This window comes from Microtus pennsylvanicus, chromosome 2 (assembly GCF_037038515.1).
Source record: "Microtus pennsylvanicus isolate mMicPen1 chromosome 2, mMicPen1.hap1, whole genome shotgun sequence".
NCBI lineage: Eukaryota > Metazoa > Chordata > Mammalia > Rodentia > Cricetidae > Microtus > Microtus pennsylvanicus.
In genome coordinates, this window is record NC_134580.1 from 126,004,207 (window position 1) to 126,148,385 (window position 144,179).

The following is a 144,179-nucleotide window of genomic DNA, read 5'->3' on the forward strand; positions in this document are numbered from 1 at the left end:
GTTCATCTAGCTAGTTATTTCTGGCTTTATACTTCTATTATTTGCTGCTACTAAGACAGTAGTCACTGGTCACTTATAAAGCAGAAGAGAGTTCTTGACTTTAGTTCAGTGAATTAAAGAGAATGGAGAGGCTGTGAAAGACAGAAGAGAAACACCAGCTCGTGGGATCTTGACCAAAGTAAGATTATGCTTACCAATAGGGAAAGTCAACATTACACTCATAAGAAGGGATAACAATGTGGAAGGAACCATGTGACATGAGAGGAAGCAGAAATCCAGTCATTATGAGCCCAAAGCCATAACCCCAGACTGATTTTAGCTTATTTGTGTGCTGTGGGATAATGTTCTTGTACTTGTATGAGTTTAATAAAATACTGATTGGCCAGTCTACCCACCAGGCAAAAAATATAGGCTGGGCAACCAGACTAGAAGAATTCTGGGGAAAGGAAAGGTATAGAGTCAGTCAATGGCCAGATGCAGAGGAAGCAAGATAAGAATACCTTATTGAGAAAAGGTACCAAGCCTTGTGGCTAAACATAGAAAATAATTATGAGTTAATTTAAGTTGTAAGAGCTAGTTAATAATAAGCCTGAGCTAACAGGCCTAGCAGTTTATAATTAATATAAGCCTCTGTGTACTTCTTTGGGACTGAATGACTGTGGGACTGGGTGGGACAGAAGCTGTCATCAATATTTATGAACACAATTTATTCCTCAGGTATCTGCCAATTAATAATCACTTACTGTGATGATTCAGGAGAATCTGTAACTGAGGATCAGAGATACAAAAGTCATGAATTTCTCTTGAAAGGGCTTGAGTTATGGAGCCTGGAGCTGAGGCACTGGGATATTTAGACCAGACTCAGCTCAGGGAAGATAGTGTGTGTAGAACCTGAAGGGAGATAAGCATTAGGACTGTGTCTTTTATTGTATGACAAAGAGTCGTTAGATGAACCAAGGCAAAATTAGGGGGTTATTAGCTCTCATGTCCAACCCTTGGGAGGGAAGTAGAACACTAGATCTCTGGTAAAAGGGGACACAAGTCTAGATCCCACACAGGCCTGTACCTCTACCTCAGCTTCCCCTCTCACTATGCTTCAGTCTGTTTTCTCACTGACTGTAGGCCTTTTTGATAGACCCCTTGCTACTCATAGCTCTTTAGACAAGCCTTCTCCATTTATGTCATCTAAGATGATCAAACCCACTGTCTCTGAGTCTTGGAATTAAAAGGCCCTGTGGAAACCACAAAATAACTCAGGTTCTCTTATTGTCCCACCCTAAAGGAGAGTCTGGGAGTTGTATGGAGATAGACATTACTAGAGTGGTCCCTGTAACATTTATCTAATTAATATTTATCAATAAAAATCAAGAGTCAGATATCAGGGTAAGAACCTGAAAGATCACAGAAGCAACAGAGAAGCCATCAGTGATCACCTCTCTCTTCCATTCCTCCATCTAAAAGGGCTGAGATCCTCTGTAAGTCCTGCCTTGCCTTCCTACATCCTGTCTCTCATCTGTCCTTAGTCCTCCAAAACCTCTATGTGTAATTTTAGTCAGCTAGTGGCTTCCTAGGCCCTCTGACTCAAAGCAAGCTTTATTGTCAGAGTGCAATCAAAATATAACACAACAGTCCCGAGGAAGCAAAAACAGGGAGTAATGAAGCAAAACAGGAGAAACTACAGAAATGTGAGGTGGGACTGATCTGGCCAGGGACTGGGGCTGAGCTTACAGAATTCCTTATAGATATGATCGCTAGAGAGATAGTGCTTACCACTGCGGAGAAAGTCAGCACCACCTTGCCCTTTCCATATTGAACACGTTCTAAAACTTTGGGGATAGTCTTGCATGGGTATACCAGAAACCTAGGGAGGTTGCAGGTAAACCTCTAGCTCCAGAGAAGTGCTTCCATAAATTCTGTGGCTGGAGACTGGGACAATTACGGGAAGAGACAATCATATGGTGTGAAGACAAACAAGCAATTTAATAAAGGACTCTGAACCAAGACATTGGAACTGGTTCTTGATGCTTCTAATAGAGCATCAATCCTTTGGGGTTTCCTTTATAAAGAAACTGGCTCAAGGGAGTAGTGCAGGACACAAGACCAAGAAATACAGACCACTTCTGCAGCAGCTCTACTGATCAGAGAGCACCAAGTACAACTGGAACCCACTTGTCTCTGGTTACTCCTCTAAGAATATGCCTGCCACAGCATCATGTGTGTGGATTCAGTGGTTGAAGGGATGCAGTAGAACTTACCCAGGCATGGGGCCTCTGAGCATGGTTTTCTTTTTTATCCCCAATATTAACTGAATCAAGGATTTGGATATCTGTCTCAGAAGGTATATGGAGGCTTGAGTGACATTTTATTACTTAGCCAAGGTGGCCTGGGAGGCTTCAGATGGGGAACTCTTCGGGTTACACACACAGAACAACAGTAAGCCAGCCTGGGCAGGGACCTGGTCTTTGAACTTCCACCGCAGTGGTTGTTATTCAATCCTTATTTCCAGGTAAGAGATTTGAAATTACAATAATTTTATAAGGCTTGGGGGTATGAGGAAGGACTTCTGGCACTCTGGAAAAATTAGAGCATTTAACACTACAGACCTAGATGCTAACTCTCCTGGAACAAGCACCGCAGTGCCTGAATTGGCTCCCTCCCAACATCAGCATACCTCTGGCAGATCACCCAGAAAGCATCATTTGCTGAATTCATTCTTAATTTCCTAATATCAGAGCACTATGCTTCAAATAAAATAAAAACCTCTGGGGTTTTTATAAATATGCACCCTTAATGAAATGGTATAATTTAAATTGAACCATAGGAGGTAAACTTGCCTGGCATTTGTACTTCAGTGTTCTATAGGTCACTGCTAAAGATAACTCAAAAGAATGGAAGATCCTTCTGGAGTGAGACTAGCCATGGACCTTCCTTACCCCGAGCTTGTACAAGTATTGGCACTTTCTTGTTAAAGTCACTACAAATTTCTATGTATGTGTCCACAAGCTTATATGTATAAGTAATTATAGGTAGAGAGATAATAATATGATTCCTTATACCTATAATTCTTTTAGACATCCTTACTGATAATTTACCCTCCCTACTATATATATATATATATATATATATATATATATATATATATATATATATATGAGAGAGAGAGAGAGAGAGAGAGAGAGAGAGAGAGAGAGAGAGAGAGAGAGAACACTATTGTATAACAAAAGTCTTTACACCAGGCATGGAAAGTCACCTTTTGATAGGTTGGTCAAGATTATTTAAGAGATTCCCCCAGCATAGGTTGTTGCCCTTGATCTCCTTCTAAGGACTGAAGGCACGCTGTTCTTGAAAGAATGTCATGCACCTCAAACATAGGACCCAAAGGATATATGAACTGGCTCTGACCTGAAAACTTCCGTCATAAGCTTTCATGGTACTCCAAGGGAGGGAAACAACCAAGATGACAATGTGTTGTCGGAGACTGCTCTTTTGTTTCCCAGCTGCCCAGACCCAAATAATAACAAAGAAACTATATTAATTACAACTCTGTTTGTCCAATAGCTTAAGCGTACTCCTAGTTAGGACTTACATCTTAAATTAACCCATTTCTATTAATCTGTGTATTGCCACAAAGCTGTAGCCTACGGTTAAGGTTCCGGCTTGTCCTTCTTCTTTGGCAGTTACATGGCATCTTTTTGATTCCATCTACTCTTTCTCTATCTCTGTTCTGATTTCCCACCTAACTTTACTCTGCTAAGCTATTGACTAAAACAGCTTCATTCATTAACCAATAAAAGCAACACATATACAGAAAGACATCCCACATCATCAATTTTCATGAACTAAAACAGCAATCAGTACGGCACTATATCTCTAAGGATACAATAGTGACATATATATAGGTTGGTGGTAACTAACAGCTCTCTAATACTACTTAAGGTCTGCTCAATGTGGGGGAAATCATCACTGACACTGGAATCCTAGCCAAACACCAAAGCTGGTGAGGTCATAGATAAGCCCTATTTCTGCCTCTTTACTAAACCAGAATACTGTGTTCTAAATATTTGTCCTTCAGCCCACAGATAACTGAATGTTCACCCTTACACCCACAGATAATTACATGTTTCACTCTCCACTAAAAAAAAAATCTTTCAATAAACAGGGATCATTACAGAAAACCACAGCTGATTAAAATGCAGAGAAGACCATGCGTTGCCCAGCCCCACCTGATGCAATCACACAATTCCTGGACCTGAAATTCTGGGATCATAGTAGAAGAAGGGGTGGGAAATTGTAAGAATCAGAGGATCGGGAATTTTGCTGTTTGTCTCCTGAAAGTCAGAAAAGCCACACACGTAAAATCTTATCAACAGAGCTACCTAAACAAGACTTTAGCAAGAATGACATGGCTGACATAAAAAGGAGAAATTGCATAGAACCTCAGAGTTAGACAAAGAACTATAGGCAACAAAGGAATACTGAGAGCAAGCAGGACAAGTAGTAGTCTTCCCCAGGGGAGAGACCACAAGTTGGTTCTTCAATACCAAGTGATCAGCCTGAAACCATAAACACACACACACACACACACACACACACACTATATATATATATTACATTTCTATTTATATTATTATATATTTATATGTATTATATTTATATATAAATATATAAATACACTCTGATCAGCCAATACAAATGTGTGCGCGCAAACGTGTGTGTGTGTGTGTCTGTGTGTGTGTGTGTCTGTATTGAAGGATCATGGTGTATTTATATTTATATTATGCATCAATAATTAAAGAACTAGATTCTATAAATTTTAGAGAGAACAAGATCTACTACTCCCTCTAGCAGTAACCAGCTCATGGTTGCCTCTGCCTCTGAGTACCTGGATGTCTGCACCCAAGAAAACACTTCCTTAGTCAGCCCTGTGTGTTAAGGGAAAATTATTTTAATAAGTTTTGGTTTTACATCTCAGTGCCTATGGTAGGTGAGTCAATAGAGTCTTCTTGGTTCCTGAAATGCCCCGAAAGCAGCCCTCTGATTGTCTTAGTACAGAGTGGCAAAATTCTCATCTATGTTCAACAACACTATATTTAACCACCACACCGTCCTTGCTTACAACTTGTAATTGATCCCTTTTCTTGCCAGACTGTATATTTTTCCAGTCCTTCTGATATTCTGTTTGCTATTTATTCTCATCACTATAAATCTGTCTTAAAATCAACAAAAAAACCATGCCATAGCCTGAATGCTACACTGTCATTATTAAATTTTCTCTCAAAAGCATTTAGTCTATCATTTTGAATTTAGCCTCTCTGGCATTCCTTACAAAAGGACAAAATATAGACACTGGTTTTTGTCAGAATGTAACACAACTGTCTTCTAGTCTACTTCCCAATAGAGTCTCTGTTCTCATCAGGAACCCCATGAGTCCAAGCTGTTTTCTCTACATTTCTGTCTGTGTTCTGGCCTCCGGAACTGGAGCTCTTGCAGCACCAGGGATCATAATGTCAAGATTCCCTCAAGTGTGAAGTCTGCTCTCCAGTAAATGGGTTTGTTACTCCTCAACAACTATGCTCATGAGATTATTTAGCACAGATACTTCCGGAGACAACCCTTCTGTTTCCCTCCATGTGTGATTCGTCCTTCTATCTTAAAGCAGTTGAGTGTTTGTTCTGGATCAGTAGGATAAGGTAGTTGTTGCACGAGTTCTAATTGGCATTAATAATAAAAACTTGAAGTCAGATATTAGGGGGTGAAAGATGAAAGATGGGAGAAGCAGAGCACCCAGAGACTAGGGATCTTACCTCTATGACTCTCAGCCCAAAGAGAGACCGAGTTCCTCTCTCTATCCTGCCTCATCACTTCATCTCTCCACCCAGTCTGTCTGTACTGATCTCCAGACCTCTATGGTTAATTTATGACTAGCCCCTCCCTCTGATCTTCAGGCAAGCTCTATTTGTAGAGTACAAACAAAACTTCGCCACAGGTAGTACTAAAACCATATCTAGAGAGAAGAATTATTCTGACTCTGCTCCAATGCTCAACTATCTCATAATGTAGGCTCAGAAAGGCTTTGCAAAAGCATTGGTTTGTTCAAGGTCACCAACAACAACCTGCTCTAGTCTTCCCAGTCACTTCCAGTTTACAGTCACGCTTGACACTACCAGACAGTTCTTAAACACTAGTGTGTGTTATTACGATTGGATAACAATTAAGCAATGTGATCTGAAGATCCAAAATGCTTGGGATTAGAAGTATTTCAAGCTTAGTACTTTTGTCAAACTTACATATTCAGAGTGAAATAGTTTTGGCAAAGAATATAAGTCAAGCATGAAGTTCATTTATGTTTCTTCTGTGCCTTATATATTTAGCCCAAAAGTAATTTCACACCGTATTTTTTAATCCTATGAAGTTAGGTATGGAATTTTCCACTGTGGTATGGTACAGGTACTCAAAGTTTTACACTGTGTGTTGTTGCCCACTTGGTGTTTTCAGATGAGGGATGTTCAGTGTGTGCTATCCTTACAGGGAAAAAAGAAAAAAAAATATCTAAAAGAGAAATCAATGCTCATGCATTTAGATTCTGTGCTCTTGAAACTGAAGAGCAGGCCCTGCTCTCAGCCAGTTCCACGCATACTCTTCAGGCCAAAATTTGTGGCTTTCCATGCAATTATCATTCCTCGAGGCAGAAATGGAGGTGCACTTCCTATAAGAATTCTCTGTTCTTTACCTGAACATTTTGACTCCTTCAGAACCCACATGGTCCTCTTCTGGATTTTTCTGCTAGAGAAGCTCTAACTTTGGGATAAAGTTTTTCAAGTGTGATGGTATTGTGCAATCATTAACTCTGCATATGATACCAAAATCAAAATCACATCAGTGGAATGGAAAACTGAGTCAAGAATCTGGGAGGTCCCCATACACCAAGAGAACTGGCATTATCCACCCACTGACAAAAGTTCCACTTTGCATCAGTCTGAGTTACCAAGCAGGACTTGTAATGAATTTATGAGGACCCTCCTAGGAAAGAAAGCCATTGTCTCCTGAGGGGAAATGATTGTCTCAGAGAGCCACACTGCCTATGGCTCTCGGACCTACTGTTCCCGTTTTATACAAGGCTGTCCCTATAAACTACCAGTAGGCTTCCCTGTGAGGCCTGGGAGCCTCTCGGGTACGGCTCTCCTTCAGCAACAGCAAATTAGAAATCTAGCTGATGTTGCCTTTAGTTTCTTCCTTACTGAGTCTGCAAGGCTTTGTTTTTAATTCACGGCAGGAACTCCATTCAACACAGTTCTGTCTAGCTAGAGAGAGGTAAAGCTGAAGCAGCAGCAGCAGCATTTTGGTCTTGGATCCTAAATGTGTCCTATGTTGTTGGGTATAGTCTGGCTCCATGAGATATTTGGTACTTGTCTCTCCAAACTACCTCAGGCAGCTCCTCTTTGTCTTGGCTAGGGAGACTCTTGTGGTCCTCTACTACTGGCAAAGATTTACAATACCATCCTAAGCCCAATGAGATGCGTGTGAGAAACCAAGCATTTTCCAGTGAACACCGAAACTGATGTTGACCACTCTTGGTGTGGTATCATCATTTTGGCTTTCAGAAAGCCTCCTTAGTAACTTTCAGACTGAGACTCTAGCTTTGAATGTACCACCATCTTTTAGAAAGAAGTTGGATTGTTTGTTTGTTCTTCTCTGTGATTTTATTCTATTTCAAATATGAGAAGTTTCTCTAATCAGATCCTTCCCACCACTTTATCTTAGACTTTTACTGGGAATTAGTACTTCTTTTAAACAGTGCTAGGAAAATGGCAGAAGTGCCTCAACTTTTGATAGAGTTATGTACCAATGGATTGATAAGAGGATGAAAGAATGTGTGTATTAATCTACATAAAAAGCTGCACTGGTTAGTTTTCTCAAACTGATACAAACTAGTGGCACCTCAAAAGAGAATACCTCAAATGCAGAATTATTTCCATCAGTTTGCCCTGTAGACATGACTATGGAACAATGTATAATAATTAACACGGAAGGGCCTAGGCCACAGCAGGTTATACCACCTTTAAGTGGGCGATCCTAGGCTGCATAAGGAAGCAAACTGAGCAAGCCTGGAGGAGCAGGCTAGGAGTATGTTCTTCAGTGAAACCAGTACAGCAGGCACTTTAGTGGTCTTTTATTCGGTGTCTGCGTCAGATTTTTACCTTGATTTTATGCCTCGTCTTTCCTTAATGGTAGACCACAACATATAATAAATCCTTCCCTCCCCAAATTGGTTTTGGTCTGGCTTTTGTTTCCCACAGCAACAGAAAAACAAAACTAGGAGACGCGGCAAGCCAGCTCATTAGCACTAGCGTGGTACTCCACAGAAAATGCTGTTTCCTCTCGTCAGAAGGAGCTGTCAGCCCCATCACCTCTGCTCAGCTCAGCGTATATTGATTGCCCAGGAAAAGACCAAATTCAAAAGTCAAGGTCAGTTTCTACTGAATGCTTATGGCTTCATCACGACAGCAAAGTAGAAAGTCTTTAGTTGACTCATAAGCTGGCAGTCTGTATTCAGGGCCTTGGTAAGTATGAACAGCAGTAATTTCATGAACATATGGCTGTGTAGTCTTCAGGCTGTCCGTGACACACACAGCCTTCTTCTGAATTTGTCACAGTTTTTCAGTAGGTTCTTCTTGGGAGCAGCTCCCAACTCATCTGCTAATAAGACTCCCACAAAATTACTGCAGTGCTGTCCTCCGCAAGGAGGGAAATGCTGAAGAGGGGGCCAGCTCTTACTTCCCAAGTTGCCCTCTGAGGTGCAGCCTCACGGACCCATACACTGGATTGCTTAATATCATGTCCTTCTCTATTTCCAAAATTCCAATCCAAGATTCAAGCAGTCTCAAATACACTATGTGAGCTCACCCCTGTTTTGGGGTCCTCTTTAGAGGGAGCCTAAATCAAAGCAAGTGGATCAACCAGATTCTGCCTTCCCCCCCACTGCTGCTGCAGAGGAGAGCTTTATTTTGTGAACCAGGATTTCCTCAGATGAGGTATGCATGCCATTTGATTGCATAAAGCAGATTTGTGAAAAACGAAGTTTCTATAGAATAAGTGTTAAAAAGACATTAATATTTTGTTCTCTGTTGTATGTATGATGTGTACCTAATATCTATAACCTGTATGTGGGACAGGCACTATAGATGCAGAGAGCAAATTCTAAGGAGTCAAATACAAAAAAAATGAGTTTGTTAAGTCTGCTGGACACAGTAATACACACATAAATCTATAGTTGTACTCTATCCCAGTAATTAGAAATTAATTAGGGAACGTAATTTGCTTATATACTCAAAACAAATGCAATAAATGTCGAATAATCAGAAATATATACAGTAAGGAAGATCAAGAAACATATATAACTGAATATACTATAGAAATTACACATATACAATATACTATAGAAAATACACATTATCTTAATAGGACAGGAGAACAGAATAGTACAAATAGAAAGACACAAACTAAGATTTACTGTTACAATGAACAATCACATGTCCTCCAAAATGAAGTGTGGACAACATTTTCTTAGTTACTTTTCATATGTTGTTATGACAAAACACTATGATGAAACTAATTTATGAAGTAAAATATTTAATTTTGTGCTCAACAGTTGCAGGGGGTTAAAGCCCATATCAGTCACCGTAGGTAGCAGGCAGGCATAGTGCTCAAGCAGGGGCTGAGCTCTCACGACTCCTTCCTCGAGCACAAGGTGAAGAGAACTATCTGGGAATATTAAAGGCTTTTGAAATCTCGCTTCCAATTTGAAATACACCACTTCCAATTGAAACCACACCTCCTAATCCTTCCCAACAGCTCCACCAACTGGGAACCAAGAATTCATACCTGTGATCCTATGGGGGCCATTCTCATTCAGACTATCACAAATATCCTAGGTGATAGTTTAGTGACAGAATTTATCTGAAGTTGGTAGAAAGTGCACAGAAAGATTAATGCAGAACCATATGTTAATGACTATTTCAGACAGCAGTTATGATTTGTTAATTCTTGGATACTATTACAGAGATTTCAGACACTGACAAGTCACATGGTGGTGAACTGGTGGGAACTCAAGAGGAATCCAGACCTGGGTCTTTGATAAGAGCAGGTATAGAAACAAAGTGCTGTTCAGAAGGGAAACACTAGACTCTTAATAACCATCCCTGGCACATCTTCAGGAAGAAAGTAGTGTTGGACACCTCCTGATATCTTTTACAAAACTAAAATCCTACCACGTGAAACTTGGGTAGATACGATAGCAAAGTTATAATCCAAGAAAAAAGTCTGAGGGAATCCACATGTTCTGAAGAAAGTCATGTTAGCCACAATGAAATACAGAGCATAAAGAAACAAGAGTCATCTGTATATTTGACAGTTTTTGAAGTACAGTTTGTAGAATATGCCAAAGCAGAAATCACAGAGCAGTGATAAAGAAATAAAACTCTTGATATAAAAATAAGTTTTCAAATGGATCAGAAAAAAATGACACACTTTGGAAATGGGAAAAGGAGAAAAATAAATAAATTAAGGGGAAACAAATCTAATTGTACAGAAGATATATGAAAATCTGCTCAAATTCATTGATTGTCACAGAAAGGTAAATTTGCTGACATTTTAAGAGAAAAAAATCATTTGCTAATTTGATTTAAGTGATAAAAATTACCTACGTCTGCCAGCTTTGGGGAAGAAAGGACTCTGCACAGTGCGAGTGAAGACACAGTGTAGCAAAATGTCAGAAAATTATATGAGATATAGTGAAACATTGTCAATTGTGCTGAAACACAGAAAACAAACTGGTTAGTGTGCACCACTGCGAACTGACCTATGAGTCACCAAACTCAAGGGAAGCACAGTGATAACTGAGAGAGGCTTCTCCCTCTGTTCTAACAAGGAGCCTTGTCCAAGTGCAGGAAAACAACTTACACTGATGGATAACTCTAGTCCAGCCCTATGCAGGTGAATCTTGTGGTAACTGCTCCAGCAACCCCTATGAAGACATCTGTGGGGTGAAGAATGAGACCTGGGAATAGAGGGAGATTGAGTTTCCAGTGTAGCTATTATACACACACACACCCAAAATTTTACATGCATGCTTTTCCATGCAAACAGTTCATAACAAGACACAATAAAGAAAGAGGTATTAAGGAAATCTAAGTGAAAAGAAGGCGGATCTAAGTGTGATGGTTAGAAATAAGAACACTGATGAAGGGAGCTGTGTGAGAGAGAGGAAGTTTATAGACAAGAAGCCAATGGGAAGGTCAGAAAGACAAAGTGAGCCCAGGCACAAAGATCCCTGACAGGATCACAACACCTCATGAAGACTGTTCCCTTGTCTTGGTCTTTGCTCAGAATAGATGTGGAGAAACCAGAATTCTCACCAAATTCATGGCTAAAGGTCTGCATAATCACTCTCTGTGTACCCAATAAAATCTAATTAGTGTCTAATTAGTGTCTCAGCTGAGTCACTGAGGGGTCGTGCCCACCAGAAAACAGCACTGTGACAATGCGGTAAAGAGAGGCACAGAAGCATTCTTGATGAGTCCTGCCAGCATCAGCTTGGTGATAAACTGCTGGGGTACATGAGATCTCTCAAGGACCTTCTCCATAGCAGAACACAGCACGCACGGTCAAGATGGGTAGGCACTTACCATACCCCAGCTTCTCAGTCTCCACTTTTTGTGACGCTCAGAAACAGGCATTTAGGTTTAGAAACACAGCAGTGCATTCTGAGGTCTCAGTACCAATAACGTCACAGGTGCTTTGTACATACCCATAAAATCCCCATGTTCCTCTTGCTCAAGAGTCCTAATAATTTCCACCATTAAAACAGTTAGGGGCCTCCTTTCATTCACACCTCCACTCTCATCCTGTATCTCACAAGGCACTCCAGAAAAGGATCTGTGCATTTCTTTGTGCACTTCAGCATCTTTATAGGTAACTTACTCAAGCTACCTCTCCCCACAGTATCAGATCTAGAATCCAGTGTACTAATATTTTACTCATGGAAATCAGAGCATCTGCCACTTGTTTATCCAAAAGGTTGGGGGGGAGCAAGTGGCACCTCTATATTCTAGGCAAGAGGAACTTCAGTGACCATCAAGTTTCAAGGGAGAGTTGGGGTGACTGGAAGACCTAAGGCAGATGCATGCAAAGCTGCCGTTGCAATCAGCAATTAGCAAAGCTGTGTGCATTGAGAGAGGACTCCTAGCCTAGTTCTTAGATACACATGAAGCATGAAAGAGAATTGTTTAAAGTTCATCAAGTATAAACATTCTTTTAGTGCCAGTCATGTGCAGGGCATGTGGGGAGTGGGTAACAGAAGTGGAAAGTAGCGTTCCAAGTCCTAAAATCACCAAAAATAGAAATGTCAAGCCCACTACTTGGAAAACATTCAAATGAAATGAAAGCATTTTGTCAAAAAGGCAGCACACTCCTGTGTCTGTTGCCACACTATTCACGTGGTTGAGATACAGAATCCACCAAGGTACTGATCAATGCATACGTGAATAAAGAAAATGAGGTTTATGTACACAAGGGGATATCATTCTACCATAAACAATAATGATGACATGTGCATCAAAAAAGGACATTCTGTTATGTGAGCTAAACCAGGCACAAAATGACAAGTGCTCATGTTCTTGTTCCTAAGACCCAAAACAGTTATCATCATAGGGGACAGAATAGTATCTGCTAGACAGCTGAAAAGCGAGGAGGGTATAACAGGAAAGAGGATAGACACCAGACTCCAAGACAAGAGGAATTACTGCCAGGGTTCTATAGTAAAATAGGGTAAATATAGTCTACGATAATCTGAATTACATTCCAAAACTTTAAAAAAGAGTCCCCAATTCACAGAAGTAATGTTTGGGGAAGATGGAACTACAGTGATCCCAGTTCTATCATTACACATTAAATATTTGTATTAATTACGCTGTACTTCATAAACACATACAAATATTGCATGCTAATCTAAACGATGTTAAGGGGAGTGATTATTCTCAGCTGAGTAGAAGTGAGGGAGCATCATTTTTGACGGCAGCCATCTCTGTGGAGTTGGAGCCAGACTCACTTGTTTTAAGAAGAGGAAATGAGGGTGAGAGAGTGAGTTCCAGAGCTGTGATCAACAGAAGGTGACGTGAGAGCTTGGTACCATGAAGAATCTTCTCCAGTGGGGGCCGGTAGACCCGGGGTTTAACCTCTAAGAAGCTCTTTCTGCATACCACGTGATGATCGGTAAGAGGCAGAGTTCCCATCTCTTCTTAATCAGTGGTGAGTAAGCTGGGGAATGACACACTCTAATAGGGGTAATTACCAGGTGTGTATAGTTCCTACCTCACAGAGGAAGTTGAAAAATAGCAAGGCATTAAGGACAGGACAGAGGTGACCTTCCTCTGTGACTCAACAGACTTGATACTGGTGGGCATTAGGCTTCTAATGTTGGGAAGCTGGAAAGATGAGGGGATAAGGCAGCCGAATTGATGCTATTAGCCAAAGTGAATTTCAGAGGAAGACCAGAGCTGGTAGTGGGTAAGTGCGCCTGCAGTCCAGATCTCAGCAGTGCCCTCATGATATTAGTTCATCTTCTACCTGCTTTGAAGCTTGCTTTTCATTGTTGGTTTTTGTCACCATTTCGTAAAAGTTTAAGTGTTGTGCGCAATCGCTGTCCTACCCACCTTTGCTTTTGTCATATTTATTCTATTGCTTTTGAGACTCAATTATCCTGATTGGAAATGCTTGGAACCAGAAATGCTTCAAATGTTACAGTTCTTCTGATTTAGAAATATTCGTACAGACCTTACCAGGAGAGCATCCATCTGAGAATCACAGCTTTGAAATATGCTGTACCCTTCAGCAATAAAGCCATTGCTTTCACTCCAGTTGGCATCAGAACGCTATCTAAATGCCTTTTAAAAATCCAGCTTTAAAATATGTTTTAATCTACCTGAGATTTATCATGGTGTTCTTCAACTTCTGGACTGTGTTTTCTATAATTTATCATCACTTTGTTATCCAAGTAGCATTCACAAGTTTACAGCGGCTGTGACAATACTTTGCTGTGTGTATTTTATTATTATTTCATTTGCCTCCATTCGCCTCCAAATATTCATATGTATTGGATTCATCATTTCTAGTAGCTATACAATATTGTACCATACTAATTTTTAGGATACCTAAATAAAAGTAAAATAAAAAATTATTTTCTGACTTGTTTGTTTGTTTTAAAATCTGAGATCTAGTTTTGCCCAAGCAGGCTTCAAATTCATGATCTTCCTACCTCATCCTCTGGAATTCTGGGATTTCAAGTATATGCCACTATGCCAAGCTTGAAAATTTACTTTAAATTAAATAAATGAAATTACAGTTATTTTAATTGACACTTAATTACCAATAAACATGTAATGTCACACATTTTAAACAAAATAATCATTCTGAAATTTATTTTGGAGAATCAAAGGTCAACAGCTAAAAGGATTCTGAAATAATAAGCAAGAGGCAATCATCCAAATCTTCACAAAGAATGTTATTTGTTTATAGTTACAAAAAGAGAACAACCTGGTGACCAATAAATACCTGGGAAAGACACTCAGGGAGAGCTTTCCAAATGCCCAGGAAAGTTGTTTGCAGACGAAAGCACGTGACTATGAGCTGCAGGGCCTCCTCCGCACATCTGCCTACAGTGGATACTGGTGCTTTAGGGAACCACTGGCAAGAAGCAGAATATGGAGATGCTGGTACTCATATTCCCAGTTCTAATTACCTCTCTGCAAACCTCCTGGACTCTGGGACAAACAAAAATATGCATGCAGCCAAACTGTTTGTATTGGAAAGAAAATGGATTGTATAACTACTCCCATGTAGAGGGCCATAAAATCAGAGTGCTGACCTATATAACAGTATACTCACAGACAGAAAAGCAGTCTATATCTTTACAGATAGAAATAACTGTCCAAAAAGTGAGTGGCAAAGAGTTAAATATAATAATTCTGTGACTGTTATTGTTAATTTTTGTCTTGAAAGAATCTAGAGTTACCTTGAAGATGCACCTCTGAGCATGCCTATGGAGGGGGACACTTCTTGATTATGTTGGTTAAGGTGAGAAGACATGCCACTATATGGGGTATTGTTGTATGGCTAGGAGCTATATCTTTGAAAAAGTGAGAAGCAGATGTATTCATAACATTCTATTGTGGATGTCATGTGACCAGATGATTCAAGACCCTATTGTGTCAATAAGAAAAGTAACAGATAGAAATGGATACTGGAATGCAGTGTGCTGTTGTCATAAACCTGCCTGCGAAGCTTTTAGGACTTCGGAACTACTTTTCAGGAGTAAGGTGGAGGTTTTGTTACTTTGGTTCAGAAATGCCCTTGGATGCAGTAAACAAAGTTTAATGGGGCATAGGAGCTTGGAAGGCAGGAATGCTCAGCAAAATTCAGGCAGTGGTAGCCCAGCTTTTGAGGTTTTTTTTTCTGGTAATTTTTATTAAAAGAACAACTATCATGGTCTCCAACAATCCTTATCTGTTGATCTTCATGTCTTTGTACAATTTCCTCCTCTTGGTTGTGAACTGAACTCAGGGCTTTTTTGTTTTTATTTTTATTTTTAAAACTTGTCTAGTGCTTTATTTATTATACAGAAGAACCTGGATATTTTTATATTTCATGAGACTGGGGGAGGACAGAAGACTGGAACACAGAAAGGATGTAGGGCTGGTGGGTGATAGATCTGAGAGCTTGATACCCAGAGTAGAGGTGGCCAGAGGGCCTGGTGCCAGAAAGATCTAGGTTCCAATTTCCAACTACCTCCTTCCATTATTGCAATAGAAGGAAAACACTATCAAGAATTGGGCTAGGAACCATTTGTGTGATTTATTGACTTATTTGGCCAAGAATATGATTTCTTTCTGCCAAAGTCATGAGAGTTTGAGAGAAGTAGAATTTAAAAATATGTTCTATTTTTTTTGCTTGTGCCTCTTAGTCTTTTTTTTTTCATTTTTTTATGAGAAAAAAAAATTTCCGCCTTCTCCCAGCCTCCCACTCCTCCCCCCCTCCCTTCACTCCTCTCCCCCTCCCCCCACTCCTCTCCCCCTCCCTCTCCAGTCTGAAGAGCAGTCAGGGTTCCCTGCCCTGTGGAAAGTCCCAAGTCCTCCCCCCTCCATCCTGGTCTAGGAATGTGAACATCCAAACTAGCTAAGCTCCCACAAAGCCAGAACATGAAGTAGGATCAAAACCCAGTGCCATTGTCCTTGGCTCCTCAGCAGCCCTCATTGTCCGCCATATTCAGAGAGTCCGGTTTTATCCCATGCTTTTTCAGTCACAGTTCAGCTGGCCTTGGTGAGCTCCCAATAGATCAGCCCCACTGTCTCCGTGGGTGGGTGCACCCCTTGTGGTCCTGACTTCTTTGCTCATGGTCTCCGTCCTTCTGTTCCTCATTGGGACTTTGGGAGCTCAGTCCAGTGCTCCAGTGTGGGTCTCTGTCTCTATCTCCATCCATCGCCAGATGAAGGTTCTATGGTGATATTCAAAATATTCATCAGTATAGCTATAGGATAGGGTCATTTCAGGTTCCCTATCCTCAGCTGTCCAAGGAACTAACTGGGGACCTCGCCTTGGGCACCTGGAAGCCCCTCTAGGTCCAAGTCTCTTGCCAACCCTAAGATGGCTCCCTTAATTAAGATATGTGCTTCCCTGCTCCCCTATCCAACCTTCCTTTATCCCAATCATCCTGTTGCCCCAAGTTCTCCCCATCCTACCCTTCTCACTTTTCTCTCCCCGTCTCCCCTTACCGCCCTCCCACCCCACCCTTAAGATCCCAATTTTTTGCCTGGCAATCTTGTCTACTTCCCATATCCAGGAGGATAACTATATGTTTTTCTTTGGGTTCACCTTCTTATCTAGCTTCTTTAGGATAACAAATTATAGACTCACTGACCTTTATTTATGGCTAGAACCCAATTATGAATGAGTATATCCCTTGTTCATCTTTTTGGGTCTGGGTTACCTCACTCAGGATACTATTTTCTATTTCCATCCATTTGCATGCAAAATTTGAGAAGTGATTGTTTTTACCGCTGAGTAGTACTCTAATGTGTATATATTCCACACTTTCTTCATCCATTCTTCCATTGAAGGGCATCTAGGTTGTTTCCAGGTTCTGCTATTACAAATAATGCTGCTATGAACATAGTTGAACAAATGCCCTTGTCATATGATCGGGCATTTCTTGGGTATATTCCCAAGAGTGGTATTGCTGGGTCCAGGGGTAGGTTGATCCCGAATTTCCTGAGAAACCAAAACACTGCTTTCCAAAGTGGTTGCACAAGTTTGCATTCCCACCAGCAATGGATGAGGGAACCCCTTCCTCCACATCCTCTCCAGCAGAGGCTATCATTGGTGTTTTTGATTTTAGCCATTCTGACAGGTATAAGATGGTATCTCAAAGCTGTTTTGATTTGCATTTCCCTGATCGCTAAGGAGGTTGAGCATGACCTTATGTGTCTTTTGGCCATTTGAACTTCTTCTGTTGAGAATTCTCTGTTCAGAACAGTGCCCCATTTTTAATTGGGTTAATTAGCATTTTAAAGTCTAGTTTCTTGAGTTCTTTATATATTTTGGAGATCAGACCTTGTGAGAGTGTGGGTGTGAGTACATGTGCCTTTTTGTGCCTTCACCTCTGGTGGCAGTGGTATAAGGCTCCCAGGTATAGAGTGTGTCTGAGATGATACACACATGATAACATAATAGGAAATCAACACTAAAATGATCTACAGGGAGGAGGGAGGACAGGGAGAAGACCCTAAGAGGCAATTATTTTTTTTCTGGGATGGATGTGGTATAGAAAGAGTGGCTTGGAAAGCTCTTCTAGCTTCTCAAAGCTGAGGGTCTGGCTAAGCCAGGCTTCCCAGGTCAGTGTGAGGCATGAGCATATGGAAGCCATTGTGTCCCATTGTACACATGGAAAGGCAGAAGGAGAGCAGCTGGCAGCTCTGGTCAGCCCTAGAGTAAGCCTATGAGGAAGAGACTTAGGCTGGAGAGTCCCAGGCAGTGACCCTCACTTCCTTAAAAAAAATGGTCCAAATGGAACACAGACTCCCGGTTACCAGGTAACCAGAGGTCAGCAGCAGCAACTGACTCAACTGCCTACTCTGGAAGTGCTGCAGAGACAGGAGACTCTCTCGGGTTTACACTTCCAGCAGCTCAGGCAGCACAAACGGCAAGCCTGGCAGCCTTTGACACCTTTGGAGACATTGGGAGCACCCTCTGATTCATCACCTCTGGCCGTTTTCCCACAGGGAAGCCAAGGTAACATAGGCCAGCCCATAGCAGGAAACCTTTCTTGTCCCCCTGCTTCACTGCAGTCCCTGGCTGGGTGTGTACTCCTGTGAGGACATGGAGAGATGTTCTTTACGCCCACTTTATGTGTGGTAATGGGCTGTTGATGTCTCCGAGTTTTCGCATTTAAACCCCCCTTCCTTCCTTGGTTTTTCCTTAGAATAAAAGGGAGCTGCGTAAGTCCCCCAGGTTCAATTATAACAGCCAGGGCTACAAGAAAAAAAAATCACTGACATAGCAACTGCTGTCCTGAACCATGACACCACCTTCACCTGCACTTTTCTTGGTGTCTGTCCAAAGTTTGCTAACACCTGGGAGGTGCTGGACCTGATAATGAAAGCGTGACACAAGTTTGGGGCCTCAAGCCTCCCGGTTTGGTTTTAAGAAGGCTCTACTTGTCTTAAGGACTGTATGCTCCTATAGGACAAGTACAATTGCATCCTGACATCCATTTGTCCTTGGCCTCAATCTTCAAAGAAACATGGCCAGAGATGGGGGTAGGGAAGGCAACATTAGATTGTGTCATTCACTTTCCCCCAAGAAGTGTCAAACACTATCTTTTCTTATGCTATGAGCATAACCTTTTCCCTATTTGTATAAAAGGTTCTAGACGCTGCCTAGGTTTGATGAGATGAATAGAGCCAGGCAAAAGTCCCTGGGAGACACCCAAGAAGCCCTGTATCAACAAAGAACCCTAGCAATGAACAGCTTAGGTTTCACCCACTCCATGAAAATCGTTGAAGAGTTAGGACAGAGGCTCATTCATAGGCCCTTAGCATAGAAATCAGAACAGTGCAAAATGCCCCCAGCACCTCCATCTCCTTCCTGGCTTCTATTCCTACATCAGATTCAAGAAGGTTCCTCTAGATCTCTTGGTGGGTTGGGGACACATGGCCTTAGCTATACCCTCATGGAATATTGCAGGTATGTATCTTCCCAGACTGCCTGTGTGAAGCAAAGACTTAAGTGAGCTTTGGGTGACTAGGGAGGTAAGAGTCCATCTGCACAGTGTGGTGTTTTGAGTGGCTAGGGTTGAAGACTAAGCCATTGGCATTCACCCTGCCCCTGGGATTCCTACTAGAGGGATGGAACCAGAAACTTCACCTGCAGATAGAGAAAAACAGAGATTCTCCAATGGTCTCCTTGGTTCTGAGGAGCACAGGGATAGATGGAACCTAAAGGGCCCTAGGAGAATTCATCCCCATCACAGCTCAGTCCAGTTTGCCCAGTCTGTTCTCCAAGGAACAGAAAGTATCTGGAGTCATCTCCATCCAGCCCCACACTCCTGACCACCATGCCCAGCAGCACATGAACTGGGCAGCTTTTTCTTCATCTGAGGGACCACTGCTGTGCTAGTGAAACAAGGCCAGGCTTCTGACTCTACTTTGAGTCAACCTTCTGCTCCTTGAAGTGCCATATTCTGCGTTCTGTTCACGTGGCTTCAGAAAGACCCCCAGATTTTAGTGGCTCTCCAGACCTGGATGAAGAGACTGTTGAAATATGTGAGGCTCAATGTGCCTTCCTTGGGTGTCACTATCCAAGCAAAGGAGTTCCTATCAGTGCTGGAGGCACAGGAGACTAAAGGGGATAAAGTGGCCTGGGGTAGGTGCCTGGGGATGTAGGAGGTGGTTTCAGTGATGGGTTGTACCAGGAAATTCTCCAGAAGCTTTGGCCTGGAACCAAAGCTGGGCACCAGTTGGTTCTCTTAGAAAAAGAGGCAACTGAGGATTCTCTGCATGAACAGACCTTGTGTGCTCAGCAAAGCCATCTCTGGGAGGCTCACCCCATCCTGGAAACTTCTAGGATGTCTTCACTCATTGGTTCCTCTCTTTCTGTCCTTAGATTTTGGGCTCTTCATGGCAACAGCTCCAGAAACCCCAAAGCAGGATTCATCAAGGATGGGAAAGTCTCCACATCTAAGAACAGCTTCTGTGGCAGGGCCACAGCGAAACCTGAAAGCCCGAGAGGACATTGGGCATCTGAACCCAGCAGTTAGGGGACCAACTGTGGCAGAAGATGGACAAGTAAAGCTTCTGACTTTAGATCAGCCTCTGCCCGCATCAGCTGGTACACAGCCACCTCTAAATGTGGCTGCATTTGTTCCAGCTACCAGACAGGTATTTCTATCTGCTGTTGTGCAATTAGGTACACCAGAGCCCGTTTCCCCTCTGCCTGATGTTGACATATAATTATGTAGTAGAATCACCTGCTGAGTTCCACCCTGCCCCCTCTTCCACCCATAAGTTGTCTTTCCTCTCTTTAGAGAAAATAGCTTCTTTCATTTTTTTTAAATTCTTTTGTATTATTTTCATTGTTGGGTTGTTACTTAGGTTTTAATATTAATAAAATTTATTGTTTACTCATTTTAAATTATATGATCCAGGGACATTAGGTCTACTCTCCATGTGGTGCAATCTACTCGCGTCAACCTTTGGATGGCAACTCTGAACCAAACAGGTCAATCAGTCGTGGAAGGACCATCTTGGAAGCAAGGGAAAGCGAGCAGCTTATGTGGCAGAAAATGAGCAAATACCAACAGTAGAGAGGAACGTAAACTCTATGGCTGTGACCTGGCGGTGTTGTGCTCAGTGGCGTCCCCTACTGAAGCCAGCGTAATTGTTAACACTCTCGACAATCCTGAGCCCAGAGCTGTGCGCGTACACTCTCTGCACCCTGTGACACTTTGTCACACCACAATGAATATGTTTAAACAACTGATTGTCATAATTTCCAGGCTTACCCAGAATGCTGGGGGTGATCAATAAATGACACAGCTGAGCCCATGGAAATTTTACACGTTTGTCTGTGGGGAACGGATTGGATACAGTCTTACTGCTCACCACATACAGGAAACCCTCCACCAGAAAAAAAAGCTAGAGATCACCATTGAAAATGTCTCTCTGTAGTCCTCATGCTGGGCAGGAGAGATGCCATCTACCATTTAGAAGACCGGGTGGTCTAAGAGTGCATTCCCGAGTGTAGGGCAGCTCACTTGGGCTGTGATGAGGGAGGACTCACACTTTAAGTTACTTTGGTAACAGTATTTAGTCCACATCGCAGGAAATTTAACTAAAGCAATGTCTGTTAAAGAAAAAGTCTCTGGGCGGTGGTGGTGCATGCCTTCAATCCAGCACTTGATAGAGGCAGGCAGATCGCTATGAACTAAAGGCCAGCCTGGTCTACAGAGTGAGTTACAGGACAGGCAGGGCTGTTTCACAGAGAAACCCAAAACCAAAAGGAAAAGTGGGTTTTTGATCCTACTGCACGTACTGGCTTTGGGGGAGCCTAGGCAGTTTGGATGCTCACCTTACTAGACCTGGATAGAGGTGGGTGGTCCTTGGACTTCCCACAGGTCAGGGAACCCTGATTGCTCTTCAAGCAGATGAGGGAGGGGGACTTGATCGGGGGAGGGGGAGGGAAATGGGAGGCTGTGGCGGGGAGGAGGCAGAAATCCTAAATAAATAAATAAATAAATAGATCAGCACTGAAAAAAAAATGAACTCACCATGATCCACTGACACCAACATATGTAAAGAATATAAAAAAGTTTGCCTGGGGGAGTTTCTGGCCCCGCCGCGCCAGCCTGGGACAGGGAGCTCAGAGGTTCCTTGGCCCCCTATCCTTATTCGGCTCTCTGCAGGGCCTCTACTCCCTACATACCACCTCTTTCTTCCTAGCCCACCCAGCTTCCATCCAGAACCGTCCCCACTTCGGCCCTACCGCCCTCTTTCGGCACACAACGTCACGCAGTCCAGCCTGTCTGGGCACTGGGTCCGAATCCTCGGGGGAGTTCCTTTGCTTCTATGGCCTGCCTGCACCAAGCAGGGTTGGCGCTTTGTTTGCGAGCTGCCCCATCAGCACGGAGGCCTGATCTCTCGGTGCCAGGAGAGACAGCGTTGGGGCGCCAGGAGAGCCAGTGTTGGGGAGAGCCAACATTGGGGAGAGCCAGCGTTGGGTAGGCAAGGAGACCTGATCCAGTAAAAGAAGATCCATAAGGGAGTCTTTGGAAGAAGAGATGGGCAGACGCCAAGGCAAGAATTCGCCCAACAAACTGAAAAGCAACATGAAGCCACCAGAAACCAGCGACCTCACAAGTGGAGGACATGAACAACTTAATCAAGAAGAAGTAGAAAAGATTGACTTCATGAAAGTGATTGACGCCCTTAAACAGCATGTAAAAAACGCCCTTATAGAAATGGATGAGAAATATAACAGAAAATTTGAAGAATTGAATAAATCAGTGAATGATACCCTAGAAAACCAAGGAAAAACAATCAAACAGATAATGGAAACAGTTCAAGACTTGAAAACTGAAATGGAGGCAAAGAAGAAAACGCAAACAGAGGGCCGGCTGGACATGGAAAATTTAAGTAAACAAACAGAATCTACAGAAACAAGCATAACCAACAGAATACAAGAGTTAAAAGAAAGAATCTCAGATTCTGAAGATACCATAGAGAAAATAAACCCACTGATCAAAGAAAACAGCAAGTTCAACAAACTCTCATCACAAAACATTCAGGAAATATGGGACACAATAAAAAGACCAAACCTAAGAATAATAGGAGTAGAAGAAGGAGAAGAAGTGCAGCTCAATGGTCCATAAAATATATTTAATAAAATTATAGAAGAAAACTTTCCCAACCTAAAGAAAGATATACCTATGAAGGTTCAAGAAGCATACAGAACACCGAATAGTCTGGATCAAAAAAAAAAATCCCCTTGCCATATAATTATCAAAACGCAAAGCATACAGAATAAGGAAAGACTATTAAGAGCTGCAAAGGAAAAAGGCCAAATTACTTATAAAGGTAAAACTATCAGACTTATGCCTGACTTCTCCATGGAAACCATGAAAGCCAGAAGGTCCAGAATAGATGTACTGCAGAAACTGAGAGACCATGGATGCAAGCCCAGATTACTATACCCAGCCAAGCTTTCGTTCACTATAAATGGAGAAAATAAAATTTTCCAGGATAAAAACAAATTTAAACAATACGCAGCCACAAATCCAGCCTTACAGAAAGTAATTGAAGGAAAATCACTAACCAAGGAGTCCAACAATGACCACAATAACTCAGACATCTAGAGACCCTTCACCAACACAAATCAAAGAAGGGAAACACACAAACTCTACGACTAAAAAAAAGTGACCAGAGTTAACAACCACTGGTCATTAATATCACTTAATGTCAATGGACTCAACTCACCTATAAAAAGGCACAGGCTAAGAGATTGGATAAGAAAACAGGATCCAACATTTACAAGAAACACACCTCAACCACAAAGACAGGCACCTACTCAGAGTAAAGGGCTGGGAAAAGGCTTATTAAGCAAATGGACCTAAGAAACAAGCAGGTGTGGCCATACTAATCTCTAACAAAGTTGACTTCAAACTTAAATCAATCAGAAGAGATGGAGAGGGGCATTTTATACTCATAACAGGAACAGTTCATCAGGATGAAGTCTCAATCCTGAACATCTATGCCCCTAATATAAAAGCACCCACGTACATAAAAGAAACATTGCTAAAACTCAAGGCAGCCATCAAACCGCACACACTAATAGTAGGAGGCTTCAACACTCCTCTCTCCCCAATGGACAGGTCAATCAGACAGAAACCTAACAGAGAAATAAGAGAATTAATGGAGGTAATGAATCAAATGGACTTAACAGACATCTATAGAACATTCCACCCAAATAGAAAAGAATATACCTTCTTCTCTGCAGCTCATGGAACCTTCTCAAAAATCGACCACATAGTCGGTAACAAAGCAAACATCCACAGTTACAAAAAAATATTAGTAACCACCTGTGTCTTATCAGATCACCATGGATTAAAGTTAGAATTCAACAACAATGCTACCCCCAGAAAGCCTCCAAATTCATGGAAACTGAACAGTCAACTACTGAACCATACCTGGATTAAGGAAGAAATAAAGAAAGAAATTAAAGTCTTCCTGGAATTCAATGAAAATAAAGAAACAACATACTCAAATTTATGGGACACTATGAAAGCAGTCCTAAGAGGAAAGTTCATAGCACTAAGTGTCCACTTAAAGAAAACAGAGAAAGCTCACATTGGAGACTTAACAGCCCACCTGAAAGCTCTAGAAAAAAAAAAGAAGCAGACTCACCTAGGAGGAGTAGAAGACTGGAAATAATCAAACTGAGGGCTGAAATCAACAAAATAGAAACACAGAAAACAATACAAAGGATCAATGAAACAAAAAGCTGGTTCCTGGAGAAAATCAACAAGATCGACAAACCCCTATCCAAACTAATCAAATGGCAGAGAGTGAATTTGCAAATTAATAAGATCAGAAATGAAAAGGGGGACATAACCACAGACACAGAGGAAATTCAGAGAATCATTAGATCTTACTACAAAAGCCTATATGCCACAAAACTGGAAAATGTAAAGGAAATGGACACTTTTTTAGATAAATACCATATACCAAAGTTAAACCAGGACCAGGTGAACAATCTAAATAGACCTGTTAGTCGCGAAGAATTAGAAGAGGTTATCAAAAACCTCCCTACCAAAAAAAGCCCAGGACCAGATGGTTTCAATGTGGAATTCTACCAGAACTTCCAAGAAGACCTAATACCTATACTCTTTAATGTATTTCACAATATAGAAACAGAAGAGGCATTGCCAAATTCCTTTTATGAAGCTACAGTTACTCTGATACCAAAACCTCACAAAGACTCAACCAAGAAAGAGAATTATAGACCAATCTCACTCATGAACATCGATGCAAAAATCCTCAACAAAATACTGGCAAACCGAATCCAAGATCACATTAGAAAAATTATCCATTATGATCAAGTAGGCTTCATCCCAGGGATGCAGGGCTGGTTCAACATACGAAAATCTATCAATGTAATCCATCATATAAATAAAGTGAAAGAAAAAACCATATGATCATTTCATTAGATGCTGAAAAAGCATTTGACAAAATTCAACATCCCTTTATGATAAAAGTATTAGAGAGATTAGGGATACAAGGGTCATACCTAAATATAATAAAAGCTATATACAGCAAGCCGACAGCTAACATCAAATTAAATGGAGAGAAACTCAAAGCCATCCCACTAAACTCAGGAACACGACAAGGCTATCCACTCTCGCCATACCTCTTCAATATAGTGCTTGAAGTTCTAGCAATAGCAATAAGACAACATAAGGGGATCAAGGGGATTCAAATTGGAAAGGAAGAAGTGAAACTTTCGTTATTTGCAGATGATATGATAGTGTACATAAGCGACCCCAAAACTCCACCAAAGAACTTTTACAGCTGATAAACACCTTTAGTAATGTGGCAGGATACAAGATCAACTCCAAAAAATCAGTCTCCCTCTTATACACAAAGGATATGGAAGCAGAGAGGGAAATCAGAGAAGCTTCACCTTTCACGATAGCCACAAACAGCATAAAATATCTTGGGGTAACTCTAACCAAGGAAGTGAAAGATCTATTTGACAAGAACTTTAAGGCATTGAAGAAAGAAATTGAGGAGTATACCAGAAAATGGAAGGACCTCCCTTGCTCTTGGATTGGGAGGATCAACTTAGTAAAAATGGCAATTCTACCTAAGGCAATTTATAGATTCAATGCAATCCTCATGAAGATCCCATCAAAATTCTTCATAGATCTGGAGAGGACAATAATCAAATTTATATGGAAAAAACAAAAAACCCAGGATAGCCAAAACAATCTTATACAATAAAGGATTGTCTGGAGGCATTACCATCCCTGACTTCAAACTCTACTTCCAGAGCTACAGTAATGAAAACAGGGTGGTACTGGCATAAAAACAGAGAAGTCGACCAATGGAATCGTATAGAAGACCCAGATTTTAACCCACAAACCTATGAACACCTCATTTTTGATAAAGGAGCTAAAAGTATACAATGGAAGAAAGAAAGCATCTTCAACAAATGGTGCTGGCATAACTGGATGTCAACCTGTAGAAGAATGAAAATAGACCCATATCTATCACCATGCACAAAACTCAAGTCCAAATGGATTAAAGACCTCAATATCAGTCAGAACACATTGAACCTAATAGAAGAGAAAGTGGGAAGTACCCTACAACAGATGGGCACAGGAGATTGCTTCCTATGTGTAACCCCAACAGCACTGACATTAAGGGCAACATTGAATAAATGGGACCTACTAAAACTGAGAAGCTTCTGTAAAGCAAAGGACACTGTCACCAAGACAAAAAGGCAACCTACTGACTGGGAGAAGATCTTCACCAACCCCGCAACAGACAAAGGTCTGATTTCCAAAATATATAGAGAACTCAGGAAACTAGACTTTAAAATGCTAATTAACCCAATTAAAAAATTGGGCACTGAACTGAACAGAGAATTCTCAGCAGAGGAAATTCAAATGGCCAAAAGACGCTTAAGGTCATGCTCAACCTCCTTAGCGATCAGGGAAATGCAAATCAAAACAACTTTGAGATATCATCTTACACCTGTCAGAATGGCTAAAATAAAAAACTCCAATGATAGCCTTTGCTGGAGATGCTGTGGAGGAAGGGGTACCCTCATCCATTGCTGGTGGGAATGTAATCTTGTGCAACCACTTTGGAAAGCAGTGTTTCGGTTTCTCAGGAAATTCAGGATCAACCTACCCCTGGACCCAGCAATACCACTCCTGGGAATATACCCAAGAGATATCCTATCATATGACAAGAGCATTTGTTCAACCATGTTCATAGCAGTATTATTTGTAATAGCCAGAACCTGGAAACAACCTAGATGCCCTTCAATGGAAGAATGGATGAAGAAAGTGTGAAATATCTACACATTAGAATACTACGCTGTGGTAAAAAACAATGACTTCTCGAATTTTGCATGCAAATGGATGGAAATAGAAAACACTATTCTGAGTGAGGTAACCCAGACCCAAAAAGATAAATATGGGATGTACTCACTCATGATTGTTTTCTAGCCATAAATAAAAGTCACGGAGTCTACAATTGGTGATCCAAAAGAAGCTAAGTAAGAACGTGAACCAAAGGAAAAACATATAGTTATCCTCTTGGCTATGGGAAGTAGACAAAATTGCCGCGGAGAAAATTGGGATCTTGGGGGTGGTGTGTGATGGGGGTAAGGGGAGATGGGGAAAGAAAAGGGAGAAGGGGAGGATGGGGGGAACTTGGGGAAAAAGGATGATTGGGATAAAGGAAGGTTGGATAGGGGAGCACGGAAGCACAATTCTTAATTAAGGGAGCCACTTTAGGGTTGGCAAGAGACTTGAACCTAGAGTGGCTCCCAGGAGCCCAAGCCGAGGTCCCCAGTTAGTTCCTTGGGCAGCTGAGGATAGGGAACCTGAAATGACCCTAGCCTATAGCAATACTGACGAATATCTTGCATATCACCATAGAACCTTCATCTGGTGATGGATGGAGATAGAGACAGGGACCCACACTGGAGCACTGGACTGAGCTCCCAAGGTCCCAATGAGGAGCAGAAGGAGGGAGAACATGAGCAAAGAAGTCGGGACCACGAGGGGTGCACCCACCCACTGAGACAGTGGAGCTGATCTACTGGGAGCTCACCAAGGCCAGCTCGACTGTGACTGAAAAAGCATGGGATAAAACTGGACTCTCTGAACATGGCGAACAATGAGGGCTGATGAGAAGCCAAGGACAATGGCCCGGGGTTTTGATCCTATGTATTGTGCTGGCTTTGTGGGAGCCTAGCCAGTTTAGATGTTCACCTTCCTAGATCTGGACGGAGGGGGGAGGACCTAGGATTTACCACAGGGCAGGGAACCCTGACTGCTCTTTGGACTGGAGAGGGAGGGGGAGAGGAGTGGGGGGAGGGGGAGAAGGGTGAGAGGAGGGGGAGAAGGGTGGGAGGAGGGGGAGGGAAATGGGAGGCTGGGAGGAGGTGGAAACTTGTTTTTTTTCTTTTCCTTTTCTCAATAAAATTAAAAAAAAAGTTTGCCTGGATGTAACCACCTTAAGTCAGATCTGAGGGAAGAAAATAAGATAGGCAGGAATTTTCTTTATTAAATTTTAGAGAGAAGCGAGGAAGAGGGGAAGGAGAAGGGGGGAGGGATAAAGAATGAGTTATATAAGTAAACTCCAGCATACGTAGGTAGTGGAAATACCTCTAGCATCCACCTATGTGACATTACTTTGATACTTCTATATGTGGCTGAAACACCTCACAATTTAAGAATATTGCTGTTTTATCTTTTCTGGTTCCCAGTTATTTTCTTTGTGACTGGTTTTCTTTTGTTTGTTGCTGTTTGAAGTTTTCTGTTGTATTTTTATTGAATATTCTTAGGCAATTTCATACATGAATATAATATACTAGTTGTTTTGGTAATTTTTCATCCCCTCATTTTTTTCAAGATGAAATGGATACATTTTCTTGCTCAATAATCTATGATGACTGGCTTGTTTGTAACTCGATGTGTGATTTACATCATGTTATTGAATTTAAACATGTCAAAATGAATTATTTATTTTCCGTTTGTATTGAGCATGTGGTGTTTGTGTGTGTGCACATGAGGATGTCTGCACGCCCACACATGTGTGCACAAACGCACTCGTGCACTCATCTCTACGTATTGATACAGAAACCAGAAATAAATTCCAGGGAATCTTCCTCTGTGGCTCTCCATCTAATTTTTTGAAACAGGTTCTCTCCCTACACTTGGAGCTTGTTAATTTTGTTAGACTGATATAATAATCAGGATTCTCTAGAATCCCAAAACGTATGGAATGAATGTGTGTGTGTGTGTGTGTGTGTACATATGAATTATATTTTTGGTTTTCAATTTGGCTATATCTGGATATATGTATGTACATTCCCAGATATTTATATTCATATGAATTAATTGGAATGACTTATAGGCTGTAGTCCAACAATAACTAGCTGTAAATGGAAAATCCAAGAATCCAGTTGCTCAATCCCACAGGTTGGGAGTCTCAGCTGGTCTTTGGTATAGTCTAGATTCTGAAGAAGTGGGCACCAATGCCTGTGAAGGAATGGATGGACTACAAAGGCAAGCATGCTTTCTTCCATTGTCCTCATATACGCTTCCAGCAGAAGGTGTGGTCCAGATTAAAGGTGTGCCTTCCCACCTCAGGATCTGAATTTAAAGGGTGTGTCATCTCTCCTCCAGATCCAGATCAAAAGTCTGTGGGTTCCAGCCTCAAGATCCAGATCAAAGACATGTTATCTGTTGGCCTCAAGATCCAGATCCCAAGTGTGCCCTCCATTTCTGGACTATAGAAATAGTCCAGATAGAGCCAAGCTGAAAACCAAGAATAGCCATCAGAACTGGCTAGCCAACAAGCCCCAGATTCTATCTCCTTCCCTTGGCACTAAGGTTAGGTTTGTGTGCAGTAGCCTCTGACTTTTGGTGTGGCTGCTGGAGATTCGAACTCAGGTCCTCATGCTTGTACAGCAAGCACTTTACCCACTGATCCATCCCCCAAACTACTAATTAGGTGAATTCTTTCTTCACTATATATGATTGCATTTATAAAATGTCCTCATTAAATATTATTCAGTGCTTCCACACTAGGGGAATGTCCAGGGTGCTACAAATTCGTCAGTGAAGCTATGGAAGCTCCATCATGAGATTACACTGAAGCTGAGGCTTCAGTCTTTTTTTTTAATTTTCTCAAATGATTTGTTTATTCTTAGTTTATGCATGTTGGTGTTTTGCTTGAACGTATGTCTGTATGAGGGTGTCAGATCCCCTGGAACTGGAGTGACAAACAGTAGTGAACTGCCATGTTGGTGCTGGGAATTGAACCCAGGTCCTGAAAGAGGACCCAGTGCTCTTAATTGCCAAGCCATCTCTCCAGCCCCAAGGCTTCATTCTTAAAACAGTCTTTTAATTCATTGGAAAGATGAATGACACTCATGTAAAAGATAACTCATCTCAGCTAAAGATCTTTATGAAGTCTTTATCTTCGTTTCTTCTAAAAGTATTGACTCGATGTTTTCCTATTCTAGTTCCTAAGTTCTGAAATTAGTATTAGGCAACATGTGCGGCTTCTTTCTGTGTAGTTGCATTTCTTTTTCTGGAATGTGTATAATCTGTCTGCTTTGGACTCAGCACATGCCAATTTTCTGTTGCCGTTGCTATTTCTGGGTCCAGATTGTTTGCTGTTTGTTGTTTTCCGTTTCTGTATTAAAACAAACCACACTTAAATATTTTACCACAGATTTCACAACGTTTGTTCTCTAGCAAAAGATGCACGCCTCCCTTCAGCCCCGACTACAGTGCTTTAGGTAAGTGTTCTCAATCTGGTGTCATCAGTGTCCTGCATCTTGTGCCCTTTTCATGCTTCTTGGCTTCCCAGAAGTCTCTGCCTTTCACACTTGGACCACATTTACTTCATTGGCATTTGGTTTTGCTCCCATCTTTATATGGGTGTCCAGCCATGAACACGAAAGGACATGAAGAAAACCTTAGACCACTCTTGTTCTTTTCATCTGTCCACAACTTAAAAAGCTGGGGTCTTTCATTTTTTTAATTGTTTTATTTCTTTTGTTCTGAAACATTCTTCAGTCAATGAGATGGATTTAGGCAGTTTCTTCCTCTTTTCACTTTTCTTTGGCCTTGAATTGTATACTTAAGTCACTATCTCTGGTATTTTTGATAGTTTAACAGCACTTTTGGGAAGTCATGTCACGACAGTTTTAGAAGCCCTGAGTCGTGTTTCAATATATTAGTACATCTACACTTAAGAGCCATAACCATGTGCATATATGAGCCAGTTATGATACCAGTTGTCCACCTGAGGCATTGGCTATGATGATAGGATCCTGCTGTTCTGAGTGACTCTCGTCAGCTTATCCTAAACTGCTCATGCTGTCCTTGGGAGCAGCCCTAAGAGAAGTAAGTGCCCCGTGAAGTCTTTGCACTTCATGACTGGCGGACTCCAGTCTGTACAGCACCAATGTCTATCTTCAGAGCTCTATAAGGACAATGGAAAGAAGCTATATGATATACATTTATCCCACTGCCAACAAACGGGCTTGATTGCATAGAACTTTGTGCAAGGTCCTGGAAGTATAAACTAAGAAATGAAAAATGCATGACAAAAAGGAGGTTTCCACATAATACTGCTTAAATAATGCTTGCTGTACTAAAGACGTGTGAAAGGAAAAAGGAAGAAGGCTGAAATTAAAGTAGGTAAAGGCTTCCTCTGCAGACCCATGTCTTCTGAAAACTGGTTCATTGACTGAGGAAAAGAAATGGAACTGCACAGCCCCCATCAGACTCTGCCGCCAGCCTCTTCCATCTCCACAGTGCTTCAATGTGATTCATCAGCTGATAGTTTACCTTAATAATCAGATTGGTTGGATTCACTTTTCATTTTATCTATTTTTATGTGTATACGTATGTGGTTGTGTGTGTGTGTGTGTTTACATGAGTTCATGTATGATCACACATGTGTTGAGATGAAAGAACAGTTTTCAGGAGTAGCTCTCCCTTTCCACCATTTGAGTGCCAGATGTCAAGTACCTTTACCCCCTGAGCCATTTTCCAGCACTTGACTAAACTTTAAATGCCCTAGAAAACACTGTAGAGGTGTTTTCGAAGAGATAGCATGAAGAAAGAAGACCCGTTCTGAATGTAGGTGTTATCAACTTGTATCAGTTACTTTTTCTGTTGTCTTTCTTGGGGTTTCTATTGCTGGTATAAAACACTAGGACCAGAAGCATCTGGGGGAGACATAAAATATTTATTACTGTTTATAACCCTTGGGTCATATTCAGTCACTGAGAACTTAAGACAGGAACCTAAGAGCAGAAACTGAAGCAGAGGTCATAAAGCAACACTGATCACAGGCTTGCTCCACGTAGCCTGCTCACTCTACTGTCTTACCCAACTCAGAACCACCCATTGGTGAGAACTCCCACATCAATCATTAATCAGCAACACGGTGGAGGCATTTTCTTCCAGCTTGTGGTTCTTCCCTAATAACTCTAGCTTGTGTCAAACTGACAAAAAAAAAAGACATGTTTATATAATTTTAAAAAAGGTCAAAAAACAATCTAAGGAATAAAGTTTATTTTAGCTTATGATTCCAGGGGCACAGGGGTCAAACATGGAAAGACCTGGCTACAGGTGGCCAGAGTAGGAAATTGGCCCAACACATTTCAGTCACACACATAGAAGCATAAAGAATAAGCAGGAAGTAGAGTGGAGTTAGACTATCTCAGTGTTCACCCCTACTGATGCAATTCATTAGCAAGATTCCACCTCCATTACCTCCCTAAGCAGCACAGCCAACAGGGTATCAAACGTTCAAGTACATGAGCCTCCATTGTACATTTCTCATTCAAACTACCACACATCCCAAGGTATTGAATAAAAGAGTGAATAAAAAGGACTAAACAAATAGAAAACAGTCAGATACTTTACCAAAATAGCACAAGGATAGCCTTTAGCCCAGCAGTTCACAGAGTCCCACCAGGACCTCTCACACTCTCTCCTGACTATGGGTACTGCCTCAAGCTCCTGGACGTTCCAGCCATAATGGAATGTGTGCAGTCAAACTGTAAGCCAAATTAAACTCTTCCTTCTTTAAACTGATTTTGAAAGGTGTTTTGTCTCAGCAACAAGACAATCAACTAATACATGAACAAAAGAATAAAAAAGAAAAGAATACATGTAAAGATGAGAAAGGGATGGATGCCTTTTTGATTGCAAAAAGGACCCTGTTGGATCTTTGGGAAACAGTGTGTGCTGACTGGGAGAGGGAGGATGAGTCTTCTCTGATCATCTGCATGAAATCTAAACTGACACAAAATCCAGAGATGGGGTAAAATGTGTGGCACATAAGAAAACAAAATTTCAGTTAGAGCACTACCAATGAAAGAATCTGAATACTCCCAGATGTGTTCGAGGGCACCAGAGTGAGGAAAACCACAGAATGTCAGTCATCTCTGTATGGTGTGTCTGTCAAAACCCATGAGCTGTCCTGTGCTCTGCCCCAGAGAACCTACTCAAAAATCATCCTTGCCTGCCCCAAGGGTCTCTGTTAGAAAACACATGGCATGGGACAAGAGGAGACAGCCACTGGAGTGAAGAATTAGGTACTTTTACCAGGCTAGTTGGATGCTACTTTAACGAACTACAGACCACAGCCATTCTTCTTTTGCTCTGAGAATGGCAGGTTTACATTTTGATGAGGCAACAAATAAATGCTCCAGTTTGTGCCCACTTCCCCAGTCTGTTAATAACAGCATCTTTTTTTCACTAAGGAAATGTGTTCATTTGGAAATTTATTATATCCTGCCCCTAAAGATTGAGAACTGAGTCTTACTTTTAATAGCTAAAAGTTCTATGCTTACTTTGGTTGGTTGGTTGGTTGATTAGATGGCTGGTTTGTTTTTTTTTAAGACAGGGTTTCTCTGTGTAGCCCTGGCTATCTTAAAACTCACTCGGTAGACCATCATAAGTGGCCTTGAATGTAGAGATCTGTCTGCCTCTGCCTCCCAAGGGCTGGGATTAAAAGTGTGCTATCACTGCCCAGCTGCTAAAAGTTCTGTTTAAAGTCTATCCAGTGGGCAGATCAGAGAACTAGGGTAAATAGCACATATTTTCTTAGGTTAAATCCTCAGGGACCCATCTGAGATGTGGAGATACATCGTTTATATCCTGAAAGGAACACAAATTAGTCACAGCCCAGTGACCCTGTATTTATAAGGAATCATTTCTAAAAATAACAGCAACGCCCTTTGAAAATCTCAGTCCATTCTCAAAGGCTAAGCTGTTTTATCCCCATAATAATGCTATGGAGGGAAAATAGCATCCCATAGGGTGAAGGTCCCCCAGCTACTGCTGAACACCAACCTTCAGCAAAAAAAAGGGGGGGGGGGTTCTTCCTGCCTTACCTCTTCTGCTAGGAGGCAAAAAGCTGCAATAAACTTATATCAGCTGCTCTCCCTCTTCTCGGCTAACATCCAACATCCAATTAATCTTCCTAATGTTTGTTTCGGGGGGAGAAGACTCATCTGGAAACCAGAGACAGTCATAATAGAGCATTAATAAGAGCCTAATTTCTGCAAATGCTCTGCCCCTGCCTTTGTCTCAGGTGTGACAATCCATCCCTGGTGTGCAAAAGGCAGATAGTACAGGATGAGTTAGGCTCTGGGGTACAAATAATTACAACACAATTCTGCAGTCCTTGTTAATGGGCCTCCGTGTAAGAAAGCAAGACTTATCTGCCTTCCTCAGCCCCACAAGTGTTATTGGTTGTGAAAAGGTATTTGCCACAAATTAACTTTCTCTTGTTTGAAAGCCAGAACATGAAAAGAGAATCCTTTGAGCCTCTGAGGGTGGGGTAATAAAGACACCACAAGTTATAGTTGGGGCCAATCTGCCTAGGAAGGGATGGCTGTAAGCAAACAATTTCCATGATTTCCACAGCAGAAAAGATCCTTTCAGGCTCTTGTATAATGATGGTAAAAATAATAATTCCAATATCCCCAGTGACCCTCCAAAAGCTTGCGGAATACAAGTGCTACTCCGAGAGAAAGTCAACAGATGAAGTCAGGTGCTCCCTGACTTCAGTGAGGTGTTCCTTCTACAGTACAGAGATTAGTCTACTGAGACGCCCCATCGGCCCTGCAATCAGCATAAACATATGACTATGGCATTCTATATTGTGCTAGGCATCATGGAGAGAGAAATACAAAATCTAGCAGGAAAAGGGGACAAGCAAAACATTAGCAACCACTAGGTAAGATCAGAGGACATGACTGGGATTTTGATATAGCTTGTCTTCCTAAGGTCCATATGTTAGAAGCTTTCCCTGATGTACCAATATTAAAAAACGGTGGAGCTTGTAAGAGGCAGACATTAATAAGAAATGATTGGATCCTTAAGATAGATTAATGGTTTTTTTTTTCTCTAAGTCCTGGGAGAGCGGGTTGCAGAAAGAGAACAAGCCTGGACTCTTCTGGTTACACGCATGCCCCTTCTGCACTCAGCCAGTCCCCTTCTGTTTGTAGGATACATCGTGACACAGCCACAATCCCCTTAGGAAAACTCATCTCCTGCAGGAATTCGGAGAACTATGAGAAACATAAGCCCAGTAAACCTTTTCCTTTTTAAGTATGTAGTCTCAGGTATATTGATACAGAGCTGAAAACTGACAGAGGAAGTTGGTGTGGCTAAGGTTCAGAAGACTGCAGAAGGTCCGGGTCTGGGAAAATGTCTAGACGTCTCTCAAGATGTTTCAAGTGCCCGTGGGAAAAAAAATCTTAGAACTTAGTTTAATCAATTTTGAGAGAGTCTTTACATGTGTCAGACAGGCAGGAAAGAGAACTGTGAGGAGGTGAAAGAAGGAAAATCCAGATTGACTTCATCAACCAGGATCAAGACTTTGGGGAGTCTGATCCCAGGAGGTTGAGTCCCAAAAAATTTAAACACAGTATAATTTAGAAAAGTGTTTCCTGTTGCAATACAATCCCTGGGGCACAAGAAAGCATAATTACATAGAAACAACTCAGGGTATATGTCATGTCTTCCAAGAAGATGGGTTCCATGTACTATCTTAAGGGCCTAAAGAAATCTGGCCTGATTTTGGTCATACCAATAGCATAGAGGTCATTTGAGCAATTGGAAACATCTGTTCCTCGTTGTGGGCTCTTGGGGGAGCCTCTGACTATACAGATAATATAAGGGTCATTTAGATTACTAGCCACACCTGGTCCAGGTTGAAGGCGCTTGATATAACGTGGCCCAACAGATAATGAAGATCATCAGGCTATTACTCATTTCTGACTCCCAGATTTCTGGATGGAAAAATAGGTTTTACATCTTTCCTATTGGGAAGAAATCTTGTGAGCTTAACCTTCCTGGTTTCTCTGGAGATCTGTGGGCTCAAGCACCTTCATACTGTCCTCCCAACACAATTCTACTAAAAATTGTAAGATATAAATATTAATTATATGAAATTCTCACACTCAGGAAGGAGTTACATACAGCACTGCCATACACCTTTGTTTCAGCACTGAAAAGGCGCCACAATCCATCACTTCCAGAGAGACAGGTTTTGAGGTTTTACTATTAAGTTTTAATAAAATAAACTTTTGTAAAATAAGTTATCATATAAATATAATAGATTAAATTACTGATATAGCTTCAATAAATATAGATACAAATGTGTAATCTCAGTACACAAAATGTGAGCACCCATCCTACATGCTATGGGGTGAGAAGGAAGATAGTCTAGCCTTATCTAAAATCAGTCAGAAATAGTAAAATGTTTCAAGGTGATGTACGAGTAATAAAAACTCAGAGTCAGAAATTGGAGTTCAATTTAAAAAGCAAAACAACCAGCCACTGGTTCTTACCTCGACCTCCAGTCTGAAATGGTGATCCTGCCTTCTGAAATCTCAGAACGAGACTGTGTCTGAGAGTTGTCCTCACCCACCCAGTCTTACGTTCCTCTCTAGGACTGAGATTAAAGGCATGCACCACCCAATTTCTATGGTAACTAGTGGTAACTAGTGTGGCTACTGGGATTAAAGGTGCCTGTCATTATGACTACTGGGATTAAAGGTGTGTGTTACCATAACCTAGTCTATAAGGCTGACCAGTGGGACTGTTTTACTCTCAGATCTTCAGGCAGTCTTTATTAATATACAATTGAAATGCCACTACATCAGGGCATCCATATTGATACCCAGGATGAGTAATGACACATTGACAAGAGGGTCCTAGGGTAGGGCAGTGCCAGAGTCACCGCAGAGAATGATGTGGCAGAGATGTGTCCTGAGAAACAGTGCATTATCTGGGTTGTGAATCAGAGCTAGCAGAAACATGTAATAAATTTCCTAGGATGAGTGTCATACACCAACGTCAATCAAATGACTGAAAAGTGAAACCTGGAGCTCAGACAGAATGTTTAACTGTAAGACACATACTTGGGATTCATGGTCAAGTCAAAGAGGAACATGGGCATATATATGAGTTGACTTAACGGGAGGCGAAAGCTGGAACCTTGGGACATACTGTGGAGGCACCATGCAGGAGACTAATGGGAAATAATTGTACTGGTGAGGAAGGGAAAGGACAAAAGAACATAGACAAAGATGTGCTCAGAACATGCAACACATGAGAAAGCCAATGATTTTCCATTTCCCATTCCTATATTCCTTTACTAAAAGTTTGGGACAAATAACATCTGGGAAAAAATACTGATATTCAGTTCAAGAAGTATTGGTCCCTATAGGGCCAGAGGATGGCGTCTTTCTGAAAGGTCAATCTGAGACATGCTCAGAGTCCTCGCTCACAGAGAGGAACCAGGACAAAGGACCATTGTAGCCAAAATCCTAGACCATTGTGACTTCGAGGCACAGAGAAAGCTGAACACTATGAATAAGTGGGTCCTTAATGGGAACTAGAGTTGCGGAGGAAGACAACATGTGTTCTTTATGAAAATCCAGTTTTCTGTCAGTTACTGTTTCAGATCAAGTTCTCAGAGACACAAATGTTCAGGTGGACTTTATTGATGATCATGGTTTGGGCACCCACAGAAGAGAAAGTTGGGAAGTTTTAGAGACAAGAATGACTGGCTTTGGGACGAAAGACACTTAGTGGCAGCTTAGAACAACAGCGAGAGAAACTGTGGTTTTCTGCATGGATGCTGATGGGAGAGCCAATAGCATTTGCTGGTCACTTGAAGGAAGAGTGTGAATTTTGCAAAGGACCAAGTGAGACCCATGTAGTTTTGGAGAGAATGAAAATCAGCAATGCTGTGAGGTATTTGCTTACATTTGTGAAGATGTAGTGTCGTGATTTGTTTAATAAGCTGCTGAACAGCCAAAAGCTAGGCAGGAGAGAATAGGTGGGGTTTAGGAAGAGAGAGGAACACTGGGAAGGGGAAAAGTGGAGACACCAGGAGACACAACAAGTCAGATGGACAGATTGGGAGAAAGGTAAAAGCCACGTGGTAGAACATAGATTAATAAAAGCAGGTTATTTTAAGTTATAGAGCTAGGCCAAGTTAAAGGGCAAGCTTTCACAATTATTAATGAGTCTCCGTGTCGTTGTTTGTGAGCTGGCAGCCCAAAGGAAAGTCTAATTACACAGAGATACTCTGAAAAAGGAAGGGAAGCCAAGACATCAGTCTTGTGGGTTTTGTTGTTATGTTGGTTTGTTTTGCTTTTATCAGGGGTGTGGGGATGAAAACCAGGGATTCTGGTAAACAAACACATTCTATGATGGAATGGTTTAATTGTCTCCATGGAAGATAAAGACCATTAAATAATGTAGAAAGATCTTTGAATCATCCCAGCAACAGTGCAGACTTCTCAGCTTTGCTTTTTTACCTAGTTCAGGATTCTAGAGCATTCTACCAGTAACTGCAAGGGATGCTTTTCAAATCCTGGAGCTGTTTAGATACCCTACTTTTCTTTTCTAAAATAGCGGCAATAAAATCCAGCTTCCTTCATATTCTTTATTCTTAACTGCAAGAAGCCCAACACCATGCCTGGGATCAAATATTGTGCAGACGTAGAAGGGAACTTTGTCATAAGGAGTTTGCATCCTGAACTGCGGAATTTGTCACTCTGGCCCCTGGCTCACCAGTAAAAATCAAGTCACTTGCTGAATAAAACTGTCTTTTGGAAGTACTCCAATTGGTACCAACATGGATGGAGAGTTGGGGATGGAACTTCTTACTTCTGCCCATGGGCTGCACCCCACAGTTCTCGCTCAGCAGGATTTTTGTCCAGCCATCTGTTTGCTGACAGCTAGCTATAGTTCTTCATGTTGGGATTGGAATTCTAAGGGAACACAGCATGGTTTCTGTTGTTTAGCTTTCTGAGGCCCTGCAAATGTTCTTCCTCCCACCACTGACTTTGTGATGGTCACTTTGGCTCCTATCTGAGACCATAGACCCTTCAGTGGCCTAAAGGAGCTCATGAATAAAATTGTGAGAATCCTTGAACATGAGAGAACAAATAAGCAGCTTTCTTTTTGCTTGTTTCAAATTAAAATCAAAATTCCTTTATATTTTAATTACCATCCACAAAGCACAGAGGGAAACAAAGCTAAAATACCAGTGTACCTGTATCTTGATCATCATAAAAAGAATACACTTGAAAAAATTTGTCTGTTTTTCAATGATTCTTCTGTTTCCAGATACCAGCCCACATTCTTTTCCACACTGCCTTGGTTCCTTTCACCTCCTACAGAAAGGCTTGTTCCTACTTTTCCTTAGTCTACAAATCCTGACTAAACCTTAAGGAGCCTGTCCTTGTGAGTAAGAGGAAATGGTAGCTGAGCTAAGTACCTCAAAGCAAAACAGGAACCTAAGTTACCTGGAACTTAATCTTGGCTCTACTTATTCTTTTGTATTTAAATACAGGATCAAAATATGTGTATTAGGAGAGTATTAAGTCCTATATCACATGGAGCACGCGTGCGCGTGCACACACACACACACACACACACACACACACACACACACACACAAACCCACCAAAGTACTGAACTAAGCAGAGCAGGATAGGTTTCTCTTATGGACACTCTTTTGAGTTTGATGAACATTGAGCAGGAATGCATCTACTTTAATCTAACACAGACCATTAGAGCCCTTCCCAGTGTCACCATGGGCTCCTGAGGGAAATGAGAGCTGATTGATTGCAGGGTAGGAAGCATCACTGCACAGACATCAGCTGGGAGCAATTGAAGAAGTATTGCTCAGTTCACACATGTGAATGTGGGTTGAGTGGCCTGATAATCTGTGATCTCTAGGGCATTGACCACATAACTGCTTAATTTACAGCTTTGTTGACATGCATTAATTAATAAAGAGGCCTCCTATGAAATAATCAAAGCTCTTGTACACTTGTGTTACATCTCATTTATTCCGTACTGTATCTTGGGACACAAAGATTATTATCTGAGGTTGCAAGGCATTAGATCCAACCAATGAGTTTATTTTTCTTAATTTTTCTAGACTTAATGTTTTATGCATATAGGTCCATGTTTTTAAAAGGCCATGTTACCAGCCAGTGATTTATGCCAGGACAGAGGAGGGTCTGACAGTCAAGTGACCTTTTTGTTGTTGTTGTGTTGTTTTGGTTTTGGTTTTTGAGACAAAAGTCTTTCTATGTAGCCCTGGCTGACCTGAAACTCACTCAGTAGACTATTCTGGCCTTGAACTCACAGATAATATGCCTGTTTCTGCCTCCCCAGTGCTAGGATTAAAGACATGTACAATCACTCCCAGCCTAATTCAAGCAACCTTTAACATAAAATATAAAATTGGGAGGTTGAAAAATACAATTTGCCAAATATCATCAGTTCATATTTCTTTGGAAAATAGAACTTACGACTTTGGTAATAAAATTTATAAATTAAAGCCATTATAGTATAAAATAAACATCATAAATACTTGGCTTCTTTCTTAAAAGGGAATCATAGGAGGCACTGCTTTACAAATGCATGTTTCTAGTGTAAACATATGAAAGTCAACAAAATTAATAAATCTGAGCTTTATGCATAAAAGAAAAGACCAGAGTTTTCTTGGGATATCAGTTGAAGCATTATGTCTCCCTTTGTTTCTAGAAAATAGCTCCAATGATTGTTTTCTTGACAATACTTCTAAATCTTCAATGCAGTGCAAATACAAGTGCAAATCCTACTAAATCTCCAGGTCAGCTCCATCATCTCCTTCAGCCATACACACACTTCATTCACAGAAACATCTGTGGCATGCATCCACATAAACCAATTCTAGATAAGTGTCAAGTTTACAAAGAGTCCACCTTCTTCCTGCATTTCCCAGAGTGTCCCTCTTTTCAACTATTCTTTTTCACATCTTTACAACAATAGAGCATAACCCAGGTCAAAAGCATTTTTGATTAAAGCCATTGGGCTTTGTCTAAGAGCTCAGTCAGTAGACCCAAGAACAAGGATGCTCAGGCCAAGTGTACTAAAACTTAGGTACAATGTCTATGTAGACTTCTCTTGCCTTTGCTTCCTTGATCCTTGACATGGAGCAGCAAGTATTCTTCAGTGACAGGATCCTAAGGAGAATGGTTCTTGAGTCAGAAATATAGAAGATACAAAATGCCAAAAAAAAACTTATTAAGAAGTACAGCATCTTATATACAGTTTTTCCTGAAAAAAAAACCCTGAGAGAATAAACAATAATTATTAAAACTATCATACAATGGGATGAAGTCAGTGGGAAGCTAATCGAGCAAAGCTGTGTAAGAAGAATATAGAGTATCGCAATGTGACCAGAAATGAAGCATTGCATGGTCTCAGAACTGATAACCATAGCTCTTTAGGATGGGAAGAGTTGGCTTCTCAGGATCTGAAGCCACAGTTCACCAAGACCCTTGCCCAGGCAATTACTGTCTCTACCAAGCATGTTCCTAGTTTAGAGAAGGAGCATGTTTCTTCTCTCTACAACAGAGCCTTGGGGAAAGCCTCTGGAGAGTCTAGTACTCATCAGATCCTCAGCAGTAACTATGCAAAGTTGTTAGAGAATAGTTGTGTATTTGGGGGTTGAAGTAGTATAGTTTTGTCATCTCTCCTCTGCACGTGTGAGTTCTGGGACTTAATGGGAAAGCATATATCATGTTTCTGTGTCCAGGTAAAATTTAGTGCAACTGGGAAACTGACTTTAGTTACATTTAAACAGACACACCACAAATTCAGTTGACTTTAATGGTTCCTTAGAAGAGGAATCAGAATAAGGGAGGCCCAGACTGACACTGGGCACTGAGAACCTGTAGCTGCCTATGCTAGACCAGCCAGAACAGGCCTTTCTAGATCAGGTGTAGACAGTCAAGAGAAACAGGGGCAGCCAGTTAGCTCATATTCCTTCTGTTTGGTTCTTTCCAGCACAGTCTCAGGACTAATGATACAACTTGTTCTTGATCTTTCTTTACAGTCCATTATAGCTCCTATTCCCTCACCATCTACATCTATGTAACACGAGTTTATTTTTACTACCAAGATATATCACCTAACTTCCTAACAGAGTAACCACAGTGGGTAGGATTACAAATTGTCTCAGAAAGAAAAAAAGAAAGAAAGAAAGAAAGGAAGGAAGGAAGGAAGAAAGAAAGAAAGAAAGAAAGAAAGAAAGAAAGAAAGAAAGAAAGATAGATAGATAGATAAATAAATAGATAGATAGATGAAGTGAACATTTTTAGCCTCTGTCATGGCACTTTCAGTAGAGATACTTCCCCTGGTCTTAGAGGACAGAACAATCTCCTATGACTTCCCAAACTGTCAGTTTGACAATTGTCTTTTTCTTGAATCTCTTCCATTCCCATAAACTATGACTCATTTCACCAACCACAAACAACGCTTTCCTCAGAAAATCGGCAAAAATCTAAATCAACCTCAGACAGAAAGTCAGTCCACATGAGTAATGAGTGGAAAATGGTAGTTATGCACTTCCTTGGTCTTATTTTAAAATCCTTTTATTGAGTCTTTTAAAAATAAATTACAAAAATCTATCAGCATCAGGAAAGGAGGGGGGATGATACTGCTCATCAAATGGAAAGGTTAATATACAGAGTCACAGACAAATGCATTGCTTTTTGGTCTTCATAGCTTTGAGAGACACTCCCACATGCAGATAACACACCTTAGCCATCTCTTTCACCAGTGAGCATGATCTTACAATCAGAATCAGCAACACCCCGATGATATTTCATAGTTTGACATGCAGAAAGAAACACTATAAACATATCAATATCAAGACTTTATATGAATCCTGTCCATCTCATCCTAGAAATACATATATGTGTGTGCATGTGAGAGAGAGAATGTGTGTGCTTATATGTATATGTATATATGTGTGTGTATGTTGTATATATATATATTTATATGTGTGTGTATATTTATCTACTGTATTACCAAAGCATATTACAAATATTTAGTGCTTTTATTATTAAAGACTTCTTATCACAAAGAGAGAGTTGAAGACTGCTGAGTACAGGTCAATAATCTTTATTTGGCTCCTTTAAAAATCAATTTGCTGGAAGGAAAACTTCAATCCAAGAAAGCTAACTGTACCCACAGAAACACAGGCAACGGATAACCTCGCACCACCAAACCCCAACGAAGGGAAACAGACAAACACTACTACCAAAAAAAATAACAGGTGATGTGGGAGTCCCTCTGTGTACTATGATTACCATTAATGAATAAAGAAACTGCCTTGGCCTGTTGATAGGGCAGAACTTAGATAGGTGGGGAAAACAAAGATGAATTCTGGGAGGAAAAAAGCAGAGTCAGAGGGAAACACCATGGAGCCACTGGAGATAGGATGCTGTGAACTTTGCTGGTAAGCCACTGCCACATGGTACTACATAGATTAATAGAAATGGGTTAAATTAAGATGTAAGAGTTAGCCAATAAGAAGTTCAAGCTAATGGGCCAGGCAGTGATTTGATGAATACAGTTTCTGTGTGGTTATTTTGGGGCTAAGCTAGCCAGGCAGCTAGGACAAAAAAGCAGGCTCTCCTCCTACAAACAGGTATTAACAATTACTGGTTATTAATATCTCTTAATAACAATGGACTCAATTCACCCATAAAAATACACAAGCTAAGAAAATTGATATGAAAGCAGGATCTATCCTTCTGCTGTATACAAGAAACACACCTCAACCTCAAAGACAAACATCACCTCAGAGTAAAGGGTAGGGAAAATATTTTCTAATCAAATGGACCTAAGCAACAAGCAGGTATAGCTATCCTAATAGCTAAGAAAATAGACTTAAAGCTAAAACCAATCAAAGGAGATGGAGACGGACACTTTATACTCATCACAGGAAAAATCCATCAAGATGAATCAGTCTCAGTTCAGAACAAATACAAGAGCAACCACATATGTAGAATAAACATTACTAAAGCTTAAAGCTCACATCAAACCCCACACATTAATAGTGGGAGACTTCAACATCCCACTCTCCACAATAGACAGCTATAGTCCACCACCCCAGAGAAACTAAGTAACAAGGAAAATCTTAAGAGAAACATATATAGAGCCCCCTGGGAAAGGGAAGTAGATAAGGTCTCCTGAGAAAATTGGGAGCATGGGGGTGGGGAGAGAAAGGAGGGTGAAAGGGAAGGAAGAGGGGAGAAGGGGTGGAAAGAGAACTTGAGGGAACGGGATGATCAAGATGGGGCAAGGACAGAGATGAAGAGCTAGGACAGAGGAAGTCATTATGGGACTAGCAAAAAACCTTGTACTAGAGAAATTCCCAGGAATCCACAATGATGACCCCACCCTAAGACCCTAAGCTATAATGGAGAGGGTTCCTGAACTAGCCTTGCCCTGTAATAAGATTGATAACTATCTTAAATGTCATAATCGAACCTCAATCCAGCAACTGCTGATGGAAACAGATGCAGAGATCTACAGGAGAGCACTGGGCTGAGCTTCCAAAGTCCAGTTGAAGAGTGGGAGGAGTGAGAATATGAGCAAAGAGGTCGAGACCATGATGGAGATTCCCAGTGAAACAGCTTACCTGAACTAATGGGAGCTCACCAGTTCTGGCCTGACAGTGAAGGAGCCAACATAGGACCAAACTAGTTCCTCTGAATGTGAGTTAAGGTTGTATGACTGGGGCAGACTCTGGGACTACTGGCAGTGGCACCAGGATTTAGCCCTCCTGCTTGTACTGGCTTTTTGGAATCCATTCTCTTTGGAGGGATACCTTTCTCAGCCTAGATACAGTAGGGAGGGCCTTGGTCCTGCCTTAAAGCAACATCCTAGACTTTGTTGACTCCCCATGGGAAGCCTTACCCTCTCTGAGGAGTGGATAGGGGGTGGGATGGGGTGAAGTTGGAAATCACAAAAGGAGGGGAAGGAGTGGGAACTGGCATTGATTTGTAAAGTGAGAAAAGGTAATTTTTTTAAACAAATAATTTTTTAAAAAATTCATTTGTCTCATTGTTTTGTAAGACCTCAGTCCAAATCTCCAAACCGAGATGCTCTGATTGAATATTCTACAGTACATTTTAGAATTTCACCAGGATTCTGAGACTTGGATAGGTCTATACAGCTTTAACATTAGAATGTTTCATCCAGTTCCCTTCTATATCCTAAGGTAAAAGCCATCACAGAGTTTTTGTGGTGGCCATAGCCTTCATAAACTATCCCTAGGTATCAGAAATAGTAGTGAGAAAACAAACACAAAAATAAAAACACTGATGTAAGAGAGAACAGGGGTTTGTAGTCTAACGTGGTGGTTTCTACCATCAAATGGCTCTCAATTCAATCACAGATGTATCAGCACAGATCTTCCCAAGTTAACATTTCACAAAAGTAGTTGATCATGCTAGAAAAACAAAAATTTACAATCGCCTTTAATTATAATCAATAAAACAAGAATGTTATTCCTTTGACTCCATCATACCATGTCTATCACGTCATTAACACATGGAAGATAGCAATTGATTACATTTTTGCATGTGTTTCTGATCGTGTCATAAAATCTTATGGAATGCCATGGGAAAAAACATGCCAAGCAAAAGGGAGAATTAATACAATGACACAATAGGGAGCTCATGCATAAGCGGATAAGCCCACCATAAATGTGTGTAGGATACTCATGCATTGACCACCCATCCTCACTTCTGCCTTTTTAATACCCAATGAGACAGTACAGATTCTCCACAGAGATGCTCACTCCATTTCTTGCTCTCACAGATACTCTCTGTTATCTTTAGACAAGATAACTTGATTGTGGCAACAGAATAGAAGCTAGATAAAGTGAGAGCAAGATTAACACCCAAAAGAAGCCAGTTGGTGGAGAAAGACTGGAAACCATTCCTAACTTGGGCCATATACAACAAACATATCAGGCTCCAGAAAAGCCCCTAATGCACAAGTATGTGAGAGGCAAGTGTTGTAAATGATCTATAAAGGGTTGGGGTCCTGTTGGCTCAGTCCTTTGCTTGAGAGTACTTTCCTTTTCTTATAAAACTATCTCCCCTTCTAACCATGTGCTCCTGGTCCAATTCTTAAAGCTGGGTCACAAGTGTCTTCCCTTTAGACTCAGATCTGAGCCTATTACAATACCAAAACTATGCCTAAAAAGACAAACTTCTTTCTTTCCCTTTCCTTGAATGGAACACAGTTCACCCAATTATATGAACTCTATTTCATACCTCCACTTTGCTTTTGTCAAGCAGTCTTCTAAGAGGCCTACTTCACGAAACTACTGTCTGGGCTCTTTGCTCCTTTCCAATGGATGTTTGTTGCCATGGGAACAACATGGATGGCCTCCGCTTTGGACAAGACTCATTGAAGCTCTTTATGGAATAGAATTACTCTCAGTCATTTCTCTTGGCTCTGCAGCAGAGGCTGACATACACCCCACAGCTAAATGAATGAGTTTGGATAATTTAACATAAGAGTGTCTGTGCTGATGTGGCATAAACACAGGGAGTCAGATCTCCATTTTCAGACAGACTTATCTAGGCCCTGTGGAGAAACAATATTGCACTGCCAGAGTGTAGCAAGACGGATTCTCTGAGGTGGGGTATCATGTTCTGAGCACTATTGGGTTCATCAGGTACCAGGATCAGTGACTTGCTGAGGCCCAAAGGCATACTGTCGGGGTAAAGTGGACCCTGAAGTGCCATGATGGAGATTCTGTGCAGATTCTGCAGTGGCTCAGCCTGGTACCATTCATTTTGAAGGGCTTAATTGTCAAAGTAAGGGGTTTGGATTGAATTAGTGCTCCAGCCATTTTCAGACTTCCAATTCTAATAAGGGCTCATACTTAGATCCTTCCTTGGGTAGGTTTTTTCAAATTGTGTTTTGTGATATGCTAATCTCACCAGGGCTGGGGCTAGGAGGAGACATCTGGGTATCCAGCTTGAGTTTATTGACCTGCCAAATGCTACTGCCCCTGTGCAGTGTTTCCAGTCAGTCTTGTCGGAGGATGGATAGCTGTGCACGCAGCAATCAAGAGGTAATTAATGACTAAGCTCCCTGATGCTGCCCACACACAGCAAGTCCAGACATCATGACAAATGGACAGGACCATATTCTTGGCATGTTTTTCTCTCAAATTCAGAATCCCTTACTGAGAAATAGGACCCAATGGCCCAGCACAGCTCCGAAGAACCTACCTGTCATGGATCCTCTGTTCTGGTCAGTGACTGTGATAGTGACTGACACTTTCCACTACCATGACAACTCCTTACGGCCACAAGTGGGGCCTTTAGCAAAACAGGAGTACTTGGATCTCAGACACTATCGCTGTCATTTTAGGTTAGTATATCTTTCTAGCATGTTTACTGGCAAAATCCGCATCCTACAGAGCTCCACCACTCAAAGTTTAGTGGCTTTTAATACGGTCAGTGAAACTATTATGAGTTAAATGTACTCACTTTTCATTATCCTGGGGGAAAATAAAACAATACAACCAATAGCAGTCAATCCCAGTTCCCCACCCCCTTTTTTCAAACACTGGGCATAGATTCCCTTTCTCTTTATTTCTAAATAGTTCCATATTTTTCAGAGGTTTATTGTGCCTAAATAGAATTATGTAGTATGTTGTCTTTTATGACTGGCTATATACTTCTTTCATTCAGCATAGTGTTTTGTAATATTTCTATTTAGTTCATAAATGCATACAATGTATTTTGTTCATATTTATCTCCTATGTTCCCCTCCTAACCCACTCCAGATCCATCACTCATCCCAACACTCCCTCCCACCCACTGGAGTGTGGTCTACCTGCCAGAGGCCACAACCTTAAGAAAAAATAAATAAAAAACTAACTTCCCTTCCTTCAGAAGTCATCAAGTGTCAAAAGCTTCCCAGCTAAGGATGGGCGCACATGAGTCTCTCCCCACTCCACAACACGATGCTTTTAAAGTCTCCTCTTGGCCAGGAGTGACAATGTGGTTTATGTCCATATTCACAGCATGTAGGACATTAATGCAGAAATACCAGAAGTTCAAGGTCATCCTCAGTAACACAGTGAGTTCACTATCAGCCTTGGCTACCTAAAGCCTTGTCTTGAAATTGTTTTTAGAAGGTCTATTCATGTTCTAGCCTGCATCCGTATTTCATTTCATTGTTTAATAAAAAAAAATTCTACTCGTAGACTAGCTTTGCATGCATATTCTTTATTTTATTTATTCCTCAACTGGTGACTATTTAGGCATTGTTTTCCTATTTGACTGTCACAGATTTTTAGGAGCATTTATGTATAATATCTTATGTGAGCATTTCTTTTCACTTCTCTAGGGTATAGAGCTGAAAGTGGAATTGCAGACATAGGATCATTCTATGTCCAACTTCTTAAAGACTGACTAACCTGTTTCCCAAGGCCATGACACCATTCTGCCTTCCCCCTCACCACTTGAAAGTTCGCTGCACTCTTTTCACTCCAGCCCTTTGTCGTTATCTGTCGTCTTCACAATGGCCAATGTGGCAGCCCTTAAGGAGTCTTTCAGGTGGTTTTGACATTTCCTTGATGGGTAATGATGAGACTCATTAAGTGCTCTCTTTCCCTGTTTTAAGTACATACTTTGCAGAATCATCTATTCGTGTCTTTGTTCGCTTGGTTGTCTTTATATTGCTGATTTGTAAGAGTTCTTTCTATATTCTATTCATAAATCTTCCATCATATCTATGACTTATCATATGTAAGTTTGACTTCCAATATGGAGTTCATTATTTTTCTGGAACCTAAATTGGCTTCTGTTATGTAGATTGGGCATCGTATGTCCACATATGCATGCTTGAAATCTGTTTGCTTCAGTTTGTCATATTTATTTATGTGGAATGTTAGAGAGGCAGTGAGTCAAGCCTGTGTGACTGTGGAGAACAAAAGAATGTGTTACGAGCAGAAGCTGAAAGCAGAAATAATGACTGTTGCTCCCATCCATAACTCCCACAGAACTTGATAAGTACACTGAAATTCCTCAAGCCCTGCAATAGGAAGACAAGACTTTTGAGCATGAATGAAAGGGCCCCAGGACCCACTTTCCTGCTTGTTTCCAGACAGAAGAAATGCTATGTCATAGTTTCTAGCCAGTTACAGCAATACAATAATTTTTAGATGAATTCTGGGGTCCATGCTGACCTGGAGTTCACTACCCTCCTGCCTCCATCTCCCACTTGCTAGTGTTACAGGAATGCACCACCGCACCTGGTCCCATAAATGCATTATTTATAAGTGAAAGAAATGCTGCATTTCTGTGCAGGGAGTGAAGTGTATCTAGTGATGGGACAGACTGCTGAGAACAGACTGACAGTATTTGATGAAGGAGGCAAAATTGAGACCATCAGACAAGGAAAGAAGCAACTAACAAAAAATGTGAAATATAAAAAAAAAAACTATGAGAGCGGCCAGGCCAATTCCAATAGGAACTTTGAGGCTTGGGGTTTAAGCATTCTAATAGGTTGTAGCATTTTGTTGTATGATGTGGGATTCCCCTCTGGATGCTGTAAATACTATTGGTTAATAAAGAAACTGTCTTGGGCCTGCGCAGAGCAGAATAGAGGTAGGCGGGAAATATGAAACTGAATGCTGGGAGAAAGAAGGCAAAGTCAGGAGAAGCCATGTAGCCCCACCAGAGACAGATGCCGGAACTTTACCTGGCAAGCCACAGCCTCATGGCAATACACAGATTAATGGATATGGATTAATTTAAGATGTGAGTTAGCCAGAAATATGCTTAAGCTATTGGCCAAACAGTATTGCAAATAATATGGTTTCTGTGTGATTATTTCAGGGCTGAGCAGCTGGGAACAAACAAGTAGCCTCATACTACAGTTGTGAATATAATTTTCAATTCCCCAATGATAATGTTGTGTGTTTCTAGTGGGTTTGTTTTCAATTTGTATATAATGTATGTAAAATGCCTATTTAGGTCTTCTTTTTATTTTATTTTATTTTTTTGCTTTTTCGTAAAAACTCGTGTGTGTGTGTGTGTGTGTGTGTGTGTGTGTGTGTGTGTGAGAGAGAGAGAGAGAGAGAGAGAGAGAGAGAGAGAGAGAGAGTCAGAGACAGAGAGCACATGTGTGTAGATGCCTGTAGAAGCCTGAAGAGGGAAATCCCCTGGAACTGGAGTTACAGGTGATTGTATGACATCCAATTTGTAAGACATCTAACATATGAGTTCTGGGAGCTGAACTCGGGTCTTTTGCAAGAGCAGCAATGGCTCTTAACCACTAAACCATCTCTTCAGCTTGTTTTTCTCCATTTGTCAATTGGGATTTTGTTATCTATTGATGAACTTATAAATTCTTTTTGCATTTGAACACACATTCTTTATGAAACGCTTACCTGGCACATATTTCCTCCTGATATGTGATTTGTCTTTCTGGTCCCTCAATGGCGTCTTTCACAGAGCAGAGGCAATCACTTTAACAAAGTCAATTTATCAGTCTTTCTTTCACACATTATGGTTTGGGTACTGTGTTTAAGATTCATCGCCCAACATGCTGCATAGATTTTTTGCCATGATTTCTCCTGGAAGTTTTATACCTTTGCATTTTTGCATTTAGGTATATGATCAATTCTCAGAGGATATTTGTGGACAATATAAGGTCTGTGTCTATCTTTGTTGTTTTTTAATGCATGTCTAAATATCCCAAGGCCATTTTTAAAGACTCTCTTTATTGAATTTTCTCTGTTTCTTTATTAAATAAACATCAGCTAAAAATACTTGTGCGGGTCTATTCATAGGCTCTATATTTCATTAATATATGACCATGCTTTGTGAGTGTGTGTGTGCGCAAGCATGCGTGTGTGTTTGGTGAATGTCCATATGTACGCCTGCACATACGCACATGTGTACTCAAAGTATAGAGACCAGGGGTTGACTTTCAGGCCTTATCTATTACTCACTACCTTAATTTTAAGACAGTGTTTCTCACTGAACCTAAAGTTTAGCAGTTCAGTTGGGCTGGCCACTGAATTCTAGACTTTCTTGTCCTCCTCCAGTGTTAATATTACATATGTATCACTATACCCAGCTTTTGCATGGCTACTAGGGGTTCAAAGTCAGGTCCCCATGCTTACACAGCCGGCCCTTTACACATGGAGCCATCTCCTAAGCTTCCTGTGTCTATATTTCTACAAATCCCATGTTGTAGCTTCCTGTTGATTCTTGAAATCAGATCACATGACTGCTGGGGCTTCGTTACTCCTACTCAGTATGACTATTCTGAGTCTTTTGATATTCTTCACAAACTTAACAATTACCTTGTCAAGATCTATATAACATCCTACTAGGCTCTGAGTGGCATTATGATGAATCTATAGACCAAGTATGTAAGAACTGATACCTTCACCCTTTAGGGTCTTCTAACTTAATAATGTCCAAAGTTTCCATGTATTTAGATCTTTAATTTCTATTGTAGTTATGTAGTTTTTCACATACAGATTCTGTACCTGGATCTCTTTCAGTGACTCTCTCTTTCTGGTTTCTACCAATCATTTCTCTCCCATCACTTTGTGTAGCCTTGAAATCCCCTTGGATAAGATCCAAGAAGGAGTTTCCTTCTCCCACCACAGTGGATGTCCAGATGTACCTTCACAGAGCTCAGGTTCCTATCCCTAAAGGACCATTGTGGATTCTCTGTGTGATCCTGTTGATAAGGACCATTGTGGGTTCTCATCCTGTTGATGAGGACCATTGTGGGTTCCCTGTATGATCCTCTTGATGAGGACCATTGTGAGTTCTCTGTGTGATCCTGTTGATAAGGACCATTGTGGATTCCCTGTATGATCCTGTTGATGAGGACCATTGTGGGTTCTCTGTGTGATCCTGTTGATAAGGACCATTGTGGGTTCTCATCCTGTTGATGAGGACCATTGTGGGTTCTCTGTGTGATCCTGTTGATAAGGACCATTGTGGGTTCTCTGTGTCACCCTGTTGATGAGGACCATTATGGGTTCTCTGTGTGGTCCTGTTGATAAGGAAGTAGTAAAGTTACCTGCTCCTCTCCTTCTCAGTGCAGAGCTTGACACCCAACATACACCTGACTCTAAAATGGCCCTGTTCCTCTGTGTCTTCATGGATGACATTCAATGCTGACTTCATCCCACAAACCATCTTCACAATCTCTTCAGATATTTAAGAGACATATCACTTCAGAATTTAGGCTCCTTAGACTTTCTCTAGTAACAAGCAAAAATGTAGAGGTTTTAACATCCTATTACTTTTATTTGGTATTTGCCACTAAATAATGAATGCTCTGTCACTGAAGAATTGATACTTGTAAACGAAAAAATAGAGACAGTAAAATATGGTCATAATGTGCCCCAGAGATGAGGCAAATAAACTTGAATAACTGGGCAAGAGCACTATGAGAAGCACTCCGTTCATCATAGTCTCTTCAAAGAAACTAAGGTATTAACAAGCTAAGAAAGCACTGCGGTTCTTATGAGAAGAAAGTAGATATAGCCCTGTGCATTTCCGTGCAAATGACCCCTGAGGATGGCCTGGAGGAAAGAGCCATAGAAATGTTGCTCACTGAAAGGACATGTAAATTGCATCTTCCAAAATGAGCAGAGTTGAGAGAAAGAAGTGAGGCACTTGAAAGTAGAAATGAGGCCATGCAAGCAGCATCTGCCAAGATAAGAGAAAATAGTGTGTTGTTTTCTGCGCCCAGGAAAGAACAAGCCATTTTCGGTGTCCTCAGTATAGAATTCATATGGAAAAGTGATAGAAGACGGCAGTATATATTTAACCCAGGGCCAACTGATTGAAAGCTTGTAGATCTATATTAAGGAGGTAGTTTTACACTGAACATGAAAAGGGGCAGAAGAGGGATGGCCTGAAGAGAGAGACCACAGTGAAAGGAGGACACTTCAGTCAACAAATGACACACACTAAGCAGTGTGCAATGCCACACACTTGTAATTTCAGTCCTGGAGAAATGGAGACAGAACCCTTACATCAGCCTGGGAGTTTAAGACTAGCTTGAGTATCATAGTGATAGCCCGTCTCAAAAAAAAAAAAAAGAAAGAAAAAGAAAAGAAATAAGGAAGAATGGAGGGAAGGAAGAAGGGAGTGATGGGAGGGATGGAAGAAGGGCGGGAGGGAGGGAGGAAGGGAGGGAGAGAAGAAAGGAAGGAAAGAAGGAAGGAAGAAAGGAAGGAGAAAAGGAAAAAAGGAAGGAAAGAAGAAAGGAAGGGTGAAATAAAGGAGTGTATATACTGATCAGTTACTCTGTACCACAAGTTGGAAAATCAGAAGTGTATCATAAGCAAACCAGCATTCCTAGCTTGCAGAAAATAAGTCAGGTTAGAATCTGTTGCCATCAGGAAGTGAACGATTACCAGGATTCAGCAAGATGATGAAGGGAAAGGAACAAGGTCCAGGAATGTCTGGGAGCAGAGTGAGTAATAGGAAATGGAATGAAACACAGACCAAGACTGACTGAAGTTTCTAGCATGAGCTAGAGAGATATCACAATACAAGCTGCAGGATAAAGGACAGAAAGAAGAGTTGGGGGGGAGGAACAGGTGGTAAATCCATGGTAACCAAATGAAGTTAACTGGTGTGGTGAGTCAGACAAAAAAAGAGTTGATGACACATTAAACTATAGGAAGGAAGAACAAACATTATTTATTTCTAATGTACATCCAAGGAGCAACACAAATAAATTCCAAAATCCTTTGTGCAAAACAATGAGCAATTGTAACAATTTTCAGACATGCACAATATCCCCAGGAACTATAATAGCTACAGACAGCTTGCCAAGGGTACCCTGCTCTGCAAGGACTTCTCCCTTGCCCATCCCCACTCAGTTGAACGTGACTTCAGTAGGCAAGCGAATGCTGGTACAGCTCAGCAACCAGAAACAATGTGTCTGCTTCTCCCCAGTAGAGTAACACCCAGCATCTGTCCTCCTGTGGGTAAGTTGTAGTGAGGGAGTCCCTGGTCAAAAGTGGGCTATACAAGACCAACTTAAATCTGCATTGGGCTCAAGCAGTGAGGATGAAACCTTGATCGAATTGACCTATCAGGGAAACCCTCTATTCACCATCTCTTTGCATGATGGAGCAGACGGTACTTAACAATATAGGACATATGACCTGCACATACACAGATCAAAGTTAGATAACTGTCCCTCTGTCAATCAAGATAAGGATCCCTGTTCCTGGGAATTTTGCTTCTCCCTCCACCTAAAATCATTAAAAAAAAAAAAAAACCTAAAACAGAGGGACCACTTAGGTTTCATACTTGTTTCCATGGAGTGTATGCTATGCCTGTACTCTTAATAAATCTGTACTATCACTGCTGGTAGCAGGTTTTCTTGGACCACCAGGCCCCAAATCATGACATGAAGACTCATTATTAGCTAGAATGCTCGACCTTATCTTAAGCTTGCCCCACTAGTTCTTATAACTTAAACTAACCTGTTTCTCTTCATCTTTGTTTTGCGTTGGGTTGTTTTTTTAAATCTTCCTTTCATTCTGTGTGTCCTATTCTGTGTCTGACTGTCTGGTGACTGTCTGGTATCTGGCCCCAGGCATGTCCCTCTCTCTTTTTTTCTTGTTCTCCCCTTCTTCTCTCTCAAGCCTAGATTTCTCCCCCTACTTATTCTCTCTGTCCATGATCCCTGCCTATCTTCTGCCTAGCTATTGGCAGAAGACTAATCAGATGCCTTAGGTAGGCAAGGTAAAGCAGCAACACATATTTACATAGTTAAACAAATACAGCATAAACAAATGCAACATATCTTTACATAGTTCAAGCAATATTCCACAACACTACTAATATTACGCATGAAACATGAACATTGCCTCAGAGGACACCCTCACACCTGCTCTGGTAACAGTGTTTTTACTTCCTTAGGTAAATCCCAAGAAAGAACAAGCAGAGGCAAGGACCAGGACAACCCTTTTAGCTTTTTCCCTGACATTAGACATTTGTTTCTTTTTTGCCACCTAGGGAGCTGTGAGAATTTATTAAAATCTGAAGCCCCTCCTTTGATGATTTTAAAGACAAAAGCAAAACAAGTTCTAATGACATATTCATAGGACAGATTTCTGAAATCTGGCTGGACTTGTTTTCGGTCACCTCTTGCCGGGTACCTAGGCACATTGGGATAAATTCCTCTTAGAAAATGTTCCTTGCTTCTCCAAGGATGAATAAAGGAGGAATTTCCTTCGTAGAATCCGTAGCTTCAGGGCGCTTGCCACTGAGTAGGATTCCCACGGAAGCTTGAGGCATTTGGATCAGTACAGAGAATAATCATTAGGAGTCCTAGTCATAAAACTGAAGCCACTTAATCAGCAGCAATCTAGTGTGTGCAATTAATTACAGTGATTGCAAGACTAAGAATCACTGTGATGCATACTAATGACTGGCTGTGGTAATTGACGCCTCTGGATGGTTCAAACATCACGGAGGGTTCCAACTACGCCTGCTCCTGCAGGAGGGCTCCTGGTGCTAATGAGACCCTTCTTCCAAGGAACCTCCAAGATGTTGACAAAGATACCCTCAGCCTGACTGAAGAAGAGCAGGGATACTTGCTCCCAGTGGAGAACTGAGAGAGCTGATCCCACGGAATATAGTTCTCTTTTGTACATCTCGTTCTCTCCTTTGCAGATTGACTTATCAGGCCTTTCCCTGCACTTAGTTGGGTTTTCCAGCAGTCTTGATTTAAAGTCATCAAAAGCCAGCAATGCGAACTCTTAAGCAAAGATACTAAGCTACTGCAGACAGCACTACTCACAGAAAGGGGCAAGATGAGCCCAAGGCTTCCAGATAAAAACAACACATTTCCAGGCCTGGACAAGAGACTTTATTTGTCCTCTCTTGAGATTCCCACTGAATGCTGATCAATGGAAAGTGACAAAGTCTTGCTAAAGCTTTATCTTTGTCAGGGCTTCCCTCAGTACCCAGCTTTGCTTTTGCATCAGTGTCTCCTCGCTCATCACATCAAACCTGAAGGTCTTCAAGAGGAGAAGGGATGCTTCGGTATCTTTAGACAAAGTGTGTGTTTGGGGACATGCTTGTTGACTTGAGGTTTTACACTTCAAAACATTCCCCAGGGTCATCTGAGGCAGATACTGGAGGTCCATACATTAATAAAGTATATTTCAATACAAGGGCACCTCTAGGACAGGAGACTGAGACCAAGAAGTATGTCGGTAGCACAGCCTACTCTGCCAAAGCCCCTCCTTGTGTCAGCTTGTCTTGGGAGTCAGACACAGGGAATGGGCTTTGCCTGTTTAAGCTCCTGGGGCTCCCAGACTTTCCCAGCACCATTAGTGTCTCTTTATGTGGTTCAATAGGACCCTTTCTCCCCTTATCTCTTCCTCTCCCCAAGTCTGAGGCTTCCAGAGAGCAGTAAGGGTGATGCTCAGAAGGCTTCAGTGCATGCATTCCTGCCTCCTCTGTAGGAATCCATCCATTCCTCAGTCCCCTTTTTAGAGTTCTGTTGTGTCAGTGCTGAAGGGACCTTTTGTGTTTGCTCCTCAGATACTGGAATTGACCCAGACCCCCTTATGTGCATCAAAAAACAAGTGGCAAGTGAACTCCAAGTGCAAATCCCAGTGAATGAACTAAATTGATATTTGAACTAACCGACGGGGCAGGGCAGAGTCATAGACAAGACACTTTTGCTGAGCTTATGAAATGTAGCCTCAAGTGTGTTGGTCGCAGGCTTTCCGGTTTTTCATCTGACAATTAGGCCCTCAGGCCAAAAGTGAGCGCTGCTTATAGAGTCTGAGAGTGATGGTACTGAAATAATCAATTCAGTAGAATTGAGAAGTTGTAGAGAAATTTCACATCTTTCGTAGATTACAGGCCTACATAGTACACTTTGGCACGAAGAAAAGGATCCGTCAAGACAAACATTTCCTGGTTGTCCCGGAGCTATTGCCAAAGGAGAAGCAACAAACTCTGCTCTAAAGAGTTTCCCCCCACCCAATCACAAATCACCTTACACCGAAGGTACCATGTTGCTAAGACACAGTGAATGAATAGGGGTCATGAGAAGGAACCAGCCAGGTCAAGAACATTAGTGCATAGGACTTCAGTTTCCAAGCAGCAGAGCCATCTGTTGATACCTGAAATATATGTTACTTGGCACACCCCTTCTGGCCTGGGTTCCTTACTCTAAGCAGGCTGTAGGACTACGTATTTGGTCCTGATGTCACAGTACCAAAGGGGTACTCGGAGAAATTAACTGCTACACAGAAAACACATTGCCACCAAGAGGATTGCCCTCTGATCCACATCCAATACTACTGGCCTTGTTTGGCAAATCTGTGATTTTTTTTTCCTCATTCAGTTTTTTTTTATCTGCACCAGGAATATAATTTTCACCACGCAACACATATAACTATTTAAATCACATTTAGGTAGGGATTGCCTTATTCCAGACACAGTTCTAAGTCTTGTGAAGTCCCTTTGGAGCAGATTTATAATAAATAAATACATACATAAATAAAAATAAAACAGTACAGAGAAGTTATGCAACATGGTCAGGATCGTTCAAGTGAGTACTGCAAAGGAAGCTTCCTAGAAAGAACACCACCACCCTTCACTGACCTTCCTGCAAGGCTGATTAACTGAGTTGAGTTTCAGTGACTGTAGAGAATTTGAATGTTGCAAGACCAGAGCCCAATTATTTTGTGCCCTCTTTAAGCCTCTTAATAGTCATTTATTGTCATTTCTAATGTGATTGCACATCTTTGTGAGCACTGTGTAAATCTTTTGGATGTACAGACACATAGCTCCCACCCTCCGACCAAAAAGCTCAGAATGCCATCAGATGGCATCGGAAGCCCATAAACTGACATTTCCCTGCTTTGCTTTAACTTGGTTACCTAATGTTTCCACCGATGTATTTTCAAAGTGTATGCCTCATTTTGCTTCCCGTTGCTCCGATAAACACCATGACCAAAGGCACTTTCAGTAAGTAAGGGTTTATTGGGCTTACAGGTTAGAGTTCATCATCTATCAGTGAGGGAAGACAGGACAAGGATTCAAAGCAAGAACCCGGAATAAAACTACTTGCTGGTTTTTCTCCTGCCCATGTTTAGCTAACCTTTTTGTAGAGCTGACGCCCAGGGAATGGCACCACCCACATGGCCTAGACCCACCTACCTCAATCATTAGTCATGAAAATCTGTCACAAACATGCCTACAGGCCTCTGTGCTAGAGGCAATTCTTCAACTGCAGCTCCCTGCAGACTTGTGTCAGGTTGACAACAACAAACCGGCACAGCACCTCAACTTACGATGTTTCTTGTGATGTCTTTGTTATGTTACTGTACAACCTGATCGAGTATTACTATTTTAGAACTCTGAATTTGGGGATAGCCTGAATCTGTGTCCCCAGACCATGGTCACTAATATTTGGCCTCTAATTCACTTGGAGGTGAGGCTTGTGATTTCTCATTGACACTGGGAAAGTTGAGTCTCAGAGCTACTACCATAACACCTAGCATGTGCTCATCAAGTCTACAACACCAAGGGACAGCTGGCAGGCACTCAGCATGAGCGCTCTTACTTTAAGCTAAATGACTTAAGCTTTTACTTTAAGCTAATTTTTTTAATTTTTTTTTATTTTTGTTTTTTACGTACTAATCCCAGGTCTTCCTCCTTCCTCTTTTCCCCCTCTCCCCACCTTCCCCCTGCCACTTCACTCCCCATCTGCTCCTCAGAGAGAGTAAGTCCTCCCCTGGAAAGTCAACTAAGTCTGTTCCATCACCTTGTTCATTTTGTTTAGAAGTATAAGATAATAATAATAATAAAAGTCTTACCTTATAACTCACATCCTGAACTGGTTGTTATTGTATAACACGGTATTCCTAACATGTAGGCTCAAAACAACTATATTATTAGTCAAAAGGCAGAGGAAGGCCAACTTCTCTAACTTCTAGGCCAGTCAGGGCTACACAGTGTTACCCTGTCTCAAACAACACCATCCTCTAAAAAAATTAAACAACTATATTGTGCAGCGGAGTTGGTGGGTGACTATTCAGGCAGGATCTAGCTAGGCAGCTATTTCTGCTCCTGATGATAGCAGTGAAGCCACCTACTGGCCACCAGCGGCCTGAGAGGTTAGCTTGGAGAGTCTTAAGACGACCTTGAGTTTAGTCTTCCTCCCAGAATGGCAACTTCAGGGTGGTCTAACTTGCAACACTGTATCTCAGACCATGCATGAGGGTTTTATATGGCAATGAACTCTAACCCAGCCTCAGTAACTAGAGAGCCTTCCGGCCTTAGGCCTTGTCTATTGCTCAAGAGCAATCCTGAGACTTTGTATTTTCCGTGGGATGAGACACAAACCTTACCTCTGGATGGCAGAGCAGGAAGTACCGTTCTAAAGGAGGAGACCGACAGGAAGAGCGCTGGGGCTATTTTTGAAAATGGAACATGCTATAAATATTTCACCTCAATATAGTCAGTGTACTCTGATATTTCTACTTTGTTCTATCTCCTTTTTTAAATGTTGGCCACAAGTCACTACATTAAATTAATGACCCACTCATGAGTTTCATCCAGCATAAAAAGTGAACAATGTGTAGCATATATACATATGACATAAGAATTATCCCAGGGCAAATTAGCACAACCACTACCACAATGTTAGATACTCAGAACATAGTCATCCATGAATATTTGTGCCCTTTGAACAATACCTAACCATGATTCTCTCCCAGCCTCTAACGAGTTTGGGGATATAAATACTTGGATTTGCTCATGTACAGCAAGTCCAGTGTGATTAAACAGGTCACATAAATGACACATTCAATATTGTCCTCAGCTCAGGCTGTTTCCAAAACAGATGCCCTTAGCTACTACTCATTCCTATGCCTAGGTGGAAGTACAGATGCTGACTTCAACCTGTCACTCCAGATGCTGATTTCAACCTGCCATTCCTAAGGTACTATTTGGCACTCACCTTGGGTTAAAGCAGTGCATGATAACACTGTTGTTTGTTTAAGTGAGCAATGAACAATCCCTCCCATCCACTCTCTCTCCTCTCTGACCACTTCTCTGTGTCAGGTGTAGAGGCTTTCATGAACAGGGAGATTCGGCTCTCTGGTGAGTTGATGGGAATACCCTAAATGAGTTAAGGGTACATACATCACATCCCAAGGTCCAATCCTTGGCTAAAGACCAGGGTGACAATTCTGGGCAGGCTGCAAGTGGAAATTACAAAGACTCTGTTTATCCATCTGGGCCATTCATAGCATTTCAAATGAAGGCTGAGGGAAGCCATCACGCCATAAATCATATTGGATGCAACGTGATGTTTTCTGGATGCTGGGTTTGGGCAAATGTCAGCTCCTAGGACAGAATCTTATTATTAGATTAGAAAAACAATGGCAATGACAGCACACACTCTGCAAGACAAAGTGTCAGCCACTGGGTAAACATCAGACCCAGCCAGCCATTTGTCCTGTCCTCTCCTCACCCTGGTGCATGTCCCCTTCCCTTAACAAGGATGCTGGGTATCACCCAAAAGGAATTTAAAACCTCTGTGAGTGTGGAGAAGAAACATCACTGACACACCATAAGGTGCATCTTTTGTGTTTCAAACACAGGTTTGAAACAAGTCCCAGTTTCTATGCAATGAGATGGGTCCAGTCATGCATCCGTTTAGCATGCTACCTGCTGTCCGTTAGCAGCTGGCCTTTCCATGCCGCAAGACCTCTTGGCCCTACTGGCTTCTATTCCATTCTTTGTCTCCTTCGGTTGTTTTTTGCTGTGTGCCCAACAGCAGTTCTTGATCAAAGCTTACTCCCTCTGAACTGTTCCCTGCCTCCACTTTCACCTTGGATCACAGCTAAGTGGGAAAAAGAGATGCTACAGTGTTGTAATGGGAGAGACCTGCTTGTTCTTCCCAACCACCTGGCTAACTTAGCCCCGAAAGTTATACACAGAAACTGTATTCATTAAAACACTGCTTGGCCCATTCGCTCTAATTTCTTCTTGGCTAATTCTTACATCTTAATTTAACCCATTTCTATTCATCTGTGTATTGCCATGTGACTGTGGCTTACCGGCAAGATTCTAACCAGTGTCCATCTCATGTAGAAGATCCAAGGTGGCTCTCACTCTGCCCTTCTTCCCAGCATTCAGTTCTGTATTCTCCACCTACCTAAGTTCTGCCCTCTCAGGCCCAAAGCAGTTTCTTTATTCATTAGCCAATGAAAGCAACATATGAACAGAAGAACCTCCTACACCACTACTGTAGGTATGGGAGTATTCCTCTAAGACAGCAGTTCTCAACCTAAGGGACATGAACCTTTGGGGGTCAAACAACCCTTTTATGGGGGCTGCCTAAGACCAGGGAAAATATCAGATATTTATATTATGATTCATAAAAACAAAATTGCAGTTATGACGTAGCAACAAAAATAATTTTATGGTTGGGGTTTTTATTAAAGGTTTGAAGCATCAAGAAGGTTGAACACCACTGCTCGAAGGGGTCTTGCGTTCCTGGGAAAATCCCTTTCCTAGAAGCCTGATCAATGCCATCTGTCACCTTCATCTTCTCAGGCAAATGCTTTGACGCCTCTACTCCACCATGTGCCGTGATCCCAAGCACCCCCAGATCTCCAGCGCTGTCACACAGCTGCACCTTTGCCACTCCACCCTACCCCTTCCTGCAAGTTTGACCCTACATCCCACAGCTCTGCTGTGTCTTCACCAAACATCCTACCGGGAAACCCAGTGTCACCTCTCCAGCTCAGGTCTATCAGTCAGGAACTCATTAGTGGAAAATACAATCTTCTCCAGAGTCAACCTAAGTAGACTGAGCCTAAGGAGCTGCAGCAGAGGATGGGAAGAAAGTCAGAGCAAGAGAGGCAGTAGTTCCAGACGAACTTGTTATAAGTGGCTTCCATCCCAGGCGCCACACCAGCAATGATGGGTCAGCAGGAGTGGTTGGGCCTTGAGGGCACACACCTGGAGGATAATGTCTAGACATTTGCTCTTGGGTTCCCAGCAGTCATTGGTTGAGGCTTGGAGTCCTGCCTGGTAGATGACAGTTCTCTGGAACTTCAAGCATCTCTCTGGACTGACCCATCCCCGCCAAGTATAGAAATGTAGGTAAGGGCAGCTGTGGCTCAGACATCCTGGGAGCTAGATCCAGAAGCTACCAGTCCTGAGGACCAGCCTTGGATCTCAGGGAAAATTCTACCTGAGCCATGCTTGGCTTTATAGGCCTTCTGCAAACTGTGCAATCTCAGAGTTCCCTCATTAGCTAACTGGGTTCTCAAGATGCCCTCCATGTTTCTCTGTTCAGCACCTTCATCTTTCTCTCTCCTGATTCCATGTTTCTATTTTGTTTCCCAGTCAGGTCCTTTGAACAAACAGATGTAAACAGTACATTTAAGAAGGGAGTTGTGGTCCTTGATCACACATAACAGGAGCAGATGGTATTAACTTGAGGACTTACTTCAAGCAGAATCAGAAATCCTTAATTTCTTTTTAAAATATGTGCATATGCCTGTAGAGAACTTGAATTGAAAAGGAAAGCCTGATGCAGATAGAAAAGAATAAGAGAAGCTAGGATATCAAAGTGCCCTCTGTAGGTAGTTGGTATAATCACTGAAGGAAAATTATCAATGGAACAGTGGAGCCATAATTGAAGCGGATTCGGTAACTCTGCTGTCTAGCCCTATCCTCCAAGAAAGCAGCTGCCATTGTCACGAGATTAACTTTGCCTACTTACAAGATCCCATCAGGACTGGGCCTGTAAATGCTTGACATCACCTCCTTGAAGTGGGTTGTAGTAGTGGGGAGGGTCATGGAACTGTCCCTTGAGCATCTGCCAGTCTTCCCAGCCATCAGGGATTGGGGAGGGGCTAAGACTGACAGAAGGGTCCTTCATGAAAGAGAAAGGGTCCTTGATGAACTCTGAGGAATCTATCATCCCTGATGGATGAAAACTTTCCAGCCGAACTGCTTTGCTCTTGCCAGTAATCCTTCACCTAGAAGGACCACCCATTGACAGCTGCTGAGGAATAAAAGCCCAGCAGAGATTCAACAGAATCTAGGATTCAGGGCCATGCTGCTACTGCATTGCCTTCACTGACTTTCTATGATGATAGTTCAGGATGCAGAAGATCTCCTGGTGAACGGGGCTGTTTACATAAAGCTTGGAGTGCAGTGATAAACTGCTGTGCTGTGGGTGGGAGGTGACATCTTGCTAGAGGCATTCCTTGGGCAGGTTGAGACATTCCTCACAGAGTAGTAAATGAAGTTCTATAGGAACAGAGCTCAGAGAGTAAGATTGTGTAGGAAAATCTATTACACGCAGGCTACATTTGCCCCTGCTTAGTAAGCAATCCCAAGACACTCACTGGTTACCAAGAGTGAAATGTAGCGGAATTGTGCCTTGGTTTATTGTTATGGCCTTAGGAAGCGAGTAGATGTTGTTCACACATCCCTTAGGGAAGGAATTTTAGCAAGGAAGTCCCAGCCACAGCACAGTGCCCGGCACTAAGCCAGATTCCTCATGTGGGTGAATGGGCACTCTGCGCCTGCTCTATATAGTGAAGAGAATTCCTTTTTCTGATACCTCTTGGCAAACTCCTGAGGCCAGAGAAGCAATAAAATGTACTGTGTGCTGGATAGAAATGTTGACAGGCTGTCTCCGGCTCTATGATCCAGGCTTTAAGCCTTAAGGACGTAAGAGCCGAAAGTAGCTGTCTATATTTGTCATAACTAACTGTACAAAACAGAATGACTTAAAACAGTGGTTATTTATTTAATGCACTGTTCTACAGCAGGAGCTAGGAGTAGGCAGTGGGTGGTTTTATTGTGCTGTGTTCAGTTCAGTTGATTTCTGGTCGACTCACTTATGTCTGTGTGCTTAGCTGGCCAATGGGCTAGACTCATGATTTAGTATGACTGGAGCTGGAGATGAAAGGGCTAAGGGGCTCTGCCAGTGGGGTCCCTTACTATACAATGTATGTGTTGGAGTACAATCAAGTTAGGTGGTAGAAATCTAAAACCAGAGGCAAATTGTGTAAGACTGGCCTATACTTATGACTTATTCCAATGTTTTGTTACATTCTGCCCAATCAGGTTACAGATCCAATCCCAATTTCAGAGCTAAAAACATATATGCCTGCAGTACCATAGGTGACTATTTTTTCAGGCTGTGTCACCTTTCCAAACCCACAGAGCCTTCTTGCTAAGCCCATCATAAATCACCAGCTTCAAATACATGAACCCTGTGGGTGGTACCTGTTTTGGGCCACTATGTTTGAGGATTTTTTTTTTTAACCTGGCAAACACTGATTCTTCATTTTAGCATGGGTTCTCCTGGAATAGATATTACAATAGAATCTACACAAAAGTGATTGACTAGAAGATGCTACCAAAAGAAACAGGAAGTGAGCCGAGAATGCGCACCAGGAGAGGAGGGAAGTCCCGTACAAAGGGGGAATGTTTAACTTTGGGGACCGGTGCATGTTGGACAGCAGAGTTGTAACAGTCCGAAACCATGACCTTGCTAATGTCTCCGCTCATCAGTCATGGGCTACCTGCCTTCCAAATGTGTCCTTTCCAGGTTCTTCCGGTGCTTTCCAGCACAAACAGGGCTTTACTCACAGACACTGCAAACTCTGATAAGAAGACCACGTGTCAGCTATATTCTGGGACTCAAGGTCCCCCAGTGTCAAAACCTTCCAGAAGGAGCTGTGCCCGGAACACTGACATTGTCTGTCCTCGTGCCTGAGATGGGACTTTTTCTCCGTAAGTAGTGGGGGATTCTGTTTGGAGCCTGTTGAGCGACTAAGCTGCTTTCGCTGCTTTCACTGAATGGGTTTGCTGTGTGGTGGTTCATTTCTCCCTGTTAGTGTCTCAGAGAGGAAGAAATCATCATGAAGTGTCCTCATCATAACCTTTCATGCACTCAAAGACTGTCACTAATCTGCCTCCTGGACACTTTGTGCTACAGAAGTGGCCTCGACTCCATTAACCTTTCCTCCTAATTACCAGGCTTTGCTTTTAATCAGCGGTGCTGTACCTCTCTTAATCCTCCCTCCAATCCCAGCTCCTCCCTATACAATTTTCTTCTAAAAGACAAAGACCCAGACTAGACACTGATCTCACACGATTGTCTAGCTGATGATAAGAAAGTAGGGCTGAGCCTTTCCCACCAAGCCTTGGGGTCTCACCACTCCAAACATCACTTCTGGTGTTGAAGGTTTGATTTGATTCAAAAACAATATTTCTTCCATGGGAGATAAGATCTGGCTGTTTGCCTATTACACAAGACACAAACACTTGAAGGGGAGAAGTCAAAATTGAAAAGAAGAGCTAGTCCTCCATGCTGGGAGGATGTCACTTGTTCATGCCCAGGACACTCTTGTGGCCCTCTACTGAAAACATGCTATGGTGATGAGGGTTACTTGTCAGCTTGAAAGGCTCTAGAACAATCCACAAGATAGGCCTCTGAGCAATCATATGGGAAATTATCCTGATTCCTTTAATTAATATGGGGGACCCATCTTAATTGTGGGCTTTCTCATTCCCTGGACAGGGAATCATGGACTGTATCCAGGAAAAAAGGGGGATGAACATTAATGATGTATGAAGTCCTTCTGTCTCTGTATTACTTTTATTGGTTCATGAATAAAGAACTGGCTTGGCCTATAGCATGGGAGAAGAAGGGCAGAGTCAGAGAGACGCCATGTAGCCGCCAGAGACAGACGCTGAGAAATTTAATTAGTAAGCCACAGCTATGTGGCGATATACGGATTAATAGAAATGGGTTAAATTAATATGTAAGAGTTAGTCAATAAGAAGCTAGAGCTAATGGGCCAAGCAGTGATTTAAATAATAAAGTTTCTATGTGGTTATTTCGGGTCTAAGCTAGCTGGGTGGCCCGGAAGAGCAAGCAGCCTCCTCCAACACAGTAACATGCTTGTACTCTGCTTCTTGACTGTAGGGACAGTGAGATCAACCTATTTAGCTTCTAGTTGACTTGATCCCTACTTCGCCACGTGGGACTATGACCTTGAACTTTGAAATGAAATAAGCCCTGTCTGCTCTTGGCTGCTTCTACAGAAGCTATGTGTGCAGCTTTTTTTTTTTTACATCAGTTTCTGTCACAGTCCAGCCTGCTTCAGAATCACCAACACAACTTGTTGAAACATGTTATTGACCCTATCCCCCATTACGTATGTACCTGTAGGTCTGCATGGAACTTGAACATTTGCTGAGGCTGGTGCTACCAGTTGAGAACCCACATGCTATAAGTTGATATTAATGATGATATTGCAAGTTTTCTGAAAGTAAGAATAATCTCTCTCATGCTTCTGTGGCTTTCCATAGCTGTTAACATAATGCTGCCATCTTGGTCAGAAACATTGAGGTAACCTGTGGTAACAAGTAAATATGATCCCCTCAAGTCTGAAACCAGTCAGTTGTGGTTTTAAAACTTGACTAGAAGTCCAGGACAGATCACTGAAACTATCATCCTTCCTGTGGTTCAGGATCTGAGCCCCCTTTATCTTGCAGCATTACCACAGGGACAAACACTTTCTAGGGTCACTGATCAGAAAAGTGCTGCTGAGTGGGCAGGAATTAATGATTGGAAAGTGACAGACAACCTTCTGGACTCAGCCCCTTGTCAGGCTAATCACTAGATCCCAACAAAGAGCTAGTGTATGTAGGTCATGTTGGAGAATATATAATAGCATCTTAAAGTTAATGCTGCCTGTGTTTGCATTGTACACACGACAGGTGGTCAAGAAATGACTATGCCATGGAGGGAAAGCTCAGTAACCTGGCCGCTGCCCCTCAGTGTGCTGGACACTCTCCCTTCTGTGCAGCAGTGAGCACAGCAATGAGTAATGCACACTGCTGGAGGGAAAGAGGTGAGGGTTCTGGACTTGAAACTCCTCTTGAGAAAAGTAAAATGCAGCTAGACTCCCCATCTTTCATCCAGCCCCAGCTTCCTCATCTGTAAGTATGAGAGGAGATGCACTAACCTCTTCCATCGCCATGTTCTGCAGCTCAGGGCAACTATGAGGATAGTTTCTCAGCCTTCAAATTCTAGAAGGCTCAGTGAAGAATATGTCCTGTAAATCATCATTATCTGAGCACTGGGAAGAAGCAATAGATCCCAAAGGGACATGTTCACAAACACCATCTATCAAATGACTGCTCTATTTGCAAAATACATTTGTGAATTTTAAGTCAAATAACAAGGTATCTAGCAGGAAGAAGTCTGCTCTGCTGATGTCTATCATCTTAATTTATCTCTCTTGGTAAACAATAATATGTCTAGCTTTGTCTAATGCAGGAGTGCAAATTTCAGAGACGTGGCTGGTTGAGCTGTAAGGTTTGCAGCATATGCATTAACAAGTCTCCCATGAGGAACCTTCGGAAAGAACTCATCATGGGCTTCTCAGAAACACCTTTCTCCAGGATAGCTAAACAGGTGGTGGCTAGTACAAATTTTAATAAGACCAAAGTTCATGACACTATCTGTATGTAAGCAAAGAATATTGTGTCCCAGGGAACCTGCACCATGACCCCACTCACCTTTCTTGGTAACCTGTGCAGCTTCAGAAGATCTTTTCAAATTGTGCGTCAGTGCCATTCCAATCCAGGAAGAACAGTAATAGACCCAACAACCTGGGAGAAGAAAGATTGCTATCCATCGCTCTCATCCCATCCTTGGGGCCCACTGTCCTCAAAAAAGTTCAAGCTCTTTGTAACATTTCTTTCCTATAATCCTTCAGTCCTCCATTATTACATTTTAATTTTCATTGGAGAAGGAGAGTACTTTGAAAGGTATATATTTGTGAGTTTATTGTAGGAGATTCATAGAAGGCCAAATAAGAAAGTAAAAAGGCTCCAAAAAATCTCACAACCCAGGGGATTCCTGGCACTATTGTACAGACTAGTACTTTTCAATCTATCTTAATTAGTGTTCCTTATTTATAATTATAGCCTGCCTTTTTATAATTGGCATATGAGGCTTTCCCCCTTATCACTAAATATTTTATATGATGTCATTTCAGTGCTTACTTATCATCCTCCTACTGATTTTAGCAAAGCTCATTTATCCAGCAGCAAATAAATATCATTTGGGTTGTTTCTAATTTTCCTCTATTATAAATTATGTCATAATTATTATCTTTTTAGAGACATTATCTGTATATAATACCCATCATCAATAATAGTTTCCATGACAGTGTCTGATGGATTCAAGTGTACCAATGGGTTTGCATCATCTTGTCCAGTTCTTTGGCATGATCTCATTTGGTCTCCACTGTCCTCAGTGTATCTAATATTAAAGCTGGTGTGTGATCTCAGACTAAACTAGCCACAGGATATTTCAAGAATGTGAAAAGAAATTTGTGTAATCTTTAAGCAATTTATATCTGCCAATCCTTCTACACAGATTTCTAGCTGAGAACTTGAGCCGACACCTCTAAAATGTGGTTTTTCTCAATGTAAACCATATAAAAATTCTTACCTTGGCATGCTGCAGCGTAGAGTAAGGGATTAAGCAAGACCTGCCAAGGGGTAGCCTCATTAGTGCCATTGTTATTGTCATGCATATTGCTGTAATCAAGCAGAACAGTGATTCAGATTTGGAGCGGCAGCTTCCCCATATCTGGACCCCAACACACAGCCTGAATGTTATGATGCAAGAATGGCTCGTTGTCATGGCTGTACCCTCCACAATTTTCATGGCTTCACTTGGCAGGAAAAGATTTATTCCAGGGATATAGTAAACATCATGAACAGAAACATACATGGTGTTACGGTTCCTGTCACACAGTGCTGTGGACAGAACTTCTGGGTTCCGGGACCGTGCATACGCCGACAAGTGCTCAGATAAATTACACAGCCACCTAGTGTCCTCAGGCCCTACATGACCTACGTGCAGCATGGTCATGTCACCTATGCATGACACAGCTACTTAATCCCCTGTGCACATGCGCTAGGCAGCCTTTAAAAGATGGGCAGACCTGCTCCCCCACACTCTCTCCCTGCACCAACTTCCTCAGGCTTGCATGCCCGTGTCTTTTTCTTTCATAAACTCTTAAAGTGGGTTTCTTGTATGTTTCATAATCCGTTCTTGCTCATGCTGTGCTATTTAACATGGGAAAGCAGGGAATGGAAGTGAAGAAAGTGCACGATGCTAAATTCTTGTTGTAGGTTCATTTCTGATGAGAGTCTCCAAGGACCATGGCAGGTATGTACTCCAGAGTTATCCATCCAAGTACCAAGGACCTGGGGTTGCTCTCTACCACTCCCATAGACTGTGAGATACAGAGAGCTCCCACAGCTACATGATGTTAGAAGGTACTGATTGCCACAACTCCAGAGAATGCCAAGTTCATAGTGCAGGTACTAGCAATCAGAGAGTTGGGTCAGTGTTCTGAGAACCAATGTAAACAAGCACGCCATCACCAATAGCATGTACTGCTCTGCCAAAGAACCCTTGGTCAGTTTCTCATCTCTCAAATAGCTCCTTGTTCAGCTATTCTATCCGTAGATCAGAGGTACGCTTATCTCTAGTGGTTTAGGGCATGGGATAGGAGATACACATGGCACAGTCGTAAAAGGCAAAGGTTTTGTGGGGTTAGTGTATATGATGTAAAAGATGTTCCTTGTACTGATAAAAATGGGAGCTCAAGGGCTATGGCAAAGGTAAAGACTAAGTCTGATGACTTGTGTTATGGTCCTAGAATTCACATGATAGGAGAGAACCAATGTCGGCAAGCTGTCCCTGACTTCTGTACATGTGCCATGACATATGCATTATCCCTCCTAATAAACAAATAAATAATGTCACAAAGAGTTTAAAGAAGAAAATGGGAGACCAGTTTTTCCTGGATGTTTCTTATCTGTGTCTCTGGTTGGTGCTGGACCTTTGAACATGAGTGTTCCCTCCCTTGCAGAGATAGATGTATCTATCAAGATCCTTACTGCAAAGAAGAGGCTCACACACTTCTAAGACTGATATGTCCAAGGTCAGAAATCAGTAAGCTAAAGACCAGAAGATCAGAGGATATAAGCTGTAGTATTGATCTGTGCCAAAATATAAAAGAACCCCAAAGATAGAAGAAGGGGATTCTCATGCCCTCAAACTTTGATTCTGTTCAGGCGTCTAATGGACAGAATGGGCCCACTCCCACTAGGAAGAAAAATCTGCTCTACTCAGTTCATCAGTTCAAATGTTTATCTCATCTCCAAACAACCTTATTAATACAACCCTAATAATGCTTAAACAAATAGCTGAGTGACCCATGGCGCAGTCAAATTAATACATAAAATCACCATCACAAAACTACTTACCTTTGCAGTTTGGCATTCATATACACTTCTTAAGACTTTCCCTAACCCTCCCTCTTAAACAATAATTAATATTCAAATGAAAACAATAGCAAGGTCACAGTTCTGCCTACTATGATTCATATCAGCTGTTCTGCTTTCAGTCACAAAGACACCAGTTGTCACAGTGACTGAATCTTCAAAAAGATGATCCATTTTTCTATCAAAGCAGTTTCCTCAGAAAGATAAAAATGGGTGTAGATTGGGAGAGGGAAGGCAGTCAAACAGGAGTAGGAGCCATGGAAACATGATTCACATTTCTTACCACACATGTAACTCTGGGCCTGAGAGTCTAGCCTCATATTTACCACATCCTCTGGGGATGAACTGAAGCTTTATGCCCTAGAGTGTCAGACCCCCAGTTTATGAAAGGTTTCCTTTAGGTTCTTTAGGTTTGCTGCTAACTAGTGGACCATGGTTAACATGATTAACTTCGCAAACTCTAGAATTACCTAAGGGAAAAGTCTCTGAGTGTATCTATAACTCTAGACTGGGTTGAGGGGGGTTGTGGATGGTATCATTTTATTTGCTTGGGTCCGAGGCAGCATAGAAAGAGAAAACAAGCTAAACACTAGCATTCCCCTATCTCTGCCTCTTAAACGCAGGTACAACGTGGCCCCCTTCCCCATGCTGCCCCTCATAACTTCCCTGTCATGATTGACAGTACCGTCAAAATAAACCCTCCTCTCCTCTTAAACTGCTTTCCCGGGTATCTTGCTATGAGAAAAGAAACTAATTTAATGACTAAATATTAAGCCTTTACCAAGATACACTTTCGGAATCCAAACTGTATCTCAAAAGGAAACCAATTATCTTCAGAATGCTGCAAGGCTTTTCTGCGCAATCCTGAGTGCCTGCACTGTGGTTTACTGTAGAACAGTAAAAGGGCTCCAGACCATTTTGCTATCTGACAGTTTAAGCAACACTGGATCTCCTGAGTCTCTGAGCCAAATTGAGGGCAGCTTACACATTCCAGCCCTGCCGCCTGGAATGGCTGCAGGGCTTTTTCTTGTTCTGAGACATAGTCATAACCATAGACTTTGAGGGTTATCAGATAAGTGGGCTCAGATCCACACTCAGATGAGTAGCATGTTACCCTAAACACCACAGAGGCCCAAGAAAGATTGAATTAGTTTGGATGTAGGAAGAGTCATACTTAAAACCATTGCCTTTAACATTAGGACTATCTGAATACATCATATACCATGGACCCTATGAGATTTCTCATAATGGGTGATAGAAATTTATAAACTTTATAGCATCCAAACGTCACCAAATGACTTCCAAATCAAGTCTAGAAACTTGATAATTTTGATCATTATTTCTGGTTATCACAGTGGTAGAATAGTGTAAAATCTGTCTGTGGAAGAGGCAGGCAATGCGCTTCACAACAGCTAAATGAAGGAATAGGCCTGCAGAACTGATCTGCTTGAGGTAAGGTCATGGAAGTATACCGTTTACCTTTATAAGTGAAAAAGACTACTGACAAAGCTGGCGGAGAGCTGTGTAGGCAAATGTACTTGGCTGATCAAAAGCTATACACAAGGAGTCCTCAGACAAGGTAATGAGTTTAAACAATGAGGCCACATTCAATACAATGACTAAGTTTGGTGTCAAAACCTGGCTAAGGCCAGGTGGTGGTGGTGCATACCTTTAATCCCAGCACTCGGGAGGCAGAGGCAGGTGGATCTCTGTAAGTTCAAGGCCAGCCTGGTCTACACAGCAAGTTCCAGGACAGGCTCCAAAGCTACACAGAGGAACCCTGTCTAGAAAAAACCAAAATAAAAAAAAATTTAAAAAACTGGTTGATCTTATGGCGTAATTTATTTCCTCAAGTTCTTGCACCTTCTGCCCAGCAAAAATCAACCAGGAATAAAGATGTGGTAGAATTAATTTCTCCTTCATTGTTTAGGTCCCTGGTTATCACACTGATCTCTAGATCTTGCAAGAAAATAGCATGATTTTAACTATCTCACAAGGTAGAAGTTATCCTGATAGCTCCCATGTTCCATTTTCTCCAAGGATCACTTCACAGTTTATGGAACAAACACCACAGCTGTGGAAGCTTACTGCATACGTCTATTCGAACGAGGTACTTCAAAACAGGACAAGCATCTGCAGGAGGAGGGGGATGTTTAAGCACACCATGGATGCACTGTATCAAAAACACATTGACTATTTGGCCCTATAATCCTATACCTGACTAATGGACCGTGATGACCTGCCAGTCTTCCTTGAGTTAATGACAGCTCAGGGCCATGGCTAAGCAGCCATTCCCCAGTTAATATAATTGTGTTGGTAAAGGAGACTCGCATGGCTTTAGGGACATCTGTGAGAATGCTAACAGAAAGAGTTTCCGTGCCTGTCCTGTGGTAGTCACACTCGCATTGTATCTGATGGTCGAGCTACCCATTGGTCCAACACACTAGCACCAAATTATTTCCATTGGAGTTAGGATTTCCATTTGAGGGGCTTCCGTTTCCAATTCATAGTCTATCATTTAGAGAACAGTAACCACAACCCCCTCTAAGGCTGCCAAAGGTCTCCTCAAAGAATTATGTCCCACAGTCATGAGGAAAGGTATGCACCTGGGCCTCTGCCATCAGCCTTAAGGAGTCCTTTGCTGAACAGACAGATTTGCAGATCTGTGCCCTGCTGACTAAAGCACAGGCTCTACCCTCTCAGGAAATGGGCTTTTGCTAGCTGCTCTCATCCTTAGCTTCAGTCTCCCTGTGGATTCCTGCCAAAGTATCTTATTGGTAGAATGACATCAATCCAATTTCATAAAACTCAAATTCAGAACGGTACACACTTCAGACTAATGCTTGGGATAACATTTCTATAATGAAAATCGAATCTCAAATCTCTTCTCAGTCGAGCACTAGAGGTGAAATTTAAACAACCTCTTTGTATCTTAACCTATTTTTTTTTTCTGAAAACCGGGCAATTGTTTATCTGCTGTTCACACTCCCTCAGTCCACAGCTTCAGTACATTTGCGTGAGCCTATCCTGGGGAACAGCTCTATGCTCTCCGACCTTAGAGCATCTTTGAAGAAAGCTCTTAGACCACCCAGAGGTGTAGCCTGAGAGGATGGGTTGGGGGGTGTGGTGAAGTAGCAGTGGAGTGGTGATGTCTCTATGATACTGATTGCCAATGTTTACTAAGCGCCAGAGGGTAAATGTCCAACCTCAACTTCATAAAGTAACAGATCTTATGTAAATTCTACAAGGCTCCTCATCAGGTTCTTGGTAAAAAAACAGAGGCCTTTCACAGTTAACCACGTCAGTGGTGAGATGTTCTCACCCACTCTGACCTTTTTAGGATTATTTCCTAAATAAAGCCCCTGATGGGCAGAGAAGCATCAAGCCCAGAATGAAGTCTGAGCTTGTTCACTGTCTACAGAAATATAAAAACCAACATGTTTGGATTTCTATATAAGGGAGGGATGTGAGTGTTACTTGTGTGTCGGGTTAGACCAGAAGTTAGACATTCATGGAATAAAGGGGCCATTCTCCTGATGCTGAGCCAATTTCAGTAGCTAACTATTCTGTCTTCAACAATTTATGGGTCGCTTCCACTATAAAATTTCATGGTGAGCACTGTGAGATGGAGAGAGGACAAATGGATCTCATGTGTAACAGCTGATTTGTTTTTTAGTAGACACAGGAAAAACACAATGTTATTTTATACTTGAAAGAGCCAAGTGTCCAGAACATATCACCAGTCCTTAAGAATTTAGAGAAAAAATATTAATGGTGGTATATTGAAGAAACATAAAACACAGCAAGTTGAATTTATCTCTGAGGGATGTCTAAGTCGCTAACCAATGCTAAGACACATCAATACTGCAATGTTTAACAATGGTCTTCAACTCCAAAAGAATGACTTAGTAGTATTTAGCCATTCTATCTATGGTCACCTCTCCAGGGTGTGAAATGAGATAGACATAGGACATGTAGAGACCAAGACTCATCCTAACAATGGTGAAGTAAAAGTAAGCAAGGAAGAATTCTGTGTACTTACAGTTAGATGAGCCAACATCATTTCCTTTGTCTTGCTGTATCCCAGAAAACTTTCTGTAGTGCTATCTTTTGTACAACCTGAAGGTTTCATGGGCTAAGAAGAAAAAGTGTATTTTCAAGTTCTACTTTGGATAGTAAATCTGATATGTAAACAAATTGTAAGGACTTATAAAACAGGAATACATGAAACATTGAGGGGAAACAATGGAATTTGCTCATAAAGAGCAACAGAAGGCACGAAATATCTGATTACCTCTGTCTTGAAAAGAGAGCAATCTCCTAATGGATCAACATGACCTTGTTTAGGAAAGAAAGAAAGAAAGAAGGAAGGAAGGAAGGAAGGAAGGAAGGAAGGAAGGAAGGAAGGAAGGAAGGACAAAGACGTGGAGGAAGAAATTGCTTTCACAACAGGCATCCACAGATGGCTAGGAGTCTGGAGTCTACTGGACAATGCGGATGATGGGAAATCTTGGCTGGTGAATTATCTGGGTTTTTGGATGAATTTTACTAATAAAATTTTTCTGTGTACAAAGGACTTTGTATTCTGCTTTCTCCTCCTTAACTCTTATTTTAGTTATTTATAGTTAAAAGATACAGAACCCAGACTCTGATCAATGTGTAAGATAACTTATCTGGGGAGGCAATTAAATGTTGCAGAGGTAAAAGCTGCCGATGTAAGTAACTATAGAGAAGAATGAAATTTGTAACAGGCAAAAAGATCTGAACATATGCTATGCACTGTGGCAGAGTTAATGAAGTTGCTTCCTGTGGGAGTACAGGAGAATGACCTGAAACTTGTGTACATATATACTGCACCTAAACAATTAAATAAAAAGCTAGTTTAATGAAGGGTTGGAAGGTTCCATGAACTAATATGAAAATGCTACAGGATTAAATTGTCACCAGGAATTTGTGTTCAAGTTAACACAGATACAAAGGAAAACCAGAAGATGACAGGTGGGGAGTGGGGAGGCTAGCATACACATGTCTCTTCTTAATATACTGAGAGGGCCAGAAAATAATAATACTTCAGTGATAGTAAGCACACTCACTACCCACATCTTAGGATTTTGTACCTGGCAGGTCAATTTTCTCTTAAGGTGTTCACATCATAATTTATGAATATACTAGATTAACATAGTTTAGAAGCTAGGGTTGCAGATGGAATTTAATTCAATAATCAAATGATATTATCTTGCATTATCTGTGTGCTCCAAAGAAATCCCAAAGGTTCTTATAATTAGGAAGGAGAGATGGAAGAAGAGCCAGTGTCAGTATGATATAATAGGGCAAGCCTCATTTGCCCTTTGAAGGTTTTGCAAACAGTGGAAACCACAATTCAGGATTCAAGCTGTCTCTGGAAGTTGGGAAGGAGAATAAAAATGAACTATCCATGATGTAACTATACTTGACGTGATGAAGAAAAAAAGCTACTTCCCTTCTCTGGTGTCCTCCACAGGCCCACAACCCCAGCCTAAGCAGGAGAAATCCCAGCAGTCATTCTACAAAATCACAAGCCGGAAGGCCTCAAACTCCCAAGGCTGGGTTCACCTAATAGAATACTTGCTCCGAATAGACAAAGTCCTTGGGTGAACTCCATGATGGATGGCTGGCTTTAATGTCAGTTTAACACAAGGTAGGGCCATCTGGGAAGAAGAAATATTTTTTGAGAAAGAGTTTCTCTGTGTAACCACTCTGGCTGTCCTGGAACTCATTCTGTAGATCAGGCTGACCTCGAACTCACAGAAATCCACCTGCCTCTGCCTCCCAGGTGCTGGAATTAAAGGCATGCACTACCACCATGGGTTGGGAGAAGGAATCTTAATTGAGAAATTGGCCTGGCCCAATGTGGCTGTGTCTTACCAGGTAAATTTCTGTCCCCAGCATTGGTCTCTGGCGACTCTACATGGTGTCTCACTGACTCTCTCTCTCTCTCTCTCTCTCTCTCTCTCTCTCTCTCTCTCTCTCTCTCCCTCCCTCCCTCCCTCCCTCCCTCCCTCTCTCCCTCTCTCTCTCTCTCCATATATATATATATATATATATATATATATATATATATCTTTTTCAGCCTAGTTTTACTCTGTTAAGCCATTGGCCAAAAGCAGCTTCTTTATTAACCAATAAAAGCAACACATATACAGAAGGACTTCCCACACACCTGGCCACCTGGTTCTGGGTTTTATAAGAAAGCAGGCCGAGCAAGGTATAAGGAGCAAAGCTTTAAGCAGTACTTCTCAATGAGTTTTGGCTTAATTCCTGCCTCTGCGTTTCTGCTTTGTGTTCCTACCTTTACTTCCCTGGATGACTGATTACAGGTTCTAATTTGAAATAAATCCTTTCCTCCCCAAGTTGCTTTTGGTCACGGTGTTTTATCAGAGCTATAGAAACCCTAAGAGAAACTCACAGAGCTCCACTGAACTGGGCACAGTGCTGTGCCACTGCAATTTTAGTACTCAGGAGAGGGCAGCAGGAGGAGCAGAAGTTCAAGGTCATCCATGGCTTCATGTTCAGTTGGAGGACAGCCTGGGATAGCTGAGACCTTATTTCAAAAACCAAACACAATAACCCAAAGGCAACCATAACAAAAGAAGTCCTGTCAAGGTCATCAAGAACAAGTTCTGAGAAATTGTCACAACCAACAGAGACCCGAGGAACGTGATTCTAAAATACAATTTGGATGGGATTTTAGGACAGAAAAAAAGAAGGTTAATTAAAAAACAAAGACAATAAAATGAAATTCAAGTCTGAATTAAAAATAAAAGATCTTATTTGATATTTTATTCTAATAAACACACTATACTATTATAAGTTGTTTATAATATGGGTAATGAGGTGAAAGTTTAGATGAAACCTCTGTTACCATGAAAACTTACAAAAATAAGACTTCAAATGCTATTTCTATTAATTAAATGTGCTGGGGTGGAAAGGCTACATAAAGAGGTGACTAATGTGTTTTTAGAGAGTTAGGGATCCAGAATAATATTCTGAAACGAGCATTCTTAACCCATAGAAGAATTTTGCGGGGGTAAACTTAAAAAGATCTGTGAGTTCTCATCTGACTGAATATTCTAGGCAGCTGTGTAACTGGCTTGTTTCTCCCTCATTAAAGCAGTTTAGAAAAAGCACCTCTCCTTTTCTAAACTCAGGGAGGATTCTGTGGCCCACTGTCAATGGTGTTAGCATTCAAGCCCCTGCTTTCCCAGGGAGTGATGAGATTATTTCCAGCCTGCATTTATTATCTCAGTTGAAAGAAAACAGTCCCTTTCGTGTCTTGCAGAGAGCCCAGGGAAAGCAGAGCCCTGAACAGGGTGGGATGCACACCCTCCTCTCCAGCAGTGCTCCTCCTCCCCAGTAGTGTGCTGACCCAGCAGGCTCAGCCTCTTTTAGGAACTGAGACCTGGAGAGTCAGTTCAATGGGGCTGCTGTGGGCAAGGCTGCAGGATACCCCATCTCCTTAAGCTGGGTGTTCTTGAAACAGCTAGATGTCACCAAACACACAGGAGGGTTAATGGAAAAAATAGCCCATAAAGGGAAAATTTTAATGCTCAGGAGTGTGTATGAAAAACAAAGCTACTGTTTCGGCCAGAGAAGGCCCCAAAATAATCTCCTTTTATATCCACATAGAAAACCCAAAATTGTACTATTTTCCAAGCCGTAAAGACCTCTGTCTCAAAGTGACAGCATATTCTATCTGAGACCAGTGCCTCTGCTGGCTTAATTTCATCTTGTAGGCTCATTAATCACTTTTCACGGCTCTGAAGACCAAGCTTCTAACATATGAGCCTTTGGAGATGCGCGTAAACCACAGGCAAACCCTAGCAGTCTCTCAGCCTCAGTTCTTCCATAGGAAAATCAGAGCACTGCGGTTTCCTTGGAAGATTGGGTGATATAGGAGAGATGTTTAGCATAAATTCTGCTCTCCAAACCTCCCACTCCAGTTGCTGTAAATTCACCTGTATCCCTTAGTTGGGCACTTGAAATCTAAACCATACATAAGTTTTATTTTTTCTCAGTATATCAAATTCCAAGTGAAGCCATTTCCATTTTCTCCATTTTTTTTCAGCTGTCATACTTGTGCTGTTTTAGAAAGTGTTGGAGAAAGCTAACACCACAAAGGAATTTCTGTTAATTTGCAAATGTCAACAGAAAGCCCTTCAAGTGTCTTCATCTGTAGATAAGATCCCCAAACACTGCCGATGAGCTCACCTAGAAGCAGGGTCTGTTGATGGGGAGCTGCAGGCTGCGTTTCTGCTGCCCGGCTCCTGGCCTCCTGGCTAGCTTATGCCCAGAAATAACAACACACAAATTGTATTCATTTAAACACTGCTTGGCCCATTAGCTCTAGCTTCTTACTGGCTAATCCTCACATCTTGATTACCCATTTCTATTAATGTGTATAGCACCCCAAGGTGCGCTTACCAGGAAGATTCTAGCCTACGTCCATCCTGGGTTGGAGCTTCATGGCATCTGCCTCAGAGAGGAGAGCTATGGCGTCTGAGCTCACTTCCTCTTCCTCCCAGCATTCTGCTCTGTTCACTTCACCCACCCATGTTCTAACCTATCAGGCCAAGATGTTTCTTTATTAATTAACCAATGACTTTCCTCCATCAAGGGTCACAAAGTCACAGAATGAAGCTTACTAGTTTATGAAGCCATTTTCATATCATCTGTAAAAACAATTACTTCCTCCATCTCACACTTACCAAGCGATTGCTCTGTGGCAGCTTCTGCGCTGGACATTGCTTTCACAATCCTATTGGTTCTCAAGCATTTCTACGAGCCAAGTAGCTGTATCCACTTCCTAAGAGGAAATGGGGGTGTCAAAGAGAGTTGGTAACTACCTTCATATCAGATAGCTCTACAGCGAAAAACGAGGGCAGAAATACGGGTCACTCCACTGTCAAAGCCATTTTTTTTCTTGTCCTCTGCGTAGTCAAAACTAGTTAAAGGACTTCATGAACTCACTAGCAGAAGCTCCAAACGGTTGAAGTCTGAAAGGCCAAGCATACTCCAGGTGTTTGTTTTCAAGAACTAAAGTGTAGTGGTTCAATTCATTTCATTTTCAGTTTATCGAATTCATATGCTGTGGCTCTCTGACCTGACTTTCTACCTTCTATCCTCCCCGACTAGTCCCTAGTGCTGTTAGAAACTTCTGAAGAGAAAACACTCCCTCCTAATTCTCCTCTTCTGGTTGAATCGCCTTGGGTGAGGTGTAATATTTAATCTTTTGAGCCTCAGTTTCAACTCTGAATTGGAAAAGAAGTTTCTATCTCCTATACATACATCTATTTTTTTTCTTTTATTATTGAAATAATTGTGTGTTTTTCCTTAATCTACACTAAACAGCTCAATTTCAGACATCAAACATTGCTCTCTGAACCTCTGGAAATACCCCCAATATCCTGCTTTTCTTTCTGGCTGCCATACCAAGAAGCTTAGAATCTTTTTTGTGTGATTTCTTTTCTTCATTCCCAATAGCCAAGTCCCTAGTAAAGTTGATAAACTGTACCTTCAAAGAGATACCATGAACCTCTGCTCCTCCCTTCAGACCTGAGGCCTCATCTTCAGCAGTAACTGCTAACTAGTCTTTCTGCTCCTCTGACCTCTCACAACGTGCAATGCTGACATTGAGCATCTGCAATCCAGCAGCTAGAATCAGTTCAAGACATAACTCAAGCCATGCCAACCCCTTTTGACAAATATGTGAATGATTCAGCTTTTCTCTGACTGAAGGCCAAACTCCTACAGACTGAAGACCTAGTCCAACAGACCACCCAAGCTCCTCTCGCACGCTCTCTGACTGTCCCATGTTCTTTCTCCTCTCAATCCCTAGTCCTGCCAGCTCTCTTGTTTGTTCAATAGCAGGCCGGTGCTGCTGGGCCATGGGAATTTCTCCTCCTCTTTCCTCTGCACAGAGTACTCTGGCTTCGGATCGCTGTGCGGCCACCTCCTGCAGTTCTGAAGAAGGGTGTTTACCTAGAGGAGCTTCTCATTCTTTGTACTGCCCTAGTTTTCTCAAAGACCATAATGAAATTACTGCTGCCCCACTGTATTTGAGAGTTCTTGTTAGACTCTTTGTTACCAGGATCCTGCCTACGGTCTCAGGCCACAACTATACCTCCCACGAACTCTGTGCGCAATCAGCACTTCTAAACGCAGATGACGTGCAGAGTGGGTTGTGGGTCTGGACTAGGACGAAATGCACATCTTAGGCTTTTGTTCTGCACTGGGTTGATATGTACTCTTTAAATCCTTTGTCTGTTCTCTTGATCAGCCATTACAGATGGGCCAACACCTGCATGCAAGCAATTATAGCAACGGAGTTAAACATGTGTTGTTGGGAGAAGCACTGGAATGGGAACTAGGAAATGCAGCCCCTTTTCGTGGAAGTTTGCCCTGAAGTCATACTGAATAAGCATACTACTGAGCCATGTATTCATAGCCACTCAAAAGGAGTGTTTCTTCACTGACCAAGCATTGTCTTTCAATCTTCTTAACTCACTCCTCTCTTTCACCCAGTTCTGTCCTAAAATCACATTGCTAAGCAGTCCTACTTTATCCTTGCCTGATGTTCTGTTTGTCCCTCAATGTGGCCCATCTTGACTACCCTCTTCAATACTGCAGGATGCTCATTGCATTCCTGTTCTCCTTCAAAAAATTGCATTGTTATTCACTTATTTTATTGTGTTTAGCACCTTTTAATTTTCTATATATTTACCTATTTGTGGTAGTCACTCACTGCTTGAATTTGTTTTCTGTTAAGTAGAAACTCCCTGAAAGAACAGATCTTCATTTTATTCACTGGTATGTATCCCAGGCATGTGTGAAAGTGCCCAAGTCAACGCAAGCACACAGCAAATCTTTAGTCACAAAAGAATCATGGTACTTTTATGTTATATGAGAAACCTGTCAGGAGAATTGCCACATGGGGCAGATACGACTAACTTCAGCATTGTGCTGTTTCTGGGAAGGTATCCCTCCCAGATACAATTTCATTTACAGTGTGAGAATTAGCATTTCTAGCAATTCTTGGAAAACCAGGACATCTAGATACTGTGGTTTGTAACAACCTTAATGAGAGTCATAAAAGAATCAGTGTAACTGGCAGTGATGGCACATGCCTTTAATCGTGGCCCTCGGGGAGCAGAGGCAGGCTGGATCTCTGAGTTAAAGGCCAGGCTGGTCTATGAATTGAGTTCTAAAACAGCCAAGGCTAAAACAAAACAAAACAAGAATAACTGTATTATCATGAATTCTGTGTGCTGGACTAACATAGGGAGGGTAGGGTGCCTAGCTCAAGATTTGGTGTTAGGGATTAAAAGATAACAATGCCTGTATGATCTTCAATCCCATGTCTGTAGACTGATACTGGGCAGTGACCGGAACCACACCTGGGCTGTCAGTAGAAGAGCTGCCATGTGGGAGATTCTCCATATGACCTGTCTTTTGGTCCCTTAAGACATGACTGGGTTCAGATAGCATCCTCAATAGAAAAGTTAAACGATTGAAAGTCATTGGCCTTTTGTGAGCTCATGTCAGGAAACACATGGGTCCCTTGTTCCATAGTCACTGCCAGGTTCATGGGAGGAGACTGACCACAACTTTTGATGGGATAAGCGCTACCGTGCTTATGGGTATCACAATCCCGAGTAGCTAAGAAGTCAGAAAAACACAGCACACACAAAGAAATCTAAAGAAAGTATGCACTTGGTTTCATAGTAATCGATCAACAATAGTACATTAACTGTGAAAAACCACACGTACTAATGTAAGATGATACTTACAAGGGGAATAGCTTGCTGTGTTATTTCCACAAATACTCTATTAACAAAATCCATGACCCTACCATTCAGAGTAAATGCAAAACCTTCCTAAGAGCCTGCATGAGCCCAGCGGTCTGTCACACCCTGCTTCCCTCTCTCCTATTGTATAGATAACATGGTTTCCATGAGTAACTTACCTTCTTTTTCTAATAACATCTGCTTTTAATTTCCTAGAGATACATTTAGTTTCACACAAATTCGTGTAATTTCCCAGCTGATTGATTTCTGAGCTCATTAGCAGGTACATTTAAGAAAAGGGAGACAAATAATAAATAAGATAAAGATACATTAACATTTCCCTATTGATTAAGATTTATCAGTGTAACTATGATACATTGGGTGTAACCAGAATCTAATTTAGCCTTTCCAACAATATTTGCAAACAGACTCCATGAGCGGCAAAGGGCTATCCATAAGATGTTTCCATGGGGATGACTTTAAAATTAAGACCTAGAGTCATTTATTCCACACATAAAATACATTACTATTTTCTAACTCCACACATCTAGTCCACCCTTCATTTTACTGTAAAGGGCACATTGCTATCTTTACACTGAATACATCGCAGAAATAAGGACTGGTGTATTGTGTAGTATGTAAATACACTCTTAAGCTTAATTTCACTTGTTAAAGCTTATTTCAGCGCAGCTACTAGAATATTTAAGGTTGCATATCCAGGCTGCCTTATATTCTCTTGGGCGACGCTGGTCTAATAGACTGGCCTTGCCTTTACCATCTGTAGCCTCCTCCAAGATTGATTTGTACAATATACAATCCGGTTGCATCTTCTGTGCAAGAGACTTTATGGTTTTTAAAGTATATCATCTCGTTAATCTGCAGCAGCAACAGCAATAACAAATGCTAAAGAAGCAGCCAAGCTTAGATGAAGCATGCTGTGGCTAATAATTTGTTTTTCAGGAACCTAGAATGACCTTTCATTTCTATTGCTAATAATTTTATTTTGTCTTATTTTTAAATCTTCATATAGTATCCTTAAAGAAGAAGTGAGAACACAGTTTATTTCCAAACCCTTATTATAAACTTCATAAGTGTGTAATTCTAACAATCAAACAATGGTCTGGGGACTGAGAAGATGCTCAGTGAAAGAGTGCTTCCCTAGGATGTGCAAGCTCCTGGGTTCAACCTCTAGCATCACACATGTAAAAATAAAATAAGCATGTTGCCAGCGGTTTGAGAGGTAAAGAGTACAACTTGGCCTCAGCAGCCAGATTCTCCAGTGGTTATAATATGTGCATGGCATATAATGTACCTGGACTGCAAGGGCTCAAGTGTGTACTCTGTTTATCCTGCAATGCTGCTTGGGTAGATATGCAGATGAAGTAGTGGTCAGGACTGGACAGTGCATGAGATTTACCTGCCAGTCATGAATCCTCACAAGACAGGTATTAGCAGATGTCTAGGGCTATGCTCTCAACGCCTAAGCAGACAGGTGACTTGAACCCTGGAGTCAATCCACGTGTGAAGACTTCAGGGTTTGTAGTTGTTGCAGGTAGCACTACATGCCGTCATGCCACAAGGCGAACTCTAAACAACACTTAGGTCTGGAAAGGGAGCATAGAGAACTACTATAACAAGGCTTGACTTTGAGAAAATCTTTTGAACACTGTATTGTTTTTAGCTGGAGGCAATTAGCTGACATTTTGTATGTCTTGCTTCTCATTTTATGCTGATTAATCCTAAGTGGGTAGACTCTAACTATCATGAATTGGAATAGACTATACAGTGGTTTAAATCTTAAATGTCTCCCAAAAGCCATGCCTTATCGACTAGGTCCCTAGCTGATGGCCACATTGTAAGGGGGTGAAACCTTTAAGCAGTAAGGCTGAGTGGAGGAAGATAGCTTTTTTCTATCACATGCTCCCTGCCATGATGTTCTGCCTCTCACATGTCCAGAGCAATGGGGTCAAACAATCCTGTATGGAATCCCCTGAAATCAAAATAAGCCCTTCTGATAAGTTGTTCATCTCAGGATTTTGTCTCAGCAGTTGTGGTGGTTTGAATGAAAATGGCCCCTGTAGGTTCATGTATTTGAACACTTGGTCTATTTGGGAAGGATTAGGAGGTGTGACCTTAAAGGAGTTGTGTCATTGGAGGTGAACTTTGAGGTTCCAAAAGAAAACTGCTAGGTCAAACTCTGAGCGACCTAGATCAATGTAAGAATACACGAGGAGTTTCTCTCAAATAGGACAGACGTGAAGATCCCCAGAAAGACTACAGATCATAAATCAGATCTCACAACCAAGGAGCAAGGAACCTGGAGCGTTCATTCCTATTAGCTGAGGGTTTCATCCAGAGACATTAATGTCCCTCCACATGGATGCACCTGCCAGCAGAAAACTGCAGGCAGAATAGCAAGGTGCTACAATTCCAGTCATGAAGCCATTCACACAGAAGGAAATGGTGAAAAATCAGAGAGGTTGGGAGCAGGTGAGTCAGGCACCACTAGCATCTTTCCTAGCTTGTGTTTTGTTGTAGCAGTCAAGTGCTGACCAAAAGCAACTTAGGAGATGAGAGGATTTCTTTGGCTTACACATCCTGATAACAGACAGTCACTGAGGGAAGTCAGGGTAGGAACTCAAATAGGAATTGAGGCAAGAAGGAACACTTATTACTGTCTTACTCCCTATAGTTTACTCAGCTTGTTTTATTATACAACCCAGAACCAGCTACTCTGAGCTAGCACCGCCAGTAGTGCCGGTTGGAGTTGGACCCTCCCACATAAATCATTAATGGAGAAAAATGTCCCACAGACATCCTCATAGGCCAATCAGATGGAGGCAATTCCTCATTTGAGGTTCACTCTTCCTGAATGACACTAGTGTCAAGTTGACTAGAACTATCTATCCAGTACAGTCTCTATCTGTCTCTTAAAATGTGGACCTGGGTAATTCCATCTTTTAAAGTGTGGACCTGCACAATTCCACCTGAGAGGTTCTCTTGGGTCAAGTGAGAGGATAGGTGGAAGAGGGGGAGGGTACAAAGCCAGACTTTGTCATCAGTAATGGGGATTGAAATCTAGAAGATGGTTGGGGAGGAACTTCATATAGTGGCCCGGGGTGAGACCTTCTAAGGGAAGAAGGACAGCAGGCCTCTCTTTTGTGCACAGCAATATGTGTGTGTGAAGACAAGCTTATAGGACTGCCCAAGTCAACAGCATGACTTCTGCCTACCAAAGCAAGCCTCGCCACCAGACTGCACAGCTCCAAGGTCTCAGCAGAGGCTAATGGCTCCCTCCGAAGCAGTCAGGCGGCTGCTTAATTAGTGTGTGAGAAATTAATGTTGTGGAAATGTGAAGGGTACAGGACCATTCAATTTCATGTGTCAGAATCATTATGAATTCTTTGTGCGATGCCTCTGCAAAGTGAGACTGAAAATTACCTGGAAATGGCTGACTGACTGCTTCCCCTGGCCTCCACCACCGTCCCCACTGCTGTTTTCCTACCCTGCACCCTACATGCCTCCCGCTGAATAACAAGGATGTTTTAATAAATAGCAGAGAATCACAGTTAATTTGGAGTCTAGCCTAAGAAAAATCTGGGTAATCTGAAACTCTGACCCCTAAGGGACACTATTTGGAATAAGACCAATTTGAAGACAAGGACCAAGTAATTTGGATGAGCCAAAATAATCTTCAAATCAAAGTCAAGGAAGAACTTTTTAAGACTGCCCTTCCGACATGCCAAGCTTGAGGCCTGCATCAGTCAGATAATCCCAGCATCCAGGGTCACTGAGTGATTTCCTGTCCTGGCCCAGCAGGCACATCACTCATGTCCAGTGACAAGGACAAGTAATAGAGCCAATTCATCAGGTAATGAAGTAGAGGGCAGTCCAGCCAATCATGTTCATCGCTGACGAAGGAGGCAACTCTTGAAATGGCTTTGTCCATAGATGTGGCCTCCCAGTCTGCATCTGGCAGTGAATATACATGATGTAGATAAGACTCCAGGTAAGTGTGTCCTGTGACACACACAGACTTCTCCTGGGCCTCCTCAGTCAGAGCAAAATACACAGAAGGGATCAATTTTTATTCATTCATAGTGCACGTTATTCAGGATAGCTCATTTGTTCAGATGGAAATTGATGGTCTTGCAAATGATGCCTTTATTAGAAATCATATTCTAAAGATATTATATAAAGATATAAATCATATTCTAAAGATAGGAGATGAAACATAGCTGACCAACCACTGACTTAAATCGTTATAAGCCCACAAGGCACAAGCTCCTGCTATAACCTAGCTCTTCCAGCCTGAGGAAACAAGAGGAGGATTCTACTGGGCTGTCCCTTGCCTATTAATATGCATTAATATACATTTAAGATACTTAATCTCCCTGGATTCCTTCCTGTTTGGTATAACCCGGTGGTTGGATGATTTAGCTGGCTAGTTGCTCTGCCTTTAAAGGTGTGAGATGTATGAGGTCACTGGGAACTAGAGTGTGCCTCCTCCGGTGGATCACACCTGGAGAATGGTCATAGGGTTTGTATTCTTGCAACTGCACTTCATCCCTTACCCCTTCGGTGGGGCCTCTGCTGTCTGGTTACTGATTTTTGTCATGGATTGCAATTGATCTGTTGTCAAGATTAATTGTGTCCTCTCTTTGGAAGATGTATGCACCTACAATGTCGCTCATAACTTGGTCTGTGTCTTCACTCACAGAATAAAGCCGGGGTTTCCTTTTACCAGGCGATTCCCACCCATCGTTGAAATGACAGTTATGTTTCATTTTCTTTCTGTCATTTGATATGTCTCATTTTATAGTTTAAAAGTATTTCCATATGGCTTGTTTTCATTATAATTTTGTCTAATTATAAAATGATTTGTGTTTTCATTTCAGTAGTGTGACTTTATAAACATGACTCTTCATAATGTTTTTAATTATCAATTTTTTAGGAAGCAGTTCATAATCATCAGCTATTAACGATATTATGAACAGATTCCTTCTTTTCAGCTTGATCTCCCTGGCTCTGTATCTGATTCAATTGATTGCAATTTCTTTCAATTGTTCAAAATACACATGCAAGAACTCTTACACTTATAGTCTTAAATATCCTTGAGTTTCCCCTACACACTTATATGAGGACCTTCTTATGTACCCGCTCCCTGTCATGGTCCTATGATCCTTATATTGCATTTCTGGGAGGATCCCAGACCTGGCTGATCTCTGACCTTCAGGAATAGGTTACTGTGCTCATGAAGTGCCCCAGAAGGTACCTCCTCCGCTTAGAAGGCTCAATGAGTCTGTAATATGTTCCCTTTACTTCTCATTAGCACACCATAGGCCTTTTCAATATAAAATTGAGTCTTGGGATTTTAATTTTTTTATTGTTGTTGATTTGTTTTTAAATTGGAACAGGGTCTATGGGTCAAGCTGGGCCTCCTGCTTGCTATATATAACTTTGGATTTGCTGTTGATCTGATAGGCTTCAAGTGCTGGAATTAGAGAACTGAGCCCAGTTCATGCTGTGCTGGGACCAAACCCAGGCCTTTGTGCACGCTTGGCAAGGGCTGGTCCCCCAAGCCATATGTCTAGCTCCAGTCAATCCCTTTTGATTTGTTTGTTCCTGGAAGCTTTCTTTGCAGCCTGGCTTTAAATGTTCCTGCTGTTGCCATTCATCTCTGCATCTTACGCTGTGTCTATTTAGAACTGCTTCTTTAACACTTCTCATGGTTTTGTTTCTTCTCCCTCCCTTCTAAACCTGGGTTCATGGCCTCTTCTTCCAGGTCATCTCTCTTTCAGGGCTGCTTTTTTCCTCTGCTTCACCCTTCTCTACCAGCTGCCGCTCGCCTCTTCCCAGAGTCTCTCCCTCTCCTTGTTGTGAGCATTTTCCCTGCCACGTCCTGCATTTAGATCCTGGCTGTGTTCCTGCTGCATATGGATAAAGTCCCCCTTAAAGTTTCTTTCTAATTTGCTGCGTTTTGTTTCCGTACAGATACATTAGTTTCAGCTGTCTTTCCCTTGACTCTTTCTTTTTCTGTGCATTTTCATCATTTGGGGTTTTGTTTTTGCCCATCCCTCCTCATCCTTTGTTTCTAACGTTTGTTTTACAGATGCTGCACCGTCTTCCTGTGATGACTCATTTCTGAGGCAGGTAATTTTTTCCAGGCCATTTGTTGGAAAATTGTTTAGATATGGAAAATCACAGAACCTCCCCTGACCAACGGCAGTTGGTTGTCCTTGTACCCAAGATATTGCATGCATTTGTTGAATGTGCTACTCACAGAAAACCGTGGGGCATCTGGGTATCAAATGCATTCTCTCTAGTCTCTCTGCCCAGCTACTTCTGGAAAGCTCTAGACTCACTCAGCAAACCCTGTGTGGTTCCTTGGGATCAAACCGAACTTCAAGAACTCCTGCAATTAGCAGTACAATGGGACAACACAGGGAATTGAGTTCTGAATCTCAAACTGAGTAAAAGAAATTTACATTTCTCTCTGGTTCTGAGGCCTGCAGCTGAGCATCTCCTGCAGCAGTCCCCTCCGCACCTGTGTTACAGCCTCTGGGTAGCCCTTCCAAGCACTAGGAACTGGGAAAGAGCAGGTTCCTCTGAGTTTGCAGAAAGTGGAGTTTGTGTTTTTGATTGCCATTCTGCTTCTGCTTGCTGTTTTTTTCATTTTTAATTTTCATCAACAAAACAGGAAATGCAGGGTTTATGACTTTATCTTAAAAAATAAGAGCTCCACCCTGCCTCCTTTGTTTGGGGTTTTGCAAGCATCGTCTTCCAGTTTGTCTCCATATGGTGAGTACGCCTAGTAATTTTACCAAGTTAAATGTTGTCAAATCCATCAAGTCTTTCTCTTACAGTTTGTGCTTTTATTATCTTCTTTAGATGTCCTTTCTTTAGCTGATGCTCAGAGCTACCCTGCTGCGCCACCATCTTCCCACATTCCTCGGTACTCTCTTTGCACAAGGGTCTTGCATCTGTTTTCTTAACTAGGGAGAGGGAGATAGGAATTTAAGACCTCGCGCACACTGCACCTGAGGAACCCTGTTTCTAGATTGCCACACTTTCTCATCCTTACCGCTCACCTTGACCAGCCATGGCCTGGATGACCACACAGGCGCCCCTCTGCCACCTTTGCTCCCTCTCACCTCAGGTGTCACGCTGTGAATGACAGAAGACCCCTCTTTTCCTCCAAGTAAAAATGGAAACGGTAGACTCTGGGTTCCACGGGACCTGGGCTTACTTACATCAGCCTCCCCTACAGCTTTTTAGGCTCTCTGGCCTCCACCGCACAGCTGTTGGAACATGCAGACAGGTCCTATGTCTTTTCACAGGCTGCTCCTGCTTTCCAGAAAATTCTATCCTTACATATCTGTCTCATCCCCTCACATCCTACGGCCTTTATGTGTCGCTTTCCAAATGTAGATTGCTCCACTAACTGACTGGGTTTGCAGTTTTTCCTGCCTTTTCTGCTGTTAAAATTGCTTCCCCTTGCACCGCTTCATTTTTTACTTCCTCTCACAACACTTGTCATCTTTCAGCTTACTTCACAACCTATTTTGTTGTAGTAGTCACCGCCTTATCTCTAAATCCAAACAAATGTTTCGTGACCACAGCGGTGTTTGTGTTATAAAACAATGTGTCCTTTAGCTCTAAAACACAGTTCAGCACATAGGAAATCCCTTAATATCTCTTCATTAAATAACTAATGAACAGTTCAATGAAATAACACAATGATATTTCATAAAATCCATTCTCATGGAGGTTGAAAATGAAAATACCATAGTCAAATATTAATGGGAGGTAAAGTAATCTTTGAGTTCTCATCAATACAACCCATTGTTTTTTTCTGAGCCATCCACCTGCTCATAGGTATTTGACCGGTGCATCAAAGAATATTACCTGCTTCCTGGGGCCACTGTGACTACATCCCCTGCACCCACCGTGGAAGCATGGTTTCTGAATCTGTTGTGAATATGTGTCCCCCTGAACCCATCATAATGCAAGGTCTCCTGCCTCTGCCTGCTGATTCGCTCATTCGTTCTATGCTCTACAAATAGCAGAGCAAATGCTGTCCTTTCAATTTAAACATGCTTTTATTCCTATATCATTTGAGCAATTAAAACATCTGTCATAGTGTGCAGTGGCTAATGCACAGCTCTTGGCATCAGGCTCCTCCCTCCCGGGGGTCCTCCTGTGGGTGTGGCTGGACGCTGGGGGCCCTGCTCTCAATTCTTTCCCACTGTATTTCTCTTTCCCTGAAGTGGAGTAAAACCCAGAGTTAAAAATACAGTACCAGAGAAGGCTAGGAGACCATACTGTTTAGGGTATCCATGCCTTGTCTGAGGTCACAGATCACTAATCAAAGCCCAGGAACTGCTGGGTAGACCAAATCTCCTAAAGTGCATTCCTGGAGGGAAAAAAAATTAAAAACTATTTCACCATTTTTTTTACCTCATCTTGTAATAAAATAAGTATTCAAGAAGCTATTTTTAAAAATGACGTCTTCTATTTTATGCAGAAAATCTGGAAAGGAAAAAGACAGGAGAGGGAGCATGAAGGGACAGGGGAGAGGAAACAAGAAGATAAGGGGACTTGGCCTACCAGTGTAAGGGGGCCTCCCTCACCCTGTTTGCTGGGTTCTCAGCCTGACAGTTTCAGAGCAGGAAAGGAGAGAGGGAAGGAAGGGACAGATCAACTGTAAGACATGGCTTACAAATGAAATTAGATGCTATGCACGGTTACAGACTGTCTTCTGGTGCTGATGCTGTTTCCCGCTGACAACGTGGGTTACATCATTACTTTGCCACCACTCTGCTTTGTGGAGCATGTCTTAGTTATTGTTCTGTTGCTGTGAAGAGACACCATGACCAAGACAATTCTTATAAAAGAAAACATTTTACTGGGAGCTTGATTCAGATTCAGAGGCAGGGAGCAGACAAGCATGATGCTGTAGAAGGAACTGAGAGCTTTAACATCCTGATTCACAGATAGCAGGCAGAAAGAGACTCTTGGCCTGTGTGGCCTTTTGAAATTTTGAAGCCCATCCCCAACGACACAGTTTGCTCTAACAATGGCATACCTACTTCAATAAGGTCACACCTCCTCATCCTTGTAATCCTTCTCAGTTACTCCCTGGTGCCTAAGAATTTAAATATGGGAGCAGTTGGGAACCACTGTCATTCAAACCACCCCAGAGTCTAACCAGTTTTCTTAGGGTTTTATAGTTTTGCAGATACATCCTGGGCTCTATGTTGTTAGAGGGAAGGAGTCATCGTTAAACACATATATGGCAAACCTGTGTGGTAATCTCCAGCTAGCCTCAGAATCCTTCTGAGCCCAACAAGAACACCGTGAAAATATATGAGTGGTAAATGCAATGTCTATTTTCAAAAATCTGTTATAGAAATTATTTATAACGACTTTGGCTGGATCAAAGAACAGCAACATTTAGAAAAGGGTATTAGCTCATTATCTGTTCCTATAACCAAATCTTGATACTAGGTAATTAAAAAGAAGAGAAAATTAAAAGTCACAGTTCTGTAAGCTTGGAAACTATAAGTCAAAACAACTGGGAAGCAAGTCCAAACAATTGGGGAACAATGGTATCATCTCTGGTGGAGACGGAGGGAGGCTCTGGCTATATCACAGCACGGTAGAATATATCATACTGTTAAAGCCTGCAAAAAGATATCACAGGTTGAGAGGAGAGGCTAGAAATGACCTCTGGGTAGGACTTCTTCAAAGGCACAGCCCGTCTTAACACCATCACACTGGGAACCCATCTTCAGGCAAACCAAGCAAGTGAGTTGTTCCAAGGCCTCCTGCATTTTCAGCAGACCCTATCCTATGATGCCTTGGCCACATGCCTCTCCAGCCTTACTGCATCCCTCTAGTCTTTGTAGCACATGTCCACATTAGTCTTACTGCCCTGGAACTGGCCATGAGGAATTGTCCTCCCTGCTCTAAGCCTCTGGTTGCTCCCTAAGTTTGCTGTCCATTGTCACCTTGTCCCATTCTACTCAGATCGCTCATCCATTCCCTTTATTTAGACCCTGACTTCCCAGGGATTCTCGGGAAGGACTACCTTTCAACGACCTCTTGTCATAGAACTCCTCTCCAGCGTCCATGGGACTAAGCTTCCAGGTCCCAGTGTAGAGCTAAGACTTTGGAGCACAGCCTCTGTCACCTTCTGTTTTTCATGGAAGTGATTCTTTAGGCACACTCCCTCTAAGGTAGCCTCGGGAGAAAGCAAGAGGACATTTTGAGACAGCCCCCTTCCCCAAAGTCCTATGGTTTGCACCTCTGAGGACACTGGAAATAGCTAAGAGTAAGAACAGGCCAGAATGGGCGTGGCTCTTGAATACACTGCTTATCCAGATTCTGATGGGAGGCAGATGATGCCATCAGCTTGAATTCTTCTTAGTAAACCACTTTACGGGGCTTCTTACAAAGACAAGTGAGGTCCTGAGGAGGACTTTAGTCTACCTGTTTTTCCCCAGGTCTTGGGTTCTCCAGAATTCCATTTAGTCATAGATACCACAAAAGAGAGCCTGTAAAACAACCACCGAAGGCATCTCCTTTTTAGTCACTTTTGTTGGGGCATTGCTATCCGCACTCAAAGATATCCCAAGGGCAGAATTTGGTGGGCATGGAGGACTGGTTGGCCATGTCTTATGAGCACAGACAAGCTATACTTGAGTAATCTCATACGCTCAGTCTTCTTACCCCAGCACCAGGTGACAAAAGATCTACTCGCTTTCTCTGCAGATTAAGCTTGCAATTTCCAGAATCTCACAAGCACAGATGCATGGGGCTTGCACACTTTGCATTTTTTCATTCATTAATAGCTTTCTCCTTTATTTTGCAAAACAGAGTTTCATTATATGGAAAGACAATGTGTGCATCCAATCACCTACTGATGGACATTCCAATTGTCTCCAGTGTGGAGTTATGAGAGAGAGAAAAAAAGAGCTTCTATACACACTGTGAGCAAGCTTTATGTGAACATGCTTTTATTTCCCCTCCGCAAATACAAAGAGAATAAAAGGCTCAGTTGTATGGTAGCTGTATGTTTAATTATATAGGAAAGTTCCAACCCATATCTGAGAGCACTTGCCACGTTCTGCATTCTCTCCAGCCACTCGGGAAAGCCTCAGCTGTTCTGTGCCCCAACAATATTTAATGTGATGAGGCTTTGGGCAGTTTTCGTCTATCAGTGGCTTAATAGTGACTTGCCATCTCTTCTAGCTTTAGTTATCTGAAACTTACATCTTGCAGTTTACTGGGGAGTAAACCAGTGGAGGCATGACAAAATACAAAGTTCATAAGCACAACCAGGGGGTGGAAGGGTGAGATATTCCTGGAAGGGATTGGTAATAAGACATTCTCAAGACTCTGCCTCTTGATGAACAGGAAAGGTTTTTACTAAAGGACTTAAGACATGGCATGGGAAGAACAGGGTCTATTGCACAGCTACACATTGCTGAGCATGCCCGGCTTAAGGTCATACATGCCTTGTGTTTGAAAAACAAACTGATGGAAAGGAGCACCTCGGAACAGAAGATTTCATATTCTAATGAGCAAAGTTGATACTCACAGAGAGACTTGGGGATTTTGAGTTTCTCTAAATGGCCTCATCTAAAACAAACAAGCAGGCTTTGAATAGATGTTAATAGACATTGGAAGGAACAGCAGTTCTCTCCAACCCAGCCAGCGTAAGTGACTGCCCCTTAAACTACCTACTTAATACCCACTAAAGGGCAGATGCAACGCGGAGAGTCACACTCCTCTCTAATGAGATGAAACCCACGCAGGGAAAGCTGACATGGTGCCAGGGGTAGAGGGCACGGTGCCAGATGGCCAGTAGCTCAAATTGCATTTCCTGATGAAAACCTGTGACGAAAAGAGTTTTAATTTCTGCAAGTAGCTTTAAGACAGGCATCCCAGAGGAGACGACATTTGAACTGGACCTTGAAGGGCAAAGTCAAGACAGAAAAAGGGCCTCAGAGGTTCTGTGCTAAGAGAACCCTGGGAACAATCCTGCGGCAGCTGAATCCTGAGCATTGGAGCATTGAGGAGTGTCCTTGAGTGGCTGCAGCATAGAAAGCAAATGTTTAACAAGCCAGTCCATGGCAAATTCTAGAATGTGTGGTGTTCGGAAAAAATGCCTCGTCTTTAAATTCTGCAAGCATTGAAAAGTGCCTGGATGGGAACCCTGGCACGTGGGAAACACTTCCTAAGCATGTGGGGGATGAATGAACAAGTACATTAAGGTCCAGATGCCTGAGGGCAGAAAGACTTAAAAGGACAATTTAGGCAGCACAGATACAAAGCCCCTTGCATGAGAGAAGATGAACTCCAGCTAGAAAAGTGGAGGACAGCCTTCCCGAGAACAGGTCATCATGGATCTAGTTTTCAGCAAAGCCAGTCTTATATTCGTTGTATTAGAAATAAAGAAAGTGTTAGAGACTAGCCGAGACCTAGACACAGAAGCAGATAACAGAGTCCCCCTGTTGTGGGATAATTGTACACTGTATGAAGATATACTACTGTGATTGGTGTAATAAAAAGTTGAATGGCCAATAGCTGGGCAGTAGTTACAAGTGGGTCTTCTGGGCAAAGGGAGAACTCTGGGAAGAAAAATGCAGATCTACCCCCCCAGGCATAGAGGAAGCTGCACAGGCAGTGCAGAGAGATGGGTAACAAATCATGTAGCAGAACATAGATGAAAGTAAATAGGTTAAGGTAAGCTGTAAGAGCTAGTAGGACAAGCCTAAGCTAAGGTCGAGATTTCGTAATTAATAAGTCTCTGTGTCATCATTTGTGAGCTGGTAGCCAAAGCAAAATCTCTTTGCATCCCCCAGCATAAGTCCTCAAACCCCCAGGGCAAAACCTGAACTGTGAATGAAATCCCAGTCTGCAATATTCTGACCCCTGAAAGTTGATGTCTTAGTTAGGGTTTTATTACTGAGAAGTGACACCATGTCTATGACAATTCTTATAAAGGAAAATATTTAATTAGGACTGGCTTTTATTGCCATGGCAAGAAGCATGGTGGCATGCAAGCAGACGTGGTGCTGAAGAGGTAGCTGAGAATTCTACATCCTCAGGCAATAGGAAGTGACAGATATAATGGGCCTGGCTTGAGCATTTGTAACCTCAAAGCCCACCCCTAGTGACATGCTTCCTCCAACAAGGCCACACCTACTCTAACAAGGCTACACTGTCCAATAATGCCATTTGCTATTAGCCTATAGGGTCTGTTTTCATTCAAACTACCATCCTTAAATAGTTACATAAGCCACAATAGAAACAACCTCTTCTGCCCTGCAGGAAAGGCCAAAGGCAAAATTCAGGTGCATGGAAATTAGTGCAGAAAAATAAATGTGTTTTGTGTTTCATCACTGTGATCCACCTTCATGTTCTCCCTCTCTCTCTCTCTCTCTCTCTCTCTCTCTCTCTCTCTCTCTCTCTCTCATCTCTATCTCTATCTCTCTATCTCTCTGTGTGTGTGTGTGTGTCTAAATACTTCCAGTCACAATCATTTCATATAAAAATATTCAATTTATATCTCTCTGTGTGTGTGTGTGTCTAAATACTTCCAGTCACAATCATTTCATATAAAAATATTCAATTTATAATTGAGAGAAAATGTTTGTTTTAGTGCTTTTTGTCATCATTGTGGTTTGGTGGTTTTTGTTTTTTGTTTTTTTTCAGATAAGGTCTCATGTATCCCAGGCTGATCTTGAGCTCTTGATCCTTCTGCCTCAGCTTTTCAATTTCTACGTGTTAGAATTAGCATGCACCACCATGCTTCTAAATTTTTCTTTCAAAGATTTTTAATTGTTTTTTTTTACTTTATGAATATTAGTGTTTGACGTCTATGTATATCTGTGTATCATGTTGAAGGGTCCAAGAATAAGAATATAAAAATGTAGATTCCAGAAATAGGAACATAGAAATAAAGAAATATAAAATTGGAAGGCTAGGAGAATGAGAACAGACTGTCAGCAGCTTTCTCAGCAGCTTAAGGATTAAGTATTAACAGTGGGTTACTCTGTTTCACAACCCATAGCTTTATTTACAAGGTCAAAGCATCTCTCTGCAAACTGAGAGCTAGCCTATGGTTATGAGCTGAGTCAACTGTTAGGAAGTAGATATATGACCTCTGGGTTATGTACTATCCCTATGTGAAACTGGTATCACCAGAGGGGAGAGCACAGAGCTTCAGTAAATACTACCTGGAAGTACCAAGGAAGATAATAGATTAAGTGCAAACACTAGTTTAACTGAAAAACTCTGTTAATGGAGATTGTAAGGTAAGGTAATCTGTATCTGAGTTTTAAATCAAGACTGTAAAAATTCCTCTGTTCAGACCTAATGCCTGGTTCCTCTCCTATAAAAAGGTGGGTTCAGATACCGGCCTCTTCCACAGCCTTACAAAATCCATCTCTGGCTGTAGTCTCAGCTAGCTGATAAGCTTTCTGTGCCCCGTGGAGATTTTTTTCCTGGAATTTGATTTCTGGAATAAAGTTTGCTTCTGGTTTATTTGACTTTGGTGGTCTGTCCCCATCTTTGTGCGTAACCCCCTGGACCCAACCATGTGTGTCTGCTGCCCTCGGATGACAACAGATTCCCTTGAAATGGAGTTACCAATCATTATGAGCTACCATGGAGACGCTAGGAACCAAACCCAGGTTCTCTGCAAGAGCATTTAGTGCTTTAAACACTGAGCCCTCTCTCTAGCCCTGCTTTCTATCTTTCTAAACAAATAACCCTATCCAGGGAACTCACCCTCTCTCCATTAGAACATTTTTTACTTCAATAGCCATGAACACACAGCGCCTACTAGTGGTCGGTAGTGGCAAGGCAGAGGTTGACATGATCTCAGGCTGACTTTTAAGGATCTGTGAGTTTCAGAGAAGCTGTGGGTAAGAAAATGAACACTAAGGAACCAGACGACAGCCCACAGAAGCTGGAGGGGTCTGAAAATTTCTCCTTGCCCAAGTGGTGGAAAGATGGTGGAGAAGCTGCTCAGCACAGTGGCCCTCAAAAGCGTGGATGGGACAGAGTAGAAGTTGGAGTAGAGGTCTAGTGACAAAGACTTTAGAGAAAATTTTTGGGCAGTGTCAAGAACCACCAGACACAGCTGAAGCAGAACTGAGCATGAGTGAACTCTAAGGGACTGTGAAGACAATGAATAGCTTGCCCATGAGCACACTGAGACGTCCCAAATACATGAACACAGACAAGTTTCACGGCTCAGAAAAGATAAGGACATTGCTTCACTGTGCATTTTACCAGCATTTCAGCTGCACAGCAGTGGAACTGTAAGTATCAACAGTCTGACGTCTCTCACAACACCAAGGACCAGGGTTCCCAGGGGAGCCTGACTGGACAGTTCCTCCCCTTTCTCACCCTTGCTTGCCTGCACTCAGCTGGAAGATGGGTTGGTGTCTAGCTCTCTTTGTTTTGTTTTGTTTTTCTGCTCAAACTTGGTGTCTCTCAGTCAGTACAATTTGAGTAACTTTCGCGTCACAGCTGAGAAGGATTCCTGTAGCAGGACAGATTAACAAGAGAAAAGAACAACTGGGTTTGCAGGGCTTGTTTAAGATCACGAACAGTGTATACCAACAGAGTATTTAAATACTATTTTAACAGACAACAGGAAGGCTGTTTTGCGTTTTTGGTTTTTTAAATTTACTTCTATGTGTGTGGGTGTTGGCACACGGCTGTGCAGAAGTACCCACAGAGGTCAAAAGAGGGCATCAGATCCCCGCAAAACTGGATTTACAGATGACTGTGACTCACCAGGTAGGTGCTGAGAATTAAACCTGGGTCCTGTGGAAGAGCAGTCGGTGCTTTTAACTGCTATGCCATCATATGCCACTCTGGCTGCAAGGACAAGTAAGTTTTAGAAAGTGGCAAAGCAATGAAAAAGCAATCCCAGGCTTCAGAGCCAGGAAGACTTTGAGAAGGTCGGATTCTGAGGGAAACTCTGCTGGAAGCCCCCCATTGTGTCATAAGCTGGTAAGCAAACATCATAAAGAGAAAGCTGTATCCAGAAAAGGAGAAGGTAAACCTTTGTCTTTATGAGATTTTGTCCTAAGTTTAGACAAACAAGAGAAGGAAAAGTTCCCCTGCTCACGTATGTGCATACATGTGCGTTTGCTTTGTGGGCCAAAACTGGCCCAATGCTTATTTATCTTTTTCTTTTATATTAACATATATTAGTTACTCGGTGCTGTGGGTTTTATTATGACAGGTCCATGCACGCAGATAATGAGCTTGGCCAAAGTCACCCCTTTCCCTTTCTTCTTAGAAGCACACTGCATTTGTCGTTCTGACTCTAGTTTAGTTCACTTAACATGATGACTTCCACTTCCATCTATTTCCCTGCAAATGGCACCATTAGGTTCTTCTTTATAACTGAATAAAACTGGGTATGTGCACCACTTCTTTCCAGTTTATCTGTTGATGGGCACCTAGGCTGACTCAATGATCTGGCTCAGGAGTAGCGCTGTGATAGAGTGGGGTGCCCGGGTATTGCTATCGCATCCTGCATGCTGACTGTCTTCAGCTCACCCATTCTTTGCTTTTCCCTGAATATGTGAAGGAATAGCTTGTGCTGAAATTCCTGGAGGGCTTTTTGCACCCTTGCACTATTTGCAATTATGTTTTGCATCTCTCTTGTTTTAAACCCAGTTGTGATGGGGGAAAAAAAATCCCAGAGTATCTGTGTTGAGCTTGCCCATAGGGACTTCTTGGACATACAAGCACTGGGCAGCATCTCTCTAGAGAATACCACCAGTGATCCTTGTTCTTTGTGCTTTTTGTGATCAAGCCACCATCACTGATCCATAGTGAGAGAGCCTCGTAAGAGCCCGAATAGAAGCTTCTGGTACAACCCATTCCTGACAGGCTTCATCACTGCAGTAAGGCGATCAGACCTGCAGTAACAGGAAGATTCCCTTCAATGTTCCAAGTCAGTTCTGTTCATGGAGGAAAGTGATGGAAAGCAAACAAATACTGTAGACAGAAACTCCTGGGTGGTGCTCCTAAACATGGCTGTTCTGAGATGCATGTACTACTCAGATCCTGAATTCATAGACAGTACTCAAACTGCTGTAACCTCTGGCTATAATCTCCTATATAACACACTAATCACTGGCTACATTCTTTCCTTTTCATCCCCTCTCTGGAACAGCTTCCTTGCAACCAAATCCTGGCTTCAATACCTATCTCTAGCCAGGCATGGGGATGTAGACCTGCCATGTCTGATAAATGGGAGATGGAGGAAGGAGGATTAAAAGTACAAAGTCTGTTTACACTACAGACAGAGTTCAAGGCGCACCCAGGAACTTAGTGAATCCCTGTTTCCAGATTAAAAGTTTTTCAAAAGATCTTGGGATATAGTTAGTTGATAACTATTTGTTTAGCCTGCACTGTACCTACTCTCCAGTATCGTAAGCACACACACACACACATGCATGCATGCATAAACACATATCCTTAGACTGAGATGTCAAATGTGGAGTGTAGAAGGGACATTTAAAAAGGAAAGCCTTAGCCTGTTCTTCCCTGTCTTTAACGCAACCAAAACATCAAGGTGAAAACTAATTTTAAAAAAATCTTGGTTATAAAAGACCAACATGTGTGCATATTCTAGTAGCTATATGTAGCTCTGTGCATAATTTGTGATATATACATATGTAACAATATATTATATATGAATATATATGTAATTTGTGATATATATCACTATATATATGCACATAGGCATGTGTTTATACTTCTGTCACGTCTCTGTGAGAAGCATTTCTTCCATTAGTTCTAGGCACACTTGTGAGGGCTGTTCAACGTTGATAAGCAAAGCTCTCAGTTTTTCTAGCCTAAGACATGATTTAAATTGATGTGATTTCGGTTGCCTTAGAGATTATCTTGGTGATATGCTGACTGGATTTTTCCACTCGGAGAGACCTTATTTCATGGCTCCTTTTGTGAAACGCTTCGAGCTCTCTGCTTCTTCATGTACCTCTGCTTCAGTTTCCTGGGTGCCGGAACAGTAGCTGGGACTGGAGCACAAGAAGAGCCAGCTGTAGGACGGATTGCAGAGTGTGAGTCCAGAAGAGATCGTCTTTTTCATGCTTCTGCTTTTCTTCTGTGCAAGGTGTTTGCAGAATGTACAGGGGGGGAAAGAAACATTCCATCGCACAAGGGATAACTTTCCAGAAGCATCTGCAATATGACACGGGAGATGGTTTTGTCATCTTAGAGGAAAGGATTTCCTAAGCAGGAATGAAAGCAGGCATGTGATGAAGGGGAGGGCTGGGACACTGGCCTGGTGCATTAGCAGTCTGCTCATCGAGCGAAAAGAGGCTCATCAGAGCGGAGAGAGGACAACAAAGCACTACTGTGCACATCTATAAATCTACAGTGAAGACAGACCACCCATTAGGAAAGGGGATAAAATACCTGATACCAATAAAAGAAATTATCCCTAGTGCTGATAAGCTTATAAAAGGTGATTAATGCCATTTGTCTTCAGGGTGATGCGGACTCAAACAAAATGAGGCGTCAATACAGACATCTCTTGGGACAGCCAAAAGGAAACAAAGCAAGGATACTGATAGTACCAAGTGCCCACAAGTCAGTGACTGGCAACAGCTCTCACAGACCCCGTCAATGTAAATAATCACAACGTACACATTTTCACGAGTACTTCATGGTGCAACTTATTTTAGGCAATTATGAAAATACAAACAAGCATGCTCACCACATCACTCTGAATATTTCGATACAATGAAAAACTTACCTATGCATCAATGCTGGAATGGTTTGCAAATCAGACTTATTGAAGCGATTAAATGATCATAGAGCAAATTAAAGTAATTCACAACTTTCAAATGTCATCAACCAGGTCATTTCTGCTGATACAATGAACCAGATCCAGAAGGACACACGTGAAATGGCCCCACCTACATGAATGCTAATTGATGGTGACAGAAGTTGGAATAGTGATGGACTTCCTGGAAGGGTGGGGAATGACACGACCAGTCTCTTTGTTCATGTTGTTCTGGAAATGTCTAAAATCTGCAAGGAATTTAGAGCAGGCGAGCAAAGTGAAGGGAATTCAAGATGATAAACATTTATGTAGCTGCTCTGGCCATGGTGATAAGATCATCAAATAAAGAGAGCTGGGGAGGTTTTCCAAGTCAATGTCAACATCCAGCTTAAGCCTGAAGTCCCAGATTAGTCCTGAGAGAAGAGAGAACGAGAAAGGGTACAGCCACAGAACCTGGGCATCTCAGCCGCCCGGGCTGCGCTTCTTCTGTGGACTCTGTACTGCTGTCCTGTTGCATATACTACAAAGCACTCGTCACTTTCTGTGTGACTCTGCGCACTCATTTCCATGTGTCAGTCTGTCTCTTGCCCTCCAGACCAGAAGGTTCCTGTGGGTAGGGCTTTGCACTTGTTTACTGGGTCTGTGAAAGGAACGATGCTTTCGATTCCAATACACTCTTATTAACTCTGATTTTCTCTTTTTGACAACGTGGTCACAAAACCCTTTGTTTATTTAGAATACATGTGTGCATATGTACCTGTGTGAGTGTATACACATATGTGTGCGAGGCATGTACAGATGCACTTGTGGAGACCAGAAGAGGGCATTGGGTTCTTCAGAGCTAGAGTTACAGGGATGTTTGGGAAATGCCTGGCTTGTGACTTTTGGCTTGCTATGTGTGTGCTGGGATCCAAGACATGGCTTTTATAAAGCCTGAATGTTTCACCCCAACTCAACTGCAGTGAGTTGAATAATGTACTACGCTCAAGCCCTTCAAAATTTTATTTAAAAAAGTTAGAAGCAATGTTGGGGTTTTGGGGGCACTGGGTAGCCCTTTATAGTTTTTATGTTTCTTCCTTTTCTTTGTCTCGTCTTCCCTTCCTCTTTTTCTTCTTTCCTTCATTTCTTTATTTTTCTCAATATACAATTTCACTTGGTTAGCAAAATTTCTACAATATATTACAGGGGCTAGAAGGATGGCTAATTCAGTAAGGTGCCTGCTGCACGTGAATGAGAACCAAGTTTGGCTCCCCAGCAACTGCAAAAAAAGTTAGGTACTCATCTATAACTCAGGCACTAAGAAGGCTGAGGCAGGTGCTTCCCCAGAGCCAGCCTAACCAGTTGATGAGAGCTGGATTCAGTGGGAGACCCTGTCTCAACAACTAAGACGGAGAGCTGGGAACAAAATACCCAGCGTCGACCTCTGACCTCTACGCACAGGCATGTACAGCCATCTGCAGCTGTACTCACACTCATGTACACAGAAACAAACTCAAATGTACAAATACGGGAAACACTTGACATATTTTCACACATTGCAATATTTCCCTAATTCTGGTAAATGAATGAGGGTCTTCTGAATGAAACACTCTTCGCGGTGCCTCTTCTCCAGCTCTTTGGTCCTCATCACTGCTGTGCAATTGTTTCAGTTCTGAGGGCAGCTCATTCCATGACTGATTCAGCTGAAGGCTCCAGCAGGGAAGCAGAACACAGAGCTTCACACAGGAGACTGAATCCTCTTCTTGTTTCTTTTGACTTCTCAGTCCAGTCTGTTATTAGCTTCTCCTTTCGTAATTTTAAGATCCATTTCCCCCTTTATTAAAGCAATGGTCTCTGACAAGGAACTGATGCCACCCCACCTGTGTCTCAATTGCAATGGTAGCTGTATCGTCATTTCTTCTGTCCCTACTGAGAATAAGACCTCTGCATTTCAGTAGAGGAGCAGGCTACCCCTCACTGCAGGATCCTAAAATGAACATCAGAGCCATCAAGACTGGGTCACCAAGTGACTTTCCTCAGTCTGAGAAGATCAGGGACAGGATCCCTGTCCATATTGCTTGGATCCAGAAAAGGTTCAGCTCTTATGATGGAGGAAGGTCATTGGTTAAATAAAAAGAAACTGCTTGGCCCTCATTGGTTAGAAAATAGATGGGAGGAGTAAACAGAACAGAATGCTGGGAGGAAGAGGAAGTGAGCTCAGACTCCACAGCTCTCCTCTCGGGAGCAGACGCCTCAGAGAGACGCCATGCTCCCAGCTCCCAGGCAGACGCACGCAATGAAGCTCCAACCCAGGATGGACATAGGCTAGAATCTTCCTGGTAAGCACACCTAGGGGCGCTACACAGATGATTAGAAATGGGCTAAATTAATATGTGAGAATTAGCCTAGAAGAGGCTAGATAGAAATGGGCCAAGCAGTGATTAAATGAATACAGTTTGTGTGTTGTTATTTCGGACATAAGCTAGCCAGGCAGCTGGGGTGCTGGGGACGCAGCCCCGCTGCTCCGATTACTACACTCTTAGACTTCTTCCAATGTAAAAATGTTTGAAATGTTCACAGTGAGATATCCCAGGGATAGAACCCATGTCTAAACAGAAAGTACGATATAGAAATTTCCCCTTGTTTTGTCAATGGTCAAAATATTTAGAATTTTGGAACATTTAAATTTCACATTTTTACCTTGGACTGCTCAGCCTGTACGTCTTCAACCTTGCAATGTTCCATGAGCCTGAAGTTTTGACGGACTATATGTCTTTGGGGTGTTTCCTCGTGATCCCTGACTGACCCCAAGGAAAGCATTTGGAATTTGCTGGGCCTTCTGTCCTGTTTTCTGGACTCAGACATAAGGACATGGCCTCCTCAGAGAGGATGAGACTGCTCCTGGGAGGCTCCACTCTGTAGTCAAACCAGGGCCCCTGGGGACACAGCTTAGCCACCTGACCCAAAATCACAGCCTCAGCTTGTCTGTTCTTTAAACTATTTTTTTCTTTCATTTTTGTGTGGCACCTGTTTCTACATGATTTTCTTATCTTTCCACTTATTTTATTTCTGTTAATGCAATATTATTTCTGTTAATGCAAATGCCATTATGGAAGACACTATTAACACCCTACTCTCTAACACATGATGGCTCCCCACCATGGAATGGTCCAGCTCTTTTGCTTCAGGATAAAGATGGATCCATTCAAACAGAGGAGTCACTGATCAACTTTGCCTATGAAACTCTGTACTTTTTGGAAGCTTCTAGCTTATTGAGACCATCACATTGAAGACAGAACTATATGCCCCAAGACAAGGGATTCCTAAAGCTCAGATGATCCCCTGTACAACCATCACCTGAGATTAGAGGAGCCATAGATAGTACGAACTCTCAACAGAACTAAAAGCTGTGAATTGTAAGTAGGTGCACCTTTCTCAGGGGGACAGAAAAGAAAGAGTGGATGATTCTGGCTGCCCTCAGGAGAGGGAAGTTAAGATCATGCAGAGAAAGAAATCCAGACAAGTGAGGGACAAAGAGAAACATAAAGGTTCCTATCTGAATGCCCTTCCCATCATAGGACAGTGAACTTAGAGATAGAAAAGGAATAAAAGGCTCTCTACACCCATCTGCTCCCCAGGCGTAGTTCAGGACAATGGTTGTAATACCTGTTTACACAAATATTACTTGAACCAGTAATTATGATTATTTACTATGTAATGACCAGAGCATTTGTGGTGGATTCATGGATATCAATACATATAAGCTTAACACTCCTTAAAGCATTGTCTACTCATGGGTGGGGGCACTTCTGTTTGCTCTGTGAGGAGCTGCTGCCACTGGGGATAGAATGCACATTTTTCTTCTATGATTTACACCTCCCCTTTCACATTTTTATAGAAAAATCTTAGTGTTTCCATCTCATCTTGGCTTTGTTATTCTCTTCTGCAGAGGTTCTATATCCTTAAATAACTTTTCAATTTCATATTTCTTTTGCAGAGCACAGACCTAATCTTCTGCCCTCCATTCAAACCTATAATCCCCTATATCTCAGCCTTGATTTTATATAGCTTATAAACAGCCAACTGAGCTGTGCAATATAACAATACCACCTAGGAAATGCCTACAGTCCTGGGATAACTTAAGATGCCTTCTTTGATTTGAGATCTTTTCATGTTGTTCTTTGCTGAATGCCTCCATACATCTCTTATGACATGGTTCATCACAATACATGAATAATACAACACTTCCAGGTTGTGATACACAGAGCATGGAGACAAATTGCATTAAAAAAATACTTGTGGTATAATATTGCTTTGGAATAAGATAGACTGGTTAGATTCCCTGGGACATCACTTACTGCTATGACTTTGGATTTTGTACAATTCTTTGTGACTTTGTTCCTCTTCTATTTAATGTAATGATAGCCACGTGAATAACTTAAGCACTCATCACCAATGGAAGACAAGTTCTGTATCATTATCACCTGGTTCAGAACCATCACAGATGAAGGAGATCAGCAAGCCAGTGATTTCAGAACAGCCAAGACAGTAGCCACCAGATGTCCCAGATCAGCACAGGTTACGGGAACACCAAGGAAAGAGTTTTCTCAGTCTTGGTCACATAGACTCTCAGAGACTGCTGCCTAGGTCCGAGGGTACCTGGTGATGGCTCAAAGTGGCAGCAGGACTTGGTGGCACCCAGGTACAGCTGGTTTTTGAGATATAATGCATATAAGAGGCTTCCACAAAGGTACCAACAAAATATGCAGTAGTCAATTAGTAGCAGAAGCTCCCCGCAGAGAGAGCTCCTGAGCAGCCAAGGGATAACCTTGCAACAGAAAAGTCTATGCTGGGGGGGGAGGGGAAAAAAAGAAAAGTCTATGCTGACAGTTAGACCCCGCCCTATCAGAGACAATGTAGACTGTCTAAGAAAAAACTGAGTGGAACTAGCCCAAGACAAAGGCTGTGGATACTGCATACAGCAAGCTCTTATGCAAGGCTACCTAATGCCCGCTAAAGCTGTTGCCACCACATGCAGACAGCAAATATGAAGCTGTAGGATTTAACATCTTCCCTGCTGGGCCTGAGTTATGTCAGTCTAATGCTTCTTGCTATTCTGTTCCTCTCTTTGGGAAGGGCAATGTTCACTCTATGAAATTGCATATTGGAAATTTGTGGCTTTTTAAAATTTATTTTATAGGATGTCACAGCTAAAAGGATTGCCTTAGGCCCCAAGAGAGATCTTCAACTTCATTTTATTTATTTATTTGTTTTGAGCAATCTTGGAACTGTTAAGACTAATGAGTTTTGCATTATGAGATGGCCACAAGCCTTTAGGGACCGCGGCTAGAATGTTATGATTTCAACTTGAAATGATCCCACAGACTCTTGTTTTGAATGCTTCTTTTCCCCCAGACTAAAATGCTATTTTTGGAGGACTTATAACATTTAGGGATGGGAACCAGCCGGCAGAAGTGGGTCACCAGAAGCAGGCCTTTCAAGATGCTACCTAGTCACTGATTCTTGTTCACTTTCTGCTTCCTGGTCTGCCATGAGAACAGAGTTCTGCATGTGAACTTTTTGCTGTACGTTGAGTGGCTTCACCCCAATTTCTCTGTGATGGGCTGGAGCCTTCTGAAACCATGAGTGCAATCAAACCTTTGCTCTATTAAGCAACATAAAAGTAACCAATACACCCATCGAAATACCGAGAACCTCCCAATTGCTTTGGTAAATACCGTTCAGCATATGCTTACCATATTCACAGTGAAAGCTGAGAAATGTTTCAAATATATATTAACCCATCTTAACACAGCAAAAACAGACTGGCTACATGATAATGTAAACATCATATTTTAATGAAAACTGTGTTTCTAGAATTAACAAGAAACGAAAAAAGGATTTGTTCCACAGTTATGCAAATCTTTTCATCACATGTGTATTCTAATAGAAGACAGCTGGAATATTGAATCTAATTTTCTTTTAGTCTTTTGTAATATGTGATTTAGGCTGAGAGCTGTGCAAAAATTTGGCCTCCCTTGGGCATGGAATGGGAAGAAGAAGGATGTCTCAGAGACACTGAAAATGACTTGGAAAACTTCCAGGCATTTTTGGACCCTTAATCAAGGGTGTATAAAATGTTCAGGAGATCACATCTGATCTTTACTATTACTACTGTTGTTTTGAACATATTTAGTAAACATATCCAAGTCCTGGTTCACAGTTTCCATTCAGTGTGTCTTGGAGGCATTTGGCTTGGACTGTACCCTCTTTTGGCAACTCAGCTCAGCAATGGTTTACTACCAATTTCTGAGCAGACTTTTGGATTATTCCATGAAAGCTTGGAGCTCTATTTGCCCATTGCCCTTAGGTAGAAGCAGCCACATAGCCATGGATGCCAGTGTGGGCCCTAGTCAGGTGAGCCATAGCAGTAAGCCATGGAAAGTTCAACAGAAGTGAGGGTGAGCTACTCACAACCTGGCCACACTTATATTACAAGAGTTCACAATGGACACAGAAGTGACAGGACCATCCTCTTTGAAGATGAGAACAATCACATAGAGCAAAGGAAAATGCACCAGTGCACATGTGTAAGTGTGTGTGAGCTCGAGCATGTGCCCACACACACACCACACACACATACACATCTATGAGGCCACAGACATCACAAACATGGGGAGAAACATGGAGAGACAAACATGGAACGCAACGTGGAGAGGCAAACACAGAGCAGAGGCCTGCCTGGCTGTGGGACTGTACCACCATCCTTTGGCGGCTGCTCTACCTGACGATGATAACATCACATTATTATTTGCTGAGAAGCAGGAAGATAAATCCTTAGTTTCCCTGGTGTAGTGGATTCATGCATGATGTCCTGTTGTCTTCAAGTGTTTTTCCTAGCTTTATAACCCACATATAAATGTGGCATATATATTTTTTGGAATTATTTGCCAAGATTGGAAGCATGAGGTTCCAAGTGTTCTAAGATATTTCTTCTTGTCTTATGTTGACTCTAATTGTGATGTTTTACTGCAGTTATTACTGGCTAGTTGTTTTGTCACTGGTGATACCCTGGTATGGATCTCTCTTTTATCTTGTTTTTCTCTTGGAAAATGGTATTTATGAGAGGCATAAGTCGTGGAGTGACTGATGCTTATGGGGACTTATCTGAGAGGTGGACCATCTTTTCTGGAAAAGCTCCTGGGATAACTCAACATCCCAGGATGGTAAGTTCTCAGTGACTGCTATACTCTCTAGTAGCCTTTGAGTAATAGAGCTTATTAGGTAAAAATTCTGAATTGTACAAAGCCATTTCAAAGCTGACACATGCTCTTATTTTCACAATGAGATGTAAAACAGTAATTTCTAGCTATAAAACAAAGCCCCAAGTCCCAAGAATGCACAGTCACCTGATAATCAGAACAATACAAACATTTGGTCCTTGTATAGAGCTGAAGCTATAGAGAATCGAGACTACAGTAAATTGCTATGTTCTGTCTGTAAGGTCAGCCTGTAATTACTTGAAAAAACACAATGAAGTGATTAACTTTGGCTGCGATACTGCTTGCATTGGTGATGTTCCTGTGGACCTCTCTAAATCATCAATGCTTAAATTTCACATTACTAAAGACTAACATGTCGCTGTTCACAGAGGCTTCCCGGTACATCCAATTCAATTCACTTTAACAAAGGGATCCCCCTCAATGGACCATCCTTCCCTGATGGAGAGGAGGTCATCACATCTCCATAAAGCAAAACTTGTTTTAATTTTATTTAATTGCTTCGTCCTTTATTTTTGTGTCAAGTATTTATCTGTACTTTCATACAATGGAAATAGTTACTAAACCAGGCCTGTTTTCCCCACCATGCATTATCACAATCGTGAAATGATAAATTTTGCACAAGAAAAACATTTATTCAGAAGGCAGTCGTGTCTGAGGGCTGAGAACATGTGTGAGAAGCAAAAGTGGTGATTTAAGGCTTGGGAAAGTTAACGGAAGGGAATCCGCTGGTGGTCCCCGCCTGTCCAATCAGTCTCTTTGGGTTTTTGTGAGACTCAAGACGGTAGTGTTAGCATGAACTGAGAGTGCAATTTTGGCTATGATATCAAAAGTTCACCCATTAAGACATCTGTCTGAGCAAAAGTACGGAGTCACTGGTTTTAAAAAAGGTGCCCCAAGTCCATAAAGAGCCGCCCAGGCAACTGTTGTCCACAAGACTTGATTGACAGAGATGTTATCTCCAGCCTGACTAGCTAGCAGGAAAGTATGACTGCACCACTCAGTTACATGATCCCCAAAGTCAGGGGGGGTCAATGTCTACTACAAACAGGTAATTGAAAGTAAAGCCAGAAGCTAGATATAAAGTCAGAATAAACGTGTGTTTTACAGCAGCTTGGAGATCCATGCCAGGACCCCCAGTTCTCAGCAGACCTCACCTCACTTTTATTCAGGCCTAGCACTTCACTAAACATGTGTATCTCTGGCAAGGCCTGTTATCTGAAATGTCCATGGGCGTACATGCCTAGTTCAGCTGTGTCAAAAAAAAAAAAGTGCCAGGATTGAAGTCATGACATTCCCAGGCAACAGCAAGCCTGTCTATAACAGAAAGGAAGGAACTTTCATTATGTGGAGAAATTCAGCCTGCCTTGGCTGAGGTAGACAGCCAGTGCTTTTGGCTGCGCCACCTATAATAGAGTTTTTCTATCAATCACACTGACGAGGACCAGAGGCCCGTGAAGAGGAGCCAGTGTTGTCTTAGGTATCACACTCCCGCTGTTCTTAGCCACTTTTAGTAGATACTTCTGAAAAGAATGGTTCTGTATTGGCTAGATACTATTTATGCAATTTATAGCAACATTGAATAGTTGGCTTTAAGATAAATTATACTGACGGTGACTGTTTTATGGAAAGATGTTCCGCGGGGCTCTTCAAGTCTCATTCAAAAGTGGCTCTCCTCGGTTTGTCTGGTCCACTACAACAGTGCCCCAAGTCTGTACCTGTGTCTGTGCTTACCCTGATGTACTCAGAGCAATCAAGGTATGATGTCTGGATTGGCGTATGCCACTTTTACTCATTCATGTTGATATCTGCATACGGACAGGGATAGGCTGTTCCAGTTCCTTTTGACAGTGGGTCAAAAATACACTGCATATACCCAAGCCTGCATTGAGCATCATATCATAGCAACAAGGCATGCTGAAATGTATACTTGGTGTGCAAGACTGATCAGATCTGGGCTCCCTAGCCTGCCCAGCACAGCCAGAGTATTGTACTACATACTATAAGCCTGGGAAAAGAGCAAAATTAAAATCTCAAGGGAGGTTTTGTACTGATGCATATCACAGTACCAGTATAATCAAGTCAAAAACTGCAACTATCCCAGTCCAGGACCCCTACACACACACACACACACACACACACACACACACACACACACACACACATTTGAGTTGAATTTGGAGCCCCCCCCCCAACAAGGATATCTGCTTCCTGAGGAGACAAGGGCCTCCCCTGATGGAAATCCATCCTGTTTGTGAGTTCCCTTCTTTGCTTGCCCTGAGCTCAGAGCCTTATGTGCCACCAGCTGCCTCACAGGCAGACAGCTAAGTAGATGAGACTGGAGTCACATCCGACTGGCGCCATCTGATGCCACATTGTTATTCTAATTCTGGGTCAATTTTAGTGCATGACTTTTTAAAATTATTACTGTCCTAATTACTTCCTAGAGAATGCAACTCTACTGCTCCAGTTCTCTGGGGGGGGGGGACTCTAAATTCCTCCCCAAGTTATGATGTTTGCAAGCAAGGAACATTAGTTTACTACACGTGTGACTTACAATTGTGTGTGTTTTTCGGAGATCACCATGCTAAGACCTCTTATGAAAGTCTTATGAAACATTATATCCTCACTCTCTGTCGTTCTCTCTCTCTCTCCTCTCTGTCTGTCTATCTGTCTGTCTATCTCTCTTCCCTCTCTATCCTTCCCTCAGCCTTCCTGTCTTCAATTTTTTGTACCTTTACCCTTCCCATTCAAGTTTGCCACCTCTTCTTTATCATTGAGTTTCGTCTTCACTTCTGCCTGCATCTCTCCCACCCTTGCATGCTACACAATAGCATCTTCCAAGATTCTCGTTATCTCTTTCCAAACTCACCTGGTTTAAAAATGAATATACTCAGCCTGCTTTCTGTCCCCAAATCAAGCATTGCCTCCCATTTGCTTCCATCGTCCCCACCTAGGAATACAGTGTTGTAATCTATGTTTGTCAGATGAGGAAACTTTGGTACAAAGTAGTCAAAACGCTCAATACAGAGTGGACCCAGCATTGACTCTGACCTGCCCACTATTCCCTAACACAGCAGGCTCACTGTGTATACAGAAGAGCCATTTATACCCTAGTAGAATGTGAACACAGTCTGTGACTGATTCCTTTTAAGCAATGAACAGCTGTGACTGCAATGCTCCATGGGAACCCTCTGAGGATGCTCCATTATTCTGTTTTCAGAAGGTAAAACCATATTTTTGGAACTGGTTAATATGCCTGGTGCTCCCAAAGTAAATAAAGGTAGCCTGGTGAAGACCTCAACTCCACATACCGAAACTCTGGGTTAATAGCCTGTCTCCAGAGCAGCCCATGGCCCAACCCTACTGAGAACACATGTGGAAATTCCTTGCAGTCAGATGGGTCTCCTTCCTGTCTTTGATCTGAGTTCACAGAGAAAGAGAACACAGTGAGAATGATGTCCAGTGGCTTCTGGTCTGGGTCATGAGAAGATTCTGGAAGATTCTGTCTTGGAGAAAAAAGGCTGACAACCTTGCTTGGAAGTCAATAGGAGATACACAGATAGTTCATAGCTATAAAGGGACAAAGTAGGCCCCAATTCTACCTTTTGGTGTCAGAGCATGGGCATGGAACACCACCAGGTGAGTCTAGCAGATAGTATGTAGGCAGAGGGTTGCCAGGCCACACCCACCTGGCCAGCATGAGACACAGCAGAATGACTGATACTCGAAGCCACCGTGTTTGAATATTTGTTCTATTGCTTCAGGTGAGCAGACTTTGGGTTATGTTGATATAAGACTCTAATTCCTGATTCCCTAGATGTGGTAACTTTCTTGTTGTTAGTTATTAGGAGAGAAATAAGCAAGATAACTTTGTGAAAACAGGATATAGTCATTGAGAGGTCAATAGAGAGACATAGGCAAGGACTAAGACCATGGAGTTGGTAACACCCTTATTCATGAGCTGCTCTCAGTTCCTTATCAAGGCTCAGTCCTCTGCTGGTTCCCCAAATTTAGTCACAGTTCAGAGGTTCTGGGCCAACAGTGTCCTGCCTTAGGTATCTATCTGAAAAGACCATAGTAACTGTATCCAAGGCTTTGAGCAGCCAGAATTCAGGGCCCTCCCATACCTCACTTAACCTCTGCTGCAACCAGAGCGCTACATAGCATCTTATGAAAATCACAAGTATTTATTTCACTAGCCCTTTCTTTTGCTGCAATGCATTGTCATTCCCTTTTTACAAACGTGGGCCTCAGAGTCTCAGAGAGGCGGGGATGTGTGATGCATGACCCCTTAGATCTTAAGTAATGAGATGAGGATTCAGGAAGTGGCATGCCAAACCCTGCTTTTACCAGGGTATCAATGCCTGCTCCTGGCCAGTCTGTGCACCTCCAGAGATTCAATTCTCCCTCCGCTGCTGTGAAAAGAGTGTGGGCATGCTGCCCAGCTAAAGGAGGTACAGACAGGCTGGATCCAGTTCTGTCTCATCTGCTTAGTGTCCAAAGGGACTCAGCTTGGTTTGAAGCCTTGCCTTCTATGGCCAGAAAACATTCATTCAGAGCAAGGGACTGGCATTCTATGAATCTGAGCTTCGCCTGAGCAACTTAAAGGGAATACTCACAGAAAGAAGCTGTTTCCCACTGATATACGGCTGTGTGTGAACCGCAATCTAACACTGCCATTACTTAAGGAAGAGAAGAGCAGCCAGGTGCTGTGCCTCATATTGGTAACCAGCACTTAGAAAGCTGAGACAAGAGAACTGATAGCAGTTTGAGACCAGGTGGTCCATTCTCTTCCACACTACCATCCCTAAAAAAGTGAGAGACCAAATATCCCGTGTTCCTCTTTTTGGGTCTGGCTTACCTCACTCAGGATAGTGTTTTCTATTTCCATCCATTTGCATGCAAAATTCAAGAAGTCCTTGTTTTTTACTGCTGAGTAGTACTCTAATATGTATATATTCCATACTTTCTTCATCCATTCTTCCATAGAAGGAGAGAGAGCACGAGCAAGGAACTCAGGACCGCGAGGGGTGCACCCACACACTGAGACAATGGGGGATGTTCTATCGGGAACTCACCAAGGCCAGCTGGCCTGGGTCTGAAAAAGCCTGGGATAAAACAGGACTCGCTGAACATAGCGGACAATGAGGACTACTGAGAACTCAAGAACAATGGCAATGGGTTTTTTATCCTACTGCACGTACTGGCTTTGGGGGAGCCTAGGCAGTTTGGATGCTCACCTTACTAGACCTGGGTGGAGGTGGGTGGTCCTTGGACTTCCCACAGGGCAGGGAACCCTGATTGCTCTTGGGGCTGACAAGGGAGGGGGACTTGATTGGGGGAGGAGGAGGGAAATGGGAGGCGGTGGGGGAGAAGAGACAGAAATCTTTAATAAATAAACAAATAAATAAATGTGAAAGGGAGGGAGGGAGGGAGGAGAGACAGACAGACAGGGGGTGATAGATAGATAGACAGACAGACAGACAGATAGATAGACAGATATAAATGGTAGAGATTCACAGTGTAGAAAACATCTTCCCAAGATCTCATGTTCACTGTCTGTGAGCAATAAGAACACGTCTCTGACACACACAGCTGTCTTGTTTGCTACTTTTAAAGTCACGCTCTTCATAACAGAAACCTACATACAAACATCCCTTGCTGACTTCAACTCTATCCCATAATTCCCTCTCACATTAAGATACTGTTTTCTTCCATGGAATAAAGGATTGAAGCCACACAATAATCAAGATGAAACAGCTCCCTTCAAGGTCCTACTCTGCCTACTGCCCTGCTTGTAAGACCAAGGGAATGGAGAGACTTGATGGACAGTGGAAAGAGGGGAGCTTTGATTGGGTTAAGCATAGAATCTGATTACACAGGAATGGTTTTCCCAGTTGGGCTTCCAGCAGTATGTTTCACACAGTGGAAATCATCTTCCAAGATCTCAGGCTCCCTGTCCACGAGCTTCATGGAGAGCGGCAGGAACACTTTTACCTTGTTAATCTCTTTCAGACCAGTACTTAATACTGAAGAGTTTTTCTGACACAGGCTGATGCTGACATAGACCCCACAAGCAAGCTCCAGAGTGTTCTTTCTGGTGGAGGAGGAGGACTCTAGCTGGAAATTCTCTGACCTCTGCTCCCAGCCATGAGTAAGAAGTAATGACTTGGACCATATGCCTTTGGTTTGGATTGTACCTCTAGATTCTTTTTCATTTATCTTGTGCAAATCCCAATCCTATCACTGACACCAGTCAAAGAGAAATTCCGCTTGTGGAGAGGTAGAAACAAAGTCTGGCTCAGTAGAAACACTGACTCCAGGACTTTGGATTCCAGGTTATTTATGAGTCAGCTTTCCGCTACTATAGCACATGCCTAAGAAAATCAACCCTAAAATGAAAAGGTTTGTTTGGGATCACAGAGGAGGTTAAAATCCATGGCCCATGGCCCTGCCGTCAGTAGCACATCATGGAGACAGCATGTGGCTGTGCAAGCCATTCCTCTCACCATTAGGAAATGAAAGAGAAAGATTCACGGTCCACTTCAAGTGTGCATTCCTAATGAATCAAAGACTTCACATTAGGTTCCATTACCTCCCATTAGAACCAAGCATTTATGATCACATGGGCTTTTAAGGAACATTCCATATTCAAATTACAGCATCCTACACATAACTCATCACCATATTTATACGCAATTGTTGGACACATAACACATAAGAGAAACCAACGGTCCAGCTGAAGATATACCTTTCCTTGCTATACTGATTGTATACTACCATCTCAGGCTGGGGTACAACTGCTGTACCTCTCCTGAATCTGTAAGAAATGTCATTCTAATCTAACTGCTGTCCTGCTTCATGAAGCACAGTTTTGACCGCATGACCTGGCTCTCTTCTGTTGGAACTGAGGCTTTGTCTTTGACCGTCCATCTGACTTAGACCAGGACCTCTTAAACTGCTTTCATTCATGACCTCTTTTCAGCCAAGAAATGTTTACACAGACCTGAGAATACAGGTGTGCAAAACAGGCATGCATATCAAATACTTATAGGAAGTGATCACAACTAAAACATTTGTTAAATAATTCTTTAGTATACATATAATTTTACCATTAAAGATTAAAGAAATTTGCATACTAATGAAATTAATGTGCTTCTCTAATTTTGCATAAATAATCAAATCTTGATTAAATATTGGATATTCAAACACACAGAGCATCTTCATTGTCTTTTAGAGTTAATCAGTATTTTGATCTTATAATCATCAATGCTAAGAACATTGTTTGTATAAATACATAGTACAAAATGGCAGACGTATAGCTAGGGCCATTGTAGAAATTATGTCCTACATCAAAGCCAAAATTCTGTTAAAAACCTTTTACTAAACTCAAGAGAGTAATTTACACAGCAATTTAAAAAAATAATTTCTAGCAATACTATTATTCAAAGACAATAATTTGATATTTTTTGTTGATGAATGATGGCAGAAAATATTAACAGTCTCTATGTCCTGTAATTAAGCCGTTACATTTCTACAAGAACAGAAAATACTCTGTATGTAATAAAACAGTGCCATTCATAACATACAGAAGTCAGAAAACTGAGCTGAGATATTTCAAGCAACACTCGTTGGTGTTGTGTAACGTGATAGCATGCACAGCACAAGAGCCAAGGCTACAGTGAAATCTGAGGATGCAACACGGACTACACTGCCAGAAACATCTTGGAGTCATTTGCTACTGAATAATGTTTTTGTCATTGCACATTCAGAAACCATTCACTGGTGCCAAATTTTCATCTCCATTTTCTGTTACATGTTCCCACAGAGGGTCACAACCCACAGTCTATGAAGCTGAGGCTTAGACCTTTAGCTTCTGCCTTTAATAATGTTTCCTACTTCAAGGTCATTGTCTACCTATGTCACTATACTGTGTGTCCTGGATTGCTGGGGCCAGTTGTTCAGGAGGCTGGCTTCGGACTGGAAGGTGTCCAGCCAAAACTGCCTGATAATCCTTACCAGCAGAGGACTGGAAGACACCAGTAGAGGTGCACTTCTTCCCTAGAGCCTCTTCTACCCAGCAACTTGACCCCATGGTGGCTGTCACCAGAAGCTTCCGATCAGTGCCTTTTCTCCAATATGCACATCTTTATTGGCTGCACTGACCCTGTTTCTTACATGTGTCCATCTGGGTCTTAAGGACAATTGGGACCCTGGCTATCTTCCCCATCACCTTCCATAGGGGGAAACTCAGCCAAGCCAAGCCCTGGCTACAGCCTGTCACAGTCACTCAAACTTGTCTCCTACACATTACTTCCTCCTATCTCTCAGAGCAACGTCAATGAGGTCCTCTCTTCGTGGCCCAAGAAGGTAAACTCCTAAAAGCCCTTAGTGAGGAGAGCTAGAAATCTATAATCCCATGAGGTTTGAACCTCTGCCTTTGAACCCTAGACCACTTGTCTGGATGGAAGTATACCCCGCTCAGTCTTGGCAGGCCACTAACACTAATGTGTTCCCATTTCTAGGGGCTTGAGACGGAATATAGCTAGGAGCATGTGGGAGTGGTTCTTGGCCTCATTACTCACTTGTTCGAGTTTCTCCTGCAGGCCTCTGTCCTTGTCTCTGTGCTTCATCAGTGTGCATTGTCACAACATGAGGAGGAAATCTGTGAGTTAGCCAATATCCTCCCTGCACCTTCCTGGAGAGTCAAAGACACTGACCTACTTCATTGTGGCCCTGAGTATAAACTTCCCTAGCCTCTTCAACAGTGAATACTTTCCCATCTCTTAGCCCTGGAAATCTCTTTTGTCTCTCTCTCTCTCCTTTCTTTCCCTGTAGAAGTTCTTGGCACTTGGTTTTCACCAAAAGTTTCTTGTCTATCTCTTTCAGCTGTTCTTTTAACTCCCTGTGACTTCAGTGTTGGGAACACCAAGCCAGAACATCTCCAGACAACAGTTCTCTAACCTTCTGTTTTACTGTGTTTTTCTGTGGCACAGAAGCAGAGCCCATGGAGGCTTACATGGGTGGCAGGCGCCTTCTGGAGGAAAGATACTCGGAGAGGATCACCTCAAATAGTGCATGGGGTAGAAACCACCGCAGGCAAAATATCCTCGGGTCCCAGAAAAAGATGTCCTGAGCCCGGTGCTGGTCCCTGACAGTTGCTTCAGCTATTCCAGTTTCTGTACTTTCTGAGGTTGGTTGTCTGCTTTCTCTAACCTGTTTACAACGTTTGTAGGTGACCTGGATTCCTTGAATTTACATCTTGCCAAGACAGCACCTGCTTGAATGATGAATCCTGTGGTAAGTACTCTTGGGCGCATTCTTTTTCCAAAATGCCTTTTTTTTTCTTTCTAACTGGGGCAGTAATTGCAGCTATTTATGGGGCACAGTAGGACATTCGGTACCCCTGAGCAGTGTGAAGATCAGATCAGGGTGACTGGCATATCCGTCACCTTAGACATTTATCGCTTCTTTGTGTTGGGAACATTCAAAAGCCTCTCCATTAGTTATTTGAAAATCTTCAGCCGATAGCTATTAATCTAGTTATGCTGTGGGACTTGCCTTTCCTTTCTTCTTCCTTCCTTTCTTGAGACAGGATTTTGCATCAGCACAGGCTGACCTTAAATTCTCGCAATCCTCCTGAGTGCCATGATCACAGTTATGAGCCATCATGCCCAGCTACAGATGTTTTCATCTGGCAACATTTTCAGTTACCTTCTTAAAGAAATTCTCTTGAGCAACGATCAGGCTCAGTTTTATTGTTGGTCCCTCCCTGTCCACATTGACAGCCCAGAATACCACCATAGGCAGAAGTCAGAACCCATTTCTGATGAATCCGCCACACCCAGATTGAGTCTTGTAAACCCAAGGCTGAGGGAAAGTCTGGAGAGTTTTAAGAGTGGCCTGCATCCTAGCCTGGACTCCCACGTGATGTCATAGTTATGTGGGGCTGATGTAAATTTATATCTGATAGTTTTGGATATTTGCAGGCAGTAATAGATCCATGCCACCTCCAAGAGAGTGATTTATATTTTCAGTTTGTTTGGGGGCACGCTTTGTTCTGCCAAGCTCCCATGTGACTTATAAATCAAGAGCTTTTTACTCATTCTTCTTCAGCAAGATGACTGTGTTGTTTGCTTACAGATGCTGTGGCAATGGGGAGAGGTGAGGACAAGACAGACTGCTTTTGATAATCCAGTTAATAAACAGGAGTGAAGAATCTCACCCTGCAGGACAAAGCAACAGGAGAATCATTTATTGTGACTGTTTAAGGACAACTTTGGAGCACGATTTGAGCATCTGTGAGGAGCCTGTCTTGACCTGCAGTTTGAATGACTGTGAGGCTGATTTGATTCTTCCAGCAGGCAGGCTGCCAAAGCCTGGCAATGGGATTTCACTGTTCCTAAGTTCAATAGTTCCATAGGCTTGGAAACCTGATCTCATCAGTATTGAATATAAAACTATCTTTCAGGTAAAAATCCACATTTTTTAAGCTTATACTGTCCATGTGTCTCAACAAGGATCCAGTTGTGGAAACTGAATGAAAATACACTACTCATCTTGACCCAGTAGCTCATCCTGGTATCTCTAGCCATCTTTACGCCAACACAGAGAAAAACAGAGCAAAATCCTCCTGGGAGTTCTGCTGGAGAGAATAAAAAAAAATCAGAAGAAAGAGCCATATCTCTTAAGAAGAGCCAGGTCATGTTCTGAAGTTTACAGGCAGATTCTTCAGCATTCATTTCTGCCAGTCTTGATTCCATGTTCACATACTTTCTTCTAACACTTCTGGTTTTTCGTTGATTAACACATTTAATTTAAGCTATATTAACATTTTATTATTTTCTGCCCTGGAGCCTATCTTGCCATCTCTTCCATTTAAGTCTTTTTGCTTTGTGCAAGTTTGATTCACAATTTCTTACAAGATTCCTTCTTTTATGTAGTCTGTTTAAAATCGTGCGTTAGCATCACCCCCAGGAGGTACCCATATATCCAGAGAGAGCTGAGATTAAGCAGCGTTCTTCCTCCACCACAGATGTTACTCACACTTTTACTTCTCCAGGTACATCTACCAGACACCTGTCTCCTGCCCCTCCTGGGCATCATTCCTTCCCCTCTCTCTGTAAATGACCCCTCTGCTCACCTCTGTCCAGGAACACTGGTCAAGGAATGCCATCAGAAGGCAGTATTATTTATCCAACTGTTACATATTTGACCTCCCAGTGACAATTCTTATTGACTACTTTATTGTTTGCACGGTGCTACTCTCTAGTATGATGTATAACGTAAGGGTTCCAATACTGCCCATGTTACTCCCCACGGGGTGCATCTCAGCTGGATAATCCATGTGCCTAGATCCAGACAGGACATTACAGCCACATCCTGATATGGATCCCATGCACTGCAGCACGGCGACCTGGCAATCATATACAACTTGTCAGTCACCTCTTTGAGAGAGGCCTTTCTGGGATCTTAAGGCTCTTATTGGTGTCTCAACTACATTGGCTTAGAACTGGCTCCCTTTCCCCGCTCCAGTCACAGGCAAAGCCAGGTCTTCATATGTATCCGTGCAGAGGCACAGGGTTGCCAAAGCCCAAAGCAAACTCAGAATAACTCATGAAACATCAGAGAATGTGAAGTTCACAGATCAATGGGGCTCAGTGTCTCCTTTGGGTGCCTTTATTCTGTGCTGGAGTTCAGGGGGGAATAGAGTTGAAAGAGGAGCTGGTAACATTGATGTTTCTGGGGAAGCTGACATCACTTTTGAACTAGAGTTCTACTGGCTGTCATATCACCATGGAAACAGGCAGAATGTTGCCTGGTTTCCTAAATGGTATTGGGACATGCTGATGTCTCTCCTTGCATTATCCTGAGAGTTCAAAGACCTGAGGCCAATGGACATAGGCTGTGAATACAGAGCTGAGGCAGAAATACCATCACCATGGCCAAGGTGGTTTCCACAAAAGAAGCCCCATTCTGATTTTGTTAAGCTAGAAGGGATGTCCAGGCCTCTTGTCTTCAATAAACATCAGAACTGGAAGGAAGCATGCAAGGCAGCCAACTGTAGTCTGCATTTACCAGCACCCTGACTGAAATCCAGCGAAGTTGAGTGATAAGAAAGCATTACAACACATGGCAGTACCCCTTCCACAATATTCACCATCATTTATTCCTTTAGCCTGCATGGTCAGGGATCATCCTCCTCTAAGTTCTGGGGGTACCGTGACAGAGATAGAAGAACTGCAACTCTATCGATGGCGCCCCTAAGTATGTACAAGAGATGTAAAGATGAATAAACACGCTCACATGGGGAGGGATTGCAGGTTAGGATAAGAATGGTTAAGCATATCACATAAAGTAATGGGGGAGAAAGAGAAGACTTATTCTAGATGAAAATTCCTGGAAGCTCTTTCTCAAAGCAGAGGATAAGAAAGGTTATGAGACATGTCAGAAGGGCAGAGGTTAGCTGGAGTTAGACCACACACTTCTGAGGTTCTGGTAAGTTCAAATGAACTCAAACACAGCATGGAGCTGCAATGGCAGTGGGTTTTTGATCCTACTGCACGTACTGGCTTTGGGGGAGCCTAGGCAGTTTGGATGCTCACCTTACTAGACCTGGATGGAGGTGGGTGGTCCTTGGACTTTCCACAGGGCAGGGAACCCTGATTGCTCTTCTGGCTGACGAGGGAGGGGGACTTGGATGGGGGAGAGGGAGGGAAATGGGAGGCGGTGGCGGGGAGGAGGCAGAAATCCTTAATAAATAAATAAATTTAAAAAAAAGAATTCTTGAACTCTAGAACTAGTTCCCGGGAACTCTGCGGGGACCATTGGGAGAAGCAATCCACATCCTTCAGAAGAAATAAAACCACGTCGAGTTACTTTAGACATCATGACAAGCGATGACAATGATGACTTGTACTGTCCTGGTGACACTAGAGAAACAGAGACATTTGACAGAAGTGAGAAGACTCAGAGATGACTTGATTTGGGCACTGCAGAGGAAATGAAAGTGGAGCCAGAAATGTGCTTCAGACAGATATGGGGTAAGTTACTAATATCATTAATAACATGAGTTGAGAGAGACTGCAGGAAGGCAGAGTTCAGTGAGGAAGACATCTAGGGCAGGTATCACCTAAACAAGAGAGGTGGTGGTTAACAGCATCTGTATCAATTGAATATTCTGTAGCACAACTGTAGAGAAACAAAGAAAACCCCTTTGAATTTGGAGGAGGACAAACAAAGGGAGAATTCAGATGGAGCACTAAAGAATGCCAGAAGGGTTCGCAAACCAGGGATGCCCACATGAAGCACACAGGAGGAGGTGGGAAGCTTCACATATGGAAGGGAATGCTCTGACTCTGGACAAGTGTCTGGCTTGTTAAACAGCACTGAAATTGCCAACAAAAGTATCTTCCAGAAAGCTACAGCATCAGAGGATAGATCCAAGTAGCACAGGAGAGAATGGGAAAGGGCACTGCTTGTCGGGAGAACCCAGAACTTGTCTGTGCGTACATCTAAGGGCTGCATTGAAAATGTCACCTGTAGTTCTTGTGATCAGGTCCAGAGTGCATCTACATAGATTATGTGTGTAGGGTTTGTATTCGCTCATCTATTTTAATCTGTCACACCCTTTCGTGTATGGCCTTAGTCAATGGCACTTTCCTGTGGGTAGCCAATTTTTAACTTTTCAGGGTTTCCCGTCCCATTCTGATCATTCTGTGCACTGGAATGAAATGGGGAATAATATTCTATTTGATAAAAGTGAGTGGTATTTAGAAACACTATTAGTTCAAAATCATATTCTGGACCTTTTACTTATGAGCAGTAAGACAGAAGTTCTATGGCCCCTCCACCCCAGAACGCCATAGAGAGGGGCTGTTGAGAAGTCTGTGCCTTTCATCCTGTAACTAGAGGTCAGGAGTGGGGCTCAGTGTACAATGGGCTGAGGGCTCAGAAGTAATAAGGCTTAACATATAGAGACTTGAGGTCCCAGAAGAAAAGAATTCAGCCTCCATGGGGTTGTGGGTGCATAGGCTTTTCCCTGAAGTCTATAGCTTTGCCGGAGCCACAGCCCTGTTAGAGACTGCAGAAAAGCTCTCCCTTCTTCCAGTGGACCTCAGGCCCCACCCTGAACCCCAATAATGGTGAGAAGGCAGTTTTTCTTCTGGCCTACCTTCATACTCCTGAAGTGAGACAGACTCACAAGACCCCAAGATGGTCCTCACCTGTCACAAGAAGGTCACCATCTGCTGCAGGCTGACACACCAGAAGTGAGTTTTCCAATCAACTCAAGGCAGGAGGGTGGATCTGGATTTTGGTAACCAACCTACAGATGTTTTAAGAAACAGAATTGTCCAACTTTCCCTTTAAACAGCATTCTCCAGTCTCTCATAACACTAAATTTAACTAAAACCAGAATGGGACTATAGGTTTCAAAGAGAGTCCTCAGTTTTAAAAGGAGTTTGGATAGATGGGCAAAGGCTTTTGAGGCAAGAGCACCCCTGGCCAATTAACTGGGCTTGCAAGGCCACCTCAGCACCTCCCATACCTAGCAAGCAGGAGAAACCATTTCTCTCCTTTTTTCCTGCTTTTCAAACTCACTGGACTTCCTAGCAACGAACATGAGACTGTGCTACTTGCTTGTGACTTGGTTTTAGAAACTGCATTTAACTGAATTTTGACCAAGCATGATTTTTTGACTAACTTGGGATGCACACACTTTGGCTTAATTCCTGAAATGAATCTCACTGTGACATATAACCAACCTAGATAAACCTCAATCATCATTTTCCTTACAAATATTCTCTAAGCTAGCACTTTTAACATGAAAGGTTCTGGTAAAAAGAAGGAAGGAGCAGGGTAGTTGACACAAATGCAGATCCGTGGTCTTCCCTGCGTGTGGAGGAGGAAGGAGCACAGGAGTCTGGGTGTCCATAGCCTAAACGTCCCAACATACAAACAGGCCACACTTCAGGAAATTCACAAACACCATCCTGCTTTCCAGGGCATCTAACCTGTTTTTCGTTAATAACTGATAAGAAAAAAATCCCAAAGCCAGGGAGAATTGCCTGTCACTCTGGGCCAGAAGAAGCATTGGCATTGATGATTTTGGAAACCTTGCTGTTTTCTTCTTTCAGTTCAGTGGAATTGATTCCTATAATTCATAGAATTGTTGTACAAATAAATTAGAACCTTGGTGTTGCCTTACATGAGCTGATAAGCAGGAAATGTTAGTTGCCTTTGTTCAGATGTAGTGATGCCTCTGGGGGCCAGGCCATGGAAACTCATTCTACCTGAAGTTATCTTTCTTATCTTTCCACCGGACTATGGAACTATGGAAGGGAAACATCCCCACAGCATGGTGGAAATAATTAAAATTAAATAAGAAATAACTTATTGCTCAATGGTAAAGTCCAATTAAGGGGATAGGAATAGAAGGTAAACAGGTTTTCTGTTTCTGGGAAAGGCAAATGAAATGACCTTCTGACTTTTGCTCCAGATACCTTCAAACTCTGACTGCCCCCAACCTCTCATGGATCTCACCACAGGTCACACTGTGTTTTCCTAAGTTACCGCTGGGCAGGAAGTGCCCTTGAGTTCCTCTGGTTAGGGTTTACTCCACAGGCGAGGGGCTAGGAGCTGGCAAGCCAGTGACTTACCGTGATGTGCTGCTCAGCAGCTCATGTGTTAGTTAGCAGCACGCTGTGTACGGGGTGGGATGCCAACTATAACAAAGTCTGTGTGGATGGGCGGCTGACTGTGAAGACTGAGGTGTGGCTGCATGGACTCTTGGACCATCGTCAGGTGGCAGCTGCAGGTGGAGTCAGGTCTTGAGATGGGTTTTTCCTGACAGAGGTGAGCTCTGTAGAAGAAGGTTCTGTCGAGCTCCTGAGCCAGTGTCCGGAAGCTGAGAGTGTAGACTGTATGGGTGGTGCTCAGAGCCTGGACACATAGATCATCAGCGTACACTCAGCCAACCCAACATGAGGGTCCTCTGTATGCATCACAAATCATCGTTAAACAAGCACTGCCTTCATTTCAGAGACTCTCCTCGTATGTGGATCACATGTTCACTTACTGTCAGGATGTGAGACCCAGACATAGCTACGGACAATAGAAAGAAACGTCAATAATCACCATAAAGACTTACAGTCGTCTTGGCACCTTATTCTGGGCACATCTGCAAGGCTGTGGAAATTGACAGCTCTGGGCCCCTGAGTCAAGGTTTCTCAGAACCTCTGGGGTTGTGTCATGGAATTTGAGGTATTTCCATACCCACAGATGCCACTATGCAATTAAGATGGTAACATAGTAGATGCTCAATATGACTGTCACAGGAATCACCCTGACTGACACACCTGACCCAGTGTAGACTCTGGAGTGGTCTCATGTCATGGGGTGCTAGAGCTAAGTCAACATGAGCCCACTGTTAAACTGTTAAGAACTTAACCTTCAGTAAGGTAAGGGCGATCACACCACAAACACCACAATGTGCTCAGCTCCAAGCTCTTCTAACAGGGCTGCTCATCACACAGGCCACAGGCCCGTAGGGCTTCAGTAAGCTGAAAACAGAGCTTTCACTGTTTAGCCGGGAAGATCTTTGAAGAGCTAACATCTCTCATGCCATCCTGCCCCTATGGTAACATCTACCAGCTAAAGATTCAAATCCTGGATAGAATGGAGTGTCAAACCCTTCATCGCTCCCTAGCCTCTTGGGTTTTTCAGCCCTGGCCACTCCATGTTCGTCTATAGAAAAGAAGCTTGGTTTCCTGCAAATCAACCAGAACATCAATTTTAGATGAAGGAAAGAAAAAGGAAGGAAGGAAGGAAGGAAGGAAGGAAGGAAGGAAGGAAGGAAGGAAGGGAGAAGATAATGTATAAAGTCTTTAAAGATTTATGGTTTTAAAGGTATGGTATTAACAATCAACAGCAGTTGCTCTTCTTCAGTAGGTTGTATTATTTAATGAAGAATGGGGCAGGACATGGCTGACATGAATGTGGTGATGCTCTCCCATCCTGCCTACAGTGCTCAGGATTATTCATTCCTGGAACACAGGCACTTTTAGGTGAAAATGTAACAAGAAGGGTTCCTGGATCTGATATCTTACAAGGAGCCTGGCCTCTCTGGAAGCTGCTTCTAGAGGAGGGGAATGCTGGGTGATGGCTGTGCACAGCAAGCAACACTATAAATTCCTATGAACTCCAGATTAGCAAATCTCCAGAATCCCCTTTGGGAGGTTGAGTACATAACAGACTCTTTTCAGGGTCACAGTTGCTAATCCCAAAGGAAAGGCAGAAACCTGCTGCATTGCCACAGAGCCCACCTCAGGGTAATTTTCCATGAGTGAGATGAGAGGAGATTTTTCAAGCACTTAGCACATGAATGGGGTAACTGCCTACAGTCATAGGCGCCATCACAGCAACCCCAGCAGAAAGAGAGTAACAGACAGGAGGTGTCTCAGCACGCTGAGTCCTAAACACCATTGTGGTTTCCCATGGAGATTTATTTGCTCAGAGTCCTACATCGAGCAGGTGTAACTATCCTAGAGGGAGGGAAGATATTCTAAACAGAGACACGTGTGTGGTTCTCGAGAACTAGGGGTGGGTTTTTTAAGTCTCTGAAGATTCTCCTCCATTAAATTAGTGATAATCAGTTTGAAGAAAGCTAGGATGATTGATCGACCCACACTACTGTGTAAGCATATCCTGGCCTGGCCTAGCTTGTTGAGCCAGTCCATCAGCAGAGGGCTGCTGGTGGGAGACAAAGCCCACAAGGCCTTTGTTTGGAGCTACCAGGCATTTGTCTCAGGTCAGAAGGGGAGAAAGAAGCTGGCCATCTTGGAATCTTGGAAGTTCACCATATCTATTACCTGCCCACAGCCCCTCTCCTGTCTGTCTGCTTACCAGGGAATATGTCTCACTCCTAGTCCTTCATCAAGAGGCAGAGACAGGCTGATTCCGATAAGTTTGAGGTTCGCTTTATTCACATAGTGAGTTCCAGGCCGGCCAGCCTACACAGTGAAACCTTGTCTCTAAATAAATCTAAACCTTATGCCATGATACCGATGGACTTGCTAGATCACTGGACATCTTTTGGTTGGTGATGATATTTCTCTACCCAATGTGATCACATTGAATGAATCCCCTTTCTCTATTCTTAATTATTAAAGTGAGTGGTGGTCAACTCTAGGTTATTAGGGCTGCCAGTTCCAGGCTTTGACCTAACAGTTCCCAGCAACAGTCACATAAAGGCAAATGCTACCGGTGCATGACAAGAAAGGTTGGTTGAATTTTGCAATGCACTGTAAAGCCAAACAGTTACTGCCTGTGTCTGAAGTTGTTTCAGTTGACTGGTGATTACTGTACAGAGGACAAAAGCCAGGCCTCCACATTCATAAAATAACATCCCTCCCTGAAATCTGTAAGTTACTCCACTCTACTGGGGACAAAGGGAATAGTTGCTTCTTTTTGATATAGCCAGGAGCCTGGTGAGGAGTTTATTCTTAGAACTGGGAATTCTTTTTCAGCAAGTTCCTTAGTCAATCATACTTGCTAATATCTCCTCATGGGTCCTGCCAAGAAGAGTGACAGAATGACAATCCTTGGTCATCAGAGAAGATTATTTCCTCCACCCATGCCAAGACTTCTTCTGCTGAAAATATGTTCAGTTGCCTACAAGAAAGTCTTCCAAAGCTGCTTGGGACCTTCAAGGGGCACAATGGGCTTGGTGGGAAGACAAAGGCCCTATGAGGTGGTAGTGTTTGGGCACTACAGTAGGCTTCTCCCACCTAGGGAGGAAACCCCACACTCATGCTTAAATATTTGTCAAATCTTTTTTTTTTTAACAAATTCCAACTTTGCTTTTACTACTTCATCCTGACCTTCTTTTCTGTGGCAAAGAATGCCATTTTCACTTGAGTGACGGTCTGAATAGAACCTGTCAGGGGCCTGCAGGTAGCAGCACGGAGCTGTATCTCTGGCCTACAGCTGTTGACATGGCCTTATTGGAAGAGGCGTTCTCTGAGAGCAGGCCCTTCAGTGATACATTTTATCTCAGGCTCATTCTCTTCCTCCTTCCTCTTTCCTTTTCCCCCCTCTTTCTTTCCCCACAGATGGCATGAGCTGAGCAGCTTTGTTCCATTGTGCATTCTGTGTGCTGGAGGCCTATCTTCTAAAAACAATGGAGCCAACCAACCCCTGACTAAATCCTAAATCATGAGCTAGAATTAACCTTGCAGTTGGTAAGTTGATTTTTTTTTCAGGTGTTCTGCCTTCTGAGCAAAGAGAAAGTGATAGAAAGGAAAGTACAAAGATCAACCACATTCTCATCACCTACCTTCTCTGCCAGGATAGCTGCACACCATTCCATGCGACAGCCTCAGCTAATAGCCTTGAATGGCTGGATTTTCTCTACTTTGAGTTATCTTGCTTTCACAGAAGTTTACATTAGACTCTTTCCTTCCAAGGAATTTACAGGAATCTTTTTCTAGGCATTAGTATCTCCATTTTTATATTTTTTTTTAAAACATTTTTTTCCATTTTATATATCTATCCCAGTTTCTACTTCCTCCCCTCTTCCCACTTCCCCTACTTTCTCCCTACTCTCCCCCACCCTCCCCCACCATCTATTTTTCAGAGAGGGTAAGGCTTACCAAGGGGAGTCAACAAAGTCTAATATATCACTTTGAGGCAGTATTAAGGCCCTCCCTGCTATATTTAGGCCTAGCAAGGTATCCCTGCAAAAATAATGGGCTCCAAAAAGTCAGTTCAAGCACTAGGGATGAATGGGATGAATCCTGGTCCAACTGCCAGGTCCAGTGGTCCCACTGATTGCCTAAGCCATACAACTGTCAGCACATTCAGAAGGCCTAGTTTGGTCCTATGCAGCTTCCCCCACTATCAGTCCTGAGTCAGTGAGCTCCCTCTAGCTCAGGCCAGCTGTTTCTGTAGGTATTCCCATTGTGGTCTTGATCCCTTTGCTCATATTATTGCTCCTCTTTTTTTGACTTGTCTCCAGAAGCTCAGCCTAGTGCTTAGTTGTGGATCTCTACATCCCCTTCTTACATGGGTATGGGATGTGCTTCAGGGTGCTAGGGTCTAGAGAGCTGGGTTCTCCTTCTAGGAACTCAGACACTTACCTCTCCAGGGACAGTAAGAGCTAAGATTCTGGTGGTCAGAGACGCGGTGGGGGATGGTTGTTAGTGTAGGGAGGCTGCTCCCAGGTCTCTGGGACTTCGCTGGGTGGGGGTAGGGTATGATGTTCCTTAGGGGGCTAAGGTCTATAGATCTGAGCTAGCCAGGAGACCCAGACACTCACCTCTCCAGGGTCTAGCATTAAGAATTTCTGATGCATGCCATGGACTTTCCTTTCTGCTTCTAATCTTTTAGGCGTATTTTGCTTATCTTAACTGTAAAAAAAAGTTTCACTATAAAATTACGAATTCTCCTTATTTTAAGTATAATTTTTACGTGTTTTTCTCTTATCCCATGGTATAAATGCTCCCTCGCTTTATATTTACTGATTAAATCCCTATTTTTCATTGCATTCACTTCATTTTTTTCTACTTTAATTCACCTGGAATAAACTTTTATAAGTGCTATTAAGGAGGATTATGGTGGTTCAGGAGTCAATTACAGCAACGCTAGTCTTTGGAAGGTGGCACATTCATTGTAATTTAAAAATAATTGTGAATATTTTGTGTTCTTTTGCCAAAGTTCACAATAATTACTGTGGTGCACTGGTTGAGAATGCAATTATTTCATAAACTATTTTGGGGGAAATTACTTTTTGAAAACATTAAGTGTTTTACCCACAAACAAAATGAACAACTTTATTTTTTTCTTCAGGCCTTCTTGGATGTTACCCAACAAAGCTGAGCAATTCTGTGCACAGAGCATTTGTGGATTGCTCATAACTTTAGCAATTTTGTTTCTCTTATGAATGCAATCTTTTCATTGCATTGTTTCTTAATTTTTATTAGATTATTTTTAACAAAAGTAATTCACAGTGGGTTTTTTTAATGCCATTCTTGTAATGAATAGAACAATATACAATCACAAATAACACCTTTGCCTTGGGACCTTGGACACACCCTGAGGGAGTCAGTGTGTGCACTGTGCCTCCTGACTGAATGCTCTGCTGCTTGCAAACTGAGTTTTGAAGAGAGAATTTGGCAAGACTGGTTAACTGGTGATTTTTCATCCTCTCTGTCTATTTACCCCCATTGCTCACCAACTCTGGAAGAAAGGACTATTTTAATCTATCATGAAAGTAGGAGCAGCTAATAGTCTATGCCATTGGAATTCCACGACCTGGGGCTCTGCCACATTAGCTTTGGTCCAAAGATTCAAGTCATAGAGGAGAGTAGACATCTGGAGTGTGACCTCTGTTTGAAATCTGTGATGAGAAAGGGACACTACGTGACAGCATTCCTTCCGGTAATCTGCTGGTGTCACTTCCTTCCTGTCTTAGTTCATTTTGTGATTTTTGTGTAGCTGTCCTGAAACACCAGAGGCTAGTATCTTGACGAACAATTATTTGTTTGGCTCACAATTCTCGCAGCTTGATAGTCAAAACTGCATGGCCCTGTCATTAACTGAACTCTTCCTTGTATCTTAATAGTGTGCGGTGTCCTAACAAAAAGCAAAAAATAAACAAACAAAAAACAGGACAGAGTTTACCCAGCAAGAGAAGGGAAGGCCAACACTTATTCTTATATATCAAACTTGCTTTGGTGGGAACTGATTCATCTCTGCAAGCTCTAACCCATTCCAGAAGACTAACATCAATCTCTCCACCATTCTCCATCTCTCAAAAGTTCCACCACTTTTCATTATCATGTAGGAGAACCAAGATTTTAGCAAAGGAATCTTTGGAGGAAAAAAAAAACACTATATCCAATCCATAGCAACACAAAATGTCCCTACCCTCTTTTAAAAAAAAATAAGTGTAAATATAATTGTATAATCTCTTTGTGTGTAGCTTGTGTTTTTAAACACACATACAGCCCACTGGCAATGAAAAAGGGCATCCAGTTCTCAGAGTCAACCACCAACATCAATACTCTCTCATATTCTACCAAGCTCTGGATACTCAGTTGCTGTAGCTATTTTTCTGAAATTATTGTAAAGTTGAGAATGTTTTCTCATTTCCTATTTATTTAATATTTTTCTTCTGTGCTTTCTTTGTTGATTCTGTCTCTCAGATGTTTATGTTGTGTTATCTACATTTATATTTCAAGGACACTATTATTTCCCACATGCACCATATAGTCTTTTCTTTTTTACAGATTTATAAAGCTATAATTGACATACCATTAAGTAATCATTGATAAAAATACAACTTCATGATTTCGATACATAGAGTTGTGTGACTGTTACCATAATCTAGGTTTTCAAGCATTGTAAGCCTCATGAAAAGATTTCTCATGACCATTTTCAGCTAAACTCCTCTTCTGCTCCAGGCCACAGGCCACCACTGATGTCCCTTTGGAGGTGAACATATGAATGAAATCCTGTAGAACGTAGGTTTCCGTGTCTGTCATCTTTCAACTAGCAGAGTTGGGGAAGTAATAGCATTGAATGTATTAGCCAAATTGATGAGAATTTCTGTCTTGACAATATTGAGCCACCCTATGCAAGGACATACGAGGTATTTACACTTAGAACTGTTGCTTTTTTTTTCTTAGCTGTATTTTAATGTTAATGTACAAATCCTTCCTATGTTATTGCCTGCATTCTTATATGTGCTATATTTCTTGTTACTATTATAAATAGAATTTCTTACATAATCTCTTTTGTGATTACTCATGGCTAGTATAGTTGAGATTTGTATATTGATCTTGCATTCTGCAAGCTAACCGCATGCATCAATTCCAGAATATTTTATGCATGAGTTGATTTCTTAAAATTTTCTCCTTAGAGGTACATAGGATGAGCCTGTGAATAAGACACTCCCATTGCTTCTTCCACCATGGATATCCTTTGCTGCTTTTTCTATTTTGTTTCTGTTGCTTTTCTTCCGCAGCCATGGTACATGAAATCTCTAGAGCAGTGTTGTAGAGAGGATTTGATTATTTCTCAACCTTACACAATCTAGAATCACTTGGGAAATAAGTCTCGATGAGAAATCGTCTTGATTAGGTTGTGTTTCCCTTGTCTTCATTTCTATCCTTTTTCTCCTCACCAGGTTTTTTGCAGGTCTTCCTCCTGATGATTCCATCATTTTACCTCATGGCAATACTTCACATAGCAAAGATTTCAAAGTCTATATCAGACTTTGCTCGAGGGCTCTGGATTTTGATCAGCTCACTTCAGTTAGCACAAACTAAATAAACATTTCCAAAAGAAAATCACATGATAAACTCCATAAATTGGCTTCTGGAGGATTACTCTTTTAATTTTTTTATTTATTATTTTATTATTTTATTCATAAGGGTGCTTTGCCTGCATGTATGTCTGTACACAAACCAGATCATAACTGCTGCTCACAGAGGCCAGAAGAGGGCACGGGATTTCCTGGATCTGGAGTTACAGACACTAGCCAGGTGCCCTGCCTAAGGTCTTTATGATGCCTCCTTCTCAGTGTTTGTACCCCCTGGCTGTGCTGTTGTTCTTTCCTCTGTAAGGTGTGTTCTATGGTGCGTGGAAACATTGTGAATGTAATTCAATAAGTAAGTTTTGTTGGTAAAAATCACTCACTCATTTTATGGGACATCTAAGGCTTCATATAAGAGGCAGATGGAGGTTTGTTTAAGCACATTAATTATTAATTCATCATATTTATGAACCTAATTTGCTCATTTTCCATAGTATCTGCAGCTAATGGTTGATCTGAGTTTTCCTTTATTGCACTGGTTTACCCTGTGATAATAAAGTGTAGCAATTCAAATCAGCTGAGGATCAGAGTTTGATTAAATGGAGGAAAGGGAATCACAGAGAGACTGAGAAGGAGACAGATGAGAGGAAGAAGGGAATGAAGAAAGCCGGGAAAGCTGAGACCTTTATGGCCCTGAAAAGTGAACCCAAGTGTCCTAATGATGTATTACTAGGCACATACATTTGTGTGTCTTTCAGCCCTCCTCAGAGAAGAGTCATCTTGCAGTAGGTAAAAATTAACACACAACTGAGTGCGGTGAAGAGGATAAAAGACTGTAGACTGTTCCTCCCTAAATTGGATCTCTCTCTCTCTCTCTCTCTCTCTCTCTCTCTCTCTCTCTCTCTCTCTCTCTCCCTCTCTCTCATACACACACATACCACAACACCACACACACATACACCAAAGCTCACAGATCTTCACTGGAGAGGGGCCAAAGGATTGAAGGCAGTAGAGGTGGTGCATTATGCAAGGAAACAGTGCTTTCTAGACACAACAAAGAAGATGCATGTATGAACTCTGTGACAACGTACACGAGAGGTATGCAGGCTCAGGCCAGACAAAATCCCAGAATGGAGAAGGTCAGGGGGACATAAAGTCCCATCACTAGCTGGGGAGCTATTGACATTTGATAGCTTCTGCGTAAGGAGACATGGCCACTGATTGGTAGGCAAACCACTTCTGAAGGCAGGCCTGACCACCCAAGAGTATTTGGGTAACACAAACTGGACTCAGTGGGATGGGGGAGAGAGGGAGAGAGGGAGGAAGGGAGGGAAGGAGAGAGAGAGAGAGAGAGAGAGAGAGAGAGAGAGAGAGAGAGAGAGAGAGAGAGAGAGAGAGAGAATACAGACATACAGGTCTTGAAGGAGTTGTGGAGGAGGTTAACAGGTTAACACCTTCTCTGGAGATAGAGGCTAAAGAATCAGTTCTAGGTCATTCTTGACTACATAGGAAGCTTGAATCCCACTTGGGATATATGTTTGACCTTTTGTGAGAAGAGAAGAGAAGAGAAGAGAAGAGAAGAGAAGAGAAGAGAAGAGAAGAGAAGAGAAGAGAAGAGAAGAGAAGAGAAGAGGAAGAGGAAGGGAAAGAAATCCCTGGTGTCTGTTCTTGCTACAGGGGAGAGGGATGGAAAGGGAGACGAGGGTAAAGGGGAGAAAGGAAAAAGGAATCTCAAAGCATGTGTGCCTGCTACAGTCTCTCCATCCTCACACTGCCACTCAGCAGAGCTGGCCACACCCCAAGCAGAGACCCCTTCTCCATCCCCATGCCCCTTGCAGTCTCTGGGACACTTGTAAACAGTTCCTGCTTCTTTCTCCATATCTCACCTGTTGACAACTCTGGGATTTCTCTGACCAGATCTAGCTCCTTTGTACAGAGCATCTGAAGTCCCCTTTGGTCAAGGAGTCTTCCCTGAGGCTTGATTTTGTGACCTTTCTTTCATCTGCACTTGTATTACCAGTTATGAAGGCTTTTTCTAAAATACTTTTACAACAGAGCAGATCCTTCCAGTTCACAGATGTCTATCTCAAAAACCTTGCAAAGAACTAAATAATCCACCTATACTCACCACCACATGGAACATTTTGGACAGCTTCCCAGAACTTCTCAGAGCTCTCCTTTTATCAATAGTTTCTTTCCTTTTTTGTTTGTTTTTAGTGGAAAGAGGCTTAAAGTTTTACTTGAAAAGCATGAATGAGTCTCTGTTCTATATGTAGACCTTACTAGTGGGGATCTATTTCAAGTGTCAGTTTTCACTTCAGTCTGGTGAGAAAATAACAATCTCACACAAGTATACTGACAAGATCAAAGAAGAAAGGCCTATAAAAGGGACTTCATGAGCTACCACATACAGCGTAAAGATAGTCCTCATAATTCTTCTGATTAGGTAGTAGAGAAAAATCAGGTGAGCCAGGGACCTGTACTGGTCCTCAGCCCCTTTGCAGCAGTCAGCTGCAATGAACCCATTCAATAGATGGATTGAATATCCTCAATAAAGAGGATAAAGAGCTAAAAGGTGAAATTAAGAAGCAAGTTGAAAGAAAGAAACCCAGGTTTGGGATCAGATGAAATATAGAAATACTATTTGATCTTGGATACATTATTTGACTTCACCAAGCTTCAGTTTTTTTTTCCTTCAAATGGATGTATCAGACAATGTTGAAATTCACACAACCAGCTTCCTGCCATTCCCCCACCTCCCATGTAGGTATGCTGGTTCAAGGGACTGAGGTCTGGGAAGTCTTAAGTGCTACTCCAACCATGGCTGCCAACTCCCCTTCAGCATCTACCCTTTCTCTTATCATCACAGTAACTGTATCTATTAGTAGTTATTGGGACACAAACCTCCCCAAACTCAATGGCTTTTTAAAACACCAGTCGCTTCTGTTCCATGTTCCTGGGTTCATGGGAAGATCTCCTTATCTAGGTCAGATGCTCTGGAATGGTGTTCTGACAAACAGATCCCCAATTGTAATATGGGTGCCTTGATGGTCCCATGGGCCTGGACTCCACACAGGAAGTACTTGTTGATCTCACTAGAGAATCACATTGGTGAGTTTTAAAGTGGTCTCCTCTAAAATGCAGGCCCCAACATTGCACACTAAGAAATAGTTCTATGCTTATCTTCATTCACCTTGTGGGTCCAGGGTATGGAGGGAAGCACTGTTGGGAATCAGTAGAATCTGGGACACTAAATGTGTTTTTATTAATTGGAAAGTATGAAGTGTTGGTGGCTGGGAACATGGTTAAATGGTGGTGAAAGTGTTAGCTGTGCAAGCATAAGGATCTAAGTTCAAATCCCCAGCTCTTACATAAATGGTGTCACATGCCTATAATCCAGCACTCATAAGCAGAGCCAGATTCATCTCAGCAGTCCACTGGCCAATTGGTGAATTTCAGATTCAGTGAGCGAAATGTCCCCCAAATGAAGAGTGGATATAAATGAGGAATACACACAGCATCAACCTATGGTCTCCACAGCCACACACAGGTGTATGTACCACATGGATACTTACATACATACATACCTACATACATACATGCACACAAAGGTAATACTAAGCATTGAGTAAAAGAAGCTAAATACTCAAGAACAATGGTAATGAGTTTTTTTATCCTACTGCACGTACTAGCTTTGTGGGAGCCTAGGCAGTTTGAATGCTCACCTTACTAGACCTGGAGGGAGGTGGGTGATCCTTGGACTTCCCACAGGGCAGGGAACCCTGATAGCTCTTGGGGCTGACGAGGGAGGGGGACTTGTTTGGGGGAGGGGGAGGGAAATGGGAGGCGGTGGCGGGGAAGAGACAGAAATCTTTAATAAATAAATAAACGGAAAAAATTTTAAAAAAATGAATACATATAAGATGGTTTCTGTCTAATTCCATTTATACAAAAATTAATTTGTGTTCTTGGAAATCAAAGTAGTGACCCACTTTTCAGAAAACAAAAGGACTGTTGGTGGAACAAGATTTGTCATATTTAGCCATTTGTGTTTAACCACAAATTTAATACTCACTTTTAAAAGAAAACCAATAGAGCTGCATTGGAAAGTCCAGAACTTATAAACTTTAGGTACACAAGACATGTCATCATACTTGTCCAGTAGGAAGCTGTTTTGTCAGATCTTAGATACATAACTCTCTCTTTGCAACAGAGTACATTCTGCGATGTGACAAATGTGGTGATTCTGGAACTGATTTCATAGACGCAACTTTTAAATGATAATTCCTCAAGCTACATGCTTATGATTTATGTGCATTCTGTTTATATAGGTTACTGAGCAATTAAATGTTTGGAAACAATATGCATTTGGATCATTTTAGTAAAAATTGTAGCAAGAATAGGTACATCTTAGTGTTAATAATGTGTTATAACATGTGTTGGGACTGGAGAGATGGGTCAACAGTTAAGAGAATTACTGCTTATGCAGAGGACTCAGGTTTAATTCTCAGTGCTCACATGTGATCCTCAGCTATCTGTAACTGCAGTCCCAGAGGATCCAATGCCCTCTTCTGGCCTCCAAGAGCACCAGGCACCCACAGAATATACAGACATATATGCAAGCAAAATACCCATACACATAAAATACAAATAAATAGATCTTCAAAAACATTATGGATATATTACTAAGATGCTTATAAATTATATGTAAAATAATATCTAAGACTTGAATAGTCATATTTTTCCATGTAAAACCTTCTAGCTAAAGCTCTAGAAAGTATAAATGTAAATGTTCACAGAGGTGGATTACCTTTTCCTTTAGCAATGAAAGCTTTTTTATACCTGACCTGAGTTCAAGATTCTGACTGCCCTTCGTCATGCCTGCAGATGGCAGCTCCCTCTTCCACAACAGAGCAGGTGGGACAGTCAACCATCTTGAACTCTAGAAACCATGGTGAATTGAAAGCTTAGGAGTCATGTCAAGTCCCAGTTTCTGCTTTTCTTTTTTCAGAGTTTGACTGACTTTTGCTGTTTTGTGATAAGCTGCGATGTGCATCAGCCTTTCTTGACTTTCATGATGGCTTCATGTGGGAAAGCCATCAATAGGCACACTCTGATGCCCCACAGGACATATTTAGAGCAGAGCTCCAAGAGCCCACCTGTTCTTTAAAAGGTGATCAAAGACCTAATGTGATCACAGTTGGTGATTTATCTAAAACCCACCACTGTGGATTCGCAATGGCTGACTCTAGACTGAACCCATCGAGAGTCCTTCATTCTCTAAGAATCCTTTCCTGGAAGTTGCCTGAATCCTAGCGCCAATATGAATATTTTGATTTGAGTCAGAGAGTTGTTGCTTCTGACCCTGTTGAGAGTTCAGTAAATGTGCCATATTATTATACTAACTCTTTCTAGAAATCTCCATGCAATGGCTAGCCTTTTCCAATGCTCAGCTCAGTCCTTTGTGGAAATTTCTCATTTGCTCTAACTCCAATGGTACTATCTTCCTTTCTTCCTTCCTTCCTTTCTTCCTTCCTTCCTTCCTTCCTTCCTTCCTTCCTTCTTTCTCTCTCTCTTTCCTTCCTCTGGGTTCTGGGATATCAAGAAACATTTTTAACCTGGTTCATGTCTTTTCACCCATAAAACAATGGCATTACAGAACCTGCCATGGACTGGTACCTTAGCATGCATTGTTTCCAAGTGGCCCTGACAGCATGGTTGACCAACCTTCTGCTTTTCAGCTCCAGTCCAGTTTTATCTTGCTCTAGATTTTCTTCAAAAATGGATGAGAAGAAGGGTTTAGAGTGAGTAGTTTATTTGGAGAACTCCTAGAAAGGCAGACAATGCCGAAGGCAATGTGAAGGGAAGGTGAGACTTAAAAGCCAAGGAGACAAGATGGCATGAGTCACGGTGAAGATAACTAAGGACCAACCCACTGGGAACCTTCTGCAAGGCCCTTCGAATTTTATTTCTGGAGGGCAGAGAAGCTGGGATATTTCACAATGACTCATCTTCCACTGCTTTAGGTTGCCCTTAAGGTATTAAACCATTGGCACTCCTAGCATGCCCTATAGGCAACTGAGCAGCCTGCCACAATGCTGATAATCCCCCAGGCAGTGGCACACTGTGGTACAGGTGTATGAGAGAGGGGCTTCTCTTCTTTGCTTTAGAGGAGTTCTGCTGCTACACGTGAGTTCAAAGATGAATCAGGGGAATGGCTATTGGGGGGTCCTACAGCAGAGGCAGTGATACCATCCGCTTCCAGCCACATCCAACTGTTCACAGATTGGAGTAGAAAACACCCATTGAAGCTACTGGAGCCATCTGGTGAAGAAAATGCCTCACACTCACACATCCCACTGAATGAACCAAATTACTCTAGAACAAATAAAGAAAGCTGGCATACTGTCTCCCAAGCCTTTACTTGTCACGTATATATTTGCTCAGAAAGCATCTGAGATAGCACCCACATCTACTTCTCATCCGAGCTACCAACAGTCACACCACACCCTGAGCTTGCCATAACCGTGCCAGGAAGCAGCAGCCTCCCTCACACCTCTGTGTCACGGGCAACAAAATGGAATCCTGCCCTAAGCTGCACTAACTGGGGCTGAAAATATTTTTTTAATGCCAAAAATTAATTTGAACACTTTCCAATGCTCATCATAAGGGATTTTCATCCTGGTCTTCAAACTAGAATACTCGTGGGTTTTGGCAACTGTGCTTGGCTGTTTTATTACTTCTTTGAATTTTAAATGTTAACTATTTGATAAACTCATGCCTGAGAAAGTCAAAATACCTCTTTGGGCTTGGCTGAGCAGAATCAGATATGATCGGTGGGCAATGCGACTACATTCACCAACAAAGGGATGAACCACAACCAGAGATACAAGAGATCCTGGGCAAGTTCCTTGCTGACAAGATATCAGAGGAGACGTGGCTTGGGAAGAAAGAGAATCCAGAGTGAAGTGGATATGAGTCAGCTGTGCAGCTCCCTGGAACACAAGTGGCCCAGATGGGAGGCATATGTGAACCACCTTGAAAACTACAGCTCAGTGTCTGATGGTCATGTAAAGGAATTGACCTTGATATTTCCAGTCTCTAGGCTCTAGCCCCAGAACATTATTCAATGTGGCCAGGCCCTGCCCTTTATACCGAGTGAATCTAGATCTACTTTGGCACACGTGTCCCATCAATGCTCCTCCTCCCTACAGGATATCCTCTTGAGTTTTCAGCTTTCTTCCAGTTTTCTGCCTGCTAGTTTAGCTTGAACAATACCCTCAAATTCAGAATTTCCTGGTCAGGAACAATATAAAAGTCCATCAAGAATTCATAGGACAGTATCAAAGGGGTTATCCATTAGTACCACATCGGCCTCACTCATTTGGGATAGAGTGAAAGACAAATTCTGTATGCACTGATGATTTTCACTGTGGTAGCCAACTAGAATTACCAAGGGAACTTTAAAGATTCCTGACACTGAGAACTAATATCTGGAATATGTAAAGAACTCAGAAATCTAAATGAGAACCATTAAATGCAAGTGACCAGAAAATGGATAAGGGGTTGGTCCACCTACTGAGACAGTGTGCCTGATCTAATTGGAGCTCACTAAAGCCAGCTGAACTGGGACTGATCAAACTGGACTCTCTGAATGTGGCTGACAGTTGGAGCCGACTGAGGGGCCAATGATAATGGCACTGGGATTTGTCTCTGCTGCAGGTGCTGGCTTTTTGGAATCCTAGTCTATTTGGATGCACACCTTCCTAAGCCTGGATGGAGGGGGAGGGCCTTGGACTTCCCACAGGGCAGGGTGCCCTGCCCTCTCTTGGGACTGGAGGTGGAGGAGAGGAGGGTGGGTGGGGAAACAGGAGGGAGATGGGAGGAGGGGAGGAAGTGGAAATTTTGAATGGTATTATTTAAAAGCAATAAATAAAAAAAAGAGAAATGTTTAACCTCTCTAGCCATCAGAGACATGCAAAACAAACTAAATAGAGCTTCTACCTCACTCTAATCAGAATGTCAGTCATTAAGGACAAAGAGATGCTTAAAGGATGCAGCAAAAGAGAACTCTTTGACTTACACACCACTAGTGGGAAGGTGAACTAATCCAAGTGCTACAGAAATTTCTCCAAAAGCTACTAGGCCTAGCATGTGTCCCAGCTGTACCACTCCTAGACATTTACAAAAGAATTCCAGATCAGCAAACCGCGGAGACTCTTGCACACAATGTTTATCACAGCACTCTTGACATCAGCTCAGTTACAGATAGGATCTAGGTGCTCTAAGTTAGAAGAATAGCTTTTGGAAAAGGTGGCGTGTAAATATGCAATCCAATATTCTTCAGCCTTAAGGCACAAAGTTACATCATTCTCAGAAATATGCATGCACCTAAAGACAATCATGTTAAGCAAATTAAGTCAGTCTCAGGAAGATAAATACCGTGTTGTCTTCATTTCTTTTTCCTGGATTTTGCATAGACCTATGGAATCATGGGTGTATATGTGACACTGAAAATGGAGTAGAAACTGCCTAGGGAACAGAGGGAACTAATAGGAAGGGGCTGAGAACGGGGACAGGGGGAGTACATGCCGAGGAGTAGGGCTGAAGTTTGAAGACCTGGGGCACACCCTGAACAGGTGACCTGTTCTCCAAGCTTCTCTGTGCTTTCTGATAAAGGAGAGAACAATGGAATTTGTTTCGTTCAGGGCAGTGAGGATTGAGTAAAAGGAAACCTGCAATGCTTGTGACAAAGTGTCAGACACATCTGAAGGGTAATTATAATCCCCACAGAAAGGATGTCACCCGCAGGTCCAGCGTCTCGTCGTCTCAGAAACAGAGCTTCTTGGTGGATGGAGGGGCTTATCTGGCTCTGTTATAGCCTGTATTTGTTTAATTTCGCATTTGTTTCAGTATATTCCAGACACCTCAGGCTGGACAAGGGCAGCTATTCATAAATGGGATCCCGTGAATGACCAGCAGCTAACTCACCCTAGTGGTTTTCTAGTCCCAGACCACCATACTAAAACTGTATTTGGTGTCTGGTCTAGTTTTATTCTCTGTTGCTGCAATAAATACCTGGATCAAAAGTAGCTTTGAGGGGAAAACGTTTATTGCACCTTCACTTTCAGATGGTAGTCCATCATGGAAGCAAGTCAGAGCAGGAACTCCACAGGAACTATAGAGGAATACTACTCACTGGCTCACTCTCTGACTTGATCCTTGTCTCATACTCAGCTAGCTTTCTTACATATCCCTGGCCCACCTGCCTAGGGATGGTGCCACCCACGGTGGTCTGGGCTCTCCCACATCGATTATCAGTCAATGTAATTCTTCACAGATGTGGCCACAGACCAAGCTTATTCAAGCAATTGTTCAAACGAACTTCTATCTTCAGAGGCGACTCTAGTTTGTGTCAAGTTGGCAATGACAACTAAGTAGGAAAGCACCATAACACACTAAGGCCTTGAACTTCCAGGAGTTCCTTCTGCCCTAGCCTCTGGAGGCACTGCAATTATAAGTGTGAATCACTATGCCCAGTTGTGCCTCATCCTAGGCAAGGCTGGCCTCAGAGGGAGAAAGTCAAGCATAAAAGTTTTTGTTTATGGTTCCAACGATCAATACTGAAGCAGAGGATTCTCAGATATCATTGTCCATCTGCCATTAAGACTCTGACTGAATAGCCCCTCTTGGGTCCTTTAAGAACCTCAAGGAAATACATCTAAGTTCTTCCAAAACATGAAGGTTGCTAATGAGAGCCTACAGGGACCTCCTCATGTAGCAAAAGGGATAAGCCTCTGCCAAGAAACACCTGCTTTTACACACCTTACAAATGTACTTTCCATCCTTAGAATATACTTGGAGAAAGTGCCTCATGGTCAGATGTGTTAATTAACAAATAAAATGGAAAATCTGTGCCATTTTGTATTAGTTGTATTAGTTACTTTTTGTTATAATAAAATAAAACTCAATGACCACTGCATCTTCCTGGGCAGTCCAATAGTGTCAACCCTTTTGGCAGAGGGGTGGGTGAGCCAATCCCAAGGTTTCGAGTGTGGGAGAGCTGTGCCCACCACTCATCTGTAACCACTCATCAGGCAACAGTAGAGCTGACCCTGAAGGTGTAGGTGTGGGAGAACCCACCATGGGGGCTTGAAAGCTAGAAAACCGGTCCTGCCCCTTGCTCTTCACTGCAAGAGGCGAACTAGCCAGGGCAATGCTGGAGAGCTTACCCTAGTGTCAAAGACAGGGGAGAACTGGCAGGTCGACCCTGCAACTACTCAGGCCCAGGACAAGGGTTAGGTGCTGGCCCACCTCAACATCCACCCCTGTAGGAAGATAAGGCCTAGGAGGCTGAGAGATGAACCAACCTTGAGTCTGCCTGTTGAGATTCTGTTGGCCTAGCAACAGTATCTATCAGAGGTCCTGATCATACCTAGCCAATGAGGGGCAACCATGCAACATCACTAGATCAATCAGGACACAGCCTGGGTGCTAAGAGGGGGTGTATAAGGCTCTCCCCATTGCTGAAGAAACAAATCTACTGTTTGCCTTTTACCTGACTCCCAGTTGACGTTGTGCCTTTTTACCCCTCCCCCAAGGGAGCTGTTAGGATCCAGCAACACACCCCATCTGAGACATGTGGGGGAGAAAGGGTCAGTAATGTGTACCCAGGGCTGCAGGATCTCATGACACAGTGCAGCAATGGGATGTCCAGCAAGAGTCCCAGTGAGGGCCCAACATCAATAATACAGTAGAGACCAGGGGCCTCAAACCAGATCAATGATTCTTTGTGATAAATACCTTCATGTAAAAATATATGGATAAAAGGGTAACCCCTCAATGTGACACAGGCTTCAATGACAAGATTTTACCTTTTTCCTTTTATTCTTTTCCTCTTATATTTTATTGTTTTATTTGGGGTGGGGAGGGAGATGGGTGGGATTGAGAGGCATGATGTGACAGATACATAGAATAAATGATAAAAAATGAATTTAATATTTTAAAAAGATTAACAAAGTGAAGAAGAAACCCACCATGGTCAAAAGTGACTTATGAAAGAAAGGGTTTAAATTACCTTATGGTTCCACATGGCACAGGAATCATAGTAGAAAGTGCTAGAGTATGAAATTGAGAGACCACACCTTAACCTCTAAGCAGTGAGAGCGGACCGGAAGTATGCTGAGACTATGAAGTTTGAAGGCCTGTCCCCAGTGACCTCCTTTGCTCAGCAAGGGTACAACACCTAAAAATTCCATAACATCCCCAAATGGCACCATCAAAAGGGGACCAAGTGTTCAAACACCTGAGCTTGTGGGAACAGTTCTAATTTGAACCACCAGAGCTATGCTTGTAAGACTTGAGGTACACATGACCACTTGGGGTTCTGCTTCAAATGTGGAGATTCGTGTCAGCCTTGGGTGTAGTGATGTGGGAGTGTCATATATCAATCTGTTGATTTCATTGGTTAAGTAATAAAGAAACTGCTTGGCCTCATAGCTTAGAACATAGGTGGGTGGAATAAACAGAACAGAATGCTAGGAGGAAGAGGAAGTGAGGTAAGACGCCTCAGACAGAGGCCATGCTCCCCTCTCTTGGGCAGACAGCGATGAAGCTCCCACCCAGGATGGATGTAGGCTAGAATCTTCCCTGTAAGCACACCTCAGTGCTACATACATTATTAGAAATAGGCTAGTCCAGGTGCGAGAGTTAGCGAGAAGAGGCTAGATATAATGGGCCAAGCAGTGTTTAAAAGAATACAGTGTCCGTGTAATTATTTTGGGGCATATGCTAGCAGGCGGCCGGGGTGCTGGGGACACAGCCCCGCCGCTCATATCACTACAGTATAGATAAGATTTTATTTGTCCTTAGTGTTGCCAGTGCCACTGGTCTGAGGACCACACTGTGAGTAGTGAGGCTCAGAGGCCCTAGAATCCAACATATGATTGAACATGAAATGTCACAACCGCTTTGTCTTTTGGATGTTTGGGCCAGCTGGTGTTGCTGTTCTGGGATGCTGTGGAAACGTGAGGTGGTAGGACCTAGCTAGAGGAAGTAGAACTCTGAGAGTGGCTTTGAGTCCTGGGTCCCCTGCCCTCTCTCTCTGCCTCTTGTTTGACATAATCCCGCTGCTGTTATGCTTTCATTATACAGTCAAGCAAGCATGGCTTGAACCCTCTGAAACTGGGAACTAAAATAAATCCTCTCTTCTTTATGTTGCTTGTGTTGGATTTTCTGTCACTGCAACAAAAACTAAA